At 39.7% G+C, this 127801-nt stretch overlaps 2 protein-coding genes and 1 long non-coding RNA gene across 8 annotated transcripts; 1 reads left to right on the top strand and 2 right to left on the bottom strand.

The window, feature by feature from the left end:
• The first annotated feature begins 455 nt into the window (after nt 1–455).
• Nucleotides 456–50727, top strand: LOC132370217 (uncharacterized). Its single transcript, XR_009504527.1, has 4 exons — nt 456–579; nt 3167–3322; nt 9975–10037; nt 49985–50727. It is a non-coding gene; the product is annotated as an uncharacterized LOC132370217 (long non-coding RNA).
• Nucleotides 44958–54422, bottom strand: PLEKHO1 (pleckstrin homology domain containing O1). Its single transcript, XM_059929943.1, has 6 exons — nt 54301–54422; nt 53470–53616; nt 48768–48908; nt 47927–48031; nt 47449–47550; nt 44958–45778 (listed from the first exon to the last, which is right to left on the bottom strand). Exons 1-6 carry the CDS (start codon nt 54328–54330, stop codon nt 45074–45076), a joined length of 1230 nt encoding a protein of 409 aa, XP_059785926.1. The 5' UTR covers nt 54331–54422; the 3' UTR covers nt 44958–45073.
• A 4896-nt stretch (nt 54423–59318) lies between these two features.
• On the bottom strand, nt 59319–127355 carry VPS45 (vacuolar protein sorting 45 homolog). 6 transcript variants are annotated; one of them, XM_059929915.1, is made up of 16 exons: nt 126658–127349; nt 125888–126022; nt 116931–116991; nt 112957–113042; nt 111825–111893; nt 111567–111704; nt 111018–111128; nt 108637–108771; nt 108084–108197; nt 107501–107668; nt 98771–98929; nt 98459–98566; nt 97536–97657; nt 83917–84048; nt 59857–59959; nt 59319–59741 (listed from the first exon to the last, which is right to left on the bottom strand). In XM_059929915.1, exons 1-15 carry the CDS (start codon nt 126748–126750, stop codon nt 59872–59874), a joined length of 1719 nt encoding a protein of 572 aa, XP_059785898.1. In that variant the 5' UTR covers nt 126751–127349; the 3' UTR covers nt 59319–59741; nt 59857–59871. The 6 variants fall into 6 exon arrangements, with proteins under 6 accessions (XP_059785898.1, XP_059785894.1, XP_059785905.1 ...); XM_059929911.1 differs by having other exon boundaries at nt 59319–59959; nt 126658–127346; XM_059929922.1 differs by having other exon boundaries at nt 59319–59959; nt 112963–113042; nt 126658–127344.
• Between the last annotated feature and the right edge of the window lie 446 nt (nt 127356–127801).

Below are 127801 nucleotides of genomic sequence, written 5' to 3'. Positions count from 1 at the left end.
TTCTCTTCCTAGGGGATTGATTTTACAGAAAGGCGCCCTCCAGCGATTCTGGAGTCTCACGCAGTAGGAAGAGGACTTGAGCGTACTGGGGAGAGAGCAACAGGACTTGAAATTACAGAAATACACTCTAGTTATAGAGAAAAATAAATAAAAAGCGCCAGTCACTTTAGAGTGTGCCACTAAGTTGATTCACGGAACACACGGCAGAAAGTTCTGACAAACTAAATTCTTAAATTCAAGAGCGGAGTCAAAAAGCCAGGAAATTACGGACGAACAGGAGCCACCCGAATTGCTCCGCAAGGGCGCTTTCCGAAACGCCTCGGATTGGGCCAGAAATGCCGCAACCCGGTCACGTGTTTTCGCCCCGCCCTCCCCGCCTCTAGATAAACGAGGGTCGGGGCGCCCCTTCATCTTTAGGTCAGCGAGTTGCGCATGCGTCAACGAGTTGCTGCAAGTCGCGCTGGGAGCTTGGGCGCCAGTGGTCCCGCTGAAGGGTTCCCTCCTCCTCCTCCTCCTCCTCCTTCTCCTCTTCCTCTTCTTGAGTCCGCCAGCTAACGCGGACTGGAACTCTCTCGGAAGGTGGGGTCCTTACAACCTTCCTTTTCTTCACTCACGTTTTACAGCCCTCGCTTAACGGTTTACAGAGCTTCTGTTTCCTTTCTAATTTTCAAATATTGAATGATTCTTAGTCCCACATTCACGAATATCATCCGATTTAACGACTGTAAACTGAGATGTGTTATACCTGTTTTCTAGATCTCTAAATGCGATTCGAGCTGAGGCCACTTTGTTCCTCCCTCTCCTTGTGCCTTTCTGCTTCAAGTTTGCACTTGAGTGACCTTCGTTTGGTGGTGAACTTTGCTTCTTGTCCCTAGGGGTTAGCCTGCTCTGCGGTTCCTATTCCCATTTTCACTATCTTAAAGCCAGACTTTCTGGATTGATCTGAGCCTTAATAGTTCAGTCAAGTCGGTACCTAAGGACGAATCAATTCTGGAAAACATTAGAGCAACCAACTAACCGGAGGGAAGTCACTAAAAAATGACGCTCAGCCTATATGTAAAATGATAAAGAGCTGTTACATATGTACGATCTTTTCTCTCTCCTAGAAGGAAAGAACGGTTCTATTGGGGAAATTTTGTAAAGGTCAGTTTGCAGGCTTTTAGTTAAGGCAACTGAATTGTAGTTTGTTAGAAGTATCTCAAACTATTGAAGAGAAATTGTCATCAAATTGTACTTTTTATTGGAATCGGTAAGTCACCTTTCAGAGACTAGTTGATTCAGTTTGTCTTGTACAACAGAAAGGTTTCTTTGGAGGTATGGAAAATGAAGGCAAACGAATTCTTGTATACACAATTTTTATAAAAATATTAAAGGATGGGGAATTCCCTGACAGTCCAGTGGTTGGGACACCGCCCTTTCATTGCCGAGGGCACGGGTTCCATCCCAGGTCGGGGAATTAGGAGCCCACAAGCCGCGTGGTGAAGAAAAAAAAAAAAAAGCGTTCATGATTTTACAGAATTAGCAACTATAAATATTAAACCTCAGTAAAACTGATGCCAATCGTTTCTCAGGCATTTTCAATGGCTTTTACAAAACAGTCAAAAAATTGGGTAAAACAAAGGCCATCTTCTTCATTTAAAATAAAAGATGAGAACATACCTGGGTTTTTAGAAGCCAAGATCTTCTGTTGGGTAACAGCATTTCTCAGAAAAGGATTTTCCTTTTGTCAGAAGTAAATATTTAGAAGTTTATTTATTTCTCCTTGTGTGGAGGGATTGTGTGTGTTTTCAGCATTGTTTTGATACTGCCACAGTACTCAGAAATAATTATTAGCAGAGGAGGTTGATAGTGAATTTGTTTTTTACAACCCATAGGACATTGAGAAGCCACCTGCTGAGAAAGGGGCTATTGCCATCTGGTCTATGTTATGAAGCCAAATCATTACACTGATCCCATAATAAACCTCCTTTTCTTTTTGTGTCATCTGTTTTCCCTTTCACCACTGTTTTATATTAGCCTCAGGTTGCTGTTGGAGTTCAGGGACAAATAAGAGGTCATATAATGTAGGTCATTGCATAATGATGAAATATCAATTCTGTAGTCTGTCTCTAAGGCTCTGTCCTTGATAATATAGTGTGCGGTGATGCTTATGAAGCTTTCACTCCACATTAGGTATTATTATTTTTAACTCACATGACTGTATAACTTCACTTTCAGGTTTTTATGTGTTCAATCTTTATAAGCGGCAATTAACGGATGAAGAAGTGAGGAGGTTATGCACAGTATTTCAAGGCAAGGAGGCCTGTAGCTATGATCAAAGGCAAAGGATGTAGAAAAATGTTCATTTAACAAACTTTTTAATATCTTTGTTTAAAGCACCTAAGTGCTAGGAAAACAAAGATAAATAATACACAACCCTATCCTTTGAAAAACACAGTCTAAACACAAGATTATGAACTGAGAGAGAAAATGATGGAAGGTAGAGAAATGACTGAGCTGACAGCTTGTGCCCAGGAAGCTCAGAGGATGCCAGAACCTTGACTTGCTCACTTCAGTGAAGGTCTCATCTTCCATTTAGCATGGCTTAATTTTGTCAACGCAAAGTTGATCAGCCTGTGAGGGACAGGCTTGTGCCATGAAAACTCACAAGAGGCTAATGTCTAAACCAGAGGGTCAATTTATTGCTTTATAGGGAGATGGTATAATTACATTGACTGCAGTGTTCTTTTTTTTTTTTTTTTTTGATTTTTTTGATGTGGACCATTTTTAAAGTCTCTATTGAATTTGTTACCATATTGCTTCTGTTTTATGTTTTGGTTTTTTGGCCGCAAGGCATGTGGGATTTAGCTCCCCAACCAGGGATTGAATCCACACCCCCTGCATTGGAAGGTGAAGTCTTAACCACTGGACCGCCAGGGAAGTCCCAACTGCAGTATTCTTGTTCAGTGTTCTTGTTCAATAGGAATATAATAATATCCACAAATGTGAGCCACAAAAGTAATTTAAAATTTTCTTTTTAGCCATATTAAAAAAATAAAAAGAAACAGGTAAAATTAATTTTAACAACATATTTTATTTAACCCAACTTATCCAAAATGTTATAATTTCAACAGGTAATCAAGAAAATTATTACTGAGGTAGTTTATTTATTTGTTTTTTCATACAGAGTCTTCAAAATCTGGGGTGGATTTTATACCTACAGCACATGTCAATTCAGATTAGCCCTATTTCAAGTACTCACGTGGCTATGTGAAGGTCTAGGATATGCCTTTCCTAGAAGAAGTTAACTGGGAGGCCAAGATAATAATCAGAAGACTCTCTGGTGAGCATGGATCAGAACAGGGGGTGCTGGATAGTCTTGAAGGATATTTTATTGGCCTGACAAGCATGATGAACCTACCCTGATCCAGTAGAGTATACCTTTTTGGTGGTTTTAGAGTTTGTTGCATTTAACATGTCTTGCATCAGCAGTAATACACTGATACTGCCAAATTCTTCTTTTGATTTTATGTAAATCACTTTTTTCTATTAACATTTTATTCAAACAGGTTTAAAATTTTTTTACCTCTTTTATATTTAGTCATATTTGAATGCAGACTAGTCAATATTTGATTTGTATGTTCCTAATCTCTTCAGCCAAACAGTTATTCTTTCATGGGGTTAATACTTTCTACATCTAGCTAATTTCATCCATGATGTGTTTTCTAAAAATAAATATAAATTTATTATAGATGTATTTTAAGAATGTAAATTACAACTATATTACCAACAATTTGGTAAATAGAGAAGAACAAAATTTGCCCCAATACAATAATTGCTTATTACAGTGCATATTTTTATTTAGTTGGACTCATAGACTGTAAATTTATATTGTTTGTTTTTTCCCTTCATGTAATAATACATTAAAGCAAGCAGTTTCCTGCATTATTAGAATTTCAAATGAAATGAAATTTCAAAACAAATGGAATTTCAAATGAAATAGAATTTTTTTTAATGTGTTTAATTCCATATCTGTACACATACACAGATTGGCATGATAGATTTTTTTAAACATCCTTTACATGTAATTGTATATATTTTATAGCCTTTTTCTTCTTGTGATAAAAAACCAACATGAGATCTACCCTCTTAACAAAATTTTAACTGTAAAATTTAACTACATTGTTAACTATAAACACAATGTTGTACAGCAGGTCTCTAGAACTTTTTCATCTTGCATAATTGAAACTTTATACCTATAGCCTTATTTTAAATTAATATATTAATTAATTTTTTTTTCTTTTACATCACCTGGGTGCCCCAGTGTTGGAGGCCCCTTGTCCCAGACTCCTCCGTAAGGAGTGTGGCTCATGCCGCCTATTAAGCAAACCCCGGTCCTCCTCAGTGCCTTCCCTCCTACTCAGAGTCACAGCGCAGCGCTGCCTCGGCTCAGGGCCTGTGGCCAGGTGTCCGGGACAGGGCTCTGGCTCAGAGGCTGTGCAGGGGCAGGACTGCCGGAGGCCAGAAACTGCACACGCAAGGGGCGCAAGTCTCTTCTGGGGCAGTGACGTGAGCCCCTGGCCAGGAACCATGGTGCCCCAAGGTCCAAGGCCAAAGCAACCCGAACGCACATTGCTGGGGCCGGTTGTTCCTCCCAGCAGTAGTGAGGTGTCTAGAATTCGTCTCAGGAGACCATCGCTGCCTGTACCTGGAGCCTTTCCCCTGAAGAACAGACTCAGGGCACCGGTCTCTCGGACCCAGCCCAACTGCCAGCACCCTGTGATGGGGAAACTGGCCCATTTAACCAAGCCCCTGCATCTGGAAATGTTCTCTTTTCAACAGCATAGGGGACACCTGCAGGCCGGGGCGAGGGCCAGGGCCTGGTCCGGGTGGGTGGAGTGTGGGGTTTCCCAGGAAGGTAAAAACAGAGTGCAGTTGGAGCGCGCAGGGTATACTTTGTGGCTTCGGGTGTGTGTGGAGGTGTAAATGTGGGTACAGACGGGGCACGGAGAGAATGGGCTGGGACGCGCTGACTGCGAGAGGTGGCTCAGAGGATGGTGGAATTTGAAATAGAATTTTAATCTGTGGATATGGCATAATTTATACAATGCTTTTTGAATATTTCTCTCTTTTATTATTATTTTTTTTGTATAAATAACGCTCTAGTGAACACCTTGACATTGTGATTACTCCCCCATATTTTAGGATAGTTCCTTAGACTAAATTCCCAGAAGTGGAATTTATAGGTTAAAGGATATCAATATTTTTATGACTTTCAATTCCAAAAGGATTTTTAACAAACTATCATTGATGATGAGAGTAACAGTTTTATTTCACCGGTCCTTGTAATGGTTATATCTTTCTTCAAACATTTATTTAACAGGCTTATCCATTTATTCATTCATTATTTATTGAGCACTTGCTGTGTTCCAGCAATGTTCTAAGCGCTCATGACACAGCAGTGAATAAAACAGACAAAAATTCCTGCCCTCATAGATCCTCCTGGGTGAAACAATCAACTAGATAAATAAATGAAATATGTTTGCTAAAGGTAAAAAATAAAGCAGAAAGGAGAATGTGAAGTGTCATTGGGGTGAGCATTTTAGAGTGGCTAGTAAAGGTCTCATTGAATAAGTGACAAAATTCTAAAAAATGTTTTAAATTTAAATCACAAACCTACAGAAAACTTGCAAGCATAGTAGCAAAACCTTTTTTTTCCTGAACCATTTGAAAGTCTGTTACTTACCTATATAATGTTCCACCTTCCCCAAATACTTCAGGGTGTCTTTCCTATAAACAAAGACATTCTTTTACTTAACCAAAATGTAACCATCAAAATAAGGATATTAACACTGATACATTATTACTGTCTTATCCTCCTCACCCCCCCACCCCCACCCCCCACCCCTCCACCCCACCCCCAATCCCCCCCACCCCCCCACCCCCCCACCCCCCCCACCCCCATCAAATTTTGTCAGCTGTCTCAATAATGCCCTTCCTAGCAAAGATCCAGTTCTCCATTATGACTTATTACATTTAGTTATCTTGTCTCTTTAGTCTCCTTCAGTTTGAAACAGTTTCTCAGTGTTTCTTCAACTTTTATGACCTTGACACTGTTGAAAATTTCAGGCCACTTACTTTGTAGAATAGCCCTTAATTTAGGTTTGTCTGCTGTTTCCTTATGATTAGACTTAAGGTTATGCATTTTTGGCAGGAATATCACAGAAGCAATGCTGTATTCTTGTTGTATCTTATCAGATGGCACATAATTTCTATTTGGCCCATTACTGATACTGTTTACTTTGATCACTTGATTTAAATGGTGTCTTCCAAACTTCTCCACTTTAAAGTTAGTCTTCTTCTCTTTGTAATTAAGTATTTTGTGGGGAGATACTTAATGACATTTCTCATCAAATTTTCAGTTTATTTGTCTATGTCTATATGAGCTCATAGTTTCCTATTTTAATCAGTGAGCTAGTATCATTATTTTGGTGGTAAAACTATTTTCACATTTTCCCGTTGGAACATTTCAAGCTAAGCTTCTGTGTCTTTTCATCATGTCCCAATCATTCTTTGAACATGTCCTTGCTTTCTGGCATACCAAGATGTTCCAGGCTTATCTTGTACTTTCCTGCCCCAACCCTGGAATCAGGCATTTCTCCAAGGAGCCCTTGAGAATGCTGTCTTGAAGCCACACTCTGTGTGCTAGGTATGCTCATTGCTATTGGCATTTTGCTCCTTCCAGGTACTCTCAGTGGACCGAGAATATTTGTGTATGTATACATTTACATATACATATATATAAACAATATACACATATATTTATTTATACTATAAGTATATTATTTATACTATATTTATTTATACTATAACTATATTGAAAACCATGAGTTCACTTCAATTTCAATCCAACACTTCAGTTTTCATTCTAGTTTTATCCCTTTCCATCTTTGTACCTCTATACTCTATTAGTGAGAAATTAGCTGTCTTTATCCTCAATGTATTTACTTATTTGATCAAACCCTCTGTGTATAAATAATCTCTTCCTCTGCTGCCACCCTTTCCCCTGCCTCGATGCCCTTCTGACTGAATATGGGCTCAATATGGGCTCCACCCACTCCATGTAAGAAGATCTTCACCCTGCTCAGGTCTGACACCCCATGCCAGGCCATCCCTCTGCATGGGTGCCCTCTTGGTCCTGCTTGGCTCTGACATACCACTATGGGCCAGTGTACCTTGTTCTGCCCCACTGAATATCTTTAAGACTGAATTGCCAGGAAAGGAAGGAAAGGGGAGGAGGAAAATTAAGGCAAATTTTTAGTAAAGACCCAAAGGAAATTAGAAAGTGAGCTATTTGATATCTTGGTAAGAGCATTCCAGATAAAGAATAGCAAATGCAAAGGCTCTGTGGTAGGAGCATGGCTTGTGTGGTTAGAGGGACACCAAAGCCACGTGGCTAGAAGAAGGTAAGCAAGAGGGATAGCAATATTAGATGAAGTCATGGCGATAAGGGGTGAGGTAGGGTAAGAAGGGAATAGATCATGTAGGGCTTGTAAAGTCTTTGGATTTTACTTTGAATGGGAATGGGCAACTATTGGAGAGTTGAGCAAAGGAGTGAGAGCATCTGCCTTAGGTTTTAACAGGTTCACTCTGGCTACTCTCCTGAGAACAGAGGAAGGGGGGGCAAGGACAGAAGCCAGCACACCAGTTAAGAGGTTATTGCAATAATCCAGGTGAAAGATGATGGTGGCTTGGATCCTGGTGGGGGTCGGGGAAGTGAATTGAATTCTGGGTGTATTTTGGAGGTGGAGCTGACAGAAATTGCTGACTGATGAGATGTGGCATATGAGAGAGAGGAGTCAAGATGGTACCAAGATTTGTGGCCTGAGCAACAGGAAGAATGGAGTTGCCATCAACTGAGAAGGAGAAGGCTGCAGGAGAAGCTGGTTTGGGAGAGAGAGGCATTATCAGTAGTACAGAATGAGATATATTTGCATTAGGTTTGAGTCTGTTGTTAAAAATTCAAGTGTTGATGGCAAGTAGGCAGCTGGATATTCCAGTCTGAGTTGGAGATATAAATTTTGGGAATCAGTGATAAATAGATGCTGTGTAAAGCCATGAGACTGGTTGAGGTCATTAGGTAATGAGTCTAAATACTATTGAATTCCTAGAGCACTTCAGCATACAGAGGTTGGGGAGATGAAGAGCAAAAGAGCGTAAGAAGGAGCTGTCAGAAAAGTAGGAGAAAAAGTAGGTTAAAATGGTACCTTGTTGTTGCTTTCATTTGCATTTCTTTGGTTACTGGTTGCATGGTCCTTTGTAGATTGTTTATAACCTTTATCAATTAGGCTTCAATGATTTGATTTTAAAAAATCAACTGTATTAATTTTTTATGTAATAGGGATTTTAACCTTTTGTCATATTAGATGAAATATTTCTTCTCTTCTTTGTCTTTTTGTTGTTATATGAATGTTTAAAATATTTATGTAGTAAGCAGTAAATCAATTAGTGTTTTTATTTGTGATTTATCTTCTTATGAGGCCTAGAAATTTGTCTCACCCTCCAGAGATTTGGAAATCATTTAATTCTACTTTATTCTAGCTTTTCATTGTCTTTATTTATTTTTATTAACCTTTTTTGTTGTTGTTGTTAACTTTATTTTACTGACCTTATTTTGTTTACCTTCCAGAATTAGTTTTGGTGCATAATGTGAGGTCAGGGATTAAACCCATTTCCTCAAGCAAAGGACTCAGGCAATCAACACCAAGTATTATTTGGTTCAAGCAGGAATTCATAAATAGAAGGGTCAGCAGGATGCAAGGGGCCATGCACTCACTCTCCAGGAGAGTGGTGTACTTGCTTGAGTGCACCAGGTGTGCTGTGGTCAAACATGGGAGTGGCCTGAGAGTGGAGCTGAATTTGGGTGTCAAATAGCCTAAGCTTGGGTGCCAGCTCTTTAGAGAGCTGCTGGAAACACTAGCTGTCCAGCACTTGGAGACTGGAGGAAGGTAAGATCAGGCACCTCCAGATACCAGCCAGCTCACTGTCAGGCAACCCTGGGGGAGCCCCTGGGCCCATTCTTTGGACACTCTTTTTGGTCTCTCCATGCTCCCAAATTGTTAGTTTTTCCAGCACTATTTATTATTGAATCATCTATCCCTTTGCCAGTGATTTTTGATATCTCCTTTTTAGCATACATTAAATTTTTATGGTTATATTTTACTTATGTCTAATTATTTAAAAATATTAATATCATTAACAGCAGGATAGTAAACTTCATGAAGTCAGATGTTAAACATATATTAATTAAAAAAATTAATTTATTTTATTTATTTATATTTGGCTGTGTTGGGTCCCGTTGCTGTGCGCGGGCTTTCTCTAGTTGTGGCGAGCGGGGGCTACTCTTCGTTGCGGTGCGCGGGCTGCTCATTGCGGTGGCTTCTCTCGCTGCGGAGCACGGGCTCTAGGCACGCGGGCTTCAGTAGTTGTGGCTCACGGGGTGCAGAGTGCAGGCTCAGTAGTTGTGGCACACAGGCTTAGTTGCTCTGCGGCACGTGGGATCTTCCGGACCAGGGCTTGAACCCGTGTCCCCTGCATTGGCAGGCGGATTCTTAACCACTGCGCCACCAGGGAAGGCCAAACATATATTAATTTGATATGCAAAACATATACTCTCATTAAATACAGGAACAGGTTAGCGTTAAAAGAAAGCATTATTTTATGTATTTACTATTCTTATTTCTGAGAAGTCTTAAGTTTTGTCCCTAATATCAATAGACTTTTCTCTTTAGCTTGAGTGCTATGGTTCTCTACAGTAGAGAATTTTCCAATAAAGACAATGCTTAAAATAATGGTTTTCTATTTAATTAAAGCAGATATTTGCAAGTAGGTTTATTTTCACCTCACTTTTGAATACATTTGAATTGTTGTTATACTCTTTTTTTTTTTTTGGCCGTGCCGCTTGGCGTGTGGGATCGAACCCACTCCCCCTGCAGTGGAAGCACGGAGTCTTAACTACTGGACTGCCAGGGAAGCCCCATGTTGTTATACTCTTGAAGGTGAGGCATTTGTTTATTATTCCTTTATAATTATAGGTGGCTGCTAACATTCTGGTTTATCTTTTTTAAGTACCTAAAAGATGCCCTCTCAGTCTGAAAATAAAATTATCCATTGGAAAATAAAACTAGTAAGGTTAATACTGAATACCAAAAATGAGTCTTGCCTATAAATATAGACTTCGAATCTTAAATAAAAAGACAAGCAAATAAATATTAAAATATATTGAAAGAATAATTAATCACAACTGAGAAATGCTTATCTCAGAAATTTGAGGATGGCTTAATAATAAGAAATCTAATCTTAAAACATAGAAAATGAAAAATACAAGATCTTTTCAGATGCTGAAAAGATATCTGATAAAAAGTAAACATTCTATTTTAAGTACGTATTAGGAATGGAATAGAAGAATACTTCAATATGATAAAAATATTTTTCAAAATAACAATATTCTTCTTTCTTTTTTTTTTTTCTTCTTTCTTTTTTTAATTGAAGTATAGTTGATTTACTATGATGTGTTAATTTCTGCTGTAGAGCGAAGTGATTCAGTTATACATATATATACATTCTTTTTTATATTATTTTCCATTATGGTTTATAACAGGAAATTGAATATAGTTCCTTGTGCTATGCAATAGGGCCTGGTTGTTTATCCATTCTTAAAATAACAGTATTATTCTTTTTTTTTTTTTTTAACACTTTTATTATTTATTTATTTATTTATTGGCTGTGTTGGGTCTTCGTTTCTGTGCGAGGGCTTTCTCTAGTTGTGGCAAGCGGGGGCCACTCTCTTCATCACGGTGCGCGGGTCTCTCACTATCGCGGCCTCTCTTGTTGCGGAGCACAGGCTCCAGTCGCGCAGGCTCAGCAGTTGTGGCTCACGGGCCTAGTTGCTCCGCGGCATGTGGGATCTTCCCAGACCAGGGCTCGAACCCGTGTGCCCTGCATTGGCAGGCAGATTCTCAACCACTGCGCCACCAGGGAAGCCCAACAGTATTATTCTTAATGGCAAAAAAAAATTAAGGATGTTTCCATTAAGATGAGGAGCAAAATTAAGGAAGCCTGCTATTGCCTGTGCAAATAAATGAAGACCAACCAAATGAGAAAAGCAAAGGCTATTTATTCTGAGATTGCTATAGCAAAGGAATCAGCCTCTGTTACCTGAGTTTTGTCAGTGACTCAAAATCAGGTGCAGAAATGGGAAAGCTTCATAGTGGAAAAAGGGAAGGCTTCAGGTGTGTGCTGATTGGAGGCTGCTGGCATGGAGAAGCTTGTAGGCAGGCTAACTAGAAATGGGGCATCCTGTGTGATTGGTTAGGGGTGCATATTTGGCTTTCTATGGTTGGTCCCACATTGGAAGTGGGGACCAAAATTAGGGAAGCCGTCAGTTATTAATGAAGTCCTGGCCATTTTGAGCCATTTGTTATAGAAGTTATTGTTTAGCTTCTAGGATTGTCACTATAGATAGCAACCTGGCTTCCTGCAAGTCTGACATAGCAGGCTGGCTTCCTGGGTTGTTTATTGTAGATAAGGGGTTGGTTTCCTGAGCAGGTGGGTGCAGCTTGTGGGTCAGGTTTCTATTTTCTATATGGTCTGGCCATTATCCATTTTTATATTTAGTCTCTCAGTCACTATAATTTAAAATTGTTTTGAAATTTCTGACTCATGCAATAAGATAGTAAATAAATAAGTGGTTTAAATCCTAGGGGAAAATAGATGATAGAATTTTTATGTTAAACTGAGCATTTGAATTAATAAAGTAGTTCAGAAAAAAAAATCACTCAACTATTCTGGCAATAATTAGGTAGAAAATGTAATGAAAAATATCTCATTCACTGTATCAACAAATAAAATTCATAGGCATGCCTTTATTGAGGAATGTGTTTGACCTATATAATCCAAACTATCAAATTATTACCAGAGAGAAAAAATATTGGAAACACCCTTTAATAGAAACACCCTTAGTTTTTCACCACTGAATGAAAGGAGAGGCATGCTAAGTTTTGGATGGAAACCCTAAACATTTTGAAGATTTCACACCATCTTAAGTCAACTTAAAAATTCAATACAATTCCCATTTAAATTCCTTATGGAGTTCTTTTTAGGGGGGAACTGAAAATTTTTTATAAAGTTAGTCTGAAAGAATAAACAAAAAGACCAAGACAAGTTTATTCATTCAATAAGTTCTTATTGATTTCTATGTTCTAAGCCCTAGGGATACATCTGTGAATAAGGTGTTACAATTTAAAAGTAATCAGGTGTAAGTATAATGTGTTACCTTCTCTTCTTATGAATTGTTATTATCATTAACAAGTGTAATTTTATGAAGATAAGAAGACGTAGACCTGATATTAAAAAATTAGTGATAAAAATTTTTAAAGAAATCAAGTTAAAATAAAATGTGTTATTTTTTTCTTACTAAATTCCTATTGTAGCATAATATTGCCTTTTAAAAGCAGGTATATTAAAATGATAATTTAAAATTCTCATTAGATTAAGAAAATTTAAAAAAATCCTTATTACTGAAATATATTTACATAGGATTATTTCTAAGAATTTATTCTAAGGAAATAATCTGTAAAGCAGATAGTGAGTGCACTGGGATGTTCACTGCAGGGTTAATTATATTAAGGAAAAACTGGAAGCAGCCTAAATGTCCAACAGCAGAGTAATAGTAAATCATTCTTTACTCATAAGTAGGATATTGTGGTGTTTTGAAACAATTTAAATGAAAAAGGGAAACACTGGAGTTGAAAGGAACATTGGTAATCATAGCCTCTTCATTTTACTAGATAGTCTGGAGAGGTAAAGTGATTTGCCCAAGGGTACACAGTAAGGAAGTATGCATTGTGGTTACCAGCATGGGCTCTGGAGTAAACTGACCTGACTTCGAATCTTTACCATTTACTAGTGTTATGAAGTTGGGGCTCATATGATCCCTGAGACTTAATCTCCTAATTTGTAAAATGGAGATGATAATAATAAGGCTTTGTGAGAGTTAAATGTACCTGTTGCAGATCAAGTCCTTAATAAATAGTTGTGTTTTTTTTTTTTTTTTTTTAAGAAATTCACGTTCTTTTATTTATTTATTTATTTATTTATGACTGTGTTGAGTCTTCGTTTCTGTGCGAGGGCTTTCTCTAGTTGCGGCAAGTGGGGACCACTCTTAATCGCGGTGCGCGGGCCTCTCACCATCGCGGCCTCTCTTGTTGCGGAGCACAGGCTCCAGACGCGCAGGCTCAGTAATTGTGGCTCACGGGCCCAGTTGCTCCGTGGCATGTGGGATCTTCCCAGACCAGGGCTCGAACCCGTGTCCCCTGCATTGGCAGGCAGATTCTCAACCACTGCACCACCAGGGAAGCCCTAAATAGTTGTTATTAATATGCATGTAATATAATAAAGAATATATCTAGTCTTTGTCGCCAGTTCCTGGCACAAGCTTCAAAAACTTGGAATTTCCTGAGTATCTTTTGTTATTCATTACAATCCCCTTTCTACCATACCTGAATTTATGCTAATGAAATGACTCTTGGTGGGCCCTTAGATAGTTTCAAGTGAGGGACTGGCCATACCAGAAAGACCTAGCACATGATTAAAGGATTGGAACTTTCAACCGCACTCCCCTAACCCCCACTCCCAACCTCCTGGGAGGGGAGAGGGACTGGAAATTGGATTCAGTCACGTGGCCAGTGATTTAGTCAATCATACCTATGTGGTGAAACCCCAATAAATATTCTGGATCTGAGGCTCAGTGGAGCTTCCTGGTTCATAGACACATTAATGTGCCAGGATGGTGCTGCACTGGATTGCATAAGGAGAAGGCATGGAAACTCTGTGTCCCCCTCCTCTCATCCCCCACCCCAGACCTTGTCCTATGTTTCTCTTCCATTTAGCTATTCCTGAATGGTATTTTTTATAATAAAATTGTAATTGTAACTACAGTGCTTTCAGTGAATTCAGTGAGTTGTTCTGGCAAATTATCAAACCTGAGGGGTTGTAAGAAACCTGAGAATTTGTAGTCAGCAGATGTGCAGGTGGCTGGTGTCTGAAGCAAGGGCAGTCTTGTGAAGGACTTTGCCCTTTACTTGTGTGGCCTGCACTAACTCTCAGTAGATAGAGTCGAATTGTAGGACACCCAGTTAGTGTCAGAGAATTGGTGTTAAAATGCAATACAATTAACATACTGATAATAATCGTACCACTATTCTCCGAGTCCTCAAATTCAGTCTTACCTCATCTCTTATCTCCTATAACCAGTCTCTCTCGTATGTGCTATTCTTTATAGACCTTATGAGACCATTTTATTTGAGGCATCACAAACACGTTCTATTCCTAAAGTAACTCTCTGACTTTGCATGTTATTTTGTCTTTTTCTCACATGAGTTTTACATAATAATGACAACTTAATTTTCCCAAATGGATAGTTTCATTAGTAATACTCTTTTACCTAAAAATATTCTGTGGGGGAATTCCCTGGTGGTCCAGTGGTTAAGATACTGGGCGTTCATTGCCGGGGCCCGGGTTCAATCCCTGGTTGGCGAACTAAGATCCCGCAAGCTGCACGGCGTGGCCAAAAAAATTATAAATAAATAAATAAATAAATAAATAAATAAATAAATAAATTTACGAAGAAAACAATTCTGTGGCACAACCCATTGCTTATTCATCAAGGTCTTCTACAACTCTTTCCTGTGTTATTTTCATTCTTCCCCAAGATGTAGTCTACTTTCTAGCCACATTGAACTTCTCATTACCATATGTTGTGGGTTGAATTGTGTCCCCCCAAAACACATGTCCAAGTCCTAACCCCCAGTACCTGTGAATGTGATCTTATTTGGTAACAGAGTCTCTGTAGATGTAATCTTTGTAGATGTAGTTAAGATGAGGTCATCCTGGATTAGGGTGGGCCCTAATCCCATATGACTGGTAACCTTATAAGAATAGGAGAAGAGACACAGACACACATGGAAGACAGTCATGTGAAGAGAGACACACACAGGAGAATGTGATGATGGAGGCAGAGATTGGACTGATGTGTCTATAAGCCAAGGAACACCAAGGATTTCAGGCAACCATGAGACGCTAGGAAGAGGTAAGGAAAATTCTCCTCTAAAGCCTTTAGAGAGAGCATGGCCCTGATAACACCTTGATTTTTTATATTTATCGTTCAGAACTATGGGAGAATAGATTTTTGTTATGTCAAGCCACTTAATTTGTGGTACTTTGTTACAGCACCCCTTGGAAAACAATATACCATATTTCTCTGGTTTTGGTCACACTTTCCCCTTTGTCTGGAATGTCCCCCATCTCTATTCACTAAGATCCTATCCATCGTCAGGGCAGTTTCTTTTATGGATCCCTCTGGATACAGTCTTTCTCTAACATATCCTTGGATTGCTTGTCTAGAGCTCCCACATGATGGGGCTGTTAGTCTCTTATCATCATTCTTCCGGTCCCCACCAAAATGAAAACTCCTGGAGGGCAGGAATTGTCTTTGCATCTTCCACCTTTTGCAGCAGTGCCTTGTTTATAATGCTTGTTTAGATTTTTAGAATTCTCTTAGTTATCAGTTGCCTCATTACAGAAGTACAAGAAGGGAAAAATTTCAAGTATAGGTTAAAAATGGCTAGAGTTTACTTTTCTTGAAATATTTTTCCTTAAACTCATACTTTACTTGTTGCACTTTTATGTAACTTTATGTTACATAAACCATAAAGTTCTCTAGAGGCATTTTACCATATCACAGAAGGAGAAAAAATAAATTGTATAAAGCATTCCATAAGAGAAATACAGTAAAATCTCTAAATTACTATATATATATGTAATCCATATATTGCCAATTCAGATTAAACTGCTTAGTACAAAGGACACCTTGATGCCCAAAGTGATGCCAGGTGAAAATAAAGAAAATGTTCTGTAACGAATTAATTTACTCTGTAGACACTATTTTAAAAGTTTAAATCACCAGATGATATTGAAACCTGACAGGAGGAGATGAAGCAAGAGAATTTCTGAAGCTTACTTTCTTAAACAACAAGTGCTAAGCTAAAATAATTTCTTCCATTTAAAATCAAGGAATACACCTTTTGGCCAATTTAGGAAACAGCATCTGGATTAAAAATTCTTGTTTTTCATAAGTACTTTGGAAAAGATGAGAAAATAATCTGTATACAGAGTTTTCTTCATAAAGTTTCAGGAGTCAAAATCATAAGCAGTAATGAACATTGTTTGGAATTGTATCTTTTCCAAATTTGTCAGTGGGTTGGCACAGGTAGGAAAGTTGTTTTCTTCTGGGAGTATATGCCATTGTTTAGTTATTTGAAGGTATTGTAACCCTTAAAGATTGTAATTATAATTCCTTCAAGAGTGTCTGAATAATACTTCTCCATGAAAAGGAAGAGTTTATGGATACTTGCCATCAAAAGGATTATTGGGAATTGCTATATCAGAATGAGGCACCGCAGGTGCTGTGTAATGAGCCTTCACAGTGACAGCTTTCACTGTTAAAATAGTAGTGAAATGAGGTGAGAATAAAATTTCAGCCAGTTCTCTCTACCTACATGAAAGGGATAGGCCTATTTTTCATAATATATCAAGCTCAGTTCTCTCCTACAATGACTTTACTTGTTTTCAACAACTGCTACAAACGTCAGCTTTCTGCTAAAGGGTCACATCAAAGTAGCATTGTTAACTTTGCCATTTTTGTCTTTTGAAGTCAGATTCTATTTTATGAATCAAATTTCAACTTGTTTAACAGCCAGTATAGTTGGGCTACTGGACTTTTTTTATCTCTTGAGATTTGATAGGTAGCTATTGCCACATACTTAAATGCATGTTTCATGTCCACTAAATTTTTCTTGCAGTGCTAGAGTAGATTCTCCTCATTGTATGTGTACTAGCCTCCAGGTTTTAATCTTGAGATTCATGTTTTTAAAGGTAAATAGCAAGTATGTTTTAGTAAAATGTGATAGTTATTAGCAACCAGAGAAAGAGAGCACCTGTACCTTTAAAAATTATAAACATGGGGGCTTCCCTGGTGGCGCAGTGGTTGAGAATCTGCCTGCCAATGCAGGGGACACGGGTTCGAGCCCTGGTCTGGGACAATCCCACATGCCGCAGAGCAACTGGGCCCGTGAGCCACAATTACTGAGCCTGCGCGTCTAGAGCCTGTGCTCTGCAACAAGAGAGGCTGCGATAGTGAGAGGCCCGCGCACCGCGATGAAGAGTGGCCCCCGCTTGCCACAACTAGAGAAAGCCCTCGCACAGAAACGAAGACCCAACACAGGCATAAATAAATAAATTAATTAATTTAAAAAAATAAAAATAAAAAATAAAAGGAGCTTTAAAAAAAATTATAAACATGGTAATAATATGAGAGGTAATTACTCAAATGCTGAAATTCTGAATTAACAGGATATTAAAAGTTCTAAAAGAGTAATGAAATGTTCCTGTATTAGTTTCTTAGTGCTGCTACAACAAATTACCACAAACTTAGTCACTTTAAATAATACAAATTACTTTTTGTATAGTTCTGGAGGTCAGAAGCCTGAAATGGGTATTCTGGGAATAAAATCAAGGTGTCGGCAGAGCTGTGTTCCTTCTGGAGGCTCTAGTGGGGAATTCATTCCTTGCCTTTTCCAGCTTCTAGACATGGCCCACATTCCTCAGCATGTAGCCTCTTCATCTTCAAAGCCAGCTATTGCATCACTGAGACCTCCACTTCCATCATTATATCTCCTCTGACTTTCCTGTCTCCCTCTTTCACTTATAAGGACCTTATGATTGCATTTGGCTCAGCCAGATTATCTAGGATATGCTTCCCATCTCAAAATTGTTAATGTAATCATACCAGCAAAATCCCTTTTGCCATGTAGGGTAGCATATTCACAGGTTCTGGGGATTAGAACATGGACTTCGGAGGAGAGGTGGGGCGATTATTCTGCCCACAGTGCACGGGCTTCTAATTGTGGTGGCTTCTCTTGTTGCAGAGCACCGGCTCTAGGTGTGCAGGCTTCAGTAGTTGTGGCACGCAGGCTCAGTAGTTGTGGTGCACGGGCTTAGTTCCTCCACGGCATGTGGGATCTTCCCGGACCAGGGCCCGAACCCGTGTCCCCTGCATTGGCAGGCAGATTCTTAACCACTGTGCCAGCAGAGAAATCCCTTCCTTTAGCTTTTTACTTTGATCCAAGTCATGTAACTTTTCTATGTTATTGTTTTTAACTTTTCTATGTACATTGTATTTAAACAATATACATTCTAAATCATTTGGTTGTCCTTTAAAAGATCAGAGCCTAAAACCTCTTTGTCCCTGGCTTTATTATATGACTAGAAGACTTTCTAACTGAATTTAATTAGAGAGGATAGAATGAAACCAATATGAACATTCAGCAAAGCAACAGCCTCTAAGAAGAGGTCAGGAGTGATCACAAACTGCTCTGTGCAGCTAAAATAGATATCCATTCCAAGGTTCTGCTAATAAGAGCTTGACAATTGTAGAGCTTTAATACTTTCAATTTCATTAAGCAATGAATAAAATATTAGATCTGAATGTGTTAATAAAAATATGTTTTTAATTATATAAGTGAATTAAAATTGTTTATTGATTCTTATTTCTTGTTTATTTCTCCAGTAAAACCAATTGGGCCAATGAGAAATTTGATGAGGGGAGGAAGTTTCATTCTATGTCAGTCCAAACTATTTTTTATTTTTAAAATATCTAGTCCTCAGGCATTTGTAGGCTTTAAAATTCATAGAATCAGGACTTACACACATAAAGCACTTACATGAGGAAAAAGTCATCCGTAGCAGATCTGAATAAACCCTCCTAATTAAACTTCCTAAAGTCCAGATTTGAAACATCCTCTGGTATTTTATAAGAATTTTCATATTATGTTTACGATCAATACAGATTCTCTGTTGCCTGACCCTCTAAATTTTGCTAGAACACAGTACAGACACTCATACCTCCCCCCACCCTTTCCCGATCATGCTCCCTATATTCAGCTAGAAGTGCAAGCTTTATTTTCTAAGCACTTTGAAAGGAAGTGAATAGATCTAAGAAGTGAAGCTGGAACATAAAGGTGTAAAGAATTTCCCACCAGCCGAGATTTTGGGGGTGGGGGGAAGAGCTGAAAATCTTAATTCTCTATTTTTTTTTGTTTTTCATGCAGAAATGAAAGTTTTATTTCACTCAAATGAATGAATCTAGAGAGACTATTTTTGTTTATAATTTTCAGGACTAATATGAACGTTTTGGACAGCCTTTAGCAGTTCTCAACCAGGGATGATTTTGCTCCCCAAGGGACATTTAGCAATGCCTGGAGACATTTTTGTTTGCCACAATTGAGGTAGGGGTGCTACTGCATCTAGTGGGTAGAGAGGCTGGGGATGCTGTTCAACATCCAACATTGCACAGGGCTGCCCCCACAGCAAAGACTTATTGGCCCCAAATGTCAATAGTGTGAAGTTGAAAAATCTTTGGTCAAGAGGATGCTATCTAATTTTTGACAGACTTTGATATGTCAGTATTTAAAAATTTTATTCTAAAAGTGTAAGCACTAGAGGGCAGTACCTGCCCAACAGTTGTGACTGATATTACTTTACTTTGGGGGTCTTTGAAGTTAAAAAGGAGCTCGTGATTTAGGTTACTTGAAGATAAGTGACTTTAGGAGACCCTTAAAGAATTATTTAAGTAATTCTAGACCAAAAGGCAGTTTTAATGACTACTCTTTCTGAAATCAGTAAAAGCAGAGCAAGCGTTTTTTTTTTTTCTTCTTTTTATAACTGATGCCTTGTGAACTTTTACCAGAGAAAGGGGAAAATTCACGCTAGGTTTTTCACACACAGAAACACTAACGTCATTGCCACCTACACTTCTATTTGCTCTGTCACAGCAGGTGGTGGAAAGTCGCTGTTCCTAGGGCATGTGGATCATTGTAATGCTGTGGAGGATGTGTCTGGAACAGGGGGACTAAGAGCAGACAGGCAGAGCTGATTGAACCAATTAAATGAGGTAGAGAGAGTCTGACTCAGCTCTTTGAGTCTCTGAAACAGATGAATAATAACCAGTTTGTTTGAAGGTATTTACATTAGTTAACTATGCAAGAACGCAATACCATTTTCTGTTTTTTTCCTAAGGGTTAGTCCACGTATTTAGAATGAAACAATATTTTCTCTTTTTAGTGTGAGACATCCGGGCTGAAGCCTAAGATTTTGGGTATTTTAATAAAAGTTGAACCTCCCTCCCCTAAACAGGACAAACCATTTGCTAAACTCACATTAAACCTACACATTCCTTTTTATTTATTATTAAACATTCAAGGTATACAACACAGTATAAAGAATGGACATTTATGAACCAATCCAACTGAAACCCTCTGTGCACCCTTCTCCAATTGCATCCTTCTCTTCCTGTCTCTCACCCGCCATCATGCTCAGGTGCCCAGGTAAATGACTTTGATGTTAAACAATCCCATCTATTTCTTCATAGTTTTATTATATATGCTAAATATGCACAGTAATATATAATTTTTGCATATTTAAAAACTTTCTATAAATGGCATTAACTAAACTGTAATTTGTGTTTCCCTTTCAACATTATGTTCATAAGATTTATCCATGTTGATACAAGTATCTCCAGTTATACCAATATTATTTATCATCCTCCTATTATGGTTATTTCCAATTATTTGCTAATCCAAATAATGATGTTATGTATGTTCTCATATGTAGCTGCTTTTGTGCATGTGTGAGAGTTCTCTAAGGCAGGAGTCAGCAAACTATGACCTGGCCCATAGGGCTTTCCACCTGTGTTTGTATGATCCAGAAGCTAAGAATGGTTTTTACATTATTGAATGGCTTTTAAAAGTTTAAAAAGAAACACTGATATTTTAGGACACATGAAAATTACATGAAAATTTAAGTTTCAGTGTCCATAAATGAAATTTTATTGGAACAGCCATGCTCATTTGTTTACATATTGTCTATGGCTGTTTTCAGGTCCAGTGAGTAGTTGCAACAGAGATTGGATGCCCTGCAAAGACTGAAATATTTACTATCTGACCCATTATAGAAAAAGTTTGCTGCTTTCTGCTCTAGCGTATACGCATAGGATGGACTTGCTAGGTGGCACATATTCATATTTTGCTCTCTTATCAATTAAATCTAAGTTTAAAAATGCAAAATCCTATAATCCGTTGCATCAGATTGTATATTTTCTCAAACTCTGAAACAGATATGAAAAGAATTCTCTGAATCTTATGCTTTCATTTGGTTTAAGTAATGAGCTTAAACACATCTTTGTTGTAGCTTCTTTCCCCTTAGCTCTGGGTAGGTACTAATTGGTGCAGTGGTACAGAATACTAATTAGGTTTATCATTCTTTTGAAAGGGTGCTGGGAATGGGGAAAAGACTAGGAAAATTTTTATAATTTTTGAGCTTACTTTTAAGGCCTTTTTGTAAAAATGAATTCATTTATTTTTGTCTGTGTTGGGTCTTCGTTGCTGCAGGCGGGCTTTCTCTAGTTGTGGCGAGTGGGGACCACTCCTCGCTGTGGTGTGTGGGCTCCTCACTGCAGTGGCTTCTCCTGCTGCAGAGCATGGGCTGTAGGCGAGCGGGCCTCAGTAGTTGTGGCTCGCGGGCTCAGTAGTTGTGGCGCACGGGCCTAGTTGCTCCGCGGCATGTGGGACCTTCCTGGACCAGGGCTCGAACCCGTGTCCCCTGCATTGGCAGGCTGATTCTTAACCACTGCGCCACCAGGGAAGTCCCTTAAGGCCTCTTTTAAATATCCAAGAATATGTGATCTTAAAAAAACCCAAGTTGTTCAGATTGACTTTATTGGTCATTGGCTTTACTGCCCTCTACTAGAATGTAAACCCCATGAAGACAGCAATTTTTGTCTATTTTTGTTTATACTTGTAAAAATGCCTAGCACATAGTAAATGTTCAAGGAATACTTAGTAGTTGAATGAATAGATATATAGAACATAATCCATCTGAATTAAAGCTTGAAATTCATTGATCGACCTGGATATTTATAATACATCCCTTAATATTAAGCAACACTATATTTGGAATTATACAAGATATTTCCTGTTTTCATCTAGGTATTTTAAACAGTAAGCGCATTGTTTGTGACTTTGCTCTCCTTGATGAATAATAATGATGATGAAAATAGCTAACACTAGTCTGTAAGTGCTAGGCACAGTTCTAAGTGCATTACATGTGTACACTCATTTAATCCATACATTGATAAGAGCTCTAGGAGCTAGGTACTATCATTATCGTCATCTCCATTTTTACCAGTGAGGAAACTAAACACAGAGAGTTTAAATAACTGCCTAGGATTATAAAGCTAGTAAGTGGTAAAACAGAGATTTGAAGCCAAACAAATTTTGGAAGAATATATGTATATATTTTTTGCCAAGTCACATGGCTTGAGGATCTTAGTTCCCCCACCAAAGATTGAACCCGTGCTCTCCGCAGTGAAAGCGTGGAGTCCTAACCACTGGACCGCCAGGGAATTCCCTGGAAGACTGTTTAAATCCAGGAGGAGGGGTCTTTGAAGTCCTGTAGTCCCTCAGGGCAAGCTGTATAATAGGAATATAACGTGAGCCAATTTTTAAAAAATTAATTAATTTATTTATTTTTGGCTATGTTGGGTCTTCATTGCTGTGTGTGGGCTTTCTCTAGTTGAGGAGCGCGGGGGCTACTCTTCATTGCGGTGCGAGGACTTCTCATTGCAGTGGCTTCTCTTGTTGTGGGGCACGGGCTCTAGGCGCACAGGCTTCAGTAGTTGTAGCACACGGGCTCAGTAGTTGTGACTCACAGGCTCTAGAGCACAGGCTCAGTAGTTGTGGTGCACAGGCTTAGTTGCCCTGTGGTACGTGGGATCTTCTCGGACCAGGACTTGAACCCGTGTCCCCTGCATTGGCAGACGGATTCTTAACCACTGCTCCACCAGGGAAGCCCCTGAGTCACGTTATTTACTTTTAAAATTTTCTAGTAGACACGTTTAAAAAGTTTTTTAAAAATTGGTGAAATTAATTTTAATAATATATTTTATTTAACCTAATTAACAAAATATTATCATTTAAATATATGATCAATATAAAGACGGTTAATATTTTTACATTATTTTTTCATACCAAGTCTATAAAATGTGATATGTATTTTACACTTACAGCATATCTGAGTTTGCAGGAGGCGCATTTCGAGTGCTCCATAGCCACATGTAGCTAATAGCTACTTTAACTGAACAGTGTAGCTCTAAGTTATAGAAGAGGGAATGTAAACCTTGGAAGCACATAAGTTGTCCAAAGTCATGCAATTAGTTGGGTGGCTCACAGGTAAAGGTAAAAATTTTATGATTTTGGAGGTTGTGGGAGCAATGCCAGGGATGATGGCCAATGAGAGTTTCTAAAACTCTGAGAAATGGACTGGGACCAGGGCAGACCTGTAGAAATACAGGGGTAATGTGAAGTCCTCTAGAACCACTAAGTAGGTCTCAAATGGATTGATTTTAATGGCCAAGAGGTTATTTGTTCACATTCTGAATTGAGGTTCATTTAGTCGTCTGGCATTTATTTGTCTGCCTAATATGGCGAGAGTAGTATTAATATACTGCATTTTTAGTAACTACCTGTCAATTATAGAAACTGGTCTCAATTATATTTGATCACTTCGCTAGCTGCACTCTACTTACTAGCTCTTTACCAATTAGAGAAACAAACAGTCATCATCACGAAGTTCTGATTATATGCAGAAGAGCTGGGGAGTGGGGTGGTAGGTTCACTACGTAAAAAACATGATCTTGGCTCTCATTAAGCTTGAAATCGAGTGGGAAAGTAATATTAGTATAGAGATTTAGTTAAATTTTAAACTATAATCCTAAAGTGCTAAACTCCCAAAGTACTAAATTCATGGTTCCAGAAATGCAAGAGAGAGAGTTCATCATGGATTCTGAGTTAAAATGAAATAACTAGTTATTTCAAAAACAACTTCATATTCATCCTAGCAGTCACACTGGCATTATTTACACATTATAGAGACAGTATGTTTTAAAGTTAAGCTTAATCTGTTTTGTTCCATTATGAAAAGGACCCTTTGAAAATTTTGAAAATATGAAAGAATGAAAAACATTAATCCATAATTCTAAAGACAACTATTTCTGTATATTTCCTTCCAAGTCTTTTAAAAACATTAAAAATACTTGTGATCATGAAATAGAATTGTTTATTTTGTTTTTTCCTTAAAATTATATCACAAGCATTAAAAATATTCATATATATCATTTAAAATACCTACTTGACAATAGTGAGATGTGTCATCATTTGTTCAGCCATGCCCATTTGATGCTTCAGTGACCATCTTTGTAAACAAACTCTTTTTTGTATTTAGGTTTTCTTCTTTAGGTCCAATTCCTGGAAGTTGAGCTGCCAAGCTAAAGAGTATACCATTTTTAAGGTTCCTGATATATTTTGACACATTGCTTACTGGAAGTATTGTCCCCATCAGTGAGGCCCATTTCACGGCAGTCAACAGCACTGAAGTAGTCTCATTTGTTTTTCATTTGCTAAGTTGGGAGACAAAAAATGTTATTTTATTGTTTTAATATCAATTATTTGATGACTACTATTTTTTATTTTTATTTTTTTTAATTTTATTTATTTATTTATTTTTGGCTGTGTTGGGTCTTTGTTGCTGTGCGCGGGCTTTCTCTAGTTGCGGCGAGCCAGGGCTACTCTTTGTTGCGGTGCGTGGGCTTCTCATTGTGGTGGCTTCTCTTGTTGTGGAGCAGGGTCTCTAGGCGTACGGGCTTTAGTAGTTGTGGCACGTGGGCTCAGTAGTTGTGGCTCGCGGGCTCTAGAGCACGGGCTCAGTAGTTGTGGCGCACGGGCTTAGTTGCTCCGCGGCATGTGGGATCTTCCCTGACCAGGGCTCGAACCCATGTCCCCTGCATTGGTAGGCAGATTCTTAACCACTGTGCCACCAGGGAAGTCCCTGATGACTACTATTAAGTACGAACAATTCCTCATATTTATGGTTATTTCTTATTTATTTATATTATTATATACTTTGTAATTTTCTCAGGTTTTATCAGTTTGTTTGAGTTCTTGATGTGTTATGACATTGCTAGTTTTTTTTTTTAATGGATAGTGTTGATAGTTCTTTTAAAATAATATTCCTTTAAACACCAGTTTTCAACATGTAGGGTTTTTGGGTTTTAAAAAATATATTATTTGGGGAAAACATTTAGTTTCCATTCTTTTTAGGCACTCTTTGAACTGCTTTCTTATGCTGTCAATGGGTGTGGGCTCAAGTGGTGTAAACTACTTATACTAAGCAATTAAGAAAAATAAAATTACAAAGATACATTTTCTGTAAAACATACATTGGGCATACCAAAGTGTGGTAAAAAAATGTTTTTGGGAAAAAAATGCTTTGGGGAATATTTACTACTTTGAATTATCTGCACTATTTTCCTACGGTAGTGCCAATAGAGTAGATTGTATGTGAAAAGATTTTTTGAGTTTATTTATTTATTTATTTATTTAAGTTTATCTTTTGAGATAAAATTCACATGTGAAAAGATTTTTACCTTCAAATTTTGGAAGGCTATATTGTTTGATTTAGAAAGGAAGCATGGACTGTGTACCTCTTCTTTTGTACCCCAAAACCTGAAGTATGCCTTATTGTTAATTCTTAGTGCTCAGGACTGACTTTTTTTTGTTTTAAATTAGTGCTCGTTTCTATGGGCTGCAAACTTTTCCCAATAGCTGAAGCAGAGACTTCTGGGCACTGTTTTATTTCTTCTTTCTTCACAGTTTTAAAAGAGCCCCTTGCCTCCTCTGTTTGTCATTACGTGTACTGAAGTACAGAATAGAAAATGCAAAACAAGACAGCTGTGCAGGAGGTTTTTCTTTTTAAAGAAGTTGATAGACAAAGGGCACAGGGTTCACTGTTCTCGCCAGCTGAGAGTTTAGCTTCTAGAAACCGCTACTTTAGGGGAACAAGTGAAGTAGTGTGGAAGGCCTGAAAGGCTTCATTGACACAACAGCCGGGAGGCTCTTGTACTACTTTGTCTGGTATGCAGTGCCCTTCGGAAACCAGCTCTTCAGATCTCTACACCCCCAACATCACCAAAAGCTTAAAATATTAGGCTTTTTTATTTTTGGTGGGGTTTTTTTTTTTTTTTTGCCACTATACTTGGTTTTCTAAGTGAAATTACTGAAAAGGAGTTTGTTTTTGTTTATCTTTTGCCTTTGAGTGTCAGTCAGTGATTCACATAATCTCTTGGCTTGCTTAGTGGTAACACTGGGGGTCTGGGCAGTAGGGCCAAATAGTTGTCCCTAGCAAATTAGTGGCCCAGCATTAGTATTTGCTTTCTGAACTAGAATCTAAGTGCTGCAGCAAAAAGGAGTCCTTGGGTGGGGGAAATAAGACAAATTTGAAGCTGATGATTCTCAGCTGTCTTGAAAGTTGATCTGGAGAGATTTAAGTTTATGCTAAGGAATAACTTTCCAGTAGAATAAGGTATTAAAAGTTGTTAGATTTGTATCAGTGAAGTTGTAGACTCACTTGTAGACTTTGAGAGGGTGCTTCAAGGAAGACACAATCATCTGTGGCATGTTGGTTTGGTATAGAAGGGCTGAGGCCAGGCAACCTTTTCATCAATGGTTTTCATTCAAGTATTAATAGAGCTCCTATTATGTGTCTAGCCTTGAGAAAGGATGTGGCCTGTGCTCCCGAACTTTGAGGAGCTCAGAGTCATTGACCCATAGACTATGGAAGAGCCTTAGAGATAAGCGGTTCAGCCTTATTCTGCAGGGAGCACTGAGGCCCGGAAAGTTGACTTGCTCGAGATTACATGGAGTTAGTGGCAGATTTTTGACTGGAAGCTAGATCATTTTACTCCCAGTTTGGTATTTTTCCATTCGACTATTGTTGAAAGTGCCTATCGTTGTCAGAGAACAATTCAAGATGAGATATGCTGAAGTGTAAATTGAATAATCAATTGCCATTGCACATGGGGAGAGTTCATTGTTACCTGGTGTTATCTGGAAGTGTGACAGATTTTGAAGAATGGGTGTGGTGTGGACATTACAAAAGAACTAGAAAAATCTGGTCTCTGTTCTGTGTTGTTGGGGGATATTTACATCCTTCAGTTCAAGTACGAGCCTTTAAATGTTCTCTCTGTTGGAGCACGTGCACACAGGAAGTTCCCTTAGTAAACATCAAAATGAAAGCTGGGTGAGGATTGGGAGGTTGGAGGTGGGAGGGGAAGTGGAGTCCAAGTGATTCACAGATTTCTGAGTAAACTTGGCCATCACACACTGGAGGATGAACTTTGAGTTCATTGCTAGAACTTTGAGTCTATGACAAGAGGGGCCCTTGTGGAGGTCTTGTGGAGGTCTTGACGTAAAGAACTTGAGCGACCCCCCTGGAACTTCTGCCTGGCTGCTAGGAATTAGTTCTTGGCCTTAATATGTGATCTCTTCTCACTCTATGCCTATGCCTATGGTTTCCTTTCCCATTTAAGAGCATTGCTAAAAGCAAAAGTAACAATCTTAACCATCTGCTACTTAAACAAGAGGAGATGTATTACTTTTAATCGAAAGGATACTTGTTCCAACAGGAGAAGTGTATGCCTCGGAGAGGAAAGCCTGTGACAGCACATGTATTTTGGTCACTGCTCTGCAGTCAAGTTGTGTGTGTGTGGGGTGCTCCCCAAAGTGCAAGCAGCAGATACAAGAGTTTAAGGCCGGAGAGAGCACTGCTGGTTCAGGGAACAGAAAGTTTAGTGCACATGCAATATGGCTGGAGTATAGAGCAGGGGGCGGGGCCCTGAGGCATCTAGCAAAGGGAGTGGGGAGAGGGAGATTGAGGCTGAAGAATCCAGATCTGGAGGGCCTTGTAAACCGTGTTAAAGAAAGTAGACTTTGGGCTTCCCTGGTGGCGCAGTGGTTGAGAATCTGCCTGCCAATGCAGGGGACACGGGTTCGAGCCCTGGTCTGGGAAGATCCCACATGCCACGGAGCAACTAGGCCCGTGAGCCACAACTACTGAGCCTGCACGTCTGGAGCCTGTGCTCCGCAACAAAAGAGGCCGCGATAGTGAGAGGCCCGTGCACCGCGATGAAGAGTGGCCCCCGCTTGCCACAAGTAGAGAAAGCCCTCGCACAGGAATGAAGACCCAACACAGCCAAAAATAAATAAATAAATAAATAAATTACAAAAAAAAAAAGAAAGTAGACTTTAACTCAAGGGCAATGGGGATATGACTATGAGATTTAAATTTTAGATCTCACTGATTGCTGTATTGGGTTGGATTATAGGAGAGGGAGAATGAGAAACAGTAGAATCAGTGAGACTAATTAGAAGAATGTTGCATTAGTTGAAGAGAGAAGGGTTGATGGCCTGAACCTGCAGGGACAGAACTGTGAAAAGCAATTTTGGCACTCAAGGCAAACAGCTAAAAATTGACCTTCAAACAATTCTGTAATTCAAGATATGGCTTGTAAGTGGGTGTGACTGTGATGTGCATTCCAATAGCTTTCAATTTAACTAAATATTGTGGATAACCAGGTGCTATTCTTTTAAAATAATTGTGTAAAAAAAAAACCCCCCCCAGAACAAAAAAACTTCCCTCTCTGCATTTTTGTCTCCAAGGGAAAAGCACCGTCACTCCCTAGCAGTTAGTCTGGGGCAGAGGCAGGGGGAGGGAGGGAGGTGATCAGATTTAGGAGATAGTTGAAAAGTAGGATGGACAAGGAAATCTTTTGCGGGAAAAAATTTTGAGTTCATTTTTAAAGTTGTTTTTTAATTGAAAGAGTAATACATGCCACGGCAAAATTCAAACCGTACTAAAGCTGTACAATGAAAATTATGTCTCCTTAACCAGAGTCAACCACTGTTACTAGTTCTTGTGTATTCTTCTAGAAGTTTTCTGTACCACTGTAAGCTTAAATTTTTAGTATTTTCATTAAAAATATCTCTTTTTATTAAAACATTTAATATTTTTCTTTTTATAAAAATGGGAGCATACCATACACCCTGCTCTTCCCTTTACTAATTCACTTAACATTATATTGTGGCAGTCTTGCCACATCTGCTTCATTCTTTTTAACGACTGTTTAATAGTCTGTTGAATGGGGACTTCCCTGGTGGCGCAGTGGTTAAGAATCCACCTGCCAGTGCAGGGGACACGGGTTTGAGCCCTGGTCCGGGAAGATCCCACATGCTGTGGAGCAACTAAGCCCGTGCGCCACAACTACTGAGTCTGCGCTCTAGATCCCACAAGCCACAACTACGGAGCCTGCGTGCCACAACTACTGAAGCCTGTGAGCCTAGAGCCCATGCTCCACAACAAGAGAAGCCACCGCGAGGAGAAGCCCACGCACCGCAACAAAGAGTAGCCCCCACTCGCCACAACTAGAGAAAGCCTGCGCACAGCAACGAAGACCCAACACAGCCAAAAATAAATAAAAAGTAAAATAAATTTATAAAAAAAAAGAATGATGCATTTAAAAAAAAATAGTCCACTGAACGAATGTGTTATCGTAATTTATTTAAATTGGTCTCCAAACTGATGGACATTGGGGCTATTTCCAATTTTTGGTATTTGAATTAGATTTTTACATAAGAGAAGAGACATGAATTAATAAAGAAAGAATTTCAGGTCATGAAAAAAGGTTTATATATAAACAGGGACCCCTGGCATTTTTGTGACTGAGGAACTACTCTTGACTTGCCTAAGCCTTAGGGTGAATGTAATTATGAGGGTGGAGGTGGGAGAGTAGTGAGTGTTTATGCAGACCTTTGAATCTATGTGACTTAAGAACTGGGCATGTCTAACAGGGATGGATTGAAGCTGGCATAGTCACATCTTCACCAAGTAAAGATCTTTCAGGGGAGGAGGCTGCCACAGCTGTGAACACTGACCATATTTCCCTCCAGTAGAAATGCCCTCTTGTCCACCCATGGCTGTCAGTCACTGTATTGTATCCTAAATCTACCTGCTGTCACAGTTGTTTATCTGGGCCCCCAGCCATCGTGAGAAACAGGAAGTATTTGTAAAAGACAGAGAGTAGGTCTGATAGCTTGGGAGGCATGAGAAATGGGCCATTTTGTAAGGCTACCGCCCACTTGTTCTTCCCTTTGGTTTAAGCACACTTTGTCCTCTCCCACTGATGTTGGAAGAGTTAGTTTCAGATGCAACCATTTACCAGTTGCATGATCTTGGGAAAGTCTCAATATCTCCAAACTTCAGTTCTCCCATCAGCAAAATGGGTATAATAATTCCTGGTTGGCACGGTGTTGGTAAGATTTAATAAGCCAATGGATGTGAAAGGGCCTGTGTTTCATTTTACTTTTTTCCAAGACCTTGCCAGAATGGAGTTTGTAAAGCAATATGTAATCCAACCCAAGACAGTGAAGCATATTCTGTTCTTTCCTGGGATGTGCCTCCCAGTGTAAGCCTCCCATACCCTCGGCTTTTATGCTTTATTGAAGCTATTCCTGAAAGTTCATCACCTTTAGGAAAATATTACCAGATTTCTTTATATTTCTATAGCACTATGGCTGGCAAAGAGACCTTAGCAACAATGATCTAATCTGAGCCTCCCATCAAACCATCTGGGGTAAATAGGGCATGTTTTATTCCCATGTAAAAGATGGTGTAACTGAGGCTCAGAGAAATTGATATAAAGAAACTGAGACTCACAGAAGACACATTGGTAATAAATAGCAGAGAGCAGGAAGAGGTCCCTCTAGACTACTACAGGACTGATGAGGTGAGAGGTAGCTTCCCTGATCTCAATCTGCTTAGGCTTGGAATTCTTGAGTCTGTTTCCCCAATCATATTTTACATCCTAGTAAAATACATGTAACTGTAAATATTTGTTTATTTATTTATTTATTTGGCTGCGCTGGATCTTAGTTGTGGCATGCAGGCTCTTAGTTGTGGCATGTGGGATCTGGTTCCCCCACCAGAGATTGAACCCAGGCCCCCTGCATTGGGAGTGTGAAGTCTTAACCACTGGACCACCAGGGAAGTCCCCTTGTCACTTAATTAATTAATTAATTAATTTATTTATTTATTTATTTTTAAAGATTTTTTTGATGTGGACCATTGTTAAAGTCTTTATTGAACTTGTTACAATACTGCTTCTGTTTTATGTTTTGGTTTTTTGGCCACAAGGCATATGGGATCTCAACTCCCCGACCAGGGATCGAACCAGCACCCCCTGCATTGGAAAGTGAAGTATTAACCACTGGACCGCCAGGGAAGTCCCCCCATGTCACTTTAAAAGTAATTTCTCACTGGAAAAAAAAAGTTGTATTAGTAAGATATTTTACAGTTTGCAAAATACCTTAAAATCCACGTATGCATTTGATTCTTACAATAACCCTATGAAGTAAGTAGAGAAAATGTGAGTAATTCCATTTTGCAGATGCAGAAATAGATTTAGGAATTGAGACCTGCCCAAGGTCAAACAATCAGTAAGGAGAAGAGCCAGAATGGGAACCTGGCCTTCTGGCCAGCAATTTCAATGCCTTTTTAAAAAAAAAAATTTTATTTATTTTATTTATTTTTATTCTTGGCTGCATTGGGTCTTCGTTGCTGCATGTGGGCTTTCTCTAGTTGCGGCGAGCAGGGGCTACTGTTTCTTGCGGTGTGTGGGTTTCTCTTGTTGTAGAGCACGGGCTCTAGGCACGCGGGCTCAGTAGTTTTGGCTCACGGGCTCTAGAGCGCAGGCTCAGTAGTTGTGGCGCACGGGCTTAGTTGCTCCGTGGCATGTGGGGTCTTCTGGGACCAGGGCTCGAACCTGTGTCTCCTGCATTGGCAGGCGGATTCTTAACCACTGCGCCGCCAGTGAAGCCCCTTAAAAAATATTTATTGGGGGCTTCCCTGGTGGCGCAGTGGTTGAGAATCTGCCTGCCAATGCAGGGGACACGGGTTCGAGCCCCAGTCCGGGAAGATTCCACATGCCGCGGAGCAACTACGCCCGTGAGCCACAACTACTGAGCCTGTGTGTCTGGAGCCTGTGCTCCGCAACAAGAGAGGCCGCGACAGTGAAAGGCCCACGCACCGCGATGAAGAGTGGCCCCCGCTTGCCGCAACTGGAGGAAGCCCTCGCACAGAAACGAAGACCCAACACAGCCAAAAATAAATAAATAAATAAAAAAAAAAAAAAAAAAAAAAAAAAAGTTTATTGAGTACCTTTGTAAACTGCCCACTATCTAGTTGGGAGAACGGTAAATAAACAAATGGTTACAATCAAAGACAAAATATACTTTGCAGTTTGGAGACTTAATAAGTGGTTTTTAATGACAGCGTGATGACAACTTTTCCTCGAAAGTTAATGATCACTATTGACTTTTGTAAAGAGTGGGAGAAAGAAGCCACACATACACATACCCATAACGAGCCCCCACTCCCTGATATCAGTGAAAATCATCTGAATTTTACATTCCAATAAGTAACTGGCATTTTCTTGGCATGTTAATCTGTAGGGAATTACAGGCTGCAGGGTAGTAGTGTATCATCAGAGAATGTCAACTAGATTACAGTATTATGTTACTTTGATGTCACTGCCCAGCATTGTTTTAGTCTTTTCCTTACTAACAGCTACATTTGCTAGATCTTATTTCAGCAACATCATGTGAAAAAAAAAAAAGAGAATTTGTAATAATTTTCTTTATAAACAGCATATTTCTTGTTTGATAATAAAGACTTTGCTTACTTCTGTCCTCTTGTTTTCTCGGGGCCATAATTGGTTGTAGGTCTGCTCATCCTTCTCAGTTCTCCAGGGCAACATGTGACCTGAAGCAGACTCTAAAAGAGGAAAGATAGGTCAGACTTAGAGATTCAAGATTAAACAGAGCAGTGTGTTTAGAGCACTAGGCTTAGAATTAAAAAAAAAAAGGAAGAGTAAATCTCCCTTGTATAATGAAGAATTAACTTTACCCAAAGAGAGGCCTGGCCTTTGCCCTCAGCTACTGGGAGGTAATATCTAGGCCCCTAAAATGTCCTACCTGATAGGAGTGTCTTTGTCTGCCTGGGGGGTTTGGCCACTGACCAGTCTAACAATGTGATCTATGATGGTGGCTTTGGAATATGCTGTATCAGTTCTGACCTCCAGAGGAGCAGGAGACTACAGGTCAGAGGTGTGGGCAGTGTGTGACTGAACCTCAATAAAAACTCTGGACACCAGAGACTTGGGTAAACATCTCTGCTTGGCAACACTCTTGAATGTCGGCACACGGTGTAACCGGGAGGAGGTAATGCTATCCAGGGCTCCATGGGAGATGACCCGAAGCTTCATGTTTGGGTCTCTCCCACATTTCACCCCATCTGTCTCTTCTTTCAGCTTGTCCTGATTTGTATCCTTTGGTAATAATACTTTAATAGTAAGTACAGTGCTTTTCTGAGTTCTCTCTCAAACTTGACGGAGTAGTGGGACTCCTGCTCTTGTGACTGGTATCTGAAGTGAGGGCAGCCTTGTGGAGGGCTGGGCCCATAACCTGTGAAGTTTGGCCTAAACCTGGTAGCTGGTGCTGGACATCACTGCGTTTTCCCAAAACCTGATTTTAGATTTAGATTTTGGCACTTTCTAGCTTGGTTACTTCTCTCAGCTTCAAATTTTTTTTTTTTATCCTTAATTTGGTGTCATCTCTGACCTACTTTCCTCACAGGGTTAATTCTTAAGATCAAAATAAGTAATGTATGTAAAAGCTATTAATAGCAAACAAGAATATACTATTTAAAAACTGTAATGGGTCATCAAAATATATTAATATTATTACAATGGAACTAAATGGTTGCGATGAATTTGGTGGATGCGGGCATGGGTTAGGCACCATTTTATTCAGTCATTCATTATGCAAACAATTTTTGCATTTATATTGTGTGAAGAGTGCTAGGGAGAGAACAGTGAATAAGTCAAGGCCCTGCCCCTATGGGGCTTATATTCTACTCAGGGAGAGAGATAATAACACAGTAAATGAGGCAAATAATGAGACTGTGCTAATTGTTGTGAAAGAAGTAGATAGAGTGACATGATAGGGAGCAGTTCCATTGGAAGACAGAGTGGCCAGTAAAGAGCTCTCAGAGGAGCTGACATTTGAAAAAAGATTTTAAGGAAGAGAACTAGTGCTTTTTTAGGCGGAAGGACTAGGAAGGGCAAAGGTCTTGAGGTAGGAAAGAGGTTGGTGTGTTTGAAGAACAGAAATGAAGTCTGTGTGGCTGCTTCTGGGCAACATAAAGTGGGAGATGTGCATGGGTCAGATGATGAAGGGGAAGAAGTTTGGATTTTTATTTTGAGAGTGACGAGAAGCTTGGATGGCTTTGTGTGTGTGTGTGTGTGTGTGTGTGTGTGTGTGTGTGTGTAAAATTTTTTTATTTATTTGGCTGTGCCGGGTCTTAGTTGCAGCACGTGGGATCTTCATTGCCGCATGCGGGATCTTAGTTGCTGCATGCAGGATCTAGTTCCCTGACTAGGGATAGAACCCACACCCCCTGCCTTGGCAGCTCAGAGTCTTAACCACTGGATCACCAGGGAAGTCCCTTGGATGGTTTTAAGCAGGCAAGTAACATGAAGTGCTCTAAGAATTCCAGCTGCTGAGTGGGGAAGAGGAGAAGCAGGGGGAGCTCTCCAGGGTCCTAAGGGACTTCGAAAAAGGAGGTCTATGGGACAACCACTGGCTGTTGCTGTGGTTGGTCTTGGGGCTACAGCTGGTAACTTATTGTCTCCCTGCTCCGTTATCTACTCTAAATTCCACTCTCCCTCTCTTCTGGAGACAAGCAGGGCTTCCTGTGGTGGTTCAGGTGAGAGATGGTGGTTGGGGCCAAGGAGGTGGCCATGGAAATACTTCTTCTTGCTAGACTACAAACTCCAGGAAGGCTTGGAGCTGTCTCTTTTGTGTAACTTATGTATTCCAAGCTTCTAGAACAGTGCCTGGCACATAGGAGGTACTCAAAAAATATTAGTTGAAGTGAATAGTTACTTTCTGGAGTTAGACTGGAATCAGGTTTAGGATAAATAAAAGTGTAAGCTCTTCTAAAAAAGAAAAAAGCTGCAACTTTGTATGTCTCCCAGTATATGGGCTACAGCAGTATTCTTAGGGGGTGGAACATACTGTCTCCAGAACAAAGAGGTCCACCAGGGATTGTGTTTCCTTCTTTGCGGATGCAAGATGCAGCAATTTGCCTTTTCTTTAGATGGGTGTCCTAGCATACCCCTACCACTGGACCCCAAATGACTTTACTGAAGGGGCAGTTCCCTGAATCTTCATAGAGTTTATATCCCACCCTCTTGAGTGCTTGTGTCTCACCAAGGCTTTAAGGTGCTAACCACCTTTTGCTCAGTCTCCTGAAAGAGCATAATGTCATTGATGCAATGGATCGATGTGATATTCTGTGGGATGTAGAGATGGTCTAGATCTTTTCTGAATATATCACAACATAGATTTGGAGAGTTACCACAGCCTGGGGAAAAAACTAAATGAACGCTGTTCAGTCCACCTGAATGCTGTTTCTGATCCTCTTTCCTGATTGGGATAAAGAGGAATGCATTTGCTAAATCAGTGGCCACATATCATGTACTTGAAGTCATATTTATATGCTCTAGCAATGAAACCATGTCCAGCATGGTGGCTGCAATCGGGGTTGAGTTGAACTGGCAACAGTCTACAGTCATTCTCCAGGATCCATCTGTTTTCTGCAGGGCCCAGACTGGTGAATTAAACAGAGGTATGGTAGCGACCACCATCTCTGCATCCTTAATATCCTAAAGAGTGGCACTGATTTCTATCTTCCCTCCAAAATGGGATATTGTTTTCTATTTACCATCTTGTCTGGAGAGCAGAGGAGTGGGGAGAAGTGCACAGTTTTGGAGGTTTCCATTTGTCCTTCTCTACTGTGAAAGCGCTTATCACATAAACCAATAACCTAACGTGGGGGCTTAGCCAACTGCCAAATATAGCAATCCCAGCTACACGTTCAGGGACTGGGGCAACGACCACTAGGTGGGGCCATGGACCCAGTGGACCCCCTTTAAGCTGACTTCAGCCAGGACTCCATTTTGACCTGGCCCATGTCCCATCACTCTAATGAGGGTCCACAATGACATTTTAGGTCTCTGAATATCAGTATCACTTCAGAGCCTGTGTCTTGCTGGATATTCCCCCCCAACCTCCTAGTTTACAGTCACCCAAGTAAAATGGCTGTGAGTCCCTTTGCAAGAAGGACTGGTAGAATTATTACAGTGTATACTTGCTGTGACATTGCAGGCTCCTTTCTCCTGGGGACTTGGACACTTTTTCATTCAATAGATTTCAGGTCTGAAAGCAGTTTCAGGTCTTTGAACTGGACAAGGGATTATGACTTTTTTATAAAGTGTTTTTTAAAAAATATATTTAGCTGTGGTAAAAAACACATAAAATTTATCATCTTAACCATTTTTAACTGTACAGTTGAGTAGTGTTAAGCATATTCACAACGTTGTGCAACCCAGCTCCAGTAATTTTTCATTTTGCAATATTGAAACTGCATCCATTAAAAAACAACCCATTTCCCCCTCCCTGCAGCCCCTGGAAGCCACCATTCTACTTCCTGTTTATATGATTTTGACTATTTTAGATACTTCGTATAAGTGGGAGCATACAGTATTTGTCTTTTTGTGACTGGCTTTCTTAGCAGTCCTCAAGGTTCATCCATGGTGTAGTATATGACAGGATTTCCTTCCTTTTTTAAGGTTGAATAATATTCCATTGTATGTATATACCACATTTTGTTTATCCATTCATCCTTTGGTGAACACTTGAGTTACTTCCACCTCTGGCCCACTGTTAATAATGCTGCTATGAACATGGATGTGCAAATATCTCTTTAAGATCCTGCTTTCATTCTTTTGGATATATACCAGGAGTGGGATTGCTGGATCATATGGTAATTCTATTTTTATTTTTTTGAGGAACTACCATATTGTTTTCTATAGTGGCTGCACCATTTTACACTCCCACCAACAGTGCACAAGGGTTCCAATTTCTCCACATCAAGGGATCATGATTTTTTTTTTTATTGGGGCAACAGTGTTCAGCTCCCTGTTCACCTAGTCTTGCATTCTTTTTATATATTAAACATTGCCCATCTATTTTGTCCCTAGGGATATCGTGTTCTATTAACCAACTCAAATCTCTGTGGGTTAAGCCCCCTTGGTTGGCCCTTCAATCTTGCTGTTCATTAAGATAATTGTGACCCCCTGGCTCCTACTGTTGCCACTTGGCCTCAACTGATGGAGACAGGGAGGCGGGTTTGCTTATCTCTATTGCTGTCAATGATCCCAGCTCTGTGATTGCCTCTCCTGCTCTGCAGAGACGATCCACCACTGAACTTAGTGATGCTGGTGCCCCTCTAATGGCTGTGGTGAATGGTTTGTCTTCTGGACCTTCCATGAAATATAATCCTTTGGTGGGTCTTCAGGCCTCAAATAATAGATCCATTCCACTATGCCCACTCCCTAAGCTTTTTAATCCTTTCCTCCACTGTCTGATGTGGCAATTCCGCCATTCCAACTTTGCTCAGTGTGGGACATCACTTTTTCCAGGCTTCTAGGAGCACTCTAAGAACACATTGGAACCACCACCTCTGGTGTCCTTGCTGGAATGTAAACCCTATATCCCAAGAGAGTGCCCCTAAGTTAGTAAACTCTTTCTTATCCAGTTTTATATTCGGTACCCTTCATCAAGCACACTCAAAATCTAATCCATGGCATCCTCTCCTGCTCCTGCTGTTACATGCTGGGTGTTAGTTCCTTTCCTTCCTTCTGAGGTCCAGCATGTTCTCAGCTGAATTGTGCTGTGACTTAGCACCAGTTATCATCCTGGCAGCCAGAAAAGGAGGTGGGGTCAGATCCTGACCTCTGCCACCTTTTAGGGAGGGGCCTTTACTGGGCACAGGTGGTGCTAGCTCTTAATGGGGAGGGGTGGATCACTTTTGTATGGGAAACCAAAATCTTCAGGGACATCTACCATCCGAGGATACCAGATGTCCCCACTCCATGTGTCAGGGTTCCAGTACAGGTTTTCTCAACTAGGGCCCTGGCCCTGGCACAACAGACCTACCCTATCTGAAGGTTCTAGTTTCCTGCCTCAGGTGAAAGTTTGTCTTTGAAGTTCTGCATCTCTACTAGTTTCTGAGTTGGGTCTTCATTCTCTACTGCTCTCTTAACAGCAGGAGAGAAGAACCTCTTTGTAAGCTACCAAAGAAGTCTCAGGCTTTCACGCTTAATTTCAATTGGTCGGTAATTGCTTTTCCTTGTCTCCCCATAAGATGCCAAAGCAGTTTAGTAACAATCAGCCAATTTTCATGTCCTTGTATGAGTCATTTCCCTATACTTTTCAAATACCTGAATCATTTCACTGGCCAGGAGGGTCTCCTCCATCAGATCATTCTCCTGAATTACCACTGGTGAAAGTTTTTCTGGCTGGAGACTGTTCCTGTCTCTCATTATTTTTCCAATAAATTTTGCTTGCAAACTGAATGGTTCCTTCTTTGGTTCCTTTCTCTTGCAATACCTTATCATTTACAGCTAAGAAAAGCTTACTGGTACAAAGTACCATAGGTGACAGTTTCATAAATTATTCCACCACTATTTAACACAAGGTAACCCTTTCTCCAGTGTCCAATGGTAATTTCCTCCCCGATCATCCAGCCTCTACTAATAGTCTCTTGGCTGCCCTTCTAGCCTCTGTTTGCTGCCTGGTCCCAATGCCAATGTCCTGTGTTTTGGGTTTTAAGTATGGCAGTTTCCCACTTCAGTGTTTCAGTTTCTACTGCTGAATAACAAACCACCCTCAAACTTAGTGGCTTAAGACAACAATGATTTATTAATTTCTCACAATTCTGTGGGCTGACTGGATGGTTGGTCTTTGGTCTTGCATGTTGTGCTGCATTTAGCTTGTGTTTGCCCAGAGGCTCGGATGTTTGGGATGGTTTCGCGGGTTTCAATGCCTCTTTCTCCATGTGGTCGCATATCCCAAAGATGCTTGGCCAGGTTTCTTACTTGCAGCTAAATTTTAAGAGGGCCAGAGAGGACACTGTGAGACCTCTTAGGGCCTAAACTCTGGAACTTACACAATTGCACATTCTACTGGTCAAAGCAAGTCACAAGGCAAACCCAGATTCAGACAGCACTTGGAGAAATAGCAATGCCTCTTGAGTGGGAGGAGCAGTAAACTCACAATGCAAGAGCATGGATGGAGGTTGATTCATTGAGGGCCATTATTTAAGGATCTACCACACTTAAATTTAAGGTGCCTGTTAAAATGGAATACTATTCAGCTATAAAAAAGAATAAAATTTTGCCATTTGCAGCAACATGGATGGACTTGGAGGGCATTATGCTAAGTGAAATAAGTCAGACAGAGAAAGACAAATACTGTATGATATCAGTTATATGTGGAATCTAAAAAAATATAACAAACTAGGGAATCTAACAAAAAAAGCAGCAGACTCACAGATATAGAGAACAAAGTAGTGGTTACCAGTGGAGCGGGGGATATAGGAGTGGGGGAGTGGGAGGTACAAACTATTGGGTATAAGATAGGCTCAAGGATGTATTGTACAACATGGGAAATATAGCCAATATTTTGTTACAACTGTGAATGGAGTGTAACCTTTAAAATTGTATTAAAAGAAGTTAATAGATACTAAGAGTTCTCATCACAAGAAAAAAAAAAAAAGATGCCTGTTAGACACCCAAGTAAAGATGCCAAATAAGTACTTAGCTGTAAGTGCCTTGATCCCAGAGCCGGGGGTTAGGCCAGGGAAGGAAATTGGGAATCATCAACATACAGACCTGATGCTTATGTGAATCATCCTGCCCTGCAGGTTCCTGGTTGCTGCGGCAGGGGACTGTGGAGGAGTTGGGGTGCTAGCAGGGTGCAGCGCTCTGAACGAGGCTGGGTAAAGGCTGGGGGAAGAAGAACATTTTGCTCTTGTGGTGCCTCCAAGTCCACTTCCCCACTCGGGTGTAGAGGATTCCACTAGCCCTCTCCTTCCACCTCCCACCTTGATAGAGCCACAGGTGCTAGGGATGAGGTTAGGACAACTGGTCTGCACGCAGAGGATATAGGACAGGCAACCATTCCACTGCCTTGTTTTGCCATCTAAAGAAAGGAACCCAGTAAAACGGGGAACGAGCCACATTGCCCTGCTCAATCTTCTTTTTGTTGCGCTGCATTTGCTGCCAGGTAGGACAAATTTGCAAAAGCAACTGCATTCCCATTGTTACCACTTCTGGCCGTTTCCTCTCATTCTTCATCTAGAAGACAGTTTAGGCATCATCCCCAAATGTCCGACAACACTTTGTTAACCCAAAACTGATTACCCTTATTTTAGATTTTTCTGTGTTTCTTAGGAGGAAGGGGCTGTTTGCTGTCATGGTTTTACTATCTGGAAGAGGAAAAGCAAGAATGAGGTTGAGTCTAGTATGTTTGAAAGAAAGAGGTGATTTCAGAGCTATTCCAAACCAGCAGGAAAGACAGGGGAGATAAATCCAACTTGTCCAAAGGAGAAAGCAAAGAGAAGGAGGGAATAAGTCGGAGGCTGTGATGCAGATCAAGAGTTCTATGTTACCTGCTCTTCTCTAAGTTACTCTTCTCCGTATTGTCTTTACGAAAATGAAAACTGCCTATGTCCCTCCTTTCTGTAGCTGCATCAGCCTCTCCCTCCTGATAACTTAGGAAGAGCAGGGAATCTATATTCTCCAATTCTCCCCAACCTTAACGCAGTTCTCTCCATACTCGTTAACTCTCCAAGATCTTATTTTTAAGCTGGTTTTGCTAATTTTTGCATTCTCCTCAAGCCTGCTTTCAAGCCCAGGCTGGGGCTGGGGCCGGGGTGAGGCAAGTACAAGAGTTTCTGGCTCCATCTCTCATTTCCTGAGCTGAGCTGGGCTGTATTAATTGACCTCGAGGGTCTCAGCTGTGCTAAGTTGTGTGTTTGTTAGATCTCGTTAGGATTGTAATTAGTGCAGAGAATCTAGGTCAGAGGCAACTGGTTGGATTGATGGTCTCAGGGGGCATGAATAAAGGCCGGGAATAGCAAACAGGTTCCTCGTTCTTGGGTGGGGTGAGCCAGGGGCAGGGAATGGTGGGACTTGTGTCAAACACACAGACAAATAGACACAGGGTCACGTGCAGAGAGGCGCTCAAAAACTGTTAGCGTGTGTGTGTGTTAGGGTGTGTGTGTGTGTTAGGGTGTGTGTGTGTGTGTGTGTGTGTGTGTGTTCGCTCCCGCATTTACTCGGGTTTCTTTTCAACCTCTCCATATATGGTGTGGCTCTAGAGCAGCCTGGGGATTGGCTGCTGTTGTTGAGAGACTCGGAGGTAGGAAGAAAGCAGAAAAAAGAACGAACCCAGCAAGGGGAGGGAGTGTCAAGGGGAGGGGCTGTAGCCGAGCTTTGAGGGTTGCAGAATGGGGCTGGGTCCCCTTGCCTGTAAGGTTTAGAAAGGGGAGAGATTCTTTGCGACTGCTTTTTGTGTGTAATGAGGTAGAGCTTACTGTTGGCAGAGGGTCTGGGAGAGGGCAGGGAAGGAGGCAAAGCTATTTCCCTAGGGTCGGCACGGCATGGTTTGTGAAGGCTGGAGCGGGAGTTAGAGAAACTTGGTTTTTTTTCCTTTTCTTTTCACCCTAAACAACCTACAGCTATGCTGTGGAAGTAGCATGCAAATTAATTCATCAGCTTTCCAGGTCAACACCTCAGATATTCTTCCTAATGGAAGCCAATCAGGACTGTACCGCACTCTGTTCCCCAAACCTCTACAAGTTAATGGGGGAAGAACAGGAAAAGTTGAGGAAAATGTCATTGAAATAGGAAATGGCATTTAGTTCTTTACCTGTCTCTACCCCTCACCCCATTTCAACTCTGTGTACTGGCTTTCCTCATCTCCCTTGCCTGGCGCCTCCCAAAAGATTCTCCCTTTTCCAGTTCATTTGTGTAAGAAAAGAATATAGCAAAGATGTTGGAAGAGAGGAAAGGAGGAAGAAAAATACACATCCTGAAAAACGTCTATCGGCAACTGTGTAGTAAGCAGGTTGCCCCACACCCCTACTCAATCCACCCATTTGCCCCAGAACACGTGACTGAGAGGAAGTAAGGGAAATATTTCATGTAAAGAAACTGGAGTGATGCAGTGAGGGAAGAGGGATCTGGGAGGAGGGAAAAGCTAGGGTTCCAGCATGATTATCCTCCAGCCACAGTGCCTGTGCTCATGCTTCCTTAACAGAGCTCACGCTAGCAGCCCACCACCAGCGTACGCTCTAAGCTGTTTTTCTAGCGGGGAGCCTGGCTTTGTGCTAAGCTCTGAAATTCTTGAAGACAGGAGATCAAGCTTTCCCCCTTCTTTCTATCTCTGGCCTTTAGCCCAGTACCTGGTATTCTCTCTCCTTGAAGAAAGGCTTATGGGCACAGTCCGTGGACTGGATCAGCTCGTGTACCAGAACACAGTGACAGTAACCCCATCCCCTAAGCCTCATTCAAACTGTACTCCTACCACCTGAGCTACTGTTAATAGCCCACTGAGTCAAACTAATAATAGCAGCAGCTGCCACAGCAGCTACTTACCAGCTGGCAGGCATTTTCCATACATTGTCTTTACACTTCCACTTTGCAGATGAGACAAATGACACTTGGAAAGCTTGTGCCTTGCCCAGGGTCTCATAACTAAAAAGTCAGAATTTGAACCCAGATCGGTCTGGTTCCAAAGCTGGCCTCATTTTACCACCTTGTGGCCTGGTTTTGGTGCCTTAAGACTCCAGGAGCCCAGTGCCCAACTCTTAGTCTCCCGGGGTCCCTGATCTTTTCTGCTTCCCCTCACCTTTCTCCTCTCCGGTGTCTCCCTCCATCCTCTAGCTCCCCTGGGAGCCACAGATAATTGGCATGTTGGGATATACATGTCATTCTTGCTTTTGTCTTTTTCTTCATTATGTGGGAGCGACAAGGAAGAGAAAGAGAGAAAAGGGAAAATGCTGGTAAAATAAATTAATACAAGAATGCAGACTTACATATAGAAAGTAAATATCATTTTAACCTAGACTTTCAATATTTGTGACAACGGGTAGCTCTGCTGACCGTGCTTAGAGTTTAGGTGAGCGAAACTTGTTTGGAGGACAGGAAATCTGGAGACCCAGGCTTCCTCCCCTCCTACCCCAGGAGACTCCGGGAATGACATGTAGGTGGCACTCTGGTGTACTCTCCTCACTCAAGGATACATGTGATTTAGTTAACTACAGGGTATATCTAGGGAAAATCTTCATGACTGTGAGTGGTGGGGACCGAAAGAGCATGACAATCTCTCTTCCCTACAGATGTTCAACTTGGACAGATTCCCCCATCTTGCTTACGGGAGTTATGGAGTAACGTCAGAGCAGAAGAGTGGCAATTGAGGGTCTGTGTTTTGCCCGAAGGATTTTCCTTGTTTCCCTCCTACCCCACCTTCCTGAATGTCACACGAGAGCAGCTTTGTGGCCAGGATGTACACACAGTTTGTCCCCATTTTCTCCTCTTCTCCCCTCTCACCCTTAGGTGAACTCTAGGTTTTGGCTCTTGGAGGTGAGAGGGGATCTAGGGAAGAGGATCAAGAAGCAAGCAAGGGGTCTACAAGTGACCCTTGAACAACATAAGTTTGAACTGCGCAGATCCACTTACATGCGGTTATTTTTCAATAAACACTACAGTACTACACAGTCTGCGGTTGGTTGAGCCTTCAGATGCAGAAGAACCATGGATATGGAGGGCTGACTGTTAAGTTACAGGTGGATTAACCCTCGCACTTTTCAAGGGTCAACTGTACTTCAAAGTGTTTTTTTTAACCCTTCATTACTTGATTCATGGGACTGTCCCCTTCTTTCCAAAAATCATTCATATGTCGCCTTCTTCTTCTCTGGACACTATCACTGTTATTAAACCTGATCTTAGAAACTTCAGAGGGAAGAAGCAATCAAAATGAGTTGTGTAGTATCTACCACAGACAAGAATGTTGGGGTGTCTGGCAGCTCCAGAGGTGGTCAGGAGGGTGGTGGTGTGAGCATAAAGATGGTTTTCTAAAGCTGGGGCTTGATTAGTGTTGGAAGCAAGGTTCGAGGACGGAGAGGGAGAGGCTACAGGAAACCCTAGCTTGGCTGAAAGAGGAACCTGGGCATATATTTGGTTTTCCCCTTCATCCTACCCAGCTTGCATCACAAATCAGTTTCCTTTTTAGTTTGGTTCTTCCGTGGGGCTGACTGTCCCCGGTTCCCCTGTGCTAGGCGCCCCTAGCCAAATGACCAAATCCATCCCATCCGTCCAGGGCTGTATCTCTGAATCAGTGTTGGGAAGGGTGTGAGAGATGAAGGGAAGAAACACCTCATACAAGAAAGCCAGGCAGCTTGATCTCAATCAGAGGCTGCTAGGCGTGAGAAGCCAGTGCCTGGCGGCGGGGTTGGGGGTGTTTTAATTGCACAAACCCTCCTCGGGGCTGGGATAAATTTCACTTGTGTGTGCGTGGAGAGGTGGCACTGGCTCCCACATCTCTCGAGCTACGGCTGAGTGGCTGAAATTTCACCCTCAGATCGAAAACTTGGAATGGGACACAAGAGACGCCCCACACCTCCCCCTCTAAACTTAGGAGCCCAGATACATCCTTGGGAGCAGCAGTATATTCCTCACCACACCCCAGAGGGCTGGTGCGTGTAACATGGTCAGACTGTGCCTTCGTTACCCTCTCTCTCTTCATCCAGGTGAAAGCTTCTTAATACTGCTGTAGGGGTCACCTCCTCCCCAGATCTGAGGCAATTTAGGTCTCAGAGAGATAGATGGGGGGAAAGGAGTTTGGGAAATAAGGGCTGTAGGAGGGTCGGGCAGCAGCAAGAGCAACGAATTTGATTGTGTTTTTGTTTTCTTTTTTGACTGAGGTAAATAAAAAAGCTGTATCCTGCAACACTTGGAGATAAGAGTCTGTCCACCCCCACACGTTCCAGACTCTGTCACCTTCCTCTACATCAGGCTCTTCCGGTACTGGCTATGCTGGCTGGGCTGTCTGAGGTGGGAGTCGGGGGTCTGCAGGTCCATCTGTCTGTACAGGTCCCTCAGCTCCCTGACTTCCTGCAGCACCCTCTTCGCCTGGCTCCAATTTGATGACGCCTCTCCCAGCAGCCGCTCTGTCTCCAGCAGCAGCTGTTCTGACTCAGAATCGGGAGGAGACCGAGGGGGGTCCTTGGCCTTTCGCTTCCCGTCTCCCAGTCCCTGAACCTCTGCCAGCAGCTCCTGAGTCTTCTCCAGTTTCCTCGCTACCAGGTCCTGGATCCGGGACAGCTGCCCCGGGTGGGGTGGGATGGGGGTCGGGGGGTCCTCGGCCCGCAGTTGGAGGGTGCGGGCTGCGGCAGTGTCCCGCTGAGACAGGATCTCCTCCAGGGAGGCACAGCGGCCTTTTTCTGAGGGGCTCAACTTCTTGGGTGCCTGGGGGGTGTAGGTGGCCCCTCTGTCTGGCTTTTCCCAAAGTCGGGGAAGGCCGCTTGCCCGGTCCGAGGAGGGCTGGATGCGGTCTGAGTCTGCCCTCCGCCGGCTGCCTGCCAGCTGGGCCACAGACTTGTCCAGGTCGACTCGAAAGCTCTCAGCACAGGAGGTTGGTTCCTCAGGGGAAGGGTCTTCCTCCTGGATCAGGTCCAAGGTCAGCATGCCATCCGAGGTAGAGGTTGAAGCCTGGAGAGGGAGAAGGAGGGAATGAAGGGGGAAGATTGTCGTCAGTGAGCATTTCAGGACTGCCTGAAAGAGAAGCAGGCTGTGGTCATTTCCCTCCTCAACATGCCTTCCCTGAATGAGAAGCCCCCACTCCTGACACAGCCCTCTGACTTTGTTTGCTATTTCTTATTCCTTTGATAGTGACTTTAACTTCTTTCTTTTATTTTTCTGTGATTTAAAGTAATTTCTCCTGGGGGACTTCCCTGGTGGTCCAGTGGGTAAGACTCCGCGCTCCCAATGCAGGGTGTCTGAGTTCGATCCCTGGTCAGGGAACTAGATCCCACATGCCGCAACTAAGAGTCAGCATGCCGCAACTAAAGACCCTGCATGCCGCAACTAAGACCCAGCACAGCCAAAGTAAATTAGCAAATAAATAAGTATTTTTAAAAAATTCCCAATTTATTAAAAAAAATAATTTATCCTGCTTGTTTCCCGTATTTTCCACTTTACTACGAGCTTCCTGAAGAGTGTGTTTTTCCTCTGTATTGTGGACTCTAAGCGTCAGTTGGGTGTGACACACACAGGATGTCTGGCATGGCAGGGTACCGGTCCTTTTCCACCTGTGTCCTCTGAGCCACACACCCCAACCCCCTCTGCTACTCTGACCTCAGAACCTCTTGCCTTCAAATAAAACTTGTTCTATTTCCAGAATACTGTAATTTTAAAAAAAGTGATAAGGGTATTCAGCACCTTATATGTATTGATACATATGTTGTTTCAATCATTCCTCACAGCAACCGTTCAAGTGGGCATGATTACTGCCCCACTTTACAGTTGGAGGCGGGCAGCTTCAGAGTACACTGCAAAGCTAGGTTCCAACCCAGCTCTGTCTGATTCCAAAGCCCATGTTCTTTCTTTCTTTCTTTTTTTTAATTAATTAATTTAATTTTATTTATTTTATTTTTGGCTGTGTTGGGTCTTCGTTGCTGTGTGCGGGCTTTCTCTAGTTGGCGGCGAGTGGGGCCTACTCTTCATTGTGGTGCACAGGTTCCTACCGTGGTGGCTTCTCTTGTTGGAAGCATGGGCTCTAGGTGCACGGGCTTCAGTAGTTGTGGCATGCGGCTCAGTAGTTGTGGCACATGGGCTTAGCTGCTCTGCGGCATGTGGGATCTTCCCGGACCAGGGCTCGAACCTGTGCCTTCTGCATTGGCTGGCGGATTCTTAACCACTGCGCCACCAGGGAGGCCCCCATGTTCTTTCTACTATACCTGAGCACCTCTTTCCCTAGACACTTAGCGCTCAGACAAATGAAAGAAAATCCTTGCTCCTCTAAGTGCCTGTGATACATAATGCTGTTATCCGTCAGGATAGCTAGCCACCAGACAGTAGCTTATGTTGCCTTGTACTGTATTCATCTCTTCTACTTTTCACTTCCCTTGTGGGTATATCTCATTTTCCCCAAAGGATGATACATTTATTGAGGGCAGGACTTTCAAATTCACAGTAGGTGCTGACTAAATATTTTTGGTTTGGAGGAATCAAGGAAGGGAACAGGGTGGAGGGACTTCCCTAGCCTTTGACCTTGGTACACAAATGCCTCTGGTGGGCTGTCTGAGATACAGTCCTGTCTGAGATGAAATGACATGGAGTTGGCCCTTCAGCAATTTTTACTTTTTTATAGTCTTACATACCACAGCCATTAGGTGTCCCCGAGTTGGGGGGCGCCGGGAGTGCTGGATTTTTGCCCTGTCTCGAGTTGGGTGTGCGAGATAGCTGTCCTCCTCAACGGTGACCTGAAGAGATGCACTGTGAGTCATAGGTGCTATTTGGAGACTCTGTCCCAACCCAGCTTCCCCTGAGACCTGAACATGCCTGGACTGGGAAGTAATCCCACCTCATGAACCGTTACTGAGCAAATCCAAGGGCAAGGGATGTATTGGACATGAAGCTTAAGCTCCTTAAGCTGGCCCATGCATCAGAAAGCAGGGAAAGAGGAGTTGGCAGAAAAGACTTAGAAGTTAGAAGGAGAATAGGGTTTCAAAAGGGAAATAAAGGAGCAGAGCTGGTGGGGAGCTAGTAAGTGGGGCCCACACCATCCTCTTCCCTCTTCAGTGAGTCATCCTGCTCCCTCTGCCTCAGCGTCCCCTTCCCCACAATAAGTCTCCTGACCTCATCCAAGATGCGGTTCTTGGCTCGGGTGATGGCGGAGTTGAGGGCATTGATCCATGATTCCTTCTCTTCTGGACTCACTGCCAGGAAGATCAAGTTGGGTGCCTGTGAGGAGAAGATTCTTGTTTCAGTCAGGGGTTTACAGTTGGCCTCACCTTGACAGTGAAGAAATAAGAAATTATAATCTCATTCTCTTAGACCCAGCTCTTGGAAGGAGAGAGATTCTACTTCTGGAGTCATCCGTAACTTAAGGAAATCAGCCTCTATTCCTGCAAATTGCCATTGCTTGGAGGCTGTTTTAGAAACGACCAATGAGGAGCTTAGAAGGGTACCAGATATTAATACGGCACTGGAGATAATGAGAGGAGGTTTGGTAAAGGACAGGTACTAAAACAAAGATCTTTAAATGTTTGAAGAAATAGAATGTGACAGGAATGGCTTCCCTGGGTTTCCTCAGACAAGAGAAATTAGATTCAGAATTTCAACCACCTATCACGGTCCAGGGAAAAGTGGCTGTCTCCCAAGAGGGGTGTGTGTGTGTGTGTGTGTGTGTGTGTGTGTGTGTGTGTGTGTTTGACAGAGAGAGAGACAGAGAGACAGAGAGACAGAGAGAGGGAGAGAGATATGGTCTTTGTGGCTGGACAGTTTAAAGGCTAGCTTGCCTGGAAGGAAGGAAATGGCCATGATATTCTCAGGTTAAATAATAAAAGCTGGCAGGAGAGCAATCATTCAGGGCCTCTGAGCCAAGAGAGCCGAGAGAGAGGTCCTGAAGGGGAAGGATCTGCTTCCCACACCCTGAGCTGGTCAGCGTCCCTGTGGCTGAGGCGGCAGAGTGGCATACCGTGGTCCCGGGCTGCTTGGAACGGGCAAGCGTGAACTTGCTGTGATTCTTCTTGCTCCTGCTCTTGGATTTCCGGAGCTCTTCACACTTCTCGTAGTCACTCAGGTCAAACACCTCTTGAATAGTTTTCTCATCTTTTACCTAGGGGAGGGTTGGAGGTGAGGTGCTGAGGATGAAATTACTTAGTCCCTTCTCCCAAATTGTTAGTTATAGACCAGTCTTGGGAACCAGAAGAAGCCTGAGAGGGGAGGGATGACCATAGGTTAGGAAAAGGCTGTCCTACCCAAGGCCCACAGAGGCCTGACAGTGGGGGGCAGCCCCCACGTCCTGATTCCTCAGGTGGGTTTCCATTTAAACCCCTTGTCCCCACTCCCCTCAGCCAAGCTACTGTTTCCAGAGCCCCAGGAGGTCTCTCTTCACTGTGACTCCCACTTTGTCCTTCAAAGGACATGGTTACAGGGCTAACAGTTTAATCCTATCATCCTGAAGTAAGCAAAACCCGGATGGCCCTTGATTGTCCAGAGGGAGGAGGTAAAGGCAGGGCCAATATCAGGGGATGTCTGGAGGGAACAAAGGGCTGCCTCCGCCCTTCCCTGTCTTTTGTTTATGCTGTTGCTTTCTTATCCCATTATCCCTTGGCTCCTTCCTTAAATATATACTATTATGAAGAGACTGATCTATCTCCTTCTTTTCAGAAGCTTCAGCACCACAGGAACAGCAGCCTCTGTGTTCAGTTTGTTGAGTTTGTTCAGACAGGGTGAAAAATACACCTGTAGTTCCTACCCCTCCTTCTTCCTTCCAAGGTACTGTGACAACCCAGCCTAGCTCCTGTGGGCTTGAGAAGCCACTTAAATCATCCACTGCTCTCTAGGCAAAGATGCATTTATACTCTCCCTGGAGGACTACTTGGAAAAAAGTGTTCTGCTACCAGTTTCCATGATTCCAGTTTGAGCCCTTACTGCCAGGAAGTTCTTCCTTGTGTCTAAACTGAGCCCTTCCTGCTTGTAGAATCTATCTTGCACCCGGTTCCACTCTCAGCATTTCTATCCATCATTTGGCTCTTAACTCTCTTGTTGAATGTCTAATCAGAGACCACAGTTCCATCTACATCCTCCAACCCCAACCAGCCTTTTATGAGTGCCACAAAGCAAATTCTACTAACATTTCTGCCAAGGTCCGTTTTAAACTTCTCAGGGTTTCTTCTCCTCTCCCCTAAGGTATTCCCATAGCCCTGATCCTCTGAAGCTGTGATTTGGCTTGCAAGAGGAAAGAAGCCTTCATCACTGGCCTGGACGGAGCAGCCTGTGATCAGAAAACCCTTTCACCCTCTGCTACTTACGCCTGGGATTGGAAGACCCTGTGGGATGAGCTGTCCAGGCTTTCCTGGGATGAGGATGGAAACCACCAGCACTTGTCTTGTTAAAACTAAACAAACAGTCAAAAGTAGCCTCATATGTTCCTTGGAAGACATCTGACCTCCCTGACTGGAGGTACTTCACAAAAGAGTCCCCACGTCTCAAGCTCTGAAATAGGAATTGTGTGCCTGGAGGTGACTTCATCTATCCACCTGGTTCTCTCTTCCATCCCCCAGCCAATCTCTGCTCTTGTATCTGCCTATCCTTCTGACTTGGCGCTGGACCCAGGGGGCTGACACAGACTCATTCAGGTGAATGGCTGCTCATACACCCATCTTTCTTTGTTTCCATGTGGCCTGGCTCCTCCAGGGCTCTCCCCTATCCTGGGCTCCCGGGTTTTGGACTAGGAAGTGACCAGAAGCCTTGAAGGCTTGTAGGTGAAAGTGGACAAGATGCTGGCAAGGGGTGTCCCAGAACAATTCCCAGAAACATGGAAGCAGGGATGCAGGGTGATGCATCACTCCTCTTCCCCTCCTCCCTCAGAGCTGAGACTATCAGCAGAGGCCAGAAATCTTGGAGAGGAAAGTGCTGGGTGTGTGTATGTAGCCAGGGGAAGAGAGTTACTTGTTCTGTTTTCCTTAGGGGAGGGGAACGGAAGGGGAGGGGAACAGAGGGGAAGGGAAGGGAAAGGGAGATATTCTGGCTTGGACACGAGTGATAAGGAGCTCTGGGGAGCAGAAGACATTGACAGTGGTTAGCCCCTCATAAGGCAGGGGTAGGAGATGGGGTAAGGCAAGCAGTGAAACAAGCATATTCCAGTGCCCAGGGAAGATGGACAACTCCAAGACCCTAGTTCTCCACTGTATTGTTTTTGCCCATCTAATTCCCACAGTCTCATTTATAATTACCACCCACAAAAGTCAACCTTTTCCCCTGATTCTTTCTCCTGAGCCCACAGAAAGGAATTTTTCCCATGCTTGCCAAAAAAAGATGCCCTGAACTCAATTTCCTCTACCATGAGGTCTCCCTAAGGTCTAGTTTCTGTTCCTATACATCAGCTCCATGATCATAAGGTGCCCTTTGACTAAGAATGAAGAAAACGATTATTAACAACAAATACAGAAGGATTTCTTCGGTGGGGGCAGTTGCAAAAAAAGACTGTCGCAAATTCTAGGGGAGAGGGTTAGGGATTTCCTGCATTAACATGTAAATTACTGGGACTTCCCTGGTGGTCCAGAGGGTAAGACTCCGAGCTTCCCAATGCAGGAGGCCAGGGTTCATTCCCTGGTCAGGGAACTAGATCCTGCATGCATGCTGCAACTAAGAGTCCGCATGCCACAACTAAAGATCCCACAGGACGCAACGAAGATCCTGCGCACCGCAACTAAGACCCAGTGCAGCCAAAATAAATAAATAAATATTAAAAAAAAAAAGCCCATGTAAATTACAAACATCATACTATATTAAAAAAAATCTTGACTCTGTTGGCTCTGGAGCTTTTGGGAAGTGGACAGAATAAAGCCTATAGTCCTTGATCAGTTTCACCTTTAACCTAGGCCTTTGTAGCGTGGAAACTGGCCCCAAAGAAGAGTACTACCAACAGGCTTGTTCCCTCTTCTCCTATGCCTTTCTCAGCAGTGGGCAGTTGGCCCCATGATCGGTCAGATGCTCCTGACTCACAGGACACCAGACATCCTAAGCTGAGGTCATTCCGTCCTTTCCCCTGTCTCAGTACCCCTTCCTCCACAAACAAGGGTCAACTACGCTCTTTTGCCCCCTGACTGTGTTCTTTGAACAAATACAAACAAGAAAAAGATGTCTTGTTCCTTCTACCCTTTCCCTGATCACATGTTTTCCCCACTGACGTGTGGGAAGTTCTCCCTGATTGCTCACTAGAGTTTCCTGCCATTATGGAGTTCAGGGAAGACAGGAGATACACTTTGACACTTGCCTAAGGAAAAAAAAAAAAAAAAAGCCAGAAAAAAACCCTGGAAAGCCCACAAATTGTGGAAAAACCTTGGGTAGGATTTGGGGTTGGGTAGAGGTGACCCTTAAAAATAAATTCTCCTGTCAAAGTGTTTTCTCACCTCGCTCCATCACCAAGTTCTCAGCTTAGTGTAAACAGCAAGGTTTAAATACCCTTATGAGGGATCTCTTTGGCCCTGGCACAGCTTAGTTCTTTCTTAGCTGCCTCAGTAGATGTCCTGTTCAGATGAATACTTTCTCTAGGACTGCGCATGTGTCTATTTCAATACCATAAAAGGATTTATTTACCTAAATATAGTCTATGCAGAAAGCAGAAGAGGTTAGAACTCAGGGAGGACTTCCCAGTTAGCCCTGGGTGAGGGAATACAGAATGGGGGCGGGTGGAGGGTCATCCTACCAGGGGAACTCAGGACAGTCTCCTAGGCGATGCTGACACAGTCGCAGAGGTAGGGACTGGAATGACTTCTAACCCACGGAGGGGCAATTTCAGTTTCTCAATATTACTATGTGTCATTTATCCCAAGAATTAGAGATAACGGAGAGAATAATCTGGATTCAATATGTGGGCGCAGGTTCTGACCCAATGTGGACTGTGGTTTTCATTTTAACTATAGCCCCAAAGACACAGAGACACACAGGGGTTCATAACTCCATTCTCCCTTCTGATATAACTGGTGGGGGGCAGCTGGGCAGGAAGGAATGGAGAATGAGTTCCTTGCTTCTTTTTTTTCAGTGGAGTGGGGATGGGAAACAGAGAACATGTTGGTTAGGGACATTGGCTTCAACAGAAATAACTGCCACTTACAAATACTCTACCTGAGGTCATGTGAGACTGACCCTGGGTTGTATGTGTGTTTTCTGTGATTCAGGGCAGCTGTACTACTGATATGACTTGCATATGTCCCTGTGAGAGACAGGAAAGGGGAGGCTAGCTGGGTTGGGGTGGGGAGGGCAGGAGGGAGTGGAGAATAAGCTGAACAGTGTTTCAGCAGCAACAGCAAAGAAAAAATAACCCTACGGTCACCTAGAGGCCAGGATAGGGTAGGGGCCAGCAGGGGACACTTAAAACTTTTGGGACATTCTTGGGAGGGAGTTATCATGGTTGTCAGAAAGGTATTTCCAAAGAAAAATTTTTAAATAAGATGCAAACTCAACTTCTAATTCTAACTCCGGTCTCCTCATTAAAGGGTGACCTTTCTCTGCAGATAAGATGGGGGTAGAGACCAACCAGACGGCTGAACTAGCTTTTGGAACAAAATGAGGGATGAGGTAAGGGGGAGATGAGAAGTAGATAAGACCCCTGCGGAGAGACAAAGTGGGGGCTGAGAAAACAAGGATAGTTAGCGGCAAAGGGCACCTACCTCTTTTTCGGAGATGTAGAGCTGGTCCCCTTTCAGAACCACGTAGCGGTTTTTCCAAATCTCCCTGAAAATCCCTTTCCCGCAGAATTTCCGGACCCAGCCGACCTTCTCAGGCGGTGCAGACTGATGATTTCCATCCTGAGGCCCCTGCCCCCCGAGCCAGATGAGAACCACACGGTTAGGTGATCACAGCTTTTTCCTCCTCCCGTTCCGTCCCCGGCGCCCCCCTCAGTCCCCGGTCCCCTCCTTCCCGCGTCCGCCCCGCCGCAGCTGGAGTCTGGGAGACCCGCGTTCGCTCCCCACTTCTTCAAAGCCTTTCACTCCAAGGAACTCGCTTCCCCATCGCTCCCCTCCCCCTTCCCCCAAATAAACAACTGGAACTGCCAGTGGAAGGGGTGAGGGCCGGGCTGGAGCCGAGGGGTGGCCTTCGGGTCTCCGCCGGGCCCCCCGCCCCCTCCCCCAGCCTCCCTCCTCGCCGCGCCGGGATTAACGGCATTTTATTTTATTTCTCATTGTCTTTTCGCCGCTGCAGAGCGCGATGCCGGCGGCCGCCCGCCGCCCGAGGAAGGGGATGCCGGGGGTCGGGCAGAAACTCAGCCAAGTTAACCCCCAGCCCAAGTAAACAAACAAAAGCCCCCGCCGGTGCCTCGTCGTGGGGCCCAGCGCGCCGAGGCCGAGGCTAAGGGGACCGGCGACCGGGCCACGGGCCGGAAGGAGGGGGCTGGCGCGGGGCGTCCCCGGCCCCCAACCCAGCCGCCCGCGGCCCCGACGGGGCTGGGGTCCTCGGGGCACAAAGTCAGCGGCGGGCACGGGGCGGGCGGGCGCACTCACCCGCTTGGTGGAATTGTTCTTCTTCATCATTCCGGGCGGGCGGGCGCGGGCGCCGAGGGGCGGCCCCGCGTCGGGGGCCGAGGCCGCTTCGAGGGGGCTCCTGCCCAGGGGGAGGGTGCGGAGAGGCCCCCGGAGCCGCCGCCGCCGCTCCTCCCTCCCTCCCTCTCCCCTTCTTTGTAGCTCCGGTTACACTAAAGGCCGGCCTCCCTCGCGCTCGCACACACACGCACGCCCGCTCCCCGCCCCTCGGCGCCCTCCATCCCGGCGCCCACGCGGCCCGGGCCCCCGAAAGCTCCCCCGCCGCCCGCCCGCCCGGCCCGGCCCGGCCCGGCCGCTCCCCCGGCCCGGCGCGCTGTGGGCGGCCCAGCCCGCGCCCCGCAGCTCCATCCACCCGCCCGCTGACGTTGTGAGTTCAGAATAAAGGGCGAATCGCCGAGCCGGAGAGAGTGCGCTCCCTCCACCCCCCTCCTTTGTTTCTGACTCACTGAGGGTGAAGAAGACAGACCTAAACCCCGCCGAAGGACGGCGTCTGGAGGGGCAGGGAGACCGAGACTCGCACAGACCGCCGGAGCGAGAGGTGGAGCCAGAAAAGACAGCCCGGGCCCACCTGCCGAGACAGACGGCAGGGGAGGATGGAGCGGATGATAGAGAGACAGGGAGGTTTATAAGACCGGCGATAACCTAGATCGGGATCCTCTCCCCCTCAAAGCCAAAACAAAAACAAGAACGTGAGCTGGGAGGGCGCGTTACCCAGGACTGGCAACTGGAATTCACACTCCCTAGGTGGTACAGATAGTGGTCTGGGCAGGTCAACCGTTGGGGAAAAGTTTTATGCTTCGGAGAGTACCGATGTGTAGGGCGACTCCGTGGAAGAGAAGTTAATATTAATACACATTGCTTACAGTTTACAAAGCCTCAGGCCTTATTTGAGCCTCAGGAGAATAGCCATAAGTATGAGGTACATATTATGATCTCCATTGCACAGAGAGAAAAGTGAGATTCAGAATGGCTGAGGGATTTGCAGACACACTGTAAGTGCTGGCAGGAATAGAACTGTCTGTCTCCAGAGCCCTGGTCTGTTAGACCAAGTGGCTTTAAAGACAAGCTCCAGGTGAGGCTTAAACTTCCTACTACCTGGTACCTCTCCCTGATGCACTGACGTGTAAAAATTCCATCCTGTCTACCGCAATGCCCAGAGGATGCCCTGGCTGGGGAAGGCTCTGCTGATCACCCCTAAGCCAGATCTGCCTCAGAGCCCACACACCAGCATCTTGGTAACTTCATTTTTTCCCCAGTACCCATTTAATGGGAAGAGGAAAGTCAGGAAACCTAGGTTTGGGTACTAGTTTCATCACTGCCCCGTGGCCTTTGGTCAAGTCACTGAATTTCTTTGGGCCTCAGTTCCTCTACATATTAAGTACTGACTGCCAATTCCATCAACAAGGAAAGATAGGGGAATATATGAGATAACCCATGAAAGTCCTTTAAAAATACAGTATTGCCCTCTAGGGCTAATTACTAAATAATAATGAGCTAACAAACACATTGCCTGGCATATGGTAGGCAGGCAGTAACTTCAAAATGAATAAAAATCCCTGGCACAGAGAAGCAGGAAAAAGAAAGAACCCCTTTTTTCGGAGATGTCTCAAGATAAAAGAAAATGTTGGCCAAATTAAGGAGTGGAGTGGTCTTGGCTTTTTCTGGTATCTGTCAAATAAAGGAGGGGGCTTCTCTCTTTTCCAAGCCCCCCTTTCCCCTAATCCAATAATATTCCTCTTAACCTCTTTTCATTTACCATACTAATTAATTCCTGTATTTTAGACTCATATAGAAATGTATCCTTTCAAAATGCTCTCATATATCATTTCTTTAAATCTTTAGTGCCACCTTGTGAGGTATATATCAATAGAATAAATATTATTCCCACTTGGAAAATGAGGAAACAGGGCATGGCAAATCAATGGACTTGCCCAAGTTTACACAGCAAGTTACTGGCTAAATAGATTAGAATCCAGGTTTTCTGACTCCACTCTGTTTAGGTTTCATACACACACACACACACACACACACACACACACACTCCCCTTCCCACCATCTCTATTTCCCACCCTCTCTATTTAAAAAAGTGATTTAAAAAGAATGAGAAAATCCAGGGTATCTTCATAAGTAAGGAAGCAAAATGTCCCATCGTACTGGTGAGAACACTACACTGTTTGATCTTTTGAGGGCTTGCTTGCCAGGTAGATAGGAGTGGTTTGGACTTTTAGTTTAAATAGATTCCGGTTTATGAGGAAAAAAGTAATTCATGACTTGCCCCATCTTCCTTTAGTCAGTAAATATTTGAGTATGTCCTGTATGCAAGGTACTAGAGTCCTATGTGCTATATCAGGCAGGAGCTGGAGCTTTGTGGAACATCAGGCAGAGGGACTCCTAAAAAATCAAAACCCTCCAAAGTTAATTTTCAGATTCCAGAACAGATGCATGTGGGCTGGAGAACCTTCCCTGCCTATTTGCTCCTGGAGATGTTACATAAATCTCTGGTTTTCTCTCTCATTAACCTGCACCGCTGCACTGCCTCATCTTATCATCCTGCCCCTACCTTCCCTTACTCTGTCTCCCTTTGTCTTGCTACTCATCCCTCTTCCCATAAGCCATACTCCTCCCCTGGCCTGTTCTTCAAGCTTTACTTCTCTCCACCAGGTGAACCTTGTGGCACCTGACTTGGGATCTATGAATTGAGACTATTTCTGAAGACCAACTCATAAGTGAGAAATCTCAGAGTAACAGCTTATGGGTTCCTTTTCTCATTTTCTCAGCACTGTCTCCTCAGTGAGCTTGACATTACCGCACATACAAACCACAAAAATAACTCAGATAACTCAATGTCCTTCTTTGGTGGAGATAAGATACTGGGAGTACTCATGGTGGGGTTACCTCCCTAACTGCATCACCATGGATAAGACACAACTGTCAGTAGCTTTATTCTTAAATTGACTATTTTATAAGTAACTCCACTTAAGCGATGAAGAAGTGAGCCATCAGAGATAAGGATTTTGAATTGCTGCCTGCATATTTACTGGGCAAAAACTGTTATCCAAACAGTGGTTTACCTAAAAACAAGCACCTTGGCTTTTGTAGAGTAAATGGGACATGGAGGTTTTGACTAGGCATTTCAATCTCTGGAAGAGAGCTCATTAAAAGCATGAGACCTTAATTAAAATGACGTTTTTAGGGACTTCCCTAGCGGTCCAGTGGTTAAGAGTCCACGCTTCCACTGGCAGGGGCCCCTGGTCAGGGAACTAAGATCCCACATGCCGCGTGGTGCGGCCAAAAGATTGAAGAAAAAATAAAGGACCGGTAATAATGTAATCAGCTCTGTAAATCTTAAATAAAAATATGAATCTTTGATCCTTAATAAAGAAATGCCAACTTCTGGCATAAAACATCCTGAAGGTAAGGCTCATTTCTTAGACTTAAAAAAAATTTATTTTTGGCTGCACTGCACGGCATGTGGGATCTTAGTTCCCTGACCAGGGCCCCCTGCAGTGGAAGCGTGGAGTCTTAACCACTGGACCGCCAGGGACGTCCCTAGACTTCTTGATATTGTTAGCTGAGTAGGCTCAATGGAAGCAAGTGAATAATGAGGAGAATGATATTAGAAAAGTCTCTGTTCTTATTCTTATTCCAGAGTTATCTTGCCAAGAGAAAGGCAAGCACAGGTAATCCTGCTTGGAGGAAGGAGGTTTCTGTTTATGTGAAAAGACTACGTAACTTGTAAAATGCTGCATTTAAAACTTGTCTCCCCTAGCCTTAAGAGTAAGGCTGCCTCACTTTTTTTTATTATTAAAAAAAAAAAAAAACCCAAAACAGAACTTATTAGATCTTAGCTCTTAGCTGTAATATAGACAAAAGGCTTAGGGCTTCGCATGAGTGTAAGGTGAAGAAACAGTGGTCGAGAGCTGAGAGGAATGGGGAAAGGGGGGATGGATCAGATGACCCTTCAGCTCTTCCCTCTACTTCTTGAACTGCTGATTAATGTAGTGGGAGGATGACAGGATCCAACCATTTTGTGTAGTGATTTTGTATCCCCAACTTGGAGACAGCAATCAATCTTATTTACTATTAGTAGTCAAATTTCCTTGGGTGGTTTACTATGTACCAAAGTTCTAAGTGTTTTAAATGTATTCTCTCATTTCATTTAGTCCTTATGCTCCTATGAGGAGGTACTTTATTACTCTCTTTTTATAGATGAGGAACCTGAGCCACAAAGAGACTTAGTAACATTCCCAAAGCCACATCACTTGACACAGACTTGAGCCTAGGCTATCTGATGCTAGAGAATGTTAATCAACATAAAAGAAAGGTTTAAAAAATTTATTACAGAGCACCAAGGAGGGACTGTGATATGATTTGAGCACACCATAATTTCCTGATATTAATGACATTATCACCTTCCACTGCTTTCAAGAGAAGTGAAATTGACACCAGATTTTAAAAAAATAAACAAACAAACAAATAAATAAATTTATTTATTTATTTACGGCTGCATTAGGTCTTTGTTGCTGCACGTGAGCTTTCTCCAGTTGCGGCGATCGGGGGTGACTCTTCGTTGCAGTGTGTGGGCTTCTCATTGCAGTGGCTTCTCTTGTTGCGGAGCACGGGCTCTAGGTGCATGGGCTTCAGTAGTTGTGGCACGTGAGCTCAGTAGTTGTGGCTCGCGGGCTCTAGATCGCAGGCTCAGTAGTTGTGGCGCACGGGCTTAGTTGCTCCGCGGCATGTGGAATCTTCCCAGACCAGGGATTGAACCCGAGTCCCCTGCATTGGCAGGTGGATTCTTAACCACTGTGCCACTAGGGAAGTCCCATTGACACCAGAATTTATTATTTGCCTTGACATACTTTAAATATCCTTTGGGTAGAGGCAATGCCTTTTCTAAGTTTGGTGTAAAGCCAGCTCATGGCTCATCACATAAATTCCCATAAACAGTTATTAACCCCAAAGAAACAAAAACAAATCACTTGTGTCTTTTCACAAAATGGATTTTTATTGTAGTCATACATGGTTTCTCAGTTCCACAGAAAATTGCAATTTAGGGACAATTTTTGGATGGTTCTTACAGAAATATGATGGGTTTTCAGAAATGAGTTGTTCAGGAATGTGGTTAATGAAAAATAAAAGGGGTCAAGAGAAGAGTCTACAGTATGTGCATCTGATTTTTACTTTTTAAAACTCCTTTAACCTCTGATAACCCTTTTCTCAAGTAAGATCCCAACAAAATTTGCCAGAAACTGAAGTGATTGTGCTATCAAATACAAGGAATACATTTATTTATTTGATAAAGAAAACATGAGAAAAGTGGGTTGGAATGGGCTCAGACTTATTCTCAACTCACCACTGGAGTCTTGGTGTCTGTGCCAACAGTTCAGGAATCAGCAGGCTACCTGGAGATGGGTTATAACAAGAAGCACAAAACCCAAGGCTCTTCTCCAACACCCTTCTGGTCAGTGGAGAAAGCCTGCAGCGAGGCAAGAGGGGAAGTTGCGCCATTCTTCTCACCTCTCCATCATCATTTCATCTTCTGCTTGCTAACCTTGATGTAACTTGGGAGCGCTCCTTGCTTCGGCTGTGCAGTCCAGAAGCCAGAACTTCCTCTAGGAAACTGACCAGTAGACTTGAGTTTACTCAAGGGAAAAAAAGAAGCATCTCCAAAACAGAATGTCTTGCTCATGACATTTAACTAGATGAAAGGATATCATGAATAGAACGGAAGAAGCACTGGTCTGATATTTGGGTGCAGAATAGAAGCATCAGTTGAGCACTAAAACATCCAGACTAGAAGGAGAGCCCCTTTGTGCGCTTCCCCAGGGTTCTCACTGTGTCTTTTAGCGTTAAACTTGGAAGATCTGTTAAGACTAATATTTCAAGTTTGAAATTTCTAGTCAGGAACCCAGAATTTTTAAGGGCAAGGCTACTATTGTACATCAACTCAGAACCATGTTATATCAGCACCTCTTATCTAAACTCTTGAAACTGCCTCAGAACTTGTATTGTGCCTCTAGCTTTTCTTTATCCAGTCTACTCTCCAAAGTGGCACCAATTTTCTAAGATACAGATTATATCCTGTTGCATACTCTCCTCTCTTCTGCTTTAAAACCTTTCTTTTGCTTACAGAATAACATACAGATTAAAATTCAAGGCCCTTCATAATGTGGTCTCATAATACTACTTGTATTTCTTTTGTTCTGAGAACTGGTTTAAGCTGTGTGTGTATACATATAAATGTAGTATATGTATATATGCTATTATCCTCATTTAAAAAATGAAGAAACCAAGCTATAGAGAAGTTAAGTGACTTGCCAAGGTCACAACAGCTAGTTAGCGTCTTAGCTGGGATTCAAACCCAGCTCTAGAATCCGTGCCCTTCAGTACCACACAATACTCTCACTTGTCTGGTTCTATCTCCCACCAACCATGCAGCCTATGTGCCTTCCATGCCCAACCATTCACTATTCCCTAAACATGTCTTGAGCTTTCATACCTTTATGCCTTTGCTCTTATTATGTCCTATGCCTGAAATGATAGACTACCCCTTCTTTGTCTGATGAAATCCCTTTTATCCTTTAAGGCTGAGGATTAAAAGCCACCTTTTCTGTGAAGCCTTCCCAAACTCTCCTCCATGCTGAACTAATCACCGCCATCATTATTATCACTTTGTCCTAGTGCTATTTTAGCACCATATTATTATTAATTAGGTACTCTGTACATTATTGATGCCAAAATAGACTCTGAGTTACTTAGGGTGGGACTAACACTTATTCATCTTGGATCTCCAGGGTTTATCACAGAGGCTGACACCTAGTAGGTACCCAATAAAGGTATACGGAATAAATGAAGTAATTAAAATAGCTACCCATTGGCAAGAAAGCCTTCTCTATAACACAGGAGTTTGGGGGGCATTACTTATAAGTATGCTGGACTCGTTCTCAGGATACAGGTCTATAGCAGATTGAGGGTTGGAGAAATGACCAGGTACCTTATTATTACCACAGCTGTGCAGTCTTAGACCTGGAAGATTCTAGGCTTAGAAAATTTAAATTCCAAACTCCTTTGCAAAAGAAGAAAATGGTGAAGTAGAGGGAAAGGAGTAGAAGCTAAATTCATCTATTCCTCTACTGAACACCTCTGTTATACTGGCACCTCTGTCTAGCCTGGCTCTTTGGCCAGTTGGACAGGAGACACTTTGAGGTCAGAAAACAAGCGTCAGGAAATGAGGCAGCATTGCCTTTTTTTTTTGAAAGATAACACAAGAAGTTATTGATTAGGGACTTTTAGTAAGAATGAAACAAACATGCTGGGAAACCCTATAGGAATTTATGAGGTGATCTTTGCTTCACATGAGACTCCTACATGTGCAAAGGAAAGGAGTAACTTTCCTGAAATTATACTTAAAGATCCTCCTCTGTGTATCAACAAGACCCACATTCTCTTTTTTTTTTTTTTAATTTTAGGTGTTTTAGGTATCTTTTTTTAAAAAATTAGTTTAATTTATTTATTTATTATTTTTGGCTGCGTTGGGTATTTGTTGCTGCACACAGGCTTTCTCTAGTTGCGGCAAGCAGGGCTACTCTTTGTTGCAGTGCGTGGGCTTCTCACTGGGGTGGCTTCCTTGTTGCGGAGCATGGGCTCTAGGCACACGGGCTTCAGTAGCTGTGGGTGACGGGCTCTAGGGCGCAGGCTCAGTTAGTTGTGGCGCACGGGCTTAGCTGCTCCGCAGCATGTGGGATCTTCCCGGACTAGGGCTCAAACACGTATCCCCTGCATTGGCAGGCGGATTCTTAACCACGGCGCCACCAGGGAAGCCCAAGACCCCACATTCTTGACTGCAAAGAGAAAACACTATTTATATTTGCCAGGCCTAATTTTGTTCCCAGGGCCATTGTGGCTTTTTAAAAAGTATCTATTTGGGGACTCTGATGAGTCATTGCAGAATGCTTTAAAAATTATAGGTGATGAACATATTGGTATCTGTACCCCAAACTTTAGACTATGTTTAAAAATAACAAAAAAGAATGATTTTTCTTTTCTAGATTTGTTTTAAATCAGTCTTACTTAAAAAGCAAACTCAAAAATCCCCTTCCCCTGTGGTACTATAATCCAATTCAATTCAGCTCAGTTCAATTAAATTTAACAAGTATTTACTGAGCATCCATTATGCGGTAGGCACTGAACTAGGTGTACATATGAACACTTGTTATGACTCCTAACTTTAAGGGGCTCTCAGAGAGATACACAATCACAATGCAACATGAGAGATGGTATAAACAGTGATGGTACCAGGAGCTAATCTAGTGGATTAGCGCTATTGCTTGCCTTGGTTTGTGCTGTCATCAAGGGTGCTTTCCCAGCTCTACGCAGGGAAGGAAGGTGGGCAGAAAAAATCCCTGATTTTAAAAAGTCAACCTCAAAAAGTCTTGCATCATACATTGAAAAACAAGTTTCTTCACTTTTAAGTCTTTGATAAGGGACTAGACACTAACATTTATAGGATTTTAAATTTTAATTACTAAAATAATTGAGCTGAACAACTGTGTTCCTAAACAAAGTTACATCTTATAACAAAACTCTATCTTACCTATCTATCTATTTCCTCTTTTTTTTTACTATACTCCACAGATAGAAATTACATGTGAGTTTCTTATTATAACAAAGACATTGGAGGAATTTAGAATCAAATCTGAAGAGTGGTATGATGAAAAAATAAATGGACATTCTGGGGAGCAGGAAAATAGAAAAAGACTTACAGGAAAATAATGAGAAAATAACCCAAGATATTTGCCTTAATGTAGTAAAAAGCTTCTAATTACAGCCAAATACTTAGCTGGAACATAGGAATTAGTGAGAGAGAAGGATAAGATGGAACTTTTATTTTTCTTTTTAAGACTTATTATTATTTATTTATTTTATTTTATTTTTGGCCGCGTCGGGTCTTAGTTGCGGCACTTGGGATCTTTCATTGCGGTGCATGGGCTTCTCTCTAGTTGTGGCGTGCGGGTTTTCTCTTCTCTAGTTGTGGCCCACGGGCTCCAGAGCACGCAGGCTCTAGCTGGGGCGTGCGAGCTCAGTAGTTGTGGTGCATGGGCTTAGTTGCCCCACAGCATGTGGGATCTTAGTTCCCTGACCAGGGATGGAACCCATGTCCCCTGCATTGTAAGGCAGATTCTTTACTACTGGACCACCAGGGAAGTCCCAAGATGGAACTTTTTTTTTTTTTAAACATCTTTATTGCGGAGTATAATTGCTTTACAATGTTGTGTTAGTTTCTGCTGTATAACAAAGTGAATCAGCTGTATGTATACATATATCCCCATATCCCCTCCCTCTTGCATCTCCCTCCCACCCTCCCTATCCCGTCCCTCTAGGTGGTCACAAAGCACCGAGCTGATCTCCCTGTGCTATGCAGCTTCTTCCCACTAACCACCTATTTTACATTTGGTAGTGTATATATGTCAGTGTTACTGTCTCACTTCATCCCAGCTTACCCTTCCCCCTCCCCGTGTCCTCAAGTCCATTCTTTATGTCTGTGTCTTTATTCCTGTCCTGCCCCTAGGTTCATCAGAACTTTTTTTTTTTTTTTTAGATTCCATATATATGTGTTAGCATACGGTATTTGTTTTTCTCTTTCTGACTGACTTCACTTTGTATGACAGACTCTAGGTCCACCCACCTCACTACAAATAACTCAATTTTGTTTCTTTTTATGGCTGAGTAATATTCCATTGTATATATGTGCCACATCTTCTTTATCCATTCACCAAGATGGAACTTATAATACATCAAAATACTGATTACAGTTGTCAGAGCTACCGCTGTGTTTTATACCTCTTTGCTTTTTGCACATACTACTCCCTCTGTCTAGAAAGCTGTCCCACCCCTCTCGCATTTTATCTAGTGGAACGATGCATCTTTTAAAACCCAACTCGCTCTCACAATATTCCTCTAGGAATTTATTTGTTTACATGTCTATTTTCCATGTAAGCCTATGAGTTTTTTGAGGGCACAAGTAATACATGAATACTTTCTTTTTGTAAAAGTTTTAAATAGTGTACATAAAGCTCAAGTCTTCCTTGATTCTTCTTCTCCCCATTAGTCTTTCTAGAGATAACAATTTGATCAACAGACATTTATTAAGCACCTATGTGCCAGGCACTGTTCCAGAAGCTGTGAATATAGCAGTAAGTGAAGTAAAAAAATTCTGCTCTCATGGAATTTATATTCCACTGGGGGAGGAGGGATGATAAGCAAAATTGATAAGTAAAATATAATAATAATGGTGAAAACATATCACTTACTATATGCGAGGTACTATTCTAATGAGATAGAAACTATCCTACTTTACAAAGAAATTGAGGCACAGGAATCAAGTCTTATATCTTGAAAGTGACCAGGTTGGGATGCAAACCCAGATAATCTTGTTCTCTTATTCAAGAGAACTCTCTCTAGTATGTTAGATGACTCTCTCTAGTATGTTAGATGAAGAAAATGCTATGGAGAAAAATAAAGCAGGTTTGAAGGAGACTTGGAGGTGATAGTGGTGGTGTGAGATTTTAAATCTAGTGGTCAAGGAAGACCTCACTGAGAAACTGACATTTGAGCCAAGACTTGAATAAGGCAATGGAAGGCATATCTGGGAGAGGAGCAAGTGCAAGGGGTCCAAGGCCTGGTATGTTCAGGGCACAGAAAGGAGGCCGGTGTGGCTGGAGTGAAGTCGGGTAGTAAGAGATGAGATTAGAGCGATTAAGGGAATGGGATGGAAGGGAGTGTGAAGATGAGATCATGTAAGGCCTGGTAAGGATTGTAAGAATTTTGATTTTTACTTTAAGTAAGATGGGAAACATCTGGAGGGTTTTGTGCAGAGATGTGACATGCCCTGAATTACATATTTTCTCAGGATCGCTCTACTGCTGTATTGAGAACAGACTATAGGGATTAAGGGTAAGGCAGCTGTAATGATCCTGATGGGAAGTGATGGTGGCATGAACCAGGGTGGTAGTGGTGAGGGGGCCTCAGATTCTGGACACACTTTGAAGGGAAGGATCACAAGATTTACTGGTAAATCAGGATGTAGGTGAGAGAAAGAGGGGAGTCACGAAGACAACAAGGTTTTTGGCCTAAGAAACTAGAAGAATGGATAAGTCTGAGGGGTATTATATTTAAGAAGAAATATCAGAAGCTTGGTTTGATCATTGTTAAATATGGATGTTTATTAGACATTCAAGTAGAAGTGTCAAATAGTTGGATATATAAATCTGGAGTCTGGGGGAGAAGCTCAGACTAAAAATAGAGGTTCTCAATGGGGAAGGGTGTGATTTTATGCCCAGAGGATATTTGGCAATGTCTGGAAACATTTTTGGTTGCCATAACTGCTGGAGTGCTACTGGCATCTGGTGTGTAGAGGCCAGGGATGTTGCTGACCATCCTATAATGCACAGGACAGTTCCCCACAACAAAGAATTATCTGTCCTCAAATACTAACAGTGCTGAAGTTGAAAAACTCTAGACTAGAGATGTAAATCTGGGAGTCATTAGAGGATAAAATTTAAAGCCATGAGACTAGATGGGAGTGAGGTGCAGACAAGAAGAGAGGTAGTCCAAGGACAGAGTTCCAGGGATTCCAAAAACAGGAGAAATGAACAAAAGAGACAGAGAAGGAATGGCAAGTGAGGTAGGAGGACTAGGAGAGTACAGTTTCGGGAAGCTAAGTGACAAAAGTCTTTCAAAGTGAAGGAACTGATCAACTGTGTCAAATGCTGCTGGTATGTCAAGTAAAATGAGTACTAAAAGTTGACTCTGACTTTAGCCATGTGGAGATCCCTGGAACCACAACAGAAGCAATTTTGGGGATTGATGGGCATGAAAGCCTGAATGGAGTGGCTTAAGAGAAGAGGTAAGGTTTAAAAGAAGATGGAGGTTTAAGAGAATATATAAGGAGAGGAATCAGAGGCAGTGAGTAAAAACAAGTCTTGAAGAATTTTGCTATAAAAGAGAACAGAGAAATAGTACAGAACGTGGAAAGAGATAGGAGGTTAATAGAAGGTTTTTAAAGATGGGGAAAAAACCTAGCATGTTTCTACGCTTCTGTGAATGATCCAATAGGGTGGGAAAAACCCATTCAGGATTGAGAGAGGAGCAGGTTTGGAGTGATGCCCTGGGGTAGGTGAGGGGATGGAATCTGGCGCCCCAGTAGGAGGGCTGGGCTTAGCCAGGAGCATTCTCCACTGTGATGTGAAGGCAGAGGATAGCAGCAGTAGTGGGAGCCGTGGAAGTTCTCTTCTAATGACTTCTCTTACCAGTTAATGTACACCTCGAGTAATAGCTTCTTGATGTGTGTATCCTTAGTATAAAGTAGATGTTGAATTAAGTATTTGCTGAAGGAATACATGAATCAGATTAATATTTTTTAAAGAAGTTAAGACCTCAGCTTAAATGTCACCTATCGTGCTACACTTTTCCGAAATATTCAACAGCAATTTTGTCAGGAGTAAGCAAAAAAGGCTGGCATTCAACATTTATGTCGGAAAATATTAGGAATCTCACACACACAGATTATCTTGCTCCTCACTGGATGTATATACTTTACCCAGAAAGAACTCATTATTTCTCAAATGGGCAGCACCTTTCCCCACCACCTCCTGTCCTCAATTATGCTGTTTTCTCAGTCCTGAATGCTCTTTCTTCCTATGGAAATCCAACTTACTCTTTAAGGTCTAGCACAAATGCTATCTCCACTGTGAAGCATTTCCTGATTACTCTGCCAGAATTAATTATATCTATTTTGGATGCATTTTATTTAACTTACATACATTAACACTTCTCAAATTTCTGTTCCTAAGAACCCGTAACAACAGAAGACAATGAATTTATTAGTCCTGAGGGTACAGTCCAAATTGGTTTACCAGCTTACATCTTTCTTTGAGGTCTGGTATTTTGTTTTAAAAATACATAACGATTTTGTTACTTTTCATAAAAGGACCTTTTACATTTCAACATAAACATATTTTTGATAAGGAATTTACCAGTTAAATTATTTAATTCTACCCCTGAACATCCCCTCCCCCCAGCAATTCTAAGAAAACAGACACTCCAAAAGATGTGTCATGTTTATTTTGTGCCTTTGTGTGTCCCTGGTACTAATCATATCCTCTGAAGTTTCTCACAATCTTTAGCATGCTAATGTGAATATCTCTCCTTTCCAGGAGGATACAGTGACTTTTCCAAACTTAGCTGGCTAAGAATCTTTTAAAATGGAATATCTATCAATATCTCCCCAAACAAATTTTCTATAGAACAGACCTTGGGAAACACTGAATTAAGATATAAAATATTTCCTTGATTATAACCAATTCCATTGAGGTTACTTTACCCCATGATACTTTCTTACAAACAGTGTAACTGCCTATTAAAAAACGTAGCTACTCCTTCCCAGTTCCCACCTTAGTACTGGACACCTGATTTATGAAAAAACAAAAAGCAAAGCAAAGCAAAACAAATAAATAGGAGCCCTTGGTCCTACTTCCTCTCCCCTTGTGAAGAAACAGGACAGAAAAGCAACCAATGGGATTCTGCATGCACCCAGCACCGTGCATGTATCATTCATTGGAGTATCATGGGAGGAGAAAGGATTATCCTCATAGTCCACAGGGCAAAAGATGGACTCCTCAAGACTGAACCGCCTGTCATATCAGTTACATAAAGATATGAAAGGAGGTTATCATCTGAGAATGAAGAGAGCTACAGATGTACTTTCTCACCACTGGGAACATTCAAGACCACGTCAATTTGTCAGAGCAACCACAACTAGAGGAGTAGAATGGTGACCACCATACCAAAACAAACAAACAGCCCCCCCAAACCCAACAAGAAACAAAGCTCCAAATAACCTATCTGTAGCAAACATGATTGTTGAAGACTCTGTGCAAGTCTATTAATTATAGAGGTACTGAGTCTGGAGGCTTCAAAGGGGAAATTCGTGTGAGCACAAATGGAAATCAAGCTACTACAGCTTTTTCTCCAAAGACCATAAAAGTCACCTGGAAATTGGACTACAGTCAGAGTAAATGTTACCACTGCCCCAGTATATTCCTACCTGGCATAATAATATAATTCTGCTCTTGAATTACATTAAAGTAGCTTTCAAAACAAGTGATTTGGAAGTATGGGTGACAATAGAGGTGGTGACAATGAGTATCCAAAGTCTTTTTTACTTTACTTCCCCCAAATGTAATAGTAATAACAACAGTAGCAGCAAGCAACACATATTAAGTGCTTACCCTGCACCAGATTCTCCTCTAATATTTTATATATATCACCCAATCATCATAACAATGATATAAGGAGCTATTATTACCTCCATTTTACAGTTGAGAAAACTGAGGCCCAAAAAAGTTAAATAATTTGCCTAAGTTCATACAAGTGGACATATGACAAAACTAGGATTTAAAAAAGGTAGTCAGTCTCTCACTAGAGCCCTTGCTCTTAATTGCTGTGCTACACTGCCTCTTAGAGCAAAGAGTACAATAAGGTGATTTATAAATAACAGGTCTCGTTCAAGCCCAGAAATTCTAATGATAATCCTAGTGAAAGAACGTATGTCCTAAAGGATGCATCATTCAATTGGGGAAGGTAATACAGTTTTGCAGGACTGTGTAGAGGATAATCAACTACATACTTTACTACTTAATAATCCCAAGGGACATCAAATTGACCTTTAAAAATTTGTAGAACATCTTAATATTTTTCTCATCATTAAAAAACATTAAAATGTAGATAACATAGGAAATAAAGAGTAAACGAGTCACTCGTGTGTCACTACACAGAATTAGCATTTCTGAGCTTTTCCTTTCATTTAAAGTTTTTTGTCTAACCCTAAAGTTTTTGTCTAACCCAACAAATCCTGAAACAAATATGCAAACACTGGAGAGGGTCTTACATACTACACAAAAAGGCACATCCTACAAACTTGTAAAAGATAATATCATTTTCCTAAACTGCAACCTTCTGGCTGCAAGAGACAGAAACCCATTCAAACTAGCTTAAGCAAAAGAAAAAAAGTGTACTCAACGACATGGGGGTGGGGGTCTATCACTGAACCAGTGTAAGATCAGTGCCTCATAAGAGGCTGGAATCTGGAACTGGAGGCTGCTTTGAAACCAGACAGTACATACCTCTCTGACTCTGTCTCTATTTCTGACTTTTTCATTTATTGGTCTCTTCTTTTAGCTTCGCATTATTTATCTGCTTTTTTCTTCTTTCTTTTGAGTTGAAGTAAAATGTTTTTTAACTAATTTTCTCCATACAAATTGATGATTTTTTTCTTTTCTTTAATCTATTTTTTAAAAATTATTAGTTTTATTTGTTTATCTTTTGGCTGCGTTGGGTCTTCGTTGTTGCGCGCGGGGCTTTCTCTAGTCGCGGTGAGCGGGGGCCACTCTTCGTTGCAGTGTACAGGCTTCTCATTGCGGTGGCTTCTCTCATTGCAGAGCACGGGCTCTAGGTGCGTTGGCTTCCGTAGTTGTGGCTCACAGGCTCTAGAGCACATGCTCAGTGGTTGTGCCGCTCGGGCTTAGTTGCTCCGTGGCATGTGGGATCTTCCTGGACCAGGGCTCAAACCCGTGTCCCCTGCATTGGCAGGCAGATTCTTAACCGCTGCGCCACCAGGGAAGTCCCAAATTGATGATTTTTAAAATTTGTTTATTTTTAAGAATCAGGAGCAGTTAACTTCAGGGTTGAAAGGGCATGGTGTGAAGCTATGAACGTAAAATTTTTCTGGCTGGCAAATTAGTATTTAAGCATCTTAAAAATGTTAATATTCTCTGATGCAGTAATTTCATCTCAACATTGCTAGTAGCGCATTGAATCTAGGACCACAAAAATCTGAACCTGAATTCTAGCTTTGCACTTCCTTGCTATATGACCTAAGGCAAACTACTTAATTGTCTTCTCTTAATGTTCCAGTTTCTTCACTTGAAAATTGGAACCACAACAATATTACCTTTCGAATCACGAAGATTAAATGAGATAATATATGAAATGAAGTCAGCAGATTGGCATATAGTAAATGCCCAATTACTATTATCCCAAGTGAACAAATGGACAAGTGTGTAAAGATGTATATAAAATCATGTTTGTTACAGCACTGTTTATAAGAGTAAAAAAATTATAAACAATGAATATCAAAAAATATTTGTTTTGTTCACTGCCATATATCATAGGTGCTCAATAAGTACTTGTTGAGTGAACAAAAAACAGGATTGGTTAAATAAGTTGTGGCACAATTGGACAATAGAATGCTATTCAGTTATTAAAAATGACATATATACATATTTTCACTGGAAGTACACGTATAGTATATTCCACTTTATTTAAACATACATGTGTATACATTAATAGGAAAAAACCTAAAAGGGCATACATCAAGATGGTTGACATTTCCAATGGTGTGATGGTGGTAGTATGAATATTTTTATTACCTTATTTTTGCTTAACTGTATTAAATTTTTTTCCTATAAGGATTACGTATTGATTTTGTAACAAAAAGCTATTTTTAATTAAAAAATATGTTTCAATGTACAAATAAATTGGAATCAGGGGACACAGATTTGAATCTTGGATTAAATTTAGTTTTTTTAAAAAGCATCTTGTTAGAGTTATTCATTTATATGCCTATTTCTCCATTAGACACTGAGATCTTTAACGACATAGAATATGTCTTCATATTTCTAACACCTTGCACAGAACTTTACACATAACAGCGCTCAATAAATGCTTGTCAGTGACAGGTGATACACTACATCACAGCTCTTGGCAATGGTGTTTTAACACTTTGGTTACAGGAGAAAAGTAAACTCTCCCAAAAATCTCTACCAAGAGATGGTAGATGGTGATGGTTCCAACAGTTTCAAAACTGATTCTGAAATACCTACAAGTGAAGAAGTGTCCTCTGAATTCCTCTTCCTTTGAAATGTAAATTCTGTCACAGGATCCTAATTTTTCAGTAAATAATTCAGAGATCAAACCAACTCGTGGTTATAGGAGAAGGTCCAAGTTTCTAGTGTTACTTGTTTAGGTAGAAATCTATAAAGAACCTGTTGATAATATGAATCGGCATCCTCCCAGCTTCAAATCTATCTACAGAAATTCAAAATGCCAACTGTTTTCTAAGCTCTAAACTGTACTCTCTACAAAAAAACACTCATGTCCTGCCTTTGTCAGAATTATGTTATTACCAAAGCTCAGGCATCATCTCGGGTAGTAATGAAACTAACAGCTGCCACTAGTTAATCATGTTAGTCATTTTTATCCAAAGGGCAACACTGTCTTAAATCTCATTCTTAATTATCTCTGGATGACAGAAATCTTTAAACAAAACTAAATGATTCCTTACTTTTATACTGTTTTTTCCCTGCTTTGGTTTACAATATTTTTTAGTAGGCAGAAAGCTTCACATATTTTCCATTAGGTAAAAACATATTTTGCTATCTTATAAGTGACATTTATAAGCAAGGGATTTAAAAAAATTATAGCTAGATAAATCTTCCTAAAATATTATTTCAACTGAGGGCCCAGATTGGAAACAAACTGAGTTCAATTCCAGCTTTGCCACTTACTAGCTCTATGACTTTGGACAAAGTACTTAACTACTCTACGTCTCATCTGAAAAATAAGGTTGATGATAATAATAAAAATACCTACCTCACTGGGTTGTTATGAGAATTAAATAAAAATTTAATGAATAAAGCAGCACTATCCAACAGAAATGCAAAGCAAGTCACAAATGTGAGTGGCTATGTAATTTTAAATGTTCTAGTAAGCACATTAAAAAGGTAAAAAGAAATAAGTAACATCAATTTTAATAGCATATTTGACTTAATCCATATATCTAAAACATTATCAACTTAAAAAATTATTAATGAGATATTTTACACTTTTTGTGTACTAAGTCTTTGAAATCCAATATGTATTTTATACTTGTGGCACACCTCAAACTAGACTAGCCACATTTCAAGTGTTCAGTAGTTACAAAGGCTAGTGGCTACATTTTGGATAGCACGGGTATAAAGTATTAAAACCGTGTCTAACACATAGTATATGCTAAATAAATTTTCCTTCTTAGTGTCATCATAATCCCCTCTTAGGAGCTGCTATGGATCAGTGTTTCTCAAATCATGTGCTCGTAACACCAGCTAATATCTGGTGGTTCTAGGGCATGTCACTAAATAACACTGAAATACATAGTAAGAAAACGATTTCTTTTTATCTTTTTAGCTTTCTATCTTTCTAACCATATCAAGGAAAAAATGTCAGTTTGGTACTACAGTGCTTTGTTTTTTAAAATTTTAATTTTTTAATTGAGATATAATTCATAGGCAATAAAATGTACCACTTTTAAGGATATCATCTGATGATTCTGACAAATGTATACAGTCATGTAACCATCTCCTTGATCAAGATATAGAACACTTCCAACACCTGAGTTAGGGCTTCTAAAAAATCAAGAAACTAAAAAAAAACCTCAGTAACAACAAGGGCCATGAAGTCAACCCCATGCCCTTGAATATATAATGTCAAATTGCTTTCCAGAAAAGTTATGGATTTACACTTCTACTAGCAATATTTGAGACTGTCTCACTGTACATTTATCTTGAGGAAATATTCAGAGATAGGACAAGGGTTTATCAATATACAAGATGTTTACTGCGGTATTTATATCAAGCAAAAAATTGTAAACAATCTAAATGTCAAATGGTAATGGTTAAACAGAGATACATCCTTAAAATTGAAACTATAGAGCCATTAGGATCATTTTAAGTAATTTTAATAACATGGTAAAATGTTCTCAGTATAATTAAAAGTGGGCAAAACAAGTACAAAACTTTATAGACAATGTAATGTGATCCTTATTATGTCAAAAACAAACATAACACACACAAAACTCAAAAACCTTCAGGTAAAGAAAAAAACACTAGGAGAAAATATACCAAAATATTAACAGTGGTTAGCTCTGAGTTGTGTGGTAGTATGAATGATTTTGACTATTATATTTAATTTTTTTTATTACAATGACCATGAATTACTTGGGGGGGTGCCTATTTTTCTTCATCTGTCTTTGCTAGTTAGAGAGAAAATAACTGAAAAATGAGACCATTAATTATTGTGCAGGCTTGTTAATGAGGGTTTATTTGAATCCAGTAGTGTTATAGAGAACCTACTATGTGTAGTCATTATTATTGGTTTGAAAGGGAATCTGGCAGTAAGAGGATTGTTGATCTAGGGTTACTTTTCCTCCTTGTGAAAAGTCTTAAGAAAGTACTGAACTGACTGACAGCACTGGGAAAGACTAAAGAGCTCTCTTCATCCACAGTTCAGGCAGGGCTCAGGTAATGTTGGCAGCACTACTGACTAATACATTCACCTCACCTCCCTTTTCTACTCCACTTCTATCCTGTTTCTGAGAAGACAGAGGGATTTCTTCTATTGGGAGAACAATTCCATCCGTACTGATCTGGTTCTTGGCCTCTCAGCTCACACAGCTAACCTAACATGTCAACTGCTGCCAGCAAGGACCAGAACTCTTTAACACTGATTGACTTGTGAAGTGATAAGGCAAGCCAGCTCAAAACCCAAACCAAGATGCTCATTTATTTGCAAGGTACGATCATGTGCTTCAGAAACACAACAAGAATAATGACTCAGTAGGTGAATACGTAATGGGTATAGTTCATTTATATATGTCTAGGAAACTTGCATTTTTATAATAACCCATATTCATTCTGAATATTTTAAGATAAATAATACTTCTCAATTCATATTAACTTGATCTCCACGGTGATTCTGCTAAAATATAAGTCAGATGCCATGGTTCTACTCAAAACTCTACAATACACACAAAAACTTGTACACAAATGTATATAGCAGCATTATTCATAATAGCCAAAAGGTGGAAATGACTCAAATGTCCATCACTGACATATGGATAAACAAAATATGGTATTTCATTTCACACAATGAAATATTATTCATCCGTAGAAAGGAAAGAAATATTGATCAGGCTACAACATGGATGAACCTTGAAAACATTATACTAAGTAAAAGAAGCCACTCACAAAAGACTATATATTGTATGATTCCATTTATATGAAATGTCCAGAACAGCGAAGTCTATAGAGACAGAAAGTAGATTAGTGGTTGCTTAAGGCTGGGGGATTCTTTCTGAGGTGATGAAAATGTTCTAAAATTGACTGTGGTGGTAGTTGCACATATCTGTGAATATACCAAAAACCAATGAATTGTATACTTTAAAGGGGTGAATTGTATGGTATATGAATTTTACTTCAATAAAGCTGTTAAAAAAAACCCCAATGTCCTACAATGCTCTCTAACTCATAGTGAAAACCAGTCCTCAAAATAGTCTACAAGGCCCTCCACGATCAGGTGCCTGATACCTCCCTGACTGCAACCCCAGACTCTTCAGTCTCCTTGAACACACTGCATGATCCTGCCTTAGGACACAGCGCTGCTGTGCCTGAGATTCTCTTCCCCGCATCTGTTTTTGGCTCATTGCCTCACCTCCTCCAAGTCTTTGCTCAAATCTCTTCTTAATGAGCCCTTTCCTGATACCATACTGAGTAGTGTGACTGAACCCTACTGCCTCTATGCATTACTGATTTCCCTTCACCTTGCTCTGCTTTTTTCCCCCATAGAATTGATCATCTTTGATTTACTATAAAATATACTTATTTATTAAGTTATTGTTTATTTCTGTCTCTGCATTAAAATGTAAGCTTCTTGAGGATTAGGATATTTGCTTTTATTCACAGAGGTATACCAATATTCAGTAAATATTTGCTGAAAGAGTGAATGAACTATTGACTTTATGCTCTTCTCATTTGTTCAATAAATGTTTATCTATTCTAGAACTCATAACTAGGGCAATATTACTTCTGACTGTTTCACAAAGACTTTGGTGAAAATATTTGTGGTGAGTAGAACAACCCATGTCATATATAATTTCAGAAGTTGAAATTTGACTTATTCCCCGCTAACTGAGTATCTATTAGGCCAGTATGACTAATGAGACAAATGAAGAGGGAAGTAGTAAGGGCCAGGGGGAAGTATATCCATAAGATGTGCAAATACTGACACAGGAGATGACAGTCTGCACACTGCAAACCTGCATGGACCCCAGAGACATAACAGACTAACTGCTTAGGGCAAGCACTTGCATGTGTTCAGGCCACTGCTGAATCTATTTACCTAGATCCTTTTTCAGGGCAGGTTCTCTGCTTTGAAAAAGGCATGAAAATTATGTCTGTAAAGAGGTCCCTGTGATCAGTTACTATCTTTTATTTCTTTGATTTCATTATGTATAAAAGGAGAAGGGAAAGCAATACAAAATTCATATTAAACTTCATATGGCTATGGAGAGAGAAGAAAATATTGACTACCTCTCTCCATTCAGAAAGCAGTTTTATTAAGAATGTTGCTAAGGAGATAATTAGTTTCTGCAAAGTTCCTTGGTGTCTTAGCAAACACACACCATCTATTTTAAATAGTGTTTAAAGCTAAACAAAGATAATTACAATTACACATCATCAGAGCAGGTCCTATAGAAACAACTCATATAACTACAAAAGGCCTGTAGAACTCTGTTTCACTGTGATCAGTGCTTGAAGCACTGAAAAATATTGTCACAAAAGAACTATTTTAAAGAAATAAGGTACTTAAGAGAGAGCAGCTGAAATTAGAACTCTAAATGGCAAGTTGAATTTCAGATTCAACTAATGTATATTTCCTTTTAAAATCTAAGGGACATTTTAAGTAAAACAAAAAACTTAAGAAATAAAAAATGTTAGAATTTTCAATGCTTTCACAGAGAATGACAACCACATTTAACATGGAATAATAGTCCTTTATTCTTAAAAATAAAGCAGATATTTTATAATTAAAAAAAAAAACCTCTAAGTGACATTTATCTTCAGCTACCTCCTGGCTTAAAACTCAGCTTACTTATACACAGGCCCTATTCTCTCACCAAAAGTTACTTTCATTTCTGGAAATACATACGTCAGGGAGGGAAGGAAAGAATTGCTTTTCATTTTTTTGTTTTGTTTAACACAGATTTTGTTTCAATTCACAGTGAAGGCAATCACAATGTATTTTAGAAACAGAAGGTATCCCAGGATGAAGGCTGTTCAAATTGCTACATGAGAGGTTCATGTGATTTTCTAAGATGCAAGAGATGAGTTTTGACCCATCTACCTATTACATTAAGTATCTTGCTCCAAATCGTAAACTAGTAAGTGGTAGTGCTGGGATCTGACTGCAAAATAAATCTGTCATAATCGCAGATTTTATTTAATACATCAGGGAAATCAAGTGACCTGTATCACAGAAATATCTTGCAATAGGTATTTCCCACTCTGGAAGGATAGTAGCTTCTATATCAGCATATAACACTCTGAGCTACAAGATATGATTTCTTTTTTCTTTTTTTTTTTCAGTTGCACCGCAGGGCTTGCGGTATCTTAGTTCCCCAACCAGGGATTGAACCCGGGCCATGGCAGTGAAAGCGCGGAGTCCTAACCACTGGACCGCCAGGGAATTCCCAAGATATGATTTCTTTTCTGCTTATTGCAATGCTCACCAATCCAGATCTTTGTGGGGCATATCATATTTTACATAATTCCAAGTATAAAAAGAGGGAACGGAGCTTCCCTGGTGGTGCAGTGGTTAAGAATCCGCCTGCCAATGCAGGGAACACAGGTTCAAGCCCTGGTCCAGGAAGATCCCATATGACGTGGAGCAACTAAGCCCACGAGCCACAACGACTGAACCTGCATGCCACAACTACTGAAGCCCACGTGCCTAGAGACTGTGCTCCCCAACAAGAGAAGCCACCGCAACGAGAAGCCTGCGCACTGCAACGAAGAGTAGCCCCCACTAGCTGCAACTAGAGAAAGCCCGCGCACAGCAGCAAAGACCCAACACAGCCAAAAATAAATAAATAAAATAAATTAAAAAAAAAAAAGAAAAGCTTAAAGAGAGGGCACTCATCATGGCACATCTAAAAGTATACTCTGTTTCCTGGTTGCCATAGTCTCTCAAAATAATACTTCTGTATGGTAGAGTTTTGAGGTTAAGGCTGTGTCTTTGTCACTTATTCCTTTGGACTTTTAAGAAATAATCCATGTATTACATAGGAAATTGCACAGACTCCCACAAAAATTAAACCCTAACAATTCACAGAAACAAATTGTTCAACTTCTCCCCCCATATTTTATTGCTGCTCACAGCAGTCCTACTATATGCAGGTATAAAACTGAGTTTTAAAAAATATTAACCTTCCCATTTACCGAGAGTCTGGGATTTCAATATGTATTAAGAGTTGTGAACTCTTAATTACTTAACAGTCTAATAATACCCAAGGTAAACCACATTCATCATGAAAATTGAGTCTTTCCTCTAAAAGTTCAAACTGTTGCTTTCAATTACTTAAGCCTTTACAATAACTGGACTCTGAAATACAAATTGCACTATCTTTTTACTGATAGTGAAAAATTTCACTATTTACTTATTGCTGGAGGCTATATATTTATGAAAGTAAATTTAAAAAACCAGATTTTGGAACATTTATGTATCACAAATATTAAATTTTTTCCAGGTTGGTAATTACCATAGCAACACCCTCTTCCTAAAAATTTCATTGATCGGGGACCAGTGAACAATCCCATTCAAGATTTTATTGACCCTTCTATTGCTTAAGGATATCTGCTCAAATGTAATTTAGTGTACTGCTTAGCATATTGTTAGGTCAGACAAAGAAATACTGAGCTGGCTAGTTGGAAGAATCTAGTGTAAAGCTTTTACAAAGCTGCCTTACTTTTTTTTTTTTTTTCTGCCTTTCTTAATTTTACATTAAAGATTATTTTCTCAGGACCTGGGACACTAATTTAAGGAAAAACCTAGATGTTTAGGTTCCCCCCCCCCATTTTTAATAGTAAAATGCAGTTTTATTCACAGTACTATTAATTAGCCAAACACATATATGCATTTTTATTTGTATGTAATATGACTAAATTACAAAGAAATATATAAAAATCTTTGCCAATCTATCTTTCCATCTAAATCCAAAGTATTTTCAAAATTGAGATACAGATGTTTAGTTTTAAACATCTGTTTCAAGTTAAAGAGAAAATGCTATAGTTCTTTTTTTTTTTTTAATATAAATTTATTTATTTTTGGCTGCTTTGGGTCTTAGTTGCTGCACGCGGGCTTTCTCTAGTTGTGGTGAGCAGGGGCTACTCTTTGTTGTGGTGCGCGGGCTTCTCATTGTGGTGGCTTTTCTTGTTGCGGAGCACGGGCCCTAGGCGCGCAGGCTTCAGTAGTTGTGGCACGTGGGCTCAGTAGTTGTGGCACGTGGGCTTCAGTAGTTGTGGTGCACAGGCTCCGCAGCACGTGGGATCTTCCCAGACCAGGGCTCGAACCCGTGCCCCCTGCATTGGCAGGCGGATTCTTAACCACTGCGCCACTAGGGAAGCCCGCTATAGTTCTTAAGTATGGGCCATGGGGCTACAAATACTCAGTGGGAAATATTAACTCGCAGAAAGATCATTTAAAAGTCAATTAGTGTGGGCTTCCCTGGTGGCACAGTGGTTGAGAATCTGCCTGCCAATGCAGGGGACACGGGTTCGAGCCCTGGTCTGGGAAGATCCCACATGCCACGGAGCAACTAGGCCCGTGAGCCACAATTACTGAGCCTGCGCGTCTGGAGCCTGTGCTCCGCAACAAGAGAGGCCTTGATAGTGAGAGGCCCGCGCACCGCGATGAAGAGTGGCCCCCGCTCGGCGGAACAAGAGAAAGCCCTCGCACAGGAACGAAGACCCAACACAGCTAAAAATAAAATTAAAAAAAAAAAAAGTCAATGAGCCTTTCTGAATTCTGATATTAAAGCCTATTTAAAAGCAGATAATTATATATGCATTCATGAGAGAACTCATTTAGATTAAGAAAATAAAATCCATTATGCCTATCTAGTAATAAAACATTTTGAACACTAAATTATTAAATATTATTTAGAGAACAATACAGTGTCAGGCATTCAAGTAATACTTATGAAGGAAATGCATAGTGATTAAAAGCATGGACTCTGGCTTTGAGTCTTGGCTCTAACTCTTAGTAGCCATGTTTACTTGGGCAAGTTATTTAATCTCTCTGCCTCAGTTTCCATATACAGAGTGGAGATAATAATAGTACATACCTTATATGAGGATTAAATGACTTAATATATGTAAAGTACTTAGTAAAGTGCCTAGCACATAGTAGATGCTCAATAAATATTTATTATGATTATTTTTATTAGCAGCAGCAGGAACAAAGGGAAAAACTTGCATAAAATAGTTCTGATAGTATTGTGTCACTCTGTGCTCAAAATTATTTAATGGTACCCCACAGACTACTGAATTAGGTACAGAATCCTCAGTCTGACATTTTAGGATGCACGGTTAAGCTTCCAAATACTACCTAAGAGTTTTCAAATTAGAGTAAACTTCGCATAATGTCATTACCATTTTAAACTTTTCCAAGATCATAACCACACTTATACTTCGACTTCTGAAATCAAGGCCAACTAGATAAGGCGAAATTAAATAAAACACATAGAAATGCTGGATAAATAATGACCTACATACTTTTAAATGAATAGCTTTACCTCTTAAGAAATTAAGGGAAATCTCCAAGAGTCATCACAAAAAGGGAACCAAAATTTAGGTTGATAAGTATAAACCAATGCTTGCGACTACCCGATAGGTATATGCCAATGTTCATAATATGCCAATGTTCATAAACAAGGGCACTGTATTTTAACAGCTGCAGAGGGTCAGGAGACAGGGCTTAGGCCTCAGTAAGAAAGGGAATTAGAATTAAGACTCTCGCATAATGTAGAGGCCCCTCACTGAAAAGAGAGAATAGAAAAACAAAAATCTTCTATCTGCACAGGAAGATGACAAGGAAACTTGAAAATAAACCAGTATAAGCTCTGCATGGTTCAGGAACCCTTCAGTACAGAAATTAACATTAAAAAAAGTTCTGAACTGATAATACTCTTTGGGTACCTGGCATAAATGAAAGACAAACTATGCAGAAGAGATATATCTTCAACTTAGGCTCCTCATGAGTCCTGCGAGTCTTCTTTAAGATAACTCGTAATACAAAATTACATGCAGAAATGAGCCATCATGAGCTAATGTCAGCAGACACAACAGCAGAATTAGACCTCCAAGTACTTCAGATTACAGAATTAATGTGGTTAAAGAAAAATTTGAAAAGGATTTGAAAACATGAGAAGAGAAGAAATTAATGAAAAATCAGGCAAATCTGAAAAAGAAGCAAATAGAAATTACAGGTGTAAAAATATTATCTTTGAAATTAAAAACTGAATGGACAAATTAAACACAGATTATACATAGCTGAAGAGAGAATTACTGAACTGAAATACTAATGTGAAAAAAATTACACAGAAGGCAGCACAGAGAGATAACAGGTGGATAATATAAATAAGAGGTTAAGTGAAATGAAAAATAGATAAATGCCTAACATATAGCTCCCAGGAGTTCCAGAAGGAGAGAACAGAATAATTGGGAAAAAAATCCAATATTCAAAGAAATAACAACTGGAAAATTTCCAGAAATTATGCCAAACATGTATTTTCATACTAAGTAACATAAATAAAAATAAATCCACATTTAGATACATAATACTGAAACAAGAACACCGAAGACAAAAAGATAATCTTAAAAAGAGCCAGAGAAGAAAATATTGCCTACAGATGAAAAACAATTGTATTGAGAGTAGACTTCTTAACAGCAACAATTGAAAATAGTATTCCCTTGTCTTCTTTTTTTTTGGGGGGGGCCACACGGTACTGGCATGTGGGATCTTAGCTCCCCAGGGATCGAACCCACGCCTCCCTGCAGTGGAAGCATGGAGTCTTAACCACTGGACTGCCAGGGAAGTACCAGTATTCCACTGTCTTCTGATTTCTAAGTGCTGAAAAAAACTATCAACCTGGGCTTCCCTGGTGGCGCAGTGGTTGAGAATCTGTCTGCCAATGCAGGAGACACGGGTTCGAGCCCTGGTCTGGGAGGATCCCACATGCCGCGGAGCAACTAGGCCCGTGAGCCACAACTACTGAGCCTGCGCGTCTGGAGACTGTGCCCCGCAACAAGAGAGGCCGCGATAGTGAAAGGCCCGCACACCGCGATGAAGAGTGGCCCCCGCTCGCCGCAACTAGAGAAAGCCCTCACACAGAAACGAAGACCCAACACAGCCAAAAATAAAAATTAAAAAAAAAAACAAAAAAAAACTATCAACCTGAAATTCTAAACTTAGCTAAACTAAGATATTTTTAGACAAAAACGTCAAGTTGACCAGAACCTGAAAGAACTACTAAAAGAGGTTCTTTAGTAAGAAGAATATTGGATCAGAAAGAAGGGCCAGGATGAAGAGGGGGGAGAGGCAAATATGTAGGTAAATCTAAACAAATATTGACTATTGAAAATAATAATGATTCATTTGGGGATTATAAAAACAAAGTGGAACCAATATGCTGGACAATGATAGCTTGTAAGTTGGGAGGAAGGTGATTAGAGATTCTTCTAAGGATCTGTTTGCGAGAAAGGTAGAAATAGATTAATTTTAACCACTGTTTCTTCATTCATTCAACAATTACCTTTTACGGACAGGTAAAACTAATCTATAATAACAGAAGTCATAATATTATTTTGTGTGGAGTTGTGCAAAGGAGGGGACATGAGGAATAAGGGAGGCTTCTAGAGGTACTGGTAACATTCTATTATTTGATCTGTGTGGTGGTTACATAGATGTATTCACTTTGTGCTATTTCATGGCTTATCATTTGTATACTTTTCTGTATGTAATGAAGTATGTACATGTAATATTTCTATAAAATTTATAAAAGGAAACTACTGCACAGTTTACACCAAAATAAAATTTTGATAGATTATAAATATATAACTTTAAATACAAGTCCTAAAAATAATGGAAAAAATAGAGGTTAGTATTTATATAATCTTGACTGGGAAAGAACTTTCTAAGCATGACATCAAAGGCAGAAATCACTGGTAACTTTGACTACATAAAAGTAAAAAAAAGAAAAGTTTTATACAACAAAACACTGTGAATAATATAAAACAAAAATATCAAATAGAGGAAAATATATTTTGCAAATATATAATATTAGAAAAATGGTCACTATCCTTAATTATACAGATATAATTCTTGCAAAGAATATGAACTGGCAATTCACAAACAGAAATATATAAATGGCCAGTGAGCTCTGGAAATTGACCAAGAGGTTAACTAATCTGCCTAAATTCACAAAAATAGTAAGAGGGAAATATTCAAATCCAGCCAATCTTACCTTTCAATTAATATTTGTTTAATGAATGAATGATTATATATTTAAAACTATAAGATGTTTTTATCATAGACTACAAAATGCAGGTTATAAAACAGAATGTACAATGAGGCAAATAATAATACAAAGTGAAAAGTACACAAACACCTCTAATGCCTCCCTGTGTATCTATGTATACATGGCTCAGCATGGATCTCTCAGGGTCCCAATCATTAAATTCAATTATCATGCCGTCGGTCTCTAGTTTCCTCCTCATCCTGTCTTTCCTACTTAGTTTCCAAATTAATCTTCCTAAAATACTATGACCTTCTTGTAATTTTACTGCTTAAAACTTTCAATGATTCCTCACTTTCTACACAAGAAAGTAGAAAAAAATTCCTCAGCATGGAATTCAAGACCTTCTACAATTATGGCATTCAATCAACATTTTCACTTATTACACACATTCCAGCTAATTGACTACTCGCTGTTCTTTTTCTATGTATGTTGCCTGTAGCTTTCTGTAACTTGTTCATGTGGCTAAATCTGCCTAAAATGTACTCTCCCTCCATATGTCCATTTTTTATCCAAGGCTCAGGCTATACACTATCTTCTCCATGAAACATTTGCTAGTTTCTCTTAGCCACTCTGAGAATCCATGGCTCTTTTACCTCTCTCTCCAGGCACTTATTTTCTTATTTTTTATGTTCTATCTTTCCTAATAGACAATGACTTACTTGAGGCAGGATCTTTATCTTCTTCATCTTTGTATTCTTCTTACTAAATATTTACTTAATCAACTTAATGAATGTACTTAATCAACAAAACAGAAAAACTCACAGAATTCAATAGTATTATGTTTGGGTATCTTTAAAATGCCAGTCTGTTCCTTGAACATAGGAAACAAAACTGTTAACAGTGCAGGTTGGTCATTACTCTCCAGGTCTTTGACCGAATTAAGTGATTTATGAACTTAATAGAGTATACATCCTTCATCTCACACAAACTCTAAATTATTCTATGAACTGATGCATTTTGGTCTACAGCAGTTTGGTCAGCACTGGCCTTACTTTTCCTAGATAAAGGGAATTTAAGCCTTCCTCTCTGGGAAAGGGGAAAGAGTTATAGGACTGAATGTTCTCCCTTACCTTTTCGTGTTATGCACAGTGGTTCCCCCCAGGACAATCCTCACTCCAGGAGTGGTACGGTTCAGGTTATAAACTGTTAGAGCCTCTTCATAGGTGGCTCCTCCAATTATAAACACAATGATATCCTGAGGTCTACAATAATGAAGGAAGTTAATATCATAGGATAAGGGGGAAAAAAGGCAAAATTTGCTGTTACTATCATATACAAAGTTTTAATTTCTGAATCTTTCTTTTTTGGTAAAGGAAGCAGAATTAAAGCAGAATAGAATAAAAGGTTTAAAAAAAGTTTTAATTATCTGAAATTGGCAGGAAACAGAGCAGGAAATGCTGAATAGTGATTTGCTTTCTGTTTATGAGCGGATGTCATAATTTCTGTGCTGTGGATTTCAGAATAGCACAATAGTATTTGCTGGAACCAAATGTAGGAATATTCTTTTATATTCAAGAGGCTGAAGAGTACTTCACTGTGATATGGTATCAATATAGCAGTAATTTATGCTTGTACTACACATCTCCTTTCATGTATAAGCCGTTCATCAAATACTTAGTACAGTGTCATTACAATGGCCTCTGTCCAAGGACCTCAAAGTATTTTGGAAAGTACTGGTATATTTGGATGTCCCCATAACACAGGAACAAGAAACATTTAGTATTTTGAGTGCAAAAAAAGAATGGGATACATAAATTAATGGCGCTTCTAGAAATCCACCTCTTCTTAAAATCTTTGTTCCTCAATCCTTTGATAAACCAAGAAAAAGAAACCATGGAAACAAACAAAAAACCTGTGGGTGTAGTTTTGATACTGGACATGCTGACGCATCAGCTCAGTCACTAGCCTCATTTAGGTTGCACTGTGTAGTTTTACGGTGTTTCAACCTTTATCAAAATAGCTTTATAACAAAAGTGAGTGGTCCTCCTATTAGATCCTTCTGAAGATATGAACAAGAAGGAGATCACATTATTTTCAAAACTGTTTAAGTTTGCCTTGTTTTTCTTTTCTCATGCCACCAAGAGAAGATAAAATTACTTAATCTTAGTAGGCAAATAATTTTGTTAAATCACTTACTGGCCATTATTTAAAATGACATCAAGCAGAAGCAACCATTTTGGAGGTTATAGCACAAAACTAAATAGAAATATCTTTAGTCAAAGGATGTACATGCTTATGTATAAATCATGGAAAAAAAACCAACAACCAACCCTACATTTCCTTTCTGTTTGTCTCTCTGTCTCTTTCTAAAACACCTTGAAGGAATCACTAACTGAGAGAGTATTTGTTCTTGTGGGACTTCATGAAAACAGAATCAGATGTTGTGGCTATTTAAAAATGTTCTGGTGCAGCCACTATGGAAAACAGTATGGAGGTTCCTCAAAAAACTAAAAATAGAGTTGCCATATGGTACAGCAACCCCACTCCTGGGCATATATCCAGACAAAACTATAATTCAAAAAGATACATGCACCCCTATGTTCACAGCAGCATTATTCACAATAGCCAAGACATGGAAACAACCTAAATGTCCACTGACAGATGAATGGATAAAGAAGATGTGGTACATATATACAATGGAATACTATTCAGCCATAAAAATGAATGAACTAATGCCACTTGCAGCAACATGGATGGACCTAGAGATTATCACTTACTAAGTGAAGTAAGTCAGAAAGAGAAAGACAAATACCATATGATATCACTTATATGTGGAATCTAAAATATGACACAAATGAACTTATTATGAAATAGAAACAGACTCAGAGACATAGAGAACAGACTTGTGGTTGCCAAGGGGGGGAGGGGGGATGGGGGAGGGATGGACTGGGAAGTTGGGATCAGTAGATGCAAACTATTACATATAGAATGGATAAACAACCAGGTGCACAAGGAACTATGTTCAGTATCCTGTGATAAACCATAATGGAAAAGAATATAAAAAAGGATATATATTTGTATAACAGAATCACTTTGCTGTACAGCAGAAATTAACACAACATTGAAAATCAACTATACTTCAATAAAAAAAGAACTTAAAAAATAAATATAAGAATGTTCAGATAATCTCTGAATTGCAGAGATACCCAACAAAGGCTCCCAATAATGAAGGGGTGGTTATTTTGCAATTGATTTAGCAGAGTCAATTATGACATTTCTATGTGAACTTGGGACTTAAAATCATGCCTTTGAAATGCTACTTTTTAAGACAAGGTAAGCTTCATTCGAATCTACCCACCTGAAACAATGTATTTAGCATCACGATGCTTTAAGTGTTCCACAGTGTTATATATTCTACAATCATTTTTTGTTACTTTAAAATATACTGTTTTGGGGGCTTCCCTGGTGGCGCAGTGGTTGAGAATCTGCCTGCCAATGCAGGGGACACGGGTTCGAGCCCTGGTCTGGGAGAATCCCACATGCCGCGGAGCAACTAAGCCCGTGCGCCACAACTACTGAGCCTGCGCGTCTGGAGCCTGTGCTCTGCAACAGGAGAGGCCGCTATAGTGGGAGGCCCGCGCACCACGATGAAGAGTGGCGCCCGCTTGCCGCAACTGGAGAAAGCCCTCGCACAGAAACGAAGACCCAACACAGCCAAAAATAAATAAATAAATAAATAAATTTAAAAATAGAGCAATAAAGTCATCAATTAAAAAAAAAAATACTGTTTTGGGAGGCAGAAGCAGTCAAGGGTAGCTTAGGGTTAGTGTTAGGGTTAGGGTTAGGGTTAGGTTACAGCTTAGGGTACGGGTTCGGGTACGTGTAAAAAAAAAAAAAAAAATATATATATATATATATACTGTTTTGGGGGCTTCCCTGGCAGTCTGGTGGGTGGGACTCTGTGCCTCCACTGCAGGGGGCCCTGGTTCCATCCCTGGTCAGGGAACTAAGATCTTGAAAGCTGCGTGGCACGGCCAAAAAAAAAAAAATTATAAAGTAAAATATCTGTTTTTGACTAGATAAATGTTTGCACATGGTATAATATAAAAAAAGGGCATACTGTAAAAAAAAGTAAGTTTCCTTCTCACCTCAGTCCTCTTGCACCCCAGTTTCTCTCTAGAGGCAAATACTATTACTCATCTCTTATGAATATCCTTTCAGAGATACTATGTGTATATACATATATTTACAAATTTACATATTCATATTATAAGATACATGCATATGTATATATATTTAACATATATTTTATATACAGTCTATAAACTGCATTTTATATACAGTTGTGTGGACATACTGTGCATTTTAAATTTTGGTAGGTATCTCCAAGGTGTTCTACAGATGTCATTCTACCAGCAATTCAGGAAAGTGCCTGTTTTTCCACATCCTGTCAGTACTGTGTATTATCAAGGCTTCTGGTCCTTTCAAACTAAGTGGATCACTTGCTCCTCCTCAATACTTTCTTTACTTGGTTTCCAGGACATCACATTCTTTTGGTTTTCTTCTTACTTCATTAGTTGACATTTTTCAGTATCTCTTGATGGTCTCATCTCATCTCCCTGATCTCTTTATTTCTTTTCTTTTCTTTTTTTTTTGGCTGTGTGGGGTCTTAGCTGTGGCACACAGAATCTTTCGTTGTGGCACGCTGGCCCTTTGTTGTGGTGTGCAGGCTTCTCTCTAGTTGTGGCGCACGGGATTCTCTCTAGTAGTGGCATGTGGGTTTTCTCTCCCTAGTTGTGGTGCGAGGGCTCCAGAGCGTGGGCTCTGTAGTTTGTGGCGCGTGAGCTCAGTAGTTGTGGCATGTGGGCTTAGTTGCCTCGCGGCGTGTGGGATCTTAGTTCCCTGACCAGGGATCAAACCCACATCCACTGCATTGGAAGGCAGATTCTCTACCACTGGACCACCAGGGAAGTCCCTCCCTGAACCTCTTAATGGTAGAGTGTCCAGAATCCATTCACTGGTCCTCCTTTCTTCTTGATCTACACTTACTCCCTGTATCTGTGTAATGTAGTAGCTACTAGCCACATATGGCTATTTAAATTTAAATTTAAATTAATTAAAATAAAATAAAAAATTCAGTTCCTCAGTGGAACCAGCCATATTTCAAGTGCTCAATAGTCACATGTAGCTAGTAGCTACCTTATTAGATAGCATGGATATAGTACATTTCCATCACTGTAGAAAGTTCTATTGAACTGCACTTCCCTAGATGATCTCACCCAGTTTTGTGGTTTTTAAATACATTTATCTGCTGATGACTCCCAAATCTCTATCTCCAGCCCAGAATGCTCTCCTAAATGCTAGACTTAAGCATCTGTCTATTCGACATTTCTACTTGGCTGTTTAGTTTATTTCTGAATTCGGCATGTCCAAATCCCTAATCCTCTCTCCCAAGCTTGTTCCACATATAGCTCTCCCCATCTTAGTGGATGGCTAACCTATCTTTTCACTTGCTTAGGACAAAACTTTGGAGCCATCCTAACTTCTCCTTTATGGCTGCAGATATAGTGAGAGGAAGAGAGGGAGAATCTTGAATCTTATAGGCCATGGGGGGATCACCGAAGGGTTTTAACAGGTTACCATGATCAAACTTGCTTTTCTGAAGGATAATTTTGGCAGCTATGTGAGAATGAATTGGGGGTTGCTGGTGGGAAAACCTGGAGGACAAAAGGCGACTGTTAAGACTTTTGGGAAGATATGATAAAAGTTGGAACTAAAGAAATACCAGAAGTGGAGGGGTAAGGACTGGATATAGGAGACACAAAAAATGTAGACTCTTCATTCAGTAGTTGGTCAATGATTAAATGTGAAGGATGAGGATAAAGGAAGAATCTGTGATAACTTTAAGTATTCTGGTTTTGGTGACTAGGTATAGTGGTTTAAGTGTGAGAACAAAGAAAGCAAGACTGACTGACTTAAAGGAAGACAAAAACATGCTGTTTCTGAGATACCTGTGGAACATCCCAATGGAGATGTCCACCAGACATCTGGACATTGAGACCTGATGTCCCTGAATACAGGTGGCAGCTGAAGCCACGGGAATAGATGAGTTCTACCTAGGGGGATCATGTAGAATGAGAAGAGAACCAAAAGACAGAGTTTGGGAGGATTCTTTAACATCTACAGGATAAGCAAGAAGAGTAGCTAGCAAAGGCAATTGAGAAGGAAACTGTCAGAAAGGTAGGAGGAGAACCAGAGGGAGAGGCCAAGGGACAAGTGAGTTTGAAGAAGAACAGAATGGTTAAGTGTTAAATGCAGTAGTGAGGTAAGTAAGTGAGGATTGAAAGAGACCACTGTGCACATTCCTGCAATGTGATTTTGCAAGAAGAGTTTCAGTGTATTATAGTGGAGCAAGAAGCCAGGATTGAAGAGGTGAGAAGTGAAGATAGTGACTTTATCCAAGAAGCTTGACTGAAGAGAAGACAGGTTAGAGGAGAACCCAGGCTCAAGGGCTTTAAATACTTTACTTAACAGGAGAAACATGAGTATGCATGTAGTCTGTGGAAAAGTAATTAGAGGAAGACAAGCCGAAAATACAGAAGAAGGAAGGAGGGAGAGGGAGAAGAAGGGGGAGAGAAAGAGAGAGAGGAGAGGAAGTACAAATAATTACAAATAATTACAGAAAGTGCAAGTAAATGATGGTAGGAGTCTAAAACGAGTGTTGGCAGAGAGGTTAGTTCTGAATTGGAAAAGAGGATGTATTTCCCTTAGAATGAAGGAAGGAGATTAAGGTAGATATATGTAACTAAGTTTATAAACATGGGGGCTAGACACTGAGGGAGCTAATGTCTGACAGACTCAATTTTTTCCACTGTGAAGTAGGAAACACTGGTGTGGGTTTGGTGACTTAGACATTATGGAAAACATTCTAAACTGATGTAGTGAATGAGACAGAAAGAGAACTACTAAGTTTGACTGAGTATCCCTGAAGGCCCAAGTGAAGTGAGAAACAATGAATTTGTAGTGGCCCTAATCTATAATTTGTATGATTTCCTCTAGTAGCACAGAAAGGAGATATGAGCCTTAAGCCTAAATTATTAATCCAATATTAATCTGGTGCTTTAGGCTGCAGGGAAAGAGGTTCTTTATAAACTTATAGGAAAGCATTACCACTGTTCACGAATGACTAAAATTTTCTATACTATCAAGGTTTTTTCCTTCAAGTATTTGCCTCCAGTTCCTGGCCAGCTTTTTCTTGCTGAAAAAGGTCATTTGCTTAGGACGAGTTGTATAATTGTGATAGCAATATTTTTCTACCAAGTATGATAAACTCTCAATTATTTGGGGACTGAATATTCAGGCAAAATACAGGTTCTTGTCTTTTTCTACATCTGATATGTGTTGTTTCAACACTTACTAATATTTCTACAGAAGGGGAAGGGGAATATGAACATCTAAAACTCAAGTTCAGTTCTTGTCAGCATCTTTAGGGGTGTATTGCATAAGAAAGAGATCAAATAAACTACAATTGGTTGTAATTTTAAAAACTGATAGGAGTCCCTGTAACTTTTACCATAGTATTACCCTCAAGAATATACACTAAATTTCTAAGGACATATATTTTTAAATCTTCCCACTATATTGGTTCTAGAGGTACCAATGATCTGAGATAATAATGGCTTCTGAAGTGCAGTCCCAACTGGTTTAATATTCATTAAAGGATGAGTTCTTTGGAAAAAAAAATTCCAGTGTTATAAGAATGTGCCATCAAGGAGACAGAGGACACTCTACCAATAGTTTGGTCTGTGTTGTAACTATCTAGGGTCAGCCTAGGTGGAAAACAGGAGAAAAAAAAAAAGGCTGTTACAGTATTCAGAAACAATAAAATCCTCAAAACTGAAATGAGTTTTTTTGCCAGAAAATGAGTATTTTTTACAGTAACATTCCATAAGCAGTGCTCCTGATGTTGAGGGACAAATCTAGCTTGAGACCCATTATGCAGCTTATCTTGAGTAAATACTCATGAATTACACAGAATACTCCATTAAGAAGAAGGGAAGTAGGTTTCTCCCTTACAGGGGTACAGTGACTGATGAGAAGAATTAGACAGTAACACGTTTGTTTTGAGCTCTTGATCTGGTAAGTCAATTTAAAAAGCAGCTGAGGGACTTCCCTGCTGGTCCAGTGGTAAAGAATCCGCCTTCCAATGCAGGGGACGCGGATTTGACCCCTGGTCAGGGAACTAAGACCCCACATGCCACAGGGCAACTAAGCCCATGCGCCACAACTACTGAGCTTGCATGCCTCAATGAGAGAGCCCACGTGCCGCAACTAAGACCCAGCACAGCCAAAAATAAATAAAATAAAATAAATAATAAATAAATCTTAAAAAAAAAAGAAAAGCAGCCGAGTGGAGTAATAAGGATCACCCTGGAAAATGATGTCGCTTTTCCATAGCTGCCCTCTGCCTATCACCTGCCTCTAGAGTACATATCTTTCTTACGGAAAAGAAAGGCAAGAACTGGGAAGGAATAAATTCAAGCAGGTTTCTAACATAGCCAGAGAACACTATCCTTTAGTCTTATAATTTCAGGGTGCCAGAGTATTTCGTATTGATGGAGAGGGAAGAAGATGCCACGGGTAGTAACGGTGGGTGTAGGTTATATCAATGTAAGGACAAAACTTACATGTAGGGATAGGCTCTTAGAGCTTGACTCAGTTGTGTACCTAACAAAGATGACTATGTCACATTTGGTTATGAAAACATTAATAAATGTTTTCCTGAGCCTCCTACTACTTAGTCAGGCTGGCTTAAGGAGGGACATTGGTGAAAAAAAAATTTAAAAAAACATCCCTGACATTTTTCCTTTTAATTCCTTCCCCTGGTGAATTTTAAAAGTAGATGTTCTGATGAGGCCAACAGTAAAACATACAGCAAATCATTTTTATATGATGGTTGAAGCTAAGTGGAATACACAAGTTCAATTCTTTGTACACATCTTCCTGTGCTCTGTAATTCACCATAGCAACCAAAAGCATTAATTAATGCAGATAGCAAACATTAGAAAACAGCAGTCTGTTCATGCTGTGTGTGTGTATATATATATATATATATACACACACACACACATACAAGGACACCTTGAGAACCCAACCAATTTATATCCTATTGTATTAGAAAAATAAAAATATTTTCACACATAGTGTTTCTGGAAATCATTACTTTAATCGTTAATCATTCAGTTAAGCAGAAAAACAAACTTTTAAGGGGCAGTATTTTATCTACTTTGTGGACTGTTACACTTATGGCTAAAATTCAAATTTTTGAATCTAGTACTTACAGGTAGTAAAGATCATATGAGCATCGACTGTAGGAAAAAAGGCCAATGAGAAAGGACTGCTGCTTTCATAGAAACAGTAACAACAAGATTCTACTAAATTTGTATAAATGTGAAAGAGTACTTCCTTTTTGAATTGACTAATTCTGGAATGCATGACCAGATAGCTCCCTTTTCTCACCAAATGTTTAAGTTGCTTGTTTTTATCAGGGGTAAGAAGCAATTCTGGAGTGAGAAAAAAAAAATCTAGCCTGATAAATAGGATATGTGGGAGTCCCATCTGCCGAGAAAGAGCAAACCCAATTTGTGGATATAGCTATACTGCCAAACAGGTTAACCACTAACTTAAAGCTAAGGGCTAAAACATTCCTACAACTGTTCCTGGTTTTGCAAAGTTGTGTTCTTGCCAGATCTCCTTTGATATCTTCTAATATGACAATAACAACAAAACCAAGAAGTTCTATCATGATGAGACTTAAGTTAACCATAAAGATGACTAAAATCAATGACTCTTTTAAATGTGATAACCCAGTGTGAAGATGGTGCCTAGAGCCGAGGGTGGGTCTAAGTGAATACAGAGCCAAAATACCGTACAGGAAAACTGCAAAAGTCGAAATTGTCTGGTAACATCAACCAAATTTACTCTCTAGTTTATATTTCCCAACTGTAAATCTTGTCATATCAACTACTACAGATGCCTACATAAGAAATCTGACAATATCTATTGAACATCTATATGTAAAGCACTGTGTTAAATATTGTGAAAAACCCAAATATTAATAAAACATAGTTCTTACTTCAAGATTACAATACTTAATACAATACCTAGTGGGAAGGATAGATATGTATAAAACTAACCACTGTCTCAGTATCCAGAGGTAACCATTATTAACAATTTCTTATTTATTATTTCAGAAATATTTACTGTATACATAAACATATACATGCTTGCACATATATATTATATATATGTATAGTCAAGCACAGACATTTATATACACATATGTACACAATCATGTTTATGCTTATATAAAGCTTTTTTTTTTTTTTTACACAAAAGGAATATTATAGCATCTTAATTTTCTATCTAATATATCTTCAAAAGTTGTGATATTATCCCATGAAGAGTTATGCCATTTCTTAAGAAGAATGCACAGTAATGTATTGTAATCTAGGTAACCAGTTCTCTATTGATAAATATTTAGCTTCTTTCTGTTTTTTTACCATTACAAATAATGTTTTGGTAAATATCCTTGTGTACATGTCTTTGTGTATTTGTGCCGGTATATCTACATGGCAAACTAAGAAGTGAATTGTTTAGTAGGTCTTTTCAAGTCCTCTGTGGTCTTCTTTCTGTTAAACAGGGCCAGGAGGTGGCATAGGTATCCTCTGTGCCCCCTACTATAGTTTCATAACCATTTCTCTGCCTTCTTCAAAATTTCCACTATCTTAGAAGCTTATGATATAGTTGCACTGTTTTCTCCTGACCTCCTTTCCTGGTCACTTTCTTATTCCCTGAAGACTTCAGCTCTGGTTTACTGTCCTCCTTTTCATTCCTGCTCCTTTCAAGATTTTCAGTGACTTTAACACCAATGTGGATTACTCATCTCACGTCCTGGTCTCCTCACCCACACTGATTCGTTCTTTCATCCCTCACAGCCACCAACATCCATGATTATAACATAAACTTTTACATTACAAGTATCCACAATATGAAATCTTGAATTGAAGACCTTTTTCTCTAATAACCACTCCCTCAACTTTTAATTCACTTATGCTAATGCCTCTACTGTAATATTTCTTTGACCTCATCAATACCTCCAATTCATTCAACAATATTTTTTTCACTATCCAATACCCTCCTTCTTTTTTTGTTTCCTAAAATCCTGGTTGGACCCAGCTATCAGCCTTCTCCTCATTTAATCTAGTGCAGCTAAAAGTTGCTAGAGAAAACCACACAACTAGGCTCATGGGCTGTATTTTAAATTAATGACCACAGAACTCCAGTGGGCACTCAGTCGTGCCTAGAAGTCCTACTACATTTCCCTAGTAAATCTGATTACAAGCCTACAAGATAACAATTTCACAGTGTTTTCTCTTTTTATCCTGTACTTTAGCTGATAACTTGATGTCATATTTTACTGAGAAAATAGAAGTAATCAAACAAGATGGCCCCCATGTTCTCAACATCAAAGCTGTCACAGTGGGGACTTCCCTGGTGGCGCAGTGGTTAAGCATCCACTTGCCAATGCAGGGGACATGGGTTCGAACCCTGGTCCAGGAAGATCCCACATGCTGCGGAGCAACTAAGCCCGTGCGCCACAACTACCGAGCCTGTGCTCTAGAGCCCGTGAGCCACAACTACTGAGCCCATATGCCACAACTACTGAAGCCCGTATGCTTAGAGCCTGTGCTCTGCAACAAGACAAGCCATCGCAATTGAGAAGCCCGTGCACCGCAACAAAGAGTAGCCCCTGCTCGCTGCAACTAGAGAAAGCCCACGTGCAGTAGTGAAGACCCAATGCAGCCAAAAATAAATAAATTAATTAAAAAAAAAAAAAAGCTGTTACAGTGAAAGAAGTACCTCTGCTCCTATCAAAATCTTCTCCGCTTGTGTTCTAGATCTCATAAAGACTTCACTTCTGCAACTCTTGCCCTTTCTCTTCTGCATTACCTATTTCTCCTTCTTTAGGATAATTCTCATCAGGTTATAAGTATGCTCTAGAATCTCTCATTCCCCTGAGCCTACAATCTCTTCTAGCTACAATCCCATTCTCTGACCCCTTCAAGCAAAACTTCTTAAAAAGTGTTACATACTGTTTGTTATCTCCATTTTGTCTTATCTCTTGTAACCCTCTCTAATTTGGCTTCCAAACTCATTGAACCTGGGGAACAGTCTGATGGATTTTTCACTGTCCTCACCCTTTTTATGTCTCAGAAGACTGGTCTCAGGTAACCACTCACTTCTTGATATTTATGACACCAAGTTTTTCTGGTTTTCCTCCTATCTTTCTGTCTCTTCTTCAGTCTCCATTGCTGACTCCAATCCTCTATTCAGTGCTTAGTCCTGCGTCCTCTTCTTTTCCCCTAAGTGATCTAGTCTAGTCCCATGGCTTTAAATCACCAAAATCTTGTTGACTCCCAATTTAGCATCGGACATTTCCATTTGAATATCTACCAGGCATCTGCAATTTAACAACAAAACTCTTGATTTCCCCCCAAAACCTGAGAGTTATTCTTGGTTTCTCTCTTACCCTTGTCCCATTACTCTACTCCATTAAGTAAGTCTATTGATTCTACCTTCTCTCCTAGGTTCCTTATCCAAAGCACTTTCATTTCTTACCTGGACTACTGCAGCCACCTCCAAAGTAGTCTTTCTGCTTCTAACTTTGTCTTCAATAATCCATTCTCCCCACAAGGTGATCTCTTAATACATAATTCAGTTTATGTCACTTGAATGCTTAAAGCTCTTCAGTGGGTTCCTATGACATTTAAAAATTTTAAAAACCTCTTTACCAGAGCCTATAAGACCCTATGTGATCCAGCCCTACTTATCTTCTCAACTTCTTATTTCCTTACTTGTTATGCTCCAACCACACTGGACTTCTTTCTGTTCCACGAACTTGCCAAGTTCTCTTTCTTCAAGGACTTTGTTCTGGTGTTCCCTCTACTTGTGATGCTTTTCCTCCTAATCATTATAAGATTGGTTCTTTCTTGTAATTCAAAGCTCATCTTAAGTATCACTTCTTCAGAGAGGTTCTCTCCATCTAAAGTAGCCCTCCCCACCTCTACAAAGTTACTTTGTAGCTTATTACCCTATTTATTTCCTCAATAGCACTTATCTCATTCAAATTATATTCTTTATTTGTTTACTAGTTTACTGTCTGTCTCCTTCATGTAAGTTCCTTGAGGGCAGGTACCTTGTCTTTCCTGTCACTTCTATTTCCCCAGCAGTTCTTGACATATTGAAGGCATTCAAATATTTGTTATATAAAAGGATGAAGTAACTGAATTATTAACTATATATATATTTAGGTAATAGTGACAAATGCCAACAGATGCTGACAACTGATAAATGTGCGTTTCGTTGGAAGAGCCTCATTTTGAACTCTGTTTGGAAATGAATTCCCCAAATTAGAAAGGTTTGCTGTCATGAACTAATCATCCACAATATTCTTCTGGTGGTCTATTATGTCCCTTTAGCAATAAGTGGCTAATTTCTTATTCAATAATTCTTATATGAAATTCATAAGAAAATTAATATTTTTACTTTTATCATGTTAATTAGAAGGCTATTTAACAGAGTTATACTGTTTTTCAAAAAGCCTCTCAGGCAGGTGAATAGCTTTGGGCTGGTTTTCATTCTTACCACTTAGCTGACATTTCTAAATTTTGATGCCAAATGAGTATACTCTCTGAATTTAACCCCAGATGTTCTGCTTCTCAACCTTGGATTTTTAAAAAGATTTCTTTCTTTCTTTTTTTTTCTTTCTGTTCTGTTACCAAATTACAGAGTTGTTTTTTTTTTTTTTTAAGGAAAAAAGTGAAAAAATATATTTTATCATACAAGAGTTATTTATGTACCTCAAAATATTTTTCTCCTTTCAGAAATTCATTACATTTATAAAACACTATTCTTCCAAGGCCTTAGATTATGATTAGCTGAAATAATATAAGAATTATACCAACAGTAACAATTCTCACATCAATCTATCCAATAGGATTCAGCTACATATATTAGGCTCTTTATAATATGTGGTCCCAATAAAAAATACACAAGAATATAATTTATAACTAGGTAGAATTTGTGTATATTTAAAATTTCAGGTTGGCCTATGTAAGTTGTTCTGGACAACTTTTGTTTTTATTAAAACTAACAAATCACTGGATTAAAATGACAATTAATTGCTTCCTTCAGTTAATACTCAAAAAGAAAGCCATCCTTTTCTCCTGTGTGACAAAAGGCCTTTGTCAATTAGGTCTCAGTTTACATACTGGCCACATTTGGCAAAGTCCAGTCCTCACCAAAAATAGTAACAACCTGCTCTGGATGGCAATCAAGCAGCAAATCTATTTTCGGCCTTAATGTTTGAAACTCCAAATGCTAGATGCCATGGAGCTGAACCTTAAATGGCATAAGTAAACTGGTCTGATACTAAAGGACAGGACACAGTATTTGGGGCTCTCCAAAATATCTGTTTCTTTATTCCAAAAGAAATAATGTTTCAGGCTTAGTAGGGGAATTTAAATCTAACTTTGACACATGTAAAACCAAAAGAATCTTAGAACTGAAACAACTGGGGAAGGAAGATTAGAATGATATAACCTTTGTTGTAGTCTCTTACATTACCCTAAATTTCCTATTTTCTTAGTGTCTCTGGTTTTTATTATTAATATCTTTGTTATCTTACCTGTCTCTGAGTGTGCTGGGGCCTAGATAAGGATACAGGTTTTCCTTGAGCTTTCCTTTGATGAGATGGTCCAGGGTCTCATGTAAGAAAGGCTGATGCTGAGTATACACATTTTCTACTCCCTAAGACAGGGGGAAATGGTTCTTATGTCATTTTTTTTGGAACTTGCAATATAACAGTTAATGATACTCATATCAGAAAAGGACATGTACTCAATAGAGATTTCATGGGACAAGAGTCAAGCAGGAATTTTAGGAGAATTTTATAGTTTATTTTCATCAATTAGAAATGATCTAATCTTATGAAAAACTGTAATTTAAGGTTAGCTATTATAAAGGAATTTTTTAAATGCAGTTGCTTAACTCCTTTATTATCTCTTCACTGACACCCTTCCTTTTGTGGAAATATTATATGATATGTAGAGCAAATAAAAGAAAAGGACTATGTAGCAAAGGAGACTAGAAACACTCAGGAAAATGGAAAAATTTCAGGAAACATAAGCAAGGCTAGCAGATTAAAACTAATTTTTGACCATTTTAAGAAAATAGGTTAGTATTTTTAAAAGATCTACAATTGTTTGCTTCATCTTTAATTTCCGTCAAAAAAACACAACCGAACAAATCTTAAACAAATGGAGTAAAATAGCTATGACTAACAGAACTGTCTGCCTTTTTACTCTTGGGTATTTCCTGGAAATATCTCATTATTCCCTTCTCAGCTATTTGGGCCAATGATGATGCGGTTCCAATACAGAAAGTATTTAAACAAAAAGCTTTCAAGAGGATGTCTGCTTTAATTTCCTTTAACTGACATAGTACTAGATCAGCAGCAATCCTGAAGTTACTTTGAAGATCATATTCATTCACTCTCAGCTTCAGGGACTTCAACTGTTTCTCATTTAGGAAAGCATAGAGATATCATACCTTCAGTCCTTTGAGGAACTGTTTGGTAATAGCCACAGCATCTTTGGGGCTGAAGAGGTCACTTCCTCTGACCCGTTTACCACCATATTCAACAACTGTAGACACAAGCTATTTTTTTAAAAAAAAAGAGAAACAACCTCTTATTGCTTGTGGAACAGGAAGAAAATAACTTTATTACGGAAATGAAAACATGAGAGGACAGAATTATACATTTCTGTGAAAAAAAACAGTATGACATCATTTGTCAGAGTTAAGGCTATAATACTAGAGTTTGGTTCCTGTTTGGTGGGATTAATATATAAATCTGGTTACCTTTCGATACTTCTCAGAAACACCTTTATTCCTAAGGTCCATCATTAATCCTGGTAGGCTATTGCTGCTGTGTCGCTCATAATGTAGCGCATAAAGCATCACCAGGCGCGCAGCATCAAACTCTGTCACTTTGGGGTTCTGCAGGAGCCTCTTTACATTCTGAAAAAAGAGAGAACTAATATTTATCCTCCCTTCACTTGGGTGATGTATAATATCTTAGTTCTAATAATTATTGAATGGTAGTGATACATCTGACTAAAATACATATGACTAAGATCACTACTATGGCAATGTACAAGTCATAGGTTTAGCAACTGTTTCAACTACAGAAAATTAAATGCGTTTTGCCTAAGATAAGAATTAAATAAGGACATAAATTATCATTGCAATTGCTTTAAGACAAATATGAATTTAACTATGGTTATTTCCCCTTTTCTTTCCTTTGATTGAGATGGTCCAGGGTCTCATGTAGGAAAGGTTGCAATTTCCTCACTGAAATAAGGAACACATACTATTTCCACCACTATTTCTACCACTTCAATCAATACAGCACAGAAGAGAACTGACCAGTTGACTTGTAAAACTCTACTGCCTTTTTTAGTGTCAGTGACCGACCAGTGAAATGGAGACAATTTGGTAGAATTTTACATAGGAGGACTGGGCTTAATCTCCAAGAAGCATCATATATAACAATATGTCTCAACATGGCTGACAGAGATATGAATATGTAACAGCATATAATCTCTAAACTGAATACATAAGATCTTAAGAGGGCAGGTACTGACAGCAAAGGAAGCTGGACAAAATCATGTTTAGGTTGTATCAGTCCTCACATTAAGGGACTTCCCTATACTATAGATTTATATTTATTATGCAGCAGAACAAACTAATTAGAGCCAACAAATACTTTTTTGATCGCTCTCTAAGCAAAAGGCACTATGCCAGGCACTGGAGGGGATACAGAGATGAGCTGGAGACAGTTTCTGTCCTCAGTGAGTTCATAGACAATGGGGTAAAGGGGGATAAAACAAGTATGTTCCATTCTGCTATAAAGTATGTTTCTTAATGCACTTAGCTCTATGAGATTGGTAACTATGGGAATAACACAGAAGGCATATTGGTTTACATGTAAATTTTTCAGCAAGTTAATATTTAGAAAAGATCAGGCACAAGTTTCCTCTTTAAAGAGGAAGCTTTACCAATATGTTAAGGAAAAAAGATGAAAATCCTACAGAAGTGTTTTTTTTAGAAGTAACTGGTTTTGTAGCTTTAAGAACTGCTGTGCTTTCCACAATGTTAAGCTATGTGGGGAAAGGGCAAGTGCAAATGAAAAGGATGCAAAGATATTTCTGTGTTAAAAAGCAAAACAAAACAACAACCCCAAACTGACTGATATCCCCATATTGTATTTTTAATTTTGATGACACAAGTCTCTATGAGAAGCAAATATTTTTGAGACCTTATATGTCGAAGAATAAAACATGAGCCCCAGGAGTAACCACAAAGGATGGTCTGAGTGCATTTCTAGGTGCAAATGCCAGCGAAATTTAACTGTGCTAGCATTTTAATTAGGATTATTATTTTATCAGGGCTCTGATTACAAAGTTATATAGATTTTTCTTTCTCTTTCTTAGTTCTATAAATTTTAAGTGATCTGCTTATAATCCTATTTTCCCATAACCTTTGTTTATTTTTAGTGCATGATTTTGCAGAATGTGAGGTTTTTTCAGGAACACATATGTGGTATTATAACAGAAACATATGCATGCAAAAACCAAAAACTGAAAATCAGTGCAATGGGGGACAGGGGACACAAAGTGAAGAGAAGTTCATCTGGTTACTGAGGGATCAATTATAAAAGGTCTTAAAAACTAAATTTTGGAATTAGTGTGAGAGACTGAAAGAGATGCTATTAATAGGAATATGGAAATCAGAGAAAGAAATGAGCTGGGTTGAAAGACTAGTAAGAGCCTTGGAGGGCAATGGATTCTGAGGACATAACAACTAACATCTGTATAGTACTCTGCAACTTACAAGATGCATTTACATACATTGTCCTTTTAGTACTTCACAACAACCAGGTCTAATGACTAAGAACTCTTTTTTTCACACTAAAGAGGGACTATGATGAAATGGGCAACCTCCCAGGTAGCTTTCAAGTAGAAAGTTCTCTGGGTAGGATTCTTATTGTTGCTTTTCAGGTGAACATTTCACTACCATCGTCCTTACAGGATCAAAAAGGAATAAATTTCTCTTCTACAGATTTAAACCCTGCAGTCATAAAATTTTCCTTACCTCTTTTTCCTTTTGTGGTAACGTTTCCACACAGCAGTGACTAAATACAGACTATTTAGAATATTTGTTTAAATGTTCCACTAATTTCTACTATAATATGGAGAAAGTTCAGGATACAAATTAATTATCAAGTAAAAATACACAATTTCATATGTATCTCAGTCAACCTGGCATAAGTTTAAAACATCCATCTGGGATCTCTGTTGTCGCTTTTCTTACAGGCACAATGTTTCATTTTCTGCCCTTGCAGTCACTCTCTTTTTACCTTAAATCTACTCAACTTCTGACTGACCTGTCCCTGTACTTCTAAGCAAATCTGAGATACTCAAGTAACTGTAAACCCACAAAAACTGGTATGGGGACAGTCAAAGACTATTTGCAGCAATCAGTTTATACCCTTCCTATTTGCTCCTTTCTAATTACCTTTCCTTGAATCTTGACTCTTGGCTCTGTTTCCCATTTAAAAAATCCACTTCTAATCCTTGCGATTTGGTACTGGTATTTAGAGTCCCCGGCTTGACTCTTAGCTCTCCCTCAATGGGAGGCCTTCTGATCCGATAGCCCAGATCTGGTCCAAGACTACGCTGAGTAGAGTATTTACTTACTTTTGAGCTCTTAGGACCCAACCCATGGCTCAGGTCAGTGTTCCAGTTAGACTTATCTATTCCCTCATGAAAAGAAACCTGTAGATACAAGCTGAATTCTTTCTTCTTTTTCAGCTATATAAGTACTTGAAGAAGCAGGGCCTTTTTGTCTGCCTGGATCCCACGTTATCCTTTGACTTAATTTTGAACTATTTCCCTCATGGCTACTTGACTCATCAACTTGACTGACAGTGACATACATTATATTGAGATTCCAGGGTACTAACCAGAGAAGAGGAGAAAAAGAATCTGAGAGACTTTAATTACATAGGAGGTATGTGTTACACGGTGGTATTTATATGTTGGAAATATGACTGAATTATATAATGAACTTTTTGGTATCTCTTTTCTCATTAAATTTCCTGTAAACCTTGAGATAATCAAGGGAGAAAAGTATACTGTTACATAATAACAACGGCTGAATAAAGAGTGAAACAGAAAACTATTGTCCACTTATGAAGATGAGATTCAAAAATCTTCCATTGAATTCTAACATTAGTGTAGGCCCAATGAAGGAATAGGAAAAGAAATGCAAAAACACTATCTTTGAAGGTCAAGTTTCAAAAGGGAGCTAATGTTCATTCAAAAGACATTGATTAAAAAACAATTCTTTTCTTCTGATATTTAGAGATTCTTCCATTATTTTGGCCTGACTACTTTTATACTTTTCTGTTTTCTTCTACCAAAACTATGATATAGCAGTACAAGAAAAAACTTTTGTAACGACATACCTATACTTTAAACCATTGTACAAATTACAGTTGAAGTCTGCAATTAAAGATAGTCCCCATTTTTTTTTTTGCTTTAATTTAACCTAAAGAATAGGATCTGTACCTTGTTATCAACTGTCACAGTAATGTAGTAAAACACTCAATGAATAGCATTATAAGCCAAAAGATCAGAACAGCAAGATGAAATTGGTGGACGTCTTCAACATGCTGATATGATTAAATAATGAGTCTAATCTAACAGTTTGAGAGAACAGTGTTATGGGACTATAAAGAGCTTATCTAGGAAAAATGATAGAAAGTAGGCAGGACCCAATTCCACTAACTGGTAAATACATGAGTCAGTGTTCTTTTACTTAATGACTAGTCAGATTTAGCTTTGGTGTAGGTCTTCTGCTGGTCAACACTGTTTCTGAAATACTTAGTCAAATGATAGTTTAGAGAGAAAAGGATCATTTTTACTCTTAGTTGGTAAAAGTAAAATTGTCAGCTCAATGTGTCCAAAACAATTTTCTTACAATTTTAATGAGAAGCAAAAAAACCCTTCTAAAATCAGGGAGAGTTCCAAGATCATGAGTGAATTAAAAAACATGTCCTAGATGCCATAAAGAAAAGAGAATGTACCATCAAACAATAATACTGAAAATAGTGATAGTTAATATTCATTGAATGTTGTAAGTACCAGGTACCGTATTAAGTGCTTTACATGTATTAGCTCATTACACCCTCACAAAAATTTTTGAAGTAAGTACTGATATTTCCCCCTATTTTACAGACAAAGAGACTAAGACTTGGAGTGGTTAAGAATCATTTTCAAACTCAAGCCATCAAAGATTCAAGCTCTTAGCCACTATTCTATACTGCTTCAAACAGAACTCTTTATCTTTATTTCTCTAATGAATATTTATTGTCCTTACTACGTGTTATTAATGGGATGATTTGAGATCTTTTACCCAAGGTCAGGAAAGAAGGATATAAAAAGGCTAGATCCTCCTTCCAAATGAAGAGCTGTAATATGACAACAAAAGGGGGAGAAATTATTTACTTTCTGAAGATTTTTCTCTTTATGGTATGAAAAAAAATCTTCCTTACTAATCAAATGAGTCTTTTCCAAGGCTATGCATATGTCCCAATGATAGTACATTGCAGTTTGGTTCTAGTGAAATTCTTCTGAATCAAATTTTTTGTTACCCTGTAGGATAACTGGTTAGAAGTGGCAGCAATTTATAGGTTAATTTTTAGCAATGTATGAGCTTTTTTTGCCTCACCATGATACAGTTACTATTCAATAAAGCAAACCTCATCTTTACTCAAAAGTCAATTCATTGCTTATTATCACCTAAGGTCAAGCCAAGGAATGCTGTAACCCATCTAGGGGTCAGGCCCCTGGCATCTACTCATTATTAAACAAAAGTTCTCTTTATTGACTATTTAAATCATGTTGTCAAAGAAATCCTTTATGATGGGGAAGTCCAAATCAACTGCTCACTGTAAAACCCTAATACCCTGGGCAAGAAAACCTTCAAAAGATAATTTTTAAAAATATAAAGTGGATCACAAATGGAATTCATATTTTAAAGTATCTGTTCTTCTTTTAAAATGAACAAAAAATAAGATTTCAGGCAAGGAATTACAGTAGCCTTTTCTAACTGCTTTCCATATGGTGAGATACAGATAAAGATACTAAAATTGGCTAGTGATTAAATTTGGTTCTATTGTTTTAAAGGGAAAAATAAAATGATAAAGAAACATAAGGAAATTTAAATTTAGTTACAGGACACAATTCTATTTTTATTTAATAAGAGAAAAAAATTCATTTTATTGAGAAAAATAAAAAGTTTTCACAGGAATACTTCTATTAGGCCCACAAACCAACTATAAACTGTTATTAATAGTGCTGTTTAAAGTAAGTTGGCCAAGTTAAATAGATTGTGATGTATCTTTACAAAGAAATACTATTTAGTGATTTAATAGAATGAGTGTTTAGGTTCTGGTCTGGAACAATCTCTGAGATACACAGTTAAGTGAAAAGCAAAATGCAGAGCTATGTATACAGTATGGTATCATCTGAATTTTAAAAAGAGAGAGAAGGAAATATACACACTCATAGAGGCTTGCACACACACAGAATAACTGTAAGGATGCAAGTGAAACTAACAGACTCAGTTTTTACTATGTATCTCTTTCATCAAGTACTTATATTATCTATTTAAGAATTAGAATTTATGATAAACCATAATGGTTTATCATAACAATGATATAAATAATATAAAACAATGCTGATATATGTATAACTGAATCACTTTGCTGTACAGCAGAAATTAACACAACAGTGTAAATCAACTATACTTCAATAAAAAAATAGATTAAAAAAAATTAGCATTGGGCTTCCCTGGTGGCGCAGTGGTTGAGAACCTGCCTGCCGATGCAGGGGACAAGGGTTCGAGCCCTGGTCTGGGAAGATCCCACATGCCACGGAGCAACTAGGCCCGTGAGCCACAGCTACTGAGCCTGCGCGTCTGGAGCCTGTGCTCCGCAACAAGAGAGGCCACGACAGTGAGAGGCCCGCGCACCGCGATGAAGAGTGGCCCCTCTCGCCACAACTGGAGAAAGCCCTCGCACAGAAACGAAGACCCAACACAGCCAAGAATGAATAAATAAATAAATAAAAAAAAAAAAAAAAAAAAAAAAAAAAAAAAATTAGCATTTAATACAACTAAAAATATAAAGTCAGCCTAAAAGTTCTTTGTGAAGATTTAAGAACACAGAGATAAAATTAAGTGTTGACAGAAATACTTTTCATAAATATAAAGCAAATAGCATCGTTATGATTTTCAAAATGATGGTGTTTTCAGAGGAACTCTTGATAAACATTTTTAAAAATTAAAAACCAACAACTATCAACATAAATCACAGTGAAGACTTTGGTATAACTAGAGCAACCACAGGTGGGTGAATTTCTTTCTTTTGATTGTACCATATCTTTAAAAAATTATGCTTAGAGGAAGGAAACTAACCTTTACAAAGTACCTACCATATGGGAAGCATTTTATATCTCATTAAATCCTGATAACGACCTAAAAGTTTGAAATCATTATCCCTGAGGCTTGGGCAAAATAAGTAATTTTCCCAGAGAAACTTTGATACATAGAGATAGGACATAAGCCAGGACAGTCTGGCTCCAAAGCCTGTGTTATTTCCATTATACCATGCTGGCTTTATTTTATAAAGCAGAATTGCAGCAGGGAAAGAAACAGACTAAGTTTTAGAATATAGGGTCCTATTAATAAGGAAATGTGCTTCTTATAATAAGTGGCTTAGAAACAGCTATTTCCCAAAGGACTCTCATTCCCAAGTTACTTACTGTCAGTGATACCACATTTTGCCACTTCTCAGGAATTTTGGAATTATCTCTGATTTGTTCTGTCTTGTTATCCTTATATCTAATCTGTCACTAAATAGTTATTTTCTCCCTTTGAAATGTCTTTCATATTTGCCCTTCTGTACATTTTTACTACTATCACTATGAGTCTTCTAGCCTCTCTGACTTTAAATTTTTTCATCTCCAAAGCATCCTTACTAGATTAAATTTCCTAAAATACTGCTTTCATCATATCAACTTCTACATAAGACTCTACACTGGATCTCTTTGCCTATCTCAGCAAGTACAAATCCCCCTTACAAGCATCTTCATAAACTAGTTCCTGTTTACCAATTCAATTTTATCTCCTATGTCTCTTGCACACCCACACCCACTCTCAACAGGTCATGCTGTTTATTATTTTCTGCATAGCTCTGCATCTTTTCTTTGCTGAAATCCTCCTCCAGATTCTATTCATTATTTATGGTCCATCTTAATATAACCTTCTCTAAGAAACTGTCCCTAATAACCTCAAATCTTATTATAGTCAGTACCACAATTTTGACTTAATTAAATATTAACATGAAACACTGCCTAATTGTTACTCATGCTTTAGTTTTGTCTCTTCAACTTATACTGTAAATTTCATGAGGCTAGGGTTTGATTATGTCACTTTTTTCTAAAATCCTCTGATAGCTCTCATCATTTTAAGATTAAAGCCCAACCTCCTTTCAATGGCCATAACCAGGCCTCAATCTGTCCTTCTGGCTTATCTAAGACCACTCCTCATCTTATATCCAGCACTGGCTACATTGAATTAGTCTCTGTTCCCTTAAAAAAAATTTTTTTTTTTTTTCACATCTCCATGCCTGCATTCCCTCTGCTGAGAATTTCCTTCCTTTTCTCTGGTTGGTGCACTTCTACTTATTTACTTGTCCGGAACCAAACCTAATATCATCGTCTCTAAGAAGCTCTAAGAAGACTCATCCTTAGGGAAAACAGTTGTCCTTCCTCTGTATTTCCATATCCCTTTGTAATACCTCTAGTACAGCACTTATTGCATATATTATAATTCCTGGTTTAAATTTCTTTCTCCCCTACTAAAATGTGAACTTTTTTTTTTTTTTTTAATGTGAACTTTTTGAGGAAAAGGATGGTATCTTATTCATTTTTGTACCACTAGATCCTCACAGCACCATGAACATGGAGCAGGCATTCACATGTTTGTGGAATAAACAGCAGATGTTCAATAATAAAAACCTAGATAATGCATTTTAATATATTATATCTTTAAAATCTTCCTAACAACGCTGTGAGATAAATATCATTATACTTATTTAACAAATGAGGAAAATGGCTCAGAGATTAAGCCAACAGCTCTAGGTCACAAAGCCAGCAGTGGCAAATCAAACACTGACATTCAGATCTTCTGATTTTAGTCTAGCATTCTTTCTAGTTGACTAGGCTGCCCTCCTAAACAATTAATTGCCTGAACCCTTTGAGAGTGCACATTTTTCTTCTACTATCCCTCTTATCATACATCTATCTTAAATAATACTAATTTGTGTTCTTGTCTCAACTCCCTCTTACACTGTAAATTCCATGTTGGTTAAGAAGGATTACTTGCCTTTGTATCTCTTGCTCTGCCTGGCACAGTGCCTTACACATAGTAGGTGCTCATCAAATTGTATTGAATAGATACCTGGAGAGCACTAGAATGGTCATTTTGACAGGCCAGTTCTTGCTCAACCTCCGAAACCTCCAGCAGATTCCGCTCACTGACCAACCGAGACAGCTCTCCAACCACTGTCACGTGCTTTGATACAGTTCCAGACATCTTCTTGAATTGTGGGTAATTCTCAACAAAGGCCTGCCATGGGAAAAACATCAGTTGGGGGTTCTGTTATTTCTTGATGAGGATAGGCATGTATGAAGAAGGAAAAAACAAAAAAAAAAGGCAGAGATTATTCTTCTGCCCAGACTAAGGCATCTAATACTTTCAGTCACATGGCATTTTGTTATGCTTAAGAAGAGAAGAACGAGTATATGTCAGTAGACTGAGTCTTTAAATAGTCCAAATATGACTGATGAATGGAAAGAAGTACATGGCTTATTATGAAGTTTTCACTACATTTTTTCCCAAAGAGAAGTATTACAGAAAATAATCTCAAACCAAACAAAAGGAATCAAGGCAGAAATCAGACCCAGAATAGTACAGAAATGCTGATTACATGAATAGTTCCAAAGTCTTGCATGTTAATCATCCATGTACATGTTCAATTTACCTTCATGTCTGCTATTGATTCTAGTTTTTGCTGTTCTTTTGGTTTCTTCTTCTGAAAGTCTTCCATGAGATTCTTTATGTTGCTACCAATCTCAGCAAAGTTCAGGTACATATTCTATGAAAAAGGAAGTTGGAAACACAGTTCTATCAACAAGTCTGACTTTCAGACAATTTAAAAGAAGTGAAAAAGAACACTGAATACAGTTAGAACTGAAGGGCAAGAAAATTTCATTATCATTACCAAATCTGGATATTGGCCAGGACACTGGTGATGAATACCATTACCATTTTCACAAAGGGCTAAGGACAGGAGGGAAGTAAATAAATTGGGTTCTAATTTTAAAAGTACAAAACTAAGTATGTGATTACTGTGAAAAAATACTGTTAAAGGGTCAGAAAAAAGTCTGCCTTCCCTTGAGATGCAGTTTATCTACAGGATGCCTCTGTCATCCTTCTACATGAAATCCCAAACCTGCTCTCATTCTAACAAATCAATATTAACCTTCTTACATAAAAACAACTAAAAAAATTTAAAAGAATTTTAAACCACTTACGTTAGCGTAGAATTCATCATTTTCAGCAGATAGGACCACCTCTCTCAAGTCTTTACTGATCCCTGGCACTCTGGAAAGATCAATCCGATTGTTGTTTATGCCCAGTAGTTCATGGACCATGGCCTGATATGTCCACTAAATAAAGAATTATGACAAAAAAAGAAATTGGTAACTGACAAAACATGGAAATAGTAAACGTTCAGGAAAACAAATAAAAACTGATAACATTCTTAGTAACTAGTCTTGTTTACATGGAGGTTCTCTATTTAGCTCAAATTTTATTAATATTTTGAGCTATACTAAGCATTAAGATTGTCATTTTAATTGGTTAAACATCTGAAAGTCAAAATACTTTTAGATTTCACACTTTTGGAAGAAGGGCAGCCAGATTAATATTCCTGATAGAAAGAAAACAAATTAGATCTATCATTAGCTCCAACTTTTTTCTGTGAATTAAGAGTATATTTTTGGCTTCATAGATAGGGCTATATTGGTACTGCAGTTACAAGCTGTACCATTTCCTGTACACTTCTGTGGTTTTCTGCAGCATGAGAAGTGTGCTCTTGCAGATCTGAGTGGTGCTATATTTATCCTGGGAACACTAATATTACCAGAAAAAAACCTTGTGAGTTGATCAAAACACACATATTCAGAAGCTTGCCTCTGAATCCATTTTACTTTATAGCTTTACTTAATATGCATTGTGAAGAAGGACCAGTTTCCAGTCTTACAAAATGGGAACTTATTTCGTAAAACTGGAAAGGAGAAACCCCCAAATTTGCCTTCTCACCTTTTATGGAGAACAGGTTACTTTTAGTCACAGGTCCATTAGAGAAAACTAAGTATTTTCCAGCAAATTACCCTCTAAATCTAAACACTAGATTTGTTAAAATAACTTCAGAGGTTATAAAAGTAGGTGCTTTATTTCCTAAAATATTTGCCAATGAGTCCTTGAAAAAGCAAGTTTCATTATAGCATTTAAAGTAAGTACAACAAAATGTTTTATGCTTCCATAGACAGCATCCTCTGCATGCTTTTGCCATTAGCACATACTTCATAATTAAAATGATGTTTACTTTCTCCTCATTGGATCATGAACTCTTTGAAAGGCGAGACTGTACCTTTTAACCTTTTATCTCTAGTACTTAATACAGTACCTGGCACATAATAGGTCCTCAGTGAAATTTGTTGAATGAATGATTGCTTTTCTTTGGGAAGCTAAATTATAAGCAATTATTTTTCTTTCTACTTTTTTATATCGTCAAAATTTCTTTAGTTATATTATTAAAATGTATATAAAATATGTAACATATAATATGTAATATATAGAATATTATTAAGTTATATTACTTTGAATTTTAGGAATATAAGGCTATCTATCATATCATAGAGAAGTTGCATTCCACAGCACAGATTTCCCCTAGCATTAACATTATTATAAGCTGGGATGGAACTGAAATATAGACTGTGCCTTTTCCTATAAATTTAAAGTCACTATTAATAAAGTGTCTACAAAGTGTAAGGCACTGTGCTTGTATTCACAGAAGAACAAACATTAGTAAGACACAGTCTGCCTTGAAGGAATGTATAACCTAGGAGACTGTGAAAACAATCAAAGGTACAACATAGAAAGTGCAGCATGAGACATAAGATGTTTCAAAAACACTTAAAAGATGTTTCAAGTGGTTTTAAAGGATAAGAATTTTGAGAGGTGAAGATGGGAAGAGAATGTATTCCAAACATGCCAGAGTTCAAAGAGAGGTCACAACATGAATAAAATGATGGCAGGAAATCCTGAGGTATAGCTACACAGTAGTGAGCTGCAGGTTTTCTATAACGTTGAGCCTACATTGTGAAGGCTCATGGACGCCAAGTTCAGGAGTCTGTATTTCATCCAGTAGGCAAATGGGAAACAATTAAGATTTTTAAGCCAGGAGTAATAGGATCAGAACTGTGCTATAGTAAAAGTAATTTAACAACATTGTGTCCGTGAGATACGTTAGAGTGGAGAGAAATTAAAAGTGGGGAATCAAGAAGATGACTATTTGAGGATTCCTATAAGAGACTAGATACACCAAGATAATGGCAATATGAATGGAAAAGAACAGACACTGGAAAAGTAGAATCTACAGAACCCAGAAGTTGCCTTAATTAGGGATGGTGGCAGAAAGGGACAGGAAGGATGAGGCAGAAGAAAGAGCTGAAGATGACTGTGGCTGGAAGAACACTGATACCAGAATGCTAGGAAACACAAGGCAAAAACAAGAATAGCTGAAAATAAGGAGGCAAATAAATGGACCATGTTGTTCATTTCCACATCTGCATTTTGATGAATACCACTTGAAATCATCCTTTCATTATGCTAACAAAGGGCTCTGCACCTGGTTTAGCAATGGGGTGATGGCATCATCGCAGCGATCTAAAATAAGTAGCAATGGAGGAACCTCAGTCCGCCGGAATTCAAACAGTTCATATTCTTTAGTTATCACTTGCTGTGGGTAAGAGAGAAAGACGGTTTGGTGAACCAATTAGTAGCAGATAGAGACGATATAAATAGAAAATTAATACACAAAAACCACATTTAACAATAGTTTCTTGCACTTTCATAGGCCTTCCATAAAAGGATTCAAAAGCTTGACAAAGTTTAGTAGCATTCTGTTTAAGGGGTTAGGATTTGAAACTCTATTTTACAAGCGGTTTAATAGGATCAAAAGAAGTTAAGTAGCTTGCAAATGTTTCTTGGGTTAAACCTAAGAATCTTAGCTCTAATTTGTTGCTTTTGGTCTTGAATTACAAATGCCTACCTCTTTGCCAGTAAACCTAACACATCATCTCCTTAGTTTTAGATAAAACATTCCTTTAATTTCTGAAATATGAAAAAGAAATGAATGGTCTTGATGTTTTGGAACTGGAGATAGAGAATGCCATACCTTAACGCATTCTGCAAGTCTCTTTGCTGTCTCTGATGAAAGCTGGTAACGAATCATGGGACATTTCTTCAGAGATAAAAGGAGAGCTGTCAGTCCTTGAGTTGCTCTGGATAGTTGGACTGGATCCCAATTTCGACCCTTTTTGTTAAAACATATATTCAGAGAAAATATTTGAATTTTATCTTACAAGTCCAATTACTTACTGAATTAACTCCTACCTGATAAATAAACTTAAAAAAAAATCCTTTCTTTCCATACCTGGCAGCAACCCAGAATATTGAGGGAAAACAAATGTGGATTCACAGCAATGTAATCACCATAAAATTCCTGCAAACAAAGCACCAGGATCAGTCAGTCATTCCATAAACTCCTAACTGTATCATGCAATAATATTTTTCATATGTGATATAATACTATGTGATACAATCAAATTTGAGGAAATGCAGGTATAAAAGAGAAAAACTGATCAATTAACAATTGAGTAACAATAGTCAATGTGAGCGAATTAATAAGATAATCATAAAATAGTAGCAATAATAATAAATCTTTAACAAAAAAACCAAAAAAACAAAGTTGTATAAATATACATATCATACTTAAGGAGATTTATCAATTAGTAAAAATAAAACACTGCTGAAGATATACAATGTTACACTCAGTTAGATGAATAAGAACTTTGCTGTCCAGTGTATTCTCATGAGGGAGAATATGATTTAAAATAGGTCATTCTTTTTTCATTCATTTATCACCTAGCACATTCTCCTGAAAATCCAAAACTTGTTTATTTGCTTCCCTGAGGACTATATTCTTCACTTAGGTGATAAATGTATTCAAACATCTGTGATAAATGTATTCAAGAACACTAAAGGGTTTAAGAAGGAAAAGGTAACATGAAATGTTCTAATGTGAAGTATTACATAGCATGCAGTATAAATATTTAGGAGTTTCAAGTTTTAACCTAATGACAAATCTGCTTACTACTTCCCAAAGCAAGATAATCACAAACAGAACTTTAAGAAACCTCATTCACATCCTTTACTTCCTATTCTCTCCCAATCAGACATAAACTATAACTGTTTAGATGAATATTCTTATAGTATAGCTCATAAAACTAGCATAAGACATATCTGACTCTGTCCCCAACCCTGTGAAACCCTCCCTACCAACCCAGTACCTTTCCAATCACCTCATTCCCACTGCCTCCTTTAATTCTATTCCCACTCAATTTGATACCTCTTCCAAACTTTCTAAATATGAGTATAGTCTGGTGCAATGCACATTTGTTGTGTCTGATCAATAGCTTCCTTTCTTATGAGACAACACCTTCCTTATTTTTAGACTCAAATCTTTAGAAAGGGCCAATATAAGATATGTATTAGAGGACCAATACCTTTACCTGAACCTCAGCCACAACTTCCTGTTCATCAGCTTCAGCTAATGACTTCACATCACTCTTGCTGATCACATTACTGAAATCTGAAACAGACATATAAGTTGTGGTTGACTCAGAGGAGATCATCTCTGCTGCAATTAGACATAAATGGGCCTGACAGTTAAAGTCTAATGACTAAGTGAAATTTAGTATACATTGTGGTATATGTCAAACACCTTCACATTGGAATGAACAGCACAAATACGTTTAAATCTGTAAATTCATAATACTTAAAAAAAAAAAAAAAAAAAAAAGGGAACCACCATTGTAGGCATTGGAGGATGCTAGGGAACCAAATCATTATATTGAAAATAGCAAATACTGGGAAAGAAGTAAGCTTTTATCCTTTTATATGCAAACTGTACCACCAGATAACCAAACGGTAGATGAGGGGAAACTCCTCTTTTAAGAAATTTTCCAGCTAAAAAGCAAAGAAGGAATGATAATGATAGAATTAAAACACCATCATTTTGGGACTTCCCTGTTGGCACAGTGGTTAAGAATCCGCCTGCCAATGCAGGGGACACGGGTTTGAGCCCTGCTCTGGGAAGATCCCACATGCCATGGAGCAACTAAGCTCGTGCGCCAAAACTACTGAGCCTGCACTCTAGAGCCCGCGAGTGACAACTACTGAAGCCCACGCGCCACAACTACTGAAGCCCATGTGCCTAGAGCCGGTGCTCAGCAACAAGAGAAGCCACCGCAATGAGAAGCCCGCGTACCGCAACGAAGAGAAGCCCCCGCTCGCCGCAACTAGGGAAAACCCACGCACAGCAACGAAGACCCAACACAGCCAAAAATAAATAAATTAAATAAATAAATTTATAAAAAAAAAAAGCAAAACAAAACACCATCATTTTTTTCAACCCCTAATGAATCAATGGATGGAACTAGGCATTGGGCATTGACCTCTGCTAGTATCATAGTAAGAGACAATCAGTGGAAGCACACAACACTACCTATGAAATATTCTCGTCAAAAAGAAATCAAATCTGAATCTAATTAAGCCTCTGTATCCAAGTACCAATTTACAAGAACTAGAGGACAGAGGGAACATTTTAAATTGCAAAGAACATGTTAAAATACCCCATGCAGAGGCAATCAGCAAGATCCAGGCTGTGGGAAACTTTAATAGAACAATGTAGTTTCTTCAATAAATAGACTGCATGGGGGTTGGGGTAGAGAGAGGACTTATAGAAGATTAAAGAAACTTAAACAACATATCAACCAATAGCAATGTGTGGACCTTACTATGATCCTGATTCAAACAAACAGTGGTGAAAAAAAAAGGCATGAAAGAATCTGAAATTTGAACACTGAATGAATATTTGAATAAATAGGAATTTTTCTCATTATTTGGATATAATAATGGTACTTTTTAAAACAAGTCCTTATCATTTAGAGATGCATATGGAAATATTTATGGATGAAATCATGTGATGTCTTAGATTATCTTCAATATAATATTGATGGAGGAGTAGATAGCAGTATAGCTAAAACAAGATTGGCTATGGTACGATAATTGTAGAAACTGGGTGATGGGTACATTGGGATTTATTAGACTATTCTATTTTTACATATTTGAAAACTTCCATAATAAAGAAGTTTTTTTTTAAATAAAGGAAGGGAGGAGCCTGTTATACAAGAGTATACAAAAATAGAATTATTAAAAAATGACATGAGCAGAAGGCCAGTTTTGTGCTAATTAATATAAATTGTGCTGAAAGTCTGTAAAGAATAAAATCACCATATATAAACTCATTTTAGTTTATTTCAATCAAATAAAACTGTGAAATTGATTGCTCCACCCAAGACATTTCAACAGTCCATTTTTCCTAGGCTTTAGTGCTAACTACTTTAACATATATAATTTTTTTCGACTTCATAGATTTACAGCCCAAATCAAACAAACTGTACAACCAGAAGAGTAAATATTAGACTTATTATTCGTTATTAATCTCAACCACTGCATCAAATAACTCTTTTCAGAGGAAAAGGGAGTCTGTCATCTCATGATCTATTCAATTTTTAGCTAAGAGACTCAGCAAAACAGTAATTCTGTTAGATGTCCAGATAAATTTGACAGCATGGGGAATCAATCTCTCTCTCTCTATAAATATATGTGTGTGTATGTGTGTCTATGTGTGTCATTGAATACAAAAGTTTTTATACTTTCCTATCCTCAGTACCTAGCTTGTAATCAGACTTAAAAAATACTGGAATGACTACACACCTAGCAGGATGGCTAAAATGAAAAACAGGGACAACACTAAATGCTTGTGAGGATACAAAGAAATTAGATCACCTGTACACTGCTAATGGAAATGTAAAATGGCATAGTCATGCCAGAAAACATTTAGCAGTTTCTTAAAACACTAAACATGCAACTACCATATGACCCAGCAATTGCTCCCTGGGTATTATTTATTACAGAGAAATAAAGACTTATGTTCACACAAAAACCTATACACAAATATTTATAACAACTTTATTTGTATTAGCCCAAACTAGAAACAACTCAGATGTCCTTCAACAGGTGAACAGTTAAACAAATTGTGGTACATCCATACCATGGAATACTACTCAGTAATTAAAAAAAAAAAAAAAAGGACTTCCCTGGTGGCGCAGTGGTTAAGAATCTGCCTGCCAATGCAGGGGACACAGGTTTGAGCCCTGGTCCGGGAAGATCCCACATGCCGCGGAGCAATTAAGCCTGTGCACCACAACTAATGAGCCTGTGCTCTAGAGCCCGTGAGCCACAACTACTGAGCCCGCGTGCCACAACTACTTAAGCCCATGCACCTAGAGCCCATGCTCTGCAACAAGAGAAGCCACCGCAATGAGAAGCCTGCACACCGCAATGAAGAGTAGCCCCCGCTTGCAGCAACTAGAGGAAGCCCGTGCACGGCAACAAAGACCCAATGCAGCCAAAGATAAAATCAAACAAATTTAAAAAAATAAAAGAAAATAAAAAAAGAAAAAAAAAACCTTAATTGAAAAAGAAAACCCATGATTATTAGCCAAAAATAAAACAATTACAAAAACAAAAGTAGGATGACAGAAGAGAATAAAATTGCCTGTTTTTACCTCCTGGGGTTGTTTTAAGGGCTGAATAAAATATGAGAGAGTTCTTATAAACTACAGTGTCTTATCACAAATGTTAATTTTTTGTACCATTATTAAATTGTAGTATATGCGGAAGAAAGTATATATCTTAGACCATAGTTTAAGCCCTAAAACTCCAAAGCCTTCAAGTAAACAATACAAATGCTATGAAGATCAATAATGACATCTAGAGGAGAAAAGATGTAACTTCCAAAGCAGAATGTATTACATTAAAAAAATCCATATAAATTGTATAGTAACCACAAACCCAGTTTATTTCCAGGCCTCCACCCCCTTTCCTCTCCCCAAAAGTTATGCAAATAGGAGATATCTACCTGATGACTTGTACTTTCAAGTATTACATAAAGTTGCAAAGAGAAGTAGACTGTTTTCATCTGGTATGTAAAGTAAATCTCTGCTTTTCCAACAAACTCAAGTATATCCTCCCTCCAAATAAATAAATCAGCTTCTATGCCTCAGTTCATAAGAGTGTAAAATAGAAATAAGTATACATACTTTTTTGGCAAAGGTGGAATGTGAAAGTTGACTACTTATAACTTTTGACTTATAAAGAAACTTGAAGGGCAAAGTAAAACTTAAAAAAAAATTTGTTTTTAACCTAAGCAGTCTATGATGAGTGGAAATCACATTTAGCTCTCAGAAACAGAATGTTGGTCCAACACTTTTAATACTTGGAAAGGACAAAAAAACTCACCAGACTCTTACAGTGATGGATTCAATTAACTTACCGATGATATGAAGTACCCAATAGAACATATTAGCTAGGATTTAGTTACATGATTGAACAGGTGAAATAACATACTTACAAATAAAATATATACTGTATTTGGGTCTTCGGAGCTCCTGAATCAGATAATCCACATTCTCCTAGAAAAGAACAAACAAACAAAATATGAGAACTGCTTAAGTGAAAAAGTAATAAATACGTATCATCCACTGATTTATTTAAGTATTTACTGAGTGCCTACTGTGTGCTGAGGTCTAGATTAAGTGTGTGTATGTTGGGAGGGGTGAGGGCTGAGGATAAAAAAGAGACACATTAAATATAATGATCAGGAATCATATGTAACATTAACTAGCTGCACTGCCTTGGCCAAATTAAGATTAAAAAACATAAAGGACATAGATGTTGAAATATAACATAAGATAGATAATAATTCTGCAAATTTGCCTCAAGCTGTTTGCTTATAAATTTTATTCATCTGATCAAAATTCTTATGTGGAACATCAAAATGTGTCTAGTCCTTTAAAAACCAACATTCAAGAGAAAATATAGGGGCTTCCCCAGTGGCACAGTGGTTGAGAATCCACCTACCAATACAGGGGACATGGGTTCGATCCCTGGTCCGGGAAGATTCCACATGCCGCGGAGCAACTAAGCTCGTGTGTCACAACTACTAAGCCTGTGCTCTAGAGCTCGTGAGCCACAACTACTGAGCCCATGTGCCGCAACTACTGAAGCCCGCACGCCTAGAGCCCGTGCTCCACAATGAGAGAAGCCACTGCAATGAGAAGCCCGCGCACTGCAACGAAGAGTAGCCCCCGCTCACCTCAACTAGAGAAAGCCCGCGCGCAGCAACAAAGACCCAACACAGCCAAAAATAAATAAATAAATAAAATAAATTAAAAAAAAAAAAAAGAGAAAATATAGTTAAATATATTCACTTGGGCTTTTAACTAATTGGGACCAGAGGCTGCAGAACTTCAATATTTGTGAAGTATTTGCAAACAGTAGGCTAAGACCTTTTGTATAATTACATTATTTAAAAATAAAACATGAAATTTAGAACTAAAAAACAGTTGATTTTCAAATGGTCAAAACATAATAATTCCAATTACATACGATCATAATGCAGGTCTTATCTACTTTTGATACTATAACATATGGTTAAATTTCAGTATAAAGTTGATCCCCAAATTATACATGATATAAAATATCATTTTTGAATGTTAAAAAAACATACATTTCCTTACAGAATTAAAAGTAATGTAAGCAATACATATTGCTTGTGAAATGGGAAAAAGACTTTAACAACTGTCATTTAAATTTAAAAAACACATTAAAAATTAACTTTATAATGTAATCTTAAGGAAAAATTGTTTTTAACAACACATTTGAGTTTGAGAGAACATACGTATGGCGCTGAAAGAGCTTCTCTAATAAAAAATGTTAGGAAATGATGGACTGATAATCTCTAAGATCCCTCCCAGAGCCAAAATTTCATGACTAATATGAAGCAATTGGAAACTACTGTATCAAAGAATTAATTGATGTATTAATTAATTCAGGAACTATTTATTGAGTATCCATTATGTGGCAGGCATTGGGGACATAACAGTGTGAAAATATGGACATCATCTCTGCTCTCCTGGAGCTTACTGCTGGTAGGTGAGACATATTAATTAATCACACAAACCATATGAGACTTCAACCACAACAAGTAATAGGGAGAGGAAGATGGTGCTATAAGTGTTTATGAGAGGGGGGTTTGACCCGGTCAGCAAGGCCAGGAAAGATTTGCTTGAGGGAGTGAAAATGTTCCAGGCAAAGAGAAGAACCTGTGCAAAGGTCCTGCAGCATGACAGAATATAGTGGACTGAAAGATTAGTGTGGCTAAGAGCAAAAAGGGGAATGGTTTGAAATGAGGCTATAGAAATAGTAGGAGCTAGACCATACAGGGCCTTGCAGGCCACACTTAATGGAGTTTTGTCTTTATCATAAAAGCAATGAGAAATCATTCAAGGATTTCAAGTGTGGTGACATGGTCAGATTTGTATATTGGAAAGTAGATAATGTACAAGTACTGGAGTTAAGAACATGAATATAAAACAAGAGAATATACAAAATAAGATTGAAATAGTAAAGGATTTTTAAAGCAGGACTCAAGTTAGATTTAGAAGATGATGGATGAAAACTGACAGAAGGCTAAAGAATCTTTAATCAGGGGAAGAGAACAAACAGAGGACAGGAATGAGCATGTAGAGGGATCATAAAAAGGCCTATCTGGCCGCAGTGGAGGAGCAGAGGTAGGACATAGGAGGTTGAATACATAAGGGCAGACCAGACCAGCTAAAGGAGGGCTCTGAGGGCTACTAAATATAAATTTAATCATGGAAGTAAAATTGAGCCATTAAAGGTTCCTGAGCATAGATGTGAATAAAATGATAAAGACTCAAAACACTGATATAAGTATGTAAGATTAAATGGCAATGGTGGCCCTGAACCAAGATGGCGGAGTAGAAGGACGTGCTCTCACTCCCTCTTGTGAGAACACCAAAATCACAACTAGCTGCTGGACAATCATCAACAGGAAGACACTGGAACTCACCAGAAAAGATACCCCACATCCAAAGACAAAGGAGAAGCCACAATGAGATGGTAGGAGGGGCGCAATCACAGTAAAATCAAATCCCATAACTGCTGGGTGGGTGACTCACAGACTGGAGAACACTTAGACCACAGAAGTCCACCCACTGGAGTGAAGGTTCTGAGCTCCACGTCAGGCTTCCCAACCTGGGGGTCCAGCAACAGGAGGAGGAATTCCTAGAGAATCAGACTTTGAAGGCTAGTGGGATTTGATTGCAGGACTTCGACAGGACTGGGGGAAACAGAGACTCCACTCTTGGAGGGCACACACAAAGTAGTGTGCATATCAGGACCCAGGGGAAGGAGCAGTGACCCCAGGGGAGACTGAACCAGACCTACCTGCTAGTGTGGGAGGGTCTCCTGCAGAGGCAGAGGGTGGCTGTGGCTCACCATGGGGGCAAGGACACTGGCAGCAGAAGTTCTGGGAAGTACTCCTTAGCGTGAGCCCTCCCAGAGCCTGTCATTAGCCCCACCAAAGAGCCCAGGTAGGCTCCAGTGTTGGGTTGCCTCAGGCCAAACAACCAACAGGGAGGGAACCCAGCCCCACCCATCAGCAGTCAAGCAGATTAAAGTTTTACTGAGCTCTGCTCACCAGAGCAACAGTCAGCTCTACCCACCACCAGTCCCTCCCATCAGGAAACTTGCACAAGCCTCTTAGATAGCCTCATCCACCAGAGGGCAGACAGCAGAAGCAGAAGTTCTTCTAACTACAATCCTGCAGCCTGTGGAACAAAAACCACATTCACAGAAAGATAGACAAAATGCAAAGGTAGAGGGCTACGTACCAGATGAAGGAACAAGATAAAACCCCAGAAAAACAACTAAATGAAGTGGACATAGGCAACCTTCCAGAAAAAGAATTCAGAATAATGATAGTGAAGATGATCAAGGACCTCAGAAAAGAATGGAGGCAAAGATCGAGAAGATGCAAGAAATGTTTAACAAAGACCTACAAGATTAAAGAACAAACAAACAGAGATGAACAATACAATAACTGAAATGAAAACTATACTAGAAGGAATCAATAGCAGAATAATTGAGGCAGAAGAACGGATAAGTGACCTGGAAGACAGAATGGTGGAATTCACTGCTGCAGAACAGACTAAAGAAAAAAGGATGAAAAGAAATGAAGACAGCCTAAGAGACCTCTGGGACAACATTAAACGCAACAACATTTGCATTACAGGGGTCCCAGAAGGAGAAGAGAGAGAGAAAGGACCCAAGAAAATATTTGAAGAGATTATAGTCGAAAACTTCCCTAACATGGGAAAGGAAATAGCCACCCAAGTCCAGGAAGCACAGAGAGTCCCATACAGGATAAACCCAAGGAGAAACACGCTGAGACACACAGTAATCAAATTGGCAAAAATTAAAGACAAAAAAAAATTATTGAAAGCAGCAAGGGAAAAACAACAAATAACATACAAGGGAACTCCCATAAGGTTAACAGCTGATTTCTCAGCAGAAACACTACAAGCCAGAACCAAGTGGCATGATACACTTAAAGTGATGAAAAGGAAGAACCTACAACCAAGATTACTCTACCCAGCAAGGATCTCATTCAGATTCGATGGAGAAATCAAAAGCTTTACAGACAAGCAAAAGCTAAGAGAATTCAGCACCACCAAACCAGCTCTACAACAAATGCTAAAGGAACTTCTCTCAGCAGGAAATACAAGAGAAGAAAAGGACCTACAAAAACAAACCCAAAACAATTAAGAAGATGGTCATAGGAACATACATATCGATAATTACCTTAAACGTGAATGGATTAAACGCTCCAACCAAAAGACACAGGCTTGCTGAATGGATACAAAAACAAGACTCATATATATGCTGTCTATAATAGACCCACTTCAGACCTAGGGACACATACAGATTGAAAGTGAGGGGATGGAAAAAGATATTCCATGCAAATGGAAACCAAAAGAAAGCTCGAGTAGCAATACTCATATCACATAAAATAGACTTTAAAATAAAGAATGTTACAAGAGACAAGGAAGGACACTACATAATGATCAAGGGATCAATCCAAGAAGAAGATATAACAATTATAAATATATATGCACCCAACATAGGAGCACCTCAATACATAAGGCAACTGCTAACAGCTATAAAAGAGGAAATTGACAGTAACACAATCATAGTGGGGGACTTTAACACCTCACTTACACCAATGGACAGATCATCCAAAATGAAAATAAATAAGGAAACAGAAGCTTTAAATGACACAATAGACCAGATAGATTTAATTGATATTTATAGGACATTCCATCCAAAAACAGCAGATTACACGTTCTTCTCAAGTGTGCATGGAACATTCTCCAGGATAGATCACATCTTGGGTCACAAATCAAGCCTCAGTAAATTTAAGAAAATTGAAATCATATCAAGCATATTTTCTGACCACAACGCTATGAGATTAGAAATGAATTACAGGGAAAAAAACGTAAAAAACACAAACACATGGAGGCTAAACAATACGTTACTAAATAACCAAGAGATCACTGAAGAAATCAAAGAGGAAATCAAAAAATACCTAGAGACAAATGACAATGAAAACACGACGACCCAAGACTTATGGAATGCAGCAAAAGCAGTTCTAAGAGGGAAGTTTATAGCTATACAAGCCTACCTAAAGAAACAAGAAAAATCTGAAGTAAGCAACCTAACCTTACACCTAAAGCAACTAGAGAAAGAAGAACAAACAAAACCCAAAGTTAGCAGAAGGAAAGAAATCATAAAGATCAGAGTGGAAATAAATGAAATAGAAACAAAGAAAACAATAGCAAAGATCAATAAAACTAAAAGGTGGTTCTTTGAGAAGATAAACAAAATTGATAAGCCATTAGCCAGACTCATCAAGAAAAAGAGGGAGAGGACTCAAATCAATAAAATCAGAAATGAAAAAGGAGAAGTTACAACAGACACCACAGAAATACAAAGCATCCTAAGAGACTACTACAAGCAACTTTTTGCCAATAAAATGGACAACCTGGAAGAAATGGACAAATTCTTAGAAAGGTATAACCTTCCAAGACTGAACCAGGAAGAAACAGAAAATATGAACAGACCAATCACAAGTAATGAAATTGAAACTGTGATTAAAAATCTTCCAACAGGGGCTTCCCTGGTGGTGCAGTGGTTGAGAATCTGCCTGCCAATGCAGGGGACACGGGTTCGAGCCCTGGTCTGGGAAGATCCCACATGCCGCGGAGCAACGAAGCCCGTGAGCCACAACGACTGAGCCTGCGCGTCTGGAGCCTGTGCTCCGCAACAAGAGAGGCCGCGATAGTGAGAGGCCTGCGCACCGCGATGAAGAGTGGCCCCCGCTTGCCACAACTAGAGAAAGCCCTGGCACAGAAACAAAGACCCAACACAGCCAAAAATAAAATAATTAATTAAAAAAAAAAAAAAAAAATCTTCCAACAAACAAAAGTTCAGGACCAGATGGCTTCACAGGTGAATTCTATCAAACATTTAGAGAAGAGCTAACACCTATCCTTCTCAAACTCTTCCATAAAATTGCAGAGGAAGGAACACTCCCAAACTCATTCTATGAGGCCACCATCACCCTGATACCAAAACCAGAGAAAGATACTACAAAAAAAGAAAATTACAGACCAATATCACTGATGAATATAGTTGTAAAAATCCTCAACAAAATACTAGCAAACAGAATCCAACAACACATTAAAAGGATCATACACCACGATCAAGTGGGATTTATCCCAGGGATGCAAGGATTCTTCAATATATGCAAATCAATCAATGTGATACACCATATTAACAAATTGAAGAAGAAAAACCATATGATCATCTCAATAGATGCAGAAAAAGCTTTTGACAAAATTCAACACCCATTTATGATAAAAACTCTCCAGAAAGTGGGCATAGAGGGAACCTACCTCAACATAATAAAGGCCATATATGACAAACCCACAGCAAACATCATTCTCAATGGTGAAAAACTGAAAGCATTTCCTCTAAGATCAGGAACGAGACAAGGATGTCCACTCTCACCACTATTATTCAACATAGTTTTGGAAGTCCTAGCCACGGCAATCAGAGAAGAAAAAGAAATAAAAGGAATACAAATTGGAAAAGAAGAAGTAAAACTGTCACTGTTTGCAGATGACACGATACTATACATAGAGAATCCTAAAACTGCCACCAGAAAACTGCTAGAGCTAATTAATGAATATGGTAAAGTTGCAGGATACAAAATTAATGCACAGAAATCTCTTGCATTCCTATACATTAATGATGAAAAATCTGAAAGAGAAATTATGGAAACACTCCCATTTACCATTGCAACAAAACGAATAAAATACCTAGGAATAAACCTGCCTAGGGAGACAAAAGACCTGTACGCAGAAAACTATAAGACACTGATGAAAGAAATTAAAGATGATACCAACAGATGGAGAGATATACCATGTTCTTGGATTGGAAGAATCAACATTGTGAAAATGACTCTACTACCCAAAGCAATCTACAGATTCAATGCAATCCCTATCAAATTACCAATGGCATTTTTTACAGAGCTAGAACAAATCATCTTAAAATTTGTATGGAGACACAAAAGACCCCGAATAGCCAAAGCAGTCTTGAGAGAAAAAAACGGAGGTGGAGGAATCAGACTCCCTGACTTCAGACTATACTACAAAGCTACAGTTATCAAGACAATATGGTACTGGCACAAAAACAGAAACATAGATCAATGGAACAAGATAGAAAGCCCAGAGATAAACCCACGTACCTATGGTCAACTAATCTATGACAAAGGAGGCAAAGATATACAATGCAGAAAAGACAGTCTCTTCAATAAGTGGTGCTGGGAAAACTAGACAGCTACATGTAAAAGAATGAAATTAGAATACTCCCTAACACCATACACAAAAATAAACTCAAAATGGATTAGAGACCTAAATGTAAGACTGGACACTATAAAACTCTTAGAGGAAAACATAGGAAGAACACTCTTTGACATAAATCACAGCAAGATCTTTTTTGATCCACCTCCTAGAGTAATGGAAATAAAAACAAAAATAAACAAATGGGACCTAATGAAACTTCAAAGCTTTTGCACAGCAAAGGAAACCGTAAACAAGACGAAAAGACAACCCTCAGAATGGGAGAAAATATCTGTAAACGAAATCAACGGACAAAGGATTAATCTCCAAAATATATAAACAGCTCATTCAGCTCAATATTAAAGAAACAAACACCCCAATCCAAAAATGGGTAGAAGACCTAAATAGACATTTCTCCAAAGAAGACATACAGGTGGCCAAGAAGCACATGAAAAGCTGCTCAATATCACTAATTATTAGAGAAATGCAAATCAAAACTACAATGAGGTATCACCTCACACCAGTTAGAATGGGCATCATCAGAAAATCTACAAACAACATATGCTGGAGAGGGTGTGGAGAAAAGGGAACCCTCTTGCACTGTTGGTGGGAATGTAAATTGATACAGCCACTATGGAGAACAATATGGAGGTTCCTTAAAAAACTAAAAATAGAATTACCATATGACCCAGCAATCCCACTACTGGGCATATACCCAGAGAGAACCATAATTCAAAAAGACACATGCACCCGAATGTTCATTGCAGCACTATTTACAATAGCCAGGTCATGGAAGCAACCTAAATGCCCATCGACAGATGAATGGATAAAGAAGATGTGGTACATATATACAATGGCATATTACTCAGCCATGCAAAGTAACAAAATTGGGTCATTTGTTGAGACGTGGATGGATCTAGAGACTGTCATACAGAGTGAAGTAAGTCAGAAAGAGAAAAACAAATATCATATATTAATGCATATATGTGGAAGCTAGAAAAATGGTACAGATGAACCGGTTTGCAGGGCAGAAATGGAGACACAGATGTAGAGAACAAACGTATGGACACCAAGGGGGGAAAGCCGTAGGGGGTGGTGGTGGTGGTGTGATGAATTGGGCGATTGGGATTGACATGTATACACTGATGTGTATAAAATTGATGACTAATAAGAACCTGCTGTATAAAAAAATAATTAAAATAAAATTCAAAAATTAAAAATAAATAAATAAATAAATGGCAATGGTGTTCAGTGTGATAGGTATGGAGGTTAATCCAGGAATAAAGTGATGTGGGTCTCTGTTAGTATAGTTAGTGGCTTTGGAAGTAGCTGAGAACCTTAAAGACATCTTGAAGGAAAAACTGGCTGTAAGCAGTGACTGAGATGTGGAAAGGAGGAGAATCATGGTTATAACTCTGATAAACCAGGATAATTATGATGCCACAGATGATGATAATATAAATTTCTTTTGCCTTAATAATACTTCCAGATCATAGTGTGCTGTATTTGCCTAGGCAGACGGCAGCTGTTTATGTAGTACCTTTGTAGGTCGAAGAAAACAAATTGCTTTCAGGTGTTTCATGATCTCTCGATTTTGAGAATCAATGCGTTCAAAAAGGTACACTTCCTTCTGGAGAATTTCCGATTGTGTGTATACCATACTCACTATGCCGGTCTGTAAAGAAAAAGAATTAACTAATATTATGCTAGTCCAGAATAATAAGAACAAGCAGCCATACCTAAGCCTTAAAATTTTTTTTCATTAATACTTAGTTGGATAACTTAAATACTAACATATGTAATAACATTTACTGAGCATCTAAAATAATAAGTAATGTACCACAATGAAACGCTCTCTCTGAACACGGACAACCCATAAATTTGCAAATAAAAAATTTCCCATCGCTTTAAAGAGTTCTTTTTTTAAATTTTGTAACCAATAAATAATAACCTGTCACCTCAGTTTGAGCCCTAACAGCTTTCCTTTAAAAACATAATGCTGAGTGGAAATAACAGGACCATCCCAAAGTCCTCCAAGTGCGCTGTCTTATATATTATTTCTTGGCAGAGGCATTTAGAAAACGATTTCTGATTTCAATAAATTGTTCTGGGTACAAGAACCTCTGGCAGTGGCTAGAGCCATTCAGACTGAAATCCTTCTAGGCAAGCTTTATACAACCTTTCAGTTCCACACTGAACTGACCCTCACTTATAAATCTTTAATTAAATACTAAATCCTACAGTGGAATGGGACCAGCTATTCCAAGGGAGGAGGGTTCCCTCACAAACACCGAGCAAAAGCAAACTCACCGTCTCTTTATCCATGAGAAGTACTTTCATGCCCGGTCCGCTGTCCTCTATCATTTTGGAAATGTACTGCTTCACAGCAAAAACCACGTTCATGGTGGCGAATTGACAGGTTAGCCCTATAGCTCTTCCCGCCCCCCGTTTTTCTTGCTAAATTAACCCCCGGCCTCTTGGCCGGATCTCAACAGCTTCCTCCCCGCCCGGCTTTGGCTTCCGGAAGTCCGGTCAGCTGTGGTCCTGGGAGTTGTAGTTCAGCTACGCGGTTCGGACATACAGCCTCCCGGCTGCATGGAAGAATTCGGCTGAGACACCCTAGGCCGCCACGCCCGGACTTGATTCTCGACCCACCTCCAGCCCGGAGGTGTTTGAGGCCCGGACGCTCAGATCTCTCCCAGCCCTTGGCCCGGGGTCCGGGCCGCGGCCTGACGCCCCTCCTGCTGGCTTGGGGACAGGGTGGCGCCTCGCGGTGTGGAGGAACTTGGCATAATGCTGGCTCGGAGGCAAGAACAGCAGAGCTTGGCCGTGGTCGCTATTTGCCATTAACGCTTTCTTGGGTGGCAGTGAAGGATGGAGGGAAGGGAGGTGGCTTTATGTTCCCGGCAGATGCTAGGGACTCGGAGGGACGGCATTTGGTAAATCTCATGCGGTATTTGCTAAATAGTGGCCGAGATTCGTCTTCCCCGGCATATTTGTGTCATTAACAAGGCGAGGACACTGCACTGCAAGGTGAGGCCCGAATTGCTTTTCCGAAGACTGAGGGGCATCGGAAATTGAACAAATACTTATTGAACGAATAAACAGAGGGAACGCCCTTTAGGAATGTTCTGGGAGAGGCCTCGGATCTCCCAGGAGGGCCTGGAGGTGGGGTCTGCCGCCGAACTCGCAGGCCGTGGGTCCAGCGGAGCCCGGAACCACCCAGTTTTCGGCTCCCTGGGCGTTTGGATTCCGTGGGCTTCAACTCTCCCGGGGTGCTGGGGACTTGAGATGCTTAAACAGCGGCAGGAGAAGAGTTAACAGGGTCAAAAATGGGTAGGGGGCATGTATTCGGTGGGGCTAAAGCAAAGTAGCGCGGGGATTTTAAGGAAAAACTCAAAATTTTAATTTAAGAAACGACAGAAACTTAGCAACAAAATGAATCTTAAAGCCA

The sequence above is a fragment of the Balaenoptera ricei genome, chromosome 1 (assembly GCF_028023285.1).
Source record: "Balaenoptera ricei isolate mBalRic1 chromosome 1, mBalRic1.hap2, whole genome shotgun sequence".
Classification (NCBI taxonomy): domain Eukaryota; kingdom Metazoa; phylum Chordata; class Mammalia; order Artiodactyla; family Balaenopteridae; genus Balaenoptera; species Balaenoptera ricei.
This window is presented reverse-complemented; position numbering and strand designations above follow the sequence as displayed.

What these genes read in the sequence shown, in the direction of transcription:
- VPS45 (XM_059929915.1), bottom strand. Translation starts at nt 126,750, where the DNA reads ATGAACGTGGTTTTTGCTGTGAAGCAGTACATTTCCAAAATGATAGAG. An exon ending in GACTTGCAGAATGCGTTAAG is followed by an intron (nt 111,129 to 111,566) that starts GTATGGCATTCT and finishes TCTTACCCACAG; the next exon opens with CAAGTGATAACTAAAGAATA. An exon ending in CCCAGCACACTCAGAGACAG is followed by an intron (nt 84,049 to 97,535) that starts GTAAGATAACAA and finishes TCATTATTGTAG; the next exon opens with ACCTCAGGATATCATTGTGT.
- PLEKHO1 (XM_059929943.1), bottom strand. Translation starts at nt 54,330, where the DNA reads ATGATGAAGAAGAACAATTCCACCAAGCGG. An exon ending in CCAAGCAGCCCGGGACCACG is followed by an intron (nt 48,032 to 48,767) that starts GTATGCCACTCT and finishes TTCTCCTCACAG; the next exon opens with GCACCCAACTTGATCTTCCT. An exon ending in AGAACCGCATCTTGGATGAG is followed by an intron (nt 47,551 to 47,926) that starts GTCAGGAGACTT and finishes GCATCTCTTCAG; the next exon opens with GTCACCGTTGAGGAGGACAG.